At 42.0% G+C, this 144,179-nt stretch overlaps 2 protein-coding genes and 1 long non-coding RNA gene across 4 annotated transcripts; 1 reads left to right on the top strand and 2 right to left on the bottom strand.

The window, feature by feature from the left end:
- Nucleotides 1-48,673: 48,673 nt before the first annotated feature.
- Nucleotides 48,674-123,293, bottom strand: pfdn1 (prefoldin subunit 1). The gene is made up of 4 exons (XM_067995830.1): nucleotides 123,186-123,293; nucleotides 120,735-120,901; nucleotides 108,230-108,314; nucleotides 48,674-49,568 (listed from the first exon to the last, which is right to left on the bottom strand). The coding sequence occupies exons 1-4, from the start codon at nucleotides 123,282-123,284 to the stop codon at nucleotides 49,485-49,487; spliced, it is 435 nt and encodes a 144-aa protein (XP_067851931.1). The 5' UTR covers nucleotides 123,285-123,293; the 3' UTR covers nucleotides 48,674-49,484.
- A 4,271-nt stretch (nucleotides 123,294-127,564) lies between these two features.
- LOC137332452 (proheparin-binding EGF-like growth factor) lies at nucleotides 127,565-132,305 on the bottom strand. 2 transcript variants are annotated; one of them, XM_067996308.1, is made up of 6 exons: nucleotides 131,978-132,305; nucleotides 131,477-131,653; nucleotides 131,025-131,211; nucleotides 129,856-130,011; nucleotides 129,454-129,558; nucleotides 127,565-128,053 (listed from the first exon to the last, which is right to left on the bottom strand). In XM_067996308.1, the coding sequence occupies exons 1-5, from the start codon at nucleotides 132,018-132,020 to the stop codon at nucleotides 129,468-129,470; spliced, it is 654 nt and encodes a 217-aa protein (XP_067852409.1). In that variant the 5' UTR covers nucleotides 132,021-132,305; the 3' UTR covers nucleotides 127,565-128,053; nucleotides 129,454-129,467. The 2 variants fall into 2 exon arrangements, with proteins under 2 accessions (XP_067852409.1, XP_067852410.1); XM_067996309.1 differs by having other exon boundaries at nucleotides 129,454-129,543; nucleotides 131,978-132,301.
- Nucleotides 132,306-133,259: 954 nt separating this feature from the next.
- Nucleotides 133,260-143,849, top strand: LOC137332119 (uncharacterized). Its single transcript, XR_010965588.1, has 3 exons — nucleotides 133,260-133,514; nucleotides 143,053-143,210; nucleotides 143,388-143,849. It is a non-coding gene; the product is annotated as an uncharacterized lncRNA (long non-coding RNA).
- The last annotated feature ends 330 nt before the right edge of the window (nucleotides 143,850-144,179 follow it).

Here is a 144,179-nt window from a genome sequence, read left to right as displayed (position 1 = left end):
AATTCTTAACAGCTAAACAATTTTATATTAGTAATCGAGAGTTCAAGGTCATGTGATCAATTTATGGCACAATGTCAAATAACCCTATAATAATACCATTGTAACATTCTCAGTTTATATACAGAGCTAACTATTCACTTGGGGAAGGGATCAGGGTTTGGTGGTGCTTCATAAATTATTTTAGTGATTCTCTTGGGGTACGTGTGCTGTTAACCTCACTCCCAGTCAGACATCAGACCGTGCTGCCACTTAGGGCATTTTCTTATAAACAGCTACTTCCATCCTTCAAAATATTGTATATCTAATATACCCTCTCTGTCTAAAGATCATTAATTGATAATCTTGCAGTCAAACTTGCATTCATATTTCTTCCTTTACCAACTAGGTCCTATTAATAAAATGTTCTATTTGTTCTTCCCAACATTGCTTCTACGTGCCTAAATATGTCCCTTTCCAATCTGACCCACAATCAATCACTGCCCTTCCATTATACAGGTATCTATTTACAATTTTTTTCTTTCTCTCCATTTTCTGTTTTAAACCTACATTCACCATTTAAACTTATTTTCCTCATTACCATATATAAAAATTTTAATGCACAGGACCCACTGATCATTCTATTTTCACTTCCTCTACATCATATTCAACAAAACTTATATCATCTCTCTCTCTCTTCCTCCATTCATGTAATGTTCTGGCTTCATCTCCATTGTCACCAGCCAATTACTTAGAACCATAGAAAGGTTACAGCACAGAAGGAGGCCTTTCAGCCTGTCAAGTCCGTGCCGGCTCTCCAAGAGTAATCCAGCAAGTCCCAATTCCCCGCCCTTTCCCTGTAGCCCTGCAAATTTTTCCTTTTCAAGTACTTATCCAGTTCCCTTTTGAAGGCCATGATTGAATCTGCCTCCACCACCTCCTCAGGCAGTGCATTCCAGATCCTAACCACTCGCTGTGTTTTTTTAAAAAAAAGTTTTACCTCATGTCACCTTTGGTTCTTTTGCCAATCTATGTCCTCTGGTTCTTGACCCTTCTGCCAATGGGAATAGTTTCTTGCTATCTACTCTGTCTAGACCCTTCATGATTTTGAATACCTCTATCAAATCTCCTTGCAACTGTCTCTGCTCCAAGGAGAACAACCCCAGCTTCTCCAGTCTATCCACGTAACTAAAGTCCCTCATCCCTGGAATCATTCTAGTAATTCTCTTCTGCACCCTCTCTAAGGCCTTCACATTCTTCCTGAAGTGCAGTGCCTAGAACTGGACACAATACTCCAGTTGTGGCCAAACCAGTGTTTTATAAAGGTTCTTCATTACTTCCAATCTTCTGTACTCTATGCCTCTATTTATAAAGCCCAGGATCCTGTATGCCTTTTTAACCACTTTCTCAACCTGCCCTGTCACCTTCAACGATTTGTGCACAAATACCCCCAGATCTCCCTGTTCCTGTACCCCTTTAGAGTTGCGCCCTCTAGTTTATATTGCCTCTCCTCATTTTCCTGCATAAATGTATCACTTCTAATTTTTCTGCATTAAATTTCATCTGCCACATGTCTGCCCATGCCACCAGCCTGTCTATATCCTCTTGAAATCTATCACTGTCCTCACTGTTTACTACACTTCCAAGTTTTGTGTCACCTGCAAATTTTGAAATTGTGCCCTGTACACCCAAGTCCAAGTCATTAATATATATCAAGAAAAGCAGTGATCCCAGCACTCACCCCTGGAGAAGACCACTGTACTCTTCCCTCCAGTCTGAAAAACAACCGTTCACCACTACTCATTTTCCTGTCCCTTAGCCAATTCTGTATCCAAGTTGCCACTTCCCCCTTTATTCTATGGGCCGCAATCTTGATGATAAGCGTACCGTGTGGCACTTTATCAAAAGCCTTTTGAAAGTCCATATACACCACATCAACTGCATTCCCCTCATCTACCCTCTCTGTTACCTCATCAAAAAACTCTATCCAGTTAGTTATACACAATTTGCCTTTAACAAATCCGTGCTGGCTTTCCCTAATCAGTCCATGCTCATCCAAGTGACTGTTAATTCTGTCCTGGATTATCGTTTCTAAAAGTTTCCCCATCACTGAGGTTAAACTGACTGGTCTATAGTTGGTGGGTTTATCCTTACACCCTTGTTCAAAAAAAGGATGTAACATTTGCAATTTTCCCGTCCTCTGGCACCATCCCCATGTCTACGGATATTTGGAAGATTATGGCCAGTACCGCTGCAATTTCCACCATTATTTCCCTCAGCAACCTAGGATGCATCCCATTCGGACCAGGTGACTTATCTACTTTAGGTACAGCTAGCCTTTCAAGTACCTCTTTATCAATTTTTAGCACATCCAGTATCTCAATTATGTCTTCCTTCACTGAGACTGTGGCAGCATCTTCTTCCTTGGTATACACAGGTGCAAATGAAGAGCCATCCCCTCTGCCTCCATGAGTAGATCTCCTTTATGGTCCCTAATCAGCCCCACCTCTCCTCTTACTACCTGTTTATCGTTTACATTGCGTGTAGAAGACTTTTGGATTCACTTTTATGTTGGCTGCCATACTATTCTCAAACTCTCTCTTTGCCCCTCATTTCCTTTTTTTACAGCCCCTCTGAACTTTCTATATTCTGCCTGGTTCTCACTTGTGTTATCAACCTGACATCTGTCATACGCCCCTTTTTTTCGTTTCATCTTACTAGCTCCTTTGTCATCCAGGGAGCTCTGGCTTTAGCTGTCCTACCTTTCTGCCTCGTGGGAATGTGCCTAGACTGTACCCGAACCATCTCCTCCTTAAAGGCTGCCCACTGTTCAATTACTGTTTTGCCTGCCAATCTTTGATTCCAATTTATCTGGGCCAGATCTGTTCTGTTCTCTCCAACATCAGTGATACAAAACTAGTTAACCAACATCTGGTTGCTTCTGTGCTAATATCCTTTGTATCTAACACAGATAAGGTCTATTTTCTATATTAATCAATAGCTAGAATGGGTAACATCCCCATCATGCAAATTATTGTCCTGTTTTCACTGCCATTTAGGTGATCAGATCCTATATTGAGAATGATATGAAGGTTATTTTTTTTAAAAACTGATTCTAACAGCTGTCAACCAGACAATTGTGGCAAGTAGTTAATCAGTCCAATTAATTGCATGGATTTAATGTAACTGTACTCACCTCAAGAGACTGAGGAATTCTCTGAAGCAGCATTAAATGGGACCATGTGTCCACATTGATAACTATTGGAAGCAGAGATGGAGATGTGGATTAGACTTGTGCTTGTAGAATTATTTTAGACTGTACAATATACAATGTGTTGATTTTTATTTTTGGTGTAAAGTGAAGTCTGTGAAGATTGGGAGGCTTGAAAGAAGGATAAGTTAATAATGTAATTGGGAGAAAACAATTATTATATGGATGGAATGAGAAGTGAGTAACGAGTAAAATTGTACATTTTTGTTTAAAGGGAACCTAACTTTAAGTATTTAAAACTACTGTCATTACTCCAGTTCATCCCTACAATGTTCACAATGTTTTGAGGAATATTCTCCATGATCAGGTTTTATAGTGCTCGATTCCAATTCTGGGAATATGTTTGTGGCTTTTGATTTCCATATAGTTGATCAGTTTACGGATGACAGAAGTCCTTGTCAAGTTGCACCACACTTAGAGTTCTGCATTTTCTCTTTGTTCTCCACCCCTTTTTTCTTTCATTCTGTCTTTTCTAGGAAAGCAAATGAAATCTCATATGGAGCAATAATGTATTGTGCCATGGAATAGTAGGTGTCACTTCAGAAGTTATGACACGAGTGACTAAAACATGACACAAAGAAATAGGATTTGTAGACAGGACGTGTGCGCACACTTAAATGTACTTTAAAAATCTTGCATCTACTCACACTTTGTCTATAAAACCTTGCTTCCTGTTGCCACTCCTATTTTGTCAAATTTATAACTGAAATGATTTTCCTTGGCTCAATGGTAGTGCTGAAGTCAGAAGTCGTGGGTTCAAGCCCCACTCCAGAGACTTGAGAACATAATCCAGGCTGAAACTTCAGTGCAACACTGTCAAAGATGTCGGGCCAGAACTTGCGCAGAGCAGCGTGGCAATGATTGCTGCAGCTCCTGCGAATTAAATTAATGAATGTACTTACTGCGGGCTCTGTGGCATCGACTTGCTTGATTTTGAACTTTTAAAAAATTGTGCGCTATCAACTCAGCCTCTAAGCAGCGTGAGTTGATGCGCATGGAACAGTCTGTGAGAATAGAAGACACGCCCACAAAATCTGTCAGGAAGAGAAGTCACACCCCTAGATTCAGGCTGCACTGCTTATGCAGGCAAGCAGACTTCATTCATTTAAAGTTAGAATTCTGGAAATCATTGTAAATCAAAAAATTTAATTTTTTTTTATAAAAAGCCAAAGAAATAATTGAAAGAAATTAGAGACAGAAGGAAAAAGTTTAATTTTTTTAAAAAAAATTAATGACCAAAAACTATTAAAATAAGGAGAAATATGAGACTCCACATTTTTAAAATTTAATTTTTAGTTGTCTGGCAGTCATTAAGACTAACTGTGCTTTTAAAACTTAGTTTAGGTACTTTCAAGTGTATTCAAGTGGCATTATTATTTACTTACCAGCTGGGTGGATGAGTAAGTTTGTGATTTTTCTGTGATTTCAATGATTGCAGCATACAATGGCCCTTTAATTTGAAGCTGTCAAATCGCCAGCAAACCAATAGGAACAATTCCATGTTTCTGGAGATGATCGCCCCACAGCTTAAAAGACTGCAGGCAGAAAGGGACTGGGTGACTGCAAGACAGACAAGGAGGACCAGGCAGGTAGTGCAGGAGTCCCGTGAGGGCATCTCACCCTCCCACCAGTATTCAGTTCTGAATGCTGTGAGGGAGAGGGTACCTCTGGAGAGTGCAGCCAAAGCCAAGACCATAACACCATGGGTGGCACAGCTGTACAGGGAGGAAGGAGAAAGGTCAGGAGAGCAATAGTGATAGGGGGTTCTATAGTTAGGGGAACAGACGGGCGTTTCTGCGGCCGCAGACATGATTCCAGGATGGTATGTTGCCTCCCTGGTGCTAGGGCAAAGGATGTCTGAGTGGCTGCAGAACATTCCGGAGGGGGGAGAGTGAACAGCCAGAGGACATGGTCCATATCGGTACAAACGGCATAGGTAGAAAGAGGGATGAGATCTTGCAGGCAGATTTTAAGCAGTTAGAAAAGAGATTAACAAACAGGACCTAAAAGGTAGTAATCTCCAGATTACTCCCAGTACCATGCACTAGCGAGTGTAGAAATAGGAGGATAGAGCAGATGAATGCATAGCTGGAGAGATGGTGCAGGAGGGAGGGCTTTAGATTCCTGGGGCATTGGGACCAGTTCTGGTGGGGGGGGGTTGACCTGTATAGGCCGGACAAGTTGCACCTCAACGGAGCTGGTTCCAATGTCCTCACAGGGAGGTTCGCTAGTGCTGCGGGGGGGGGGGGGTTAACCTAATTTGATAGGGATGTGGGCACTAGGATGTAGTATTTGAAAGGAGAACAAAGGTGCACTAGAATAAGAAATAGTACGGTATTAGGTGGGATCAGACTAAGAGAGAGTACAAGAAAGTCTAAGATTGGTTCACAGTGCATGTGTGTAAAAGCACAAAGTGGTTGTTTTTCAGCCTAAGGAATTTTGAAGTGTGTTCAGGGGAACTTTCTTGACCAGTACTTTTCCAGCCCAATGAGGAAGGAGGCATTGCAGGATTTGGTTCTAGGGAATGATGTGGAGCAAGTGCCAGTCGGGGAACATTTAGGGAACAGCAATCATAGTATCATAAGGTTTAGAATAGTTATGGAAAAGGACATAGAACATTCTAAAGTAAAAATACTCTATTGGAGGAGGGCCAATTTCAGTGGGATGAGAACAGATCTGGCCAGGTAAATTGAAATCAAAGATTGGCAGACAAAACTGTAATTGAACAATGGATGGCCTTTAAGGAAGAGATGATTTGGATGCAGTCTGGGTACATTCCCGTGAGGGAGAAAGGTAGAGCAACAAAAGCCAGAGCTCCCTGGATGACAAAAGAGATAGAGAGTAAGATGAAACAGAAAAAAGGGGTATATGACAGGTGTCAGATTGATAATACAAGTGTGAACCAGGCTGAATGTAGGAAGTTCAGAGGGGAAGTGAAAAAGGAAATAAGGGGCAGAGAGAGTATGAGAATAGACTGGCGGCCAACAGAGTGATTTAGGGGCCAAAAAGGAGATCTACTCATGGAGGCAGAGGGCATGGCCAAGATACTAAATGAGTACTTTGCACCTGTCTTTACCAAGGAAGAAAATGCTGCCAGAGTCTCAGTTAAAGATGATGTAGTTGAGTTACTGAATGGGCTAAAAATTGATAGAGGAGGTACAAGAAAAGCTAGCTCGACTTAAAGTGGATAAGTCACCCGGTCCGGATGGGATGCATTCTAGGTTGCTGAGGGAAGTAAGGGTGGAAATTGCGGAGGTACTGACCATAATCTTCAAAACATCCTTAGATACGGGGGTGGTGCCAGAGGACTGGAGAATTGCAAATGTTACACCCTTGTTCAAAAAAGGGTGTAAGGATAAACCCAGCAACTATTGGCCAGTCAGTGGTGGGAAACGTTTAGAAACAATAATCCGGGACAGAATTAATAGTCATTCGGACAAGTGTGGATTAATTAAGGAAATCCAGCACGGATTTGTTAAAGGCAAATCGTGTTTAAAAAACTTTATCTGGTTAGTTAAAGAGATAACAGAGGATAGATGAGGGCAATGCAGTTGATGTGGTGTATATGGACTTTCAAAAGGCGTTTGATAAAGTGCCACATAATAGGCTTGTCATCAAGATTGAAGTCCATGGAATAAAGGGGATAGTAGCAACATGGATACAGAATTGGCTAAGTAACAGGAAACAAAGAGCAGTGGTGGTTGGTTGTTTTTCAGACCGGAGGGAGGTACACAATGGTGTTCCCCAGGGGTCGGTACTAGGACCACTCCTTTTCTTGATATATATTAATGACTTGGACTTGGGTGTACATGGCACAATTTCAAAATCTGCAGATACTGAGAAGGATAGTGATAGACTTCAAGAGGATGTAGACAGGCTGGTGGAATGGATGGACACATGGCAGATGAAATTTAATGCAGAAAAATGCGAGGTGATATATTTCGGTGGGATGAATGAGTGGAGGCAATATAAACTAAAGGGTACATTTCTAAAAGGGGTACAGGAATAGAGAGATCTGAGGGTATAAGTACACAAATCTTTGAAGGTGGCAGGGCAGGTTGAGGTTAAAAAAGCATACTGGATCCTGGGCTTTATAAATAGATGTGGAGATGCCGGTGATGGACTGGGGTTGACAATTGTAAACAATTTTACAACACCAAGTTATAGTCCAGCAATTTTATTTTAAATTCACAAGCTTTCGGAGGCTTCCTCCTTCCTCAGGTGAACGTTGTTGGAAATGAAATCCTCAAAATGAAATCGCATTTATAAACCACAGAACAATGCTTGGTGATTACAGACAGTTTTTTCAACTGCCCGTTGCCAAGGCAATCAGTGTGCAGACAGACAGGTGTTACCTGCAAGGTCTCCGAATATACAAATCACCAAAAAAAAAACACAAAAAAAAACCAGATATAGAGAGGTAGAAACATAGAAAAGACAGCAACTGACCCGTTATATTAAAAACGGATAACATTTGTACAATTGTACAATTTGATCAATTTCTGAAATTGATAGCCAAGTTCCGCACCCATGAGGACGGCCTCAACCGGGATCTTGGGTTCATGTCACGCTACACGTTACCCCACCAGCGAACAAATGTTATCTGTTTTTAATATAACGGGTCAGTTGCTGTCTTTTCTATGTTTCTACCTCTCTATCTTTTTTTTTGTGTTTCTTTTTTTGTTGATTTGTATATTCGGAGACCTTGCAGGTAACACCTGTCTGTCTGCACACTGATTGCCTTGGCAACGGGCAGTTGAAAAAACTGTCTGTGATCACCAAGCATTGTTCTGTGGTTTATAAATGCGATTTCATTTTGAGGATTTCATTTCCAACAACGTTCACCTGAGGAAGGAGGAAGCCTCCGAAAGCTTGTGAATTTAAAATAAAATTGCTGGACTATAACTTGGTGTTGTAAAATTGTTTACAATTTATAAATAGAGGCACAGAGTACAAAAGCAAGGAAATCTGGTTTGGCCACAACTGGAATATTATGTCCAGTTCTGGGCACTGCACTTCAGGAAAAATATGAAGGCCTTAGGGAGAGTGCAGAAGAGATTTACTAAAATGATTCCAGGGATGAGGGACTTTAGTTACGTGGATAGATTGGAGAAGCTGGGGTTGTTCTCCATGGAACAGAGAAGGCTGAGAGGAGATTTGATAGAGGTATTCAAAACCATGAAGGGTCTAGACAGAGTGGATGGGGAGAAACTGTTCCCATTGGCAGAAGGGTCAAGAACTGAATCTAAATAAAGGAAATTACGAAAGTATGAGGTGCGAGTTGCCTATGATTGGGGAACTTTACTAAAAGGGATGATGGTGGCTCGGCAATGGCTAATATTTAAAGAACATGTGCAGGAATTACAACAATTATTCATTCCTGTCTGGCCCAAAAATAAAACTGGAAAGGTGGCTCAACCGTGGCTTACAAAAGAAATTAGGGATAGTATTAGATCCAAAGAAGACACACCTAAAATTGCCAGAAAAAGCGGCAAGCCTGAGGATTGGGAGCAGTTCAGAATTCAGCAAAGAAGGACAAAGAGATTGATTATGAGGGGAAAAAGAGTATGAGAGTAAACTAGCAGGGAACATTAAAAACCGACTGTAAAAGCTTCCATAAATATGTCGAGTAAAAGATTAGTGAAGACAAATGTAGGTCCCTTACAGTCAGAAATGGGGGAAATTATAATGGGGAACAAAGAAATGGCAGAACAATTAAACACATACTTTGGTTCTGTCTTCACAGAGGAGGACACAAATAACCTCTCAGAAATATTAGGGAACCAAGGGTCTAGTGAGAGGGAGGAACTGAAGGAAACCAGTATTAATAATAAAAAAAATGCTAGGGAAATTAATGGGCCTAAAGACTGACAAATTCCCAGGGCCTGATAATCTACATCCCAGAGTACTAAAGGAAGTGGCCCTGGAAATAGTGGATGCATTGGTGATCATCTTCCAAAATTCCAAAGACTCTGGAACAGTTCCTACAGATTGGATGGTGACAAATGTAACCCCATTATTTAAAAAAGGAGGGAGAAAAAACAGGGAATTACAGACCAGTTAGCCTAACATCAGTAGTGGGGAAAATGCTAGAGTCTATTATAAAAGATGTGATAACAGAACACCTATCTATACTGGTGTTTATGCTACACATGAGCCTCCTCCCACACTACTTCATCTCACGTTCTATCATTCTATTTCTTTCTCCCTCATGTACTTGATCTAGCTTCCCCTTAAATGCATCTATGCTATTCGCCTCAACCACTCCATGTGGTATCGAGGTCCACATTCTTACCACTGTCTGGGTAAAGAAGTTTCTCCTGAATTCCTTATTGGATTTATTAGTGACTATCTTATATTTATGGCCCATAGTTTTGGACTCCCCCACAAGTGGAAACACATCTTCTCTCTGTCTACCCTATTGAACCCCTTCATAATTTTAAAGACTTCTATCAAGTCACCTTTCAGTCTTTTTTCTAGAGAAGAGTCCCAGCTGCTTCAGCCTTTCCTAATAGTTATAACCTCTTAGTTCTGGTATCATCCTTGTAAATGTTTTTTGCACTTTCTAAAGTGTTTCTATATCCTTTTTGTAATATGGAGACCAGAACTATTCACAGTACTCTGTGCGGTCTAACCAAGGTTTTAAATAAATGCGAGGTGGTTGTTGTTGTTGCATTGGTTTAACATAACTTCTCTGCTTTTGAATTCTATTACTCTAGAAATGAACCCCTGTGCTTTGTTTGTACTTTTTATGGCTTTGTTAACCTGCAATGTTATTTTAATGATTTGTGCATCTGTATCCTATAGATCTTTGTGCCTCTACCTCATTTAGACTCTTATTTTCCAAGGAGTAGGTGGCCTCCTTATTCCTCCTACCTAAAATGTACCACCTCACACTTACCTATATTATTTTTATATCGACAATTACCTGAGGAAGGAGGAAGCCTCCGAAAGCTTGTAGATTTCAAATAAAAATCATTGGACTATAACTTGGTGTTGTAAAATTGTTTACAATTATTTTTATATTGGCTGAGAAGGTGAAATGGTCAATCTAGGCTTTTTTTCACCTGCTAAACTATTTCTCGTTGCAGTTTACGTTGTAGAAGATCGCAGAAGGGATGACACTGGAGATACATGCTTGACAGCATGTTGGACTGCCCTCTGCTGCTGTTGCCTTTGGGATATGTTGACCTAAAATACCACAACTACAAGGAAATTCCCCAGATACCAAACCCCTGTACTGCTCGACCTTCAAATAGAAGTTCTAATACCAACTTGCTGTTTTTTTTTAAAAAGCGCCTGTTAAGGATTTCTGTTTGTCAGTCACATAATGCCACTAGCTTAGTAATTAAATGACTGGATGGTAATTTCTTATAATGGTCTGCCCAAATAAAGAGTAAATGTTAATTTATGCAAGGAACCTTTTTTAAACAAGCTAAAAGTTGATACTTATGAAAGTAGGTGCACTGACTTCTGTTTCTGTCTATTATGTAAAATGAGTCCTAATATTTCTTGTGGAACTTGAATTGCTAGAAATGGAGAAAGTAAAGTAACAAGTTTACTATACCACTGGAACTGTATATTCCACATTAAAGACAAGGCTTTTCAATCACTACTTGTTGACTACAGTGAATTTATGCATCAGTACTGTGATTGTCCTTTGCCAGTTAAGCAAATCAAGAACAACTGTTGAGCTTAGAAGGCCAAAGTACAAAATCAACACATATAAGAGACTGTTTTTGAAAGGTTAGGATTTGCTCCCCTGTAGATAGACCTCGTGATGCCTATGATCCAGAAGCTGCAATCTCTTGGATCTTTGGCACCAGTCCTCTGCACGTTTGCTTAGCTCCAAGCCACTCTAAAATACTGAGATATTGGCATGCGATTCTTTGTTTCAGGCTCCAAATCAAGTAACTAGGTTTATTTGCAATATTTGTAGAATAAGTAAAGTACTTATGAGACAGCACAATTCTTGCACAATGGCTACAATAAACTTCCAGGTAGGGTTGCCAACTCTGGATATAGCTCTGGAGGTCTGATCACCAGATATGTTCACACAATGTTTGATCATGTGACATTTAGCAACGTAATATTTAGGGATAGGGAGTAAGGTGAGAGACCTAACCCTTATGACCTAGAGTTTGGGAGAGGAAAGCAACTTTGGTAAGAACAGGAGCCTAAAAATTACTGATGTTGCAAAAGGTTCAGGAATAAAAATACTATTCTGTACTGAGACACATCCCCTCATCTCCCCTTTCGGACAATAAGCCTCTGCTACACCTGAACACTGAAATCTTCTAATAGAGATAGGACATATTCTGCTGCACAGAGCAGCCTGGATAGGGCGCACCTCCATTGAAATGGGAAAGTGCAGAACGAAAAATTATTTCTCGTGATCAGGTTCACACTGGGGAACAGAGAGAAGTGCATTTGGAGGAAGCATTATGATTGACTGATGCTATATAAAAGATTTCCGAGAGTCCAGGCCCTCACCCACTACTTTAGTAAGCTAAGGAAATTATTATTTTTAATGTTGAAAAAGTGATTTGTTCTGTTGTATTTTAAATATAATTGAAAATCTGGATTTATAATAATGGACTGAAAGTCAGGCCTGTAATTCTGGCAAAACTAAACAGGCTGTTTGTTTTTTGTGTGTTGCTAATCTGATCGTGTGATCACTGGGCAGTGTTGAGTCAAGTGAGGTGCTGACCAACAGAGAGCAGTAAAAGGGGAAAATCTGTTAATGGATAAAAAGACACAAGATCAGGGGGAGTTGTTCAAAGAAGAATTTAACGTGATACAGAACCAGTTTATACCCTTAAGGGGCAAGAGCTCTACTTGCCAAAAAAACAGCCATAGATCACAAGAGGTAAGGGACAACATAAAACTAGAAGACAAAGCAAACAAAAATGCAAAAAGTAGCGCAGATCCTAGTGACTGGGAGAGATACAAAGAACAGCAAAGGGTGACAAAACAGATAGTAAGAGCTACAAAAAGGGAGTATGAAAAGAAACTTGCAAGGGATATCAAAATCAAGGGGCCTACAAAGAGCAATGTAGGCCCCTTAAAAACTGATAATGGTGATATTGTAAATGAAAAAAAAGGAAATGGCGAACATGTTAAATAATTACTTTGCATCAATATTTACAGTAGAAGAAGAGGATAGCAAGCCGGACACCCCAAGGAAACTAATTTTGAATCAGGGTTGGGAACTCACCATAATTAACATAAGCAAATTAACAGTAATGAAGAAAATAATGGCACTAAAAAGTGACACATCCCCAGGACCAGATGGTTTCCATCCCAAGGATTTAAAGGAAGTAGGTGAGAACATTGTAGATGCCCTAACTATAATCTTCCAAAGTTCTCTCAATTCAGGAACCGTTCCTTTTAGATTGGAAAATTGCATGTGATTCTCCACTATTTAACAAAGGTGAGAGAGGGAAACCAGGGAATTATAGACCAGTTAGGCTAACATCTGTTGTTAGGAAATTATTAGTGTCTATAATTAAGGAGTGACTGAACACCTTGAAAATTTTCAGCTGATCAGAAAGAGCCAGCATGGATTTGTATATGGGTAGGTCATGCCCTACGAACCTGATTAAATGTTTTTGAAGAGGTGACTAAAGTAGTGGACAAGGGAATGTCTATGGATGTTATTTATATGAACTTCTAGAAGGCATTCGATGAAGTCCCTCATAAGAGACTGTTAGCTAAAGTTGAATCTCATGGAATTGAGGGCAAATTTTTGAACTGGTTAGGAAATTGACGAAGCAGCAGGAGACAGAGTAGGGATAATTGGTCAGAACATTGAATACAGGAGTTGGGATGTCTTGTTGAAGTTGTACAAGACATTAGTTAGGCCACACTTGGAATACTGTGTACAGTTCTGGTCACCCTATTATAGAAAGGATATTATTAAACTAGAAAGAGTGCAGAAAAGATTTACTAGGACGCTACCGGGACTTGATGGTTTGACTTATAGGGAGAGGTTGGATAGGCTGAGACTTTTTTCCCTGGAGAGTAGGAGGTTTAGGGGTGATCTTATAGAAGTCTATAAAATAATGAGGGGCATAGATAAAGTAGATAGTCAAAATCTTTTCCCAAAGGTAGGGGAGTCTATAACGAGGGGGCATAGATTTAAGGTGAGAGGGGAGAGATACAAAAGGGTCCAGAGGGGCAATTTTTTCACTCAAAGGGTGGTGAGTGTCTGGAACGAGCTGCCAGAGGCAGTAGTAGAGGCGGGTACAATTTTGTCTTTTAAAAAGCATTTGGACAGTTACATGGGTAAGATGGGTATAGAGGGATATGGGCCAAGTGCAGGCAATTGGGACTAGCTTAGTGGTATAAACTGGGCTACATGGACATGTTGGGCCGAAGGGCCTGTTTCCATGTTGTAAACTTCTATGATTCTATAATGGGTAGGTACTCCAATTGGCAGGATGTGACTAGTGGTGTCCTACTGGGATCTGTGGGGCCTCAACTATTCAATATTAACATCTTAGATGATGGGATTGAGAGCCACATGTCCAAGTTGGCCAATGATGCAAAGATAGGCAGCAATATAAGCAGTGTGGATAGAAGCATAAAGTTAGAGATATATTAATAGATTAAGTGAGCAAAACTATGGCAAATGGATTTCAATGTAAGCAAGTGTGAGGTCATCCACTTTGGACCTAAAAAGGATAGATCAGAGTACTTTCTAAATGCTGAAAAGCTCAAAACAGTGGTGTTCCAAAGAGATTATGGGGTCATAGATCATTAAAATGTCATGGACAGGTACAGAAAATATTTTAAAAGGCTAATAGAATGCTGGTCTTTGTATCTAGAGGACTAGAATACAAGGGGGTAAAAGTTATGCTACAGCTATACAAAGCCCTGGTTAGACCAGACCTGGAGCACTGTGTTCAGTTCTGGGCACCGCACCTTAGGAGGGATATACTGTCCTTGGAGGAAGTGCAGTGTAGATTTACTAGAATGATACCTGGACTCCAAAGGTTGAATTACAAGGTGAGATTACACAAAATAGGATTGTATTCCCTGGAATTTAGAAGATTATGGGGTGATTTGATAGAAGTTTTCATGATATTAAGGGGAACCGATAGGGTAGATAGAAACTATTTCTGCTGGTTGGAGAGTCTATGACTAGGGGACATAGCCTAAAAATTAGAGCCAGGACTTTCAGGAGTGAAGTTAGGAAACACTTCTACACGCAAATGACAGTTGATGCTAGCTCAATTGCTAATTTTAAATCTGAGATTGATAGATTTTTGTTAACCAAAGGTATTAAGGGATATGGGGCTAAGATGGGTATATGGAGTTAAGTCACAGATTAGCCATGATCTCATTGAATGGCGTATCAGGCTCGAGGGGCTAAATGGCCTACTCCTTTTCCTACGGACTGGACAGCTTGAGCAATGGTGGTCCTCCAACCAATCCTGGCGCAATGAGGACAGGTCCTCTGGCGAATTATGGGGTTGGGAATAGCAGTGTCACTTTTTGATTAAAGACCTAGATGCTGGGGCAAAGCTGTGGAGTTAATTCATTTTTCTAATTATTGGGATGGTGAGAGGGAATAGTTTGTCTCGCAATATCATCCACTTCTGCTAGACCATGCATGTTCAGCAGGGAAGTAAGCATGCAGCGCAAGCCATCCGAGAGAAGCTGTACTTTGCTCCTGAGTTGCTAGCAGCAGTGCCTTGGAGATTCAGCTTTCATTTCTGAGAGACTCCATGAGGGTTGGCAGCCCTAATGTCAGGCTTTTTGAAGTTATAAAATAAAAACAGAAAATGCTGGAAACACTCAGGAGGTCAGGCAGTATCTGTCGAGAGAGGAAAGTAGGGTTAAAGTTTCAGGTCGCTGACCTTTCATCATCATCATCAACATGAAACGGTAAACCCTACCTTCCTTTCCAAAGATGCTGAGTGTTCCAGCTTTTTATTTCAGATTTCCAGCATCTGTAGTATTTTGACTTTTGAAGTTCTAGTCTCCTTCAGTCAATCTTTTATATTACAAGTCTCTCTTCAGCACAAGCTTCTGATCCGACTTCCATGTTGAACTTTCCTTGTCCCCGCAGCAGGCTTAAATATCCTATTTTGTCTTTGATGAATTTGTGTGAACTTCAAGTTAAACGCAACCAGAAAATCCATCTTTGGTTTGCATACCTTGATTGCTGACTTGTCTCTTGCCATCTCTGTTTTGTATTGAATGATTCACAAAAATAATGTCCTTTAAAACCTATCTCTTTGACCAAGCTTTTAGTCATCCATCCTAATGTATCCTTTGGCTCAGTATCCATTTTTTTCTGATTACACTTTTGTGAAGCACTGTGGGATGTTTTACTACATTAAAGGTGCTATATAAATTTAGTTCTAGGAAATGAAGAGGGGCAAGGGAAGAAGTAGCAGTGGGAGAGCATTTTGGTGGTAGTGATCATAATACAGTTAGTTTTAGCATAGTTATGGAAAAGGACAAAGACAGAGCAGGAGTTAAAGTTTTCAATTGGGGAAAGGCCAATTTTACTAAACTGAGAAGTGATTTAGCAGAAGTAAACTGGAAATAGCTACTTGAAGGTTAATCAGTGTTCGAGCAGTGGGAATACACAGAGATAATTCAAGGGGTTCAAGGTAAACATTTTCCCACAAAGAAAAAGGGAGGGGCTGCCAAATCTAGAGCCCCCTGGATGTCAAGAAGCATTCCGGGTAAGATATGGCAGAAAAAGAAAGCCTATGATAGACACTGGGAACTCAATACTACGGAAAGCTTAGAGGAGTATACAAAGTGCAGGGGTGAAGTCAAAAAGGAAATTAGGAAAGCAAAGAGAGGGCATGAAAAAATATTAGGTAAAAGCAAAGAAAATTCAAAGATGTTTTATAAATACGTCAAGAGCAAGAGGATAACTAAGGAAAGAGTAGAGCCTATTAGAGACCAAACAGGGAAACTATTTCTTTGTGGAGGCAGAAGATGGTTCTTAATGAATACTTTGCGTCTGTCTTCACAAAGGCGCGGGATGATGCAGGGATTGAAGTTAAGGAGGAGGAGTGTGAAATATTGGATGGGATAAACATAGTGAGAGAGGAAGTATTAAGGGGATTAGTATCTTTGAAAGTGGATAAATCACCAGGGCCAGGTGAAATGTATCCCAGGCTGTTAAAAGAAGCCAGAGAGGAAATTGGGGATGCTTCAATAATCATTTTCCAAACTTCACTGGATACAGGCATAGTGCCGAAGGATTGGAGGACTACTGACGTCGTACTGTTGTTTAAAAAGGGAGCGAAGGATAGACCGAGTAATTACAGGCCAGTCAGACTAACCTTGTTGGTGGGCAAATTATTGGAATCAATTCTGAGGGACAGGATAAACTGTCACTTAGAAAGGCATGGACTAATCAAGGACAGTGAGCACGGATTTGTTAAGGGGAGGTCGTGTCTGACTAACTTGATTGAATTTTTCGAGGAGGTGACAAGAAGGATTGATGAGGATAGCGCAATTGATGTAGTCTACATGGATTTTAGCAAGGCTTTTGACAAGGTCCCACATGGCAGATTGGTCAAAAAAGTAAATGCCCATGGGATCCAAGAGAATGTGGCAAATTGAATCCAAAATTGGCTCAGTGGCAGGAAGCAAAAGGTAATGGTCGACGGGTGTTTCTGCGACTGGAAGGTTGTTTCCAGTGGGGTGCCGCAGAGCTCGGTACTAGGTCCTTTGCTTTTTGTGGTATACATTTACGATTTGGACTTAAACGTAGGGGGTATGATTAAGAAATTTGCGAATGACACAAAGATAGACCGTGTAGTTGATAGTTAGGAGGAAAACTGTAGACTGCAGGAAGATATCAATGGACTGGTCAGATGGGCAGAAAAGTGGCATATGGAGTTCAATCCAGAGAAGTGTGAGGTAATGCATTTGGGGAGAGCAAACAAGGCAAGGGAATACACGATAAATGGGAGGATACTGAGAGGTGTAGAGGAAGTGAGGGACCTTGGAGTGCATTTCCACAGATCCCTGAAGGTAGCAGGACAGGTAGATAAGATGGTTAAGAAGGCTTTCCTTTATTAGCTGAGGCATAGAATATAAAAGTAGGGATGTTATGCTGGAACTGTATAAAACACTAATTAGGCCACAGCTTGAGTACTGCACAAAGTTCTGGTCACCACATTACAGGAAGGATGTAATTGTACTAGAGAGGGTACTGAGGAGATTTATGAGGATGTTGCCAGGACTGGAGAATTTTAGCTATGATGATAGATTGGATAGGCTGGGGTTGTTTTCCTTGGAACAGAGGAGGCTGAGGGGTGATTTGATTGAGGTGTACAAAATTATGAGAGGCCTATTTCCCTTAGTGGAGGGGTGAACAACCAGGGAGCATAGATTTAAAGTGATTGGTAGAAGGATTAAAGCGGAAATTAGGAAAAACATTTTCACCCAGAGGGTGGTGGGGTGGTCTGGAACTTACTGCCTGAGAGGGTGGTCGAGGCAGAAACCCTCAACTCATTTAAAAAATACCTGGATTTGCACCTGAAGAGCAGTGATCTGCAGGGCTATGGACCAAATGCGGGAAAGTAGGATTAGGATGGATGGCTCGTTTCTCAGCCGGCGCTGATACGATGGGCCGAATGGCCTCCTTCTGTGCTGTAAATTTTCTATGATTCTAAATACAAGTTGTTATTCACATCTCAAATGAGATTGAACTGGTTCAGTTAACATATCAAACTAACTTGAATATCAAGAACAAAGAACATCTCCAGTAGCCAAACGAACTAGTGCTGGTCAGCCAGCTTGAGATTGACTCTGTCGTACCTTTATATACAAAGAATATATTATTTTTATTTATATATGCATAAAAAAATACAAAAAGCTAGTCCCACTTTGTCACAATATTGTAATGAAATGTTCAGATTACTGACCATTTTAGTGTTTGCATTCCAGATATCCAATGACCAACATCTTGATACCAATATACAGCATAACTCTTTGAGATATCAGACCGAAGTAGAAAATGTGAAGATTTGCATCACTGTTGACCCAACAGATGCATAGTTCTGATTTTGTCTCTTCACCACTTCCATTTGGCTCATTGAAGCTCATCACTAATGTGTTAACAGTTAATTGTATTTTGAATAACCCAGACAGGCCTCAGTTGGAAGAACATACAGAGAGCAAGTTTCCTGAAATGCACTTTTACTACAAGAACCTATCCTTTTAATATTTTCTCCTCTTCACTGCCATCTAAAAATCACCAATTTGTATCATTTTATTTTTGAAATCATTAGTCTTTCCATAAGGAGAACTGGCTATAATATTCTAACATTTAGACCACATAAGGATGAATGCCCCATAATATTGAAAGTAGGGGAGTTCAGCTTGTGTAACCAGAATGATCTCTCAAAACCTGTCACCTAGTGCCAGAACCCATGCTATAATGGGCACTCCCACAGCAAAGGAGTAAGCAGTATTCAGTTACAAATGTTCTTTGGCTTGGCAAATGCATCTGAATTACGTGGAATAAACAAGATTCTGATAACTGGAAAAGCTGTTAGAGTCATTAAAGCTTGGCCCTTATCATGATTGACAACTTATTTGTTATGCAAAACCTGAATGTGCCTAATGCTGGAATCATGTGTTTGGCACACAACAGAAAATTCCTATCTCTTGCTCCTAGAATCAATACACAAGAGAAGATTTTCTTCCCCCTAATTAGAATGAGAAGTTAGACATTGCGGGCATCTTGCCCAACATTCTACAGCATACACTTTAACTAAACCTTGAAGCTTGAAAACTCAATCTTCTGGACCCTAATGCTCATCATTACTTTACTCCTTTTCTCTCTATTTTAGCTAATAGTGTTGCCAGGGCATATTTTTCCTATAGACGGTCATGGGTGACGTAACTGTTGATCAGCTCCCGTGTATCAAGATCAACTGTATGTTATCATTAGTCCTATTGGCTATACTTCATACTGCATGATTAACAATTTTAATGTGCTCAGTAGTGAAAGACTTTGTTTTATTTGATACCAGCATTCAACAGAGAACCCTTGTTCCTAATTATTGCTTGATATTCACTGGGATCTTCAGACTTTTGGTCTGATCCTCAAAACATTTGTAATACTTGGTAATCCTCTAAATGCCCAAATTTGGAAGAATGTTTTCACTGAAACATTACTCAATTAAAGTTGTAAACAATTTTACAACACCAAGTTATAGTCCAGCAATTTTATTTTAAATTCACAAGCTTTCGGAGGCTTCCCCCTTCGTCAGGTGAACATTTCACATCGTTCACCTGACGAAGGGGGAAGCCTCCGAAAGCTTGTGAATTTAAAATAAAATTGCTGGACTATAACTTGGTGTTGTAAAATTGTTTACAATTGTCAACCCCAGTCCATCACCGGCATCTCCACATCAATTAAAGTTGCAGGAGTCTATCATGGCACTTTTGCAGATTCTACTGATGACTTTCTATATCACTTAAGCATTACTTGAAGGAGCATGAAGCTCAACTTTTCTGGATGGCTACTGGGAGATAATTCTCAAACAAAATAGTTTTGCTTGATCCACGACCTTCAACCCTGCTGTGAGCCTTTGGAATTCAGTTCCCAAAACAAATCCGGAAAAGGTACAAATACTTCAGGTCAAGGAGGAATTTATTTGGTATGTATTGTAGAGTGAGATATCTCATCACATGAAGTAACCTTTAATCACATTTCAAAGTCCAGCATTCATTTAATCTTAATCTTACAATTTACAATACCAGCCTTAGCTCAGTGGTCGTACTCTTGCATGCCTGTTCAAGCCCCACTCTAGGATTTGGGCACATAAGCTAGGTTGACAGTTCAGTACAGTACTGAAGGAGTACTGCACCATTGGAGGCACCAACTTTTGGATGAGACGTTAAACTGAGGCACTGACTGCCCACTCAGGCAGGTGTAATAGACCCCATGGTGCTAGTCAAAGAAGAGCAGGTGAGTATGCCTGGTGTTCTGGTCAACACTTATCCCTCAACCAAAACAAATTAATTTGACATTTTATTTCATAGCAATTTGTGGGATTTTGCTGTGCACAAATTGGCTGCCATGTTTACCTAAGCAAGTGACTTCACTTCAAATATATTTCATTGGCTGTGAAACACTTTCACTTTCCTGAAGATGTGAAAGGCACTATGTAAAAGCAAGTTCTTTCTTACTCGGGTATGATCGAGTGATAAATAATAAGGAGCCGATTTTCGGGTGACAGAGCGGAGGCAGGGAGGGCTCCGAAAATCACTAAAATCCGGAGCAGGTTCAGAGCCCGGCTCCAACCCGCTGACTTCCGGGTTCCCCAGTGATGCGTCCGGGTGCACGCGCACCTCCCGAATGCGGGTGTCCCACCGGCAATTAAAGCTGGCGGGATGATAATTTACATCGTTTGTAAGATAGTTGAAGTACTTGAACTACTTGATTGACTAGACATTTTGGCAGGGGTGCAATTTTGAAGGATCCTCATCATGTTTCCCATGCTGTGGGAAACACTCCCTGTTGAAGCAGACATGTTTCAGCCAGTGGGAGATGCAAAGGATTATTTGACAAGGTGGGGTAAAAACCTCATTTATTGCAGCAGGGCACTCTGTCACTTCAGACAAAGTTTTGGCTGCAGGATCTTTGTGTTTTCACTCAAAATTCTTAATTTTCACCCAAAACTCTGCTGTGCAAACATATTTCACTACTTTACGGACCCCCTCAACCTCACACCATCAGGCTGGGGGGCGCCATGGCTGCATTCACCACTTCATCCAAGGACGAGCAACATCATCAGCCTCGCCAGGCATGGCATCCACCTCCGCCACATGGAGCTCCACAACACAGTGCTGCGCCACAGGCACCTGCACAAGAACACAGAGGGCAACAACAGAGAGAGCGACATCACAGGAAACACTACCCTCGCAACAGGGTCTACAGACCGAGGCTCAGCTTCCTGGACCTCTCTGAGAAGCAGTGCATACGGAGGCTCAGAGTCAGTCGCCAGGTAGTCGCAGACATCTGCAGCCTCCTTCGTGCCGAGCTGCTCCCGGCTGGGTCGAGCAGCATCGCCTCACCTGTCGCTGTCAAAGTCACCACTGCCCTCAACTTCTTCACCTCCGGATCATTCCAGGGTGCCACTGGGGACATCGCCGGGGTCGCTCAGTCATCTGCACACAAGTGCATAAGGCAGGTCACCGATGGCTTGTTTCATAGAGCCTCGCACTAAGTCAACTTCCCCATGGATGACCTCAGCCAGACGGAGAGAGCAGTGGGATTCCACACTGTGGCTGGCTTCCCACGGGTGCAGGGTGTAATCGATTGCACCCATATAGCAATACAAGCACCACCACACGAGCCAGGACTGTTCATCAACAGGAAGGGCGATCACTCCATCAACACTCAGCTTGTTTATGACCACCGCAAGAGATTCCTTCATGTGTGCGCCAGCTACCCTGGCAACTGCCACGATTCCTTCATCCTCCGGGAGTCAAACATCCCGCCTCTCTTCCACGCACCGAACGTAAGCGCTGGTTCCTCGGGGACAAGGGATACCCACTGCACACATGGCTCATGACACCTCTGAGGAATCTCACCACTGAGCAACAGCGTTGATATAACGACTGCCACATCGCTACCAGGTCTATAATTGAGCATGCTATAGGGCTGCTTAAGATGCACTTCAGGTGCCTTGATCATTCTGGGGGAGCGCTTCAATATGCACCAGACAGAGTAGGACGCATTATAGTCGTGTGTTGTGCCTTGCACAACCTGGCACAACAGAGAGGGGTGCCGCTTGAGGAAGCCCCATCCACATCTGCCACCCACATGATGGAGGAAGAGTAGGAGCAGGAGGAGCAGCAGCCGCCGCCCATGGGCAGAACAGCAGCTCACCTGGCTGATTGTGAGGCCAGGGAGTCACTGATATGTGAACGGTTCTCCTAACATCAGATGGTGTGAAGAGTCCAGTCCTCACACCACCTGGACAGAGCAGCAGCCCCTCCCCTCCCTGCACAAAACAGTCCTGCAACTACACATACACCCACTGTAGAGTGACCCAATGGGTGGCATAAAGTGTCAGCGTTCATAGTGAACCTCATGAAAGGGCCTTATTACAGAAGCCAGTCAAGAATGGCCAAGACGTGGCAGTAGTGGTGGCAATAATAATATTTAATGTGAGTTTAACAAAAATCAAATATAAATAAAAAATGTGACCAATCGTCAAACACGCTTGTGCATCCCCTTTGTGCTTACAAAACCTTCACCTTTTGCTTCTGACTATTTCTACGTGGTGCATCCCCTGTGGCTGCAGCAGAGGTAGTGGCAGGTTGCTCTTGTTCATGCCCTGACCAATTAGATGCTTTGAGCCTACGCCCTCTGGGTTTTGGTGCCCGTGAGGGCCCCTCCAAAGACTGCTCCCACCTGCACCTATGCAGGGGCAGACTCGGCCATCTGGAGAGGAGGCAGCATTTTTTTTTTATTCGTTCATGGGATGTGGGCGTCACTGGCGAAGCCAGCATTTATTGCCCATCCCTAATTGCCCTTGAGAAGGTGGTGGTGGGCCGCCTTCTTGAACCGCTGCAGACCGTGTGGTGACGGTTCTCCCACAGTGCTGTTAGGAAGGAAGTTCCAGGATTTTGACCCAGCGACAATGAAGGAACGGCGATATATTTCCAAGTCGGGATGGTGTGTGACTTGGAGGGGAACGTGCAGGTGGTGTTGTTCCCATGTGCCTGCTGCTCTTGTCCTTCTAGTTGGTAGAGGTCGCGGGTTTGGGAGGTGCTGTCGAAGAAGCCTTGGCGAGTTGCTGCAGTGCATCCTGTGGATGGTACACACTGCAGCCATAGTGCGCCGGTGGTGAAGGGAGTGAATGTTTAGGGTGGTGGATGGGGTGCTAATCAAGCGGGCTGCTTTATCTTGGATGGTGTCGAGCTTCTTCAGTGTTGTTGGACATTGCGGGTACTGGTTGAGAGGGGGGCAACGGGTGAGACGTGAGGGCACTTTGAGTGGCATCCCCACTTCCATGTCCCCTTTCACCATCATCCCTCCTCTGGGCCAGGCCCACATCACTCCTACCACTCTGCTGGACAACAGTTTGGAAGACATGTGTGAAGCCTTGTAAGGCCAGTGCTAGTGTATCTGCCTGCCTGTTTAAGGCAGCAGAATGTTGTTCACCCTGAGTCCGAACGGCCATTGTCAGGGCCTGAATGGACTCAGTTGTGAGCCGTTCTTGAAGCTCCATGGAGGCTAGCCTTCCCTCCATTGCAGACATTCCCGCACTTACCCGTGAGACTATCTCAGAGATGCCCTCATGTCCCTGTGACAGTATCTCAGAGATTCCCTCCCGTACCTGTGCCACCATTCCACTCATGCAGGAGTTGGACTCCTCCATCCTCTGCGCGATTGTGGAGAGTGTGCGTGGCACCTGTTCCAGCACCTCGCAAATGTGCTGCTGCCCCTCAATCGTTCTCCTTTTAAAGGATGGCCCCCAGGGTTCAGCATCTGTGTCCAGCTGAGCAGAGCCTGGAGAAGAGTGCTCCCACCGACGTGGACTCTCCACAGCTGCCCCTGCCACCAGTGTCTGCTCGTGCTCACGTGTGTAGTAACTCACCATGTGCGACCCCAACTAACTGCGGACTGGGACCCACCGAGGTGTGTGTATCTGCGCTGGTGGATGGCTCGCTCAGATGTGACGGTGCCCCCTCAGAGGCCAGCGGGTCCTCTGAGGAATCGTCCTCCGCCGTCACAGCAGTCGCTGAAGGCCCTGTAAGAGAACAGAAGGCAATATTAAGCATGATCATGGATGGGTTATGTTGTGATGAGCATAGTGAGGTGCTGAAGATGGCAAGGCATGTTAACATCAATTCATATCGTGTGTGCTGAATGTTAAAGTTCTGTCACCAGACGTTTGTCGGGTGCCAGTCTCGGCGACCCTGATGGACAGGCGCTTGAAGGTGCAGCTCAGCTCCAGCGCCTCCTGCTCCGCGACTGTGAGGACGACTATCTGTGGCGGCCCCCCTCCGGTCCTCACCCTCTCCCGTGCATTCTGGGCTCTCTTCTCCTATAAGGGGAGAAAGTAGAGACGCGTGAGTGAGTGATGGTGATGTGGCCAACCGATGAATGCATTGGTTTGGGTGCGGCTGACCATGAAAGAGATGCATTTGAGGGTGAGAATGAGACAGAGCCATGACATTGTATGAGGATTGGGTTGAGTGGTAGTGGTGGGGTGAGTAATGCGGAGGTGAGGAAGTGCAGGTAAGTTGAGGATGACCTTTGAGTGGGTGTGAGGAGTGATGTGATGGAGTAGTGTTGGCAGTGCAGAATGAGTTGGGGGGTGGGTGGGGGCGGTGATGTGGAAGATGGAATGTAGGAGAATGAGTAAGTGTACTCACTTTGGCTGACCTAGTTAGGTCATTGAAGCACTTCCTGCTCCGGATCCAGGTGCGGGAGACGTTGCTGCTGCTGCTGACCTCCTCTGCCACCTCGAGCCAGGCCTTCTTGGTGGCAGAGGCAGGCCACTTCCTCCCGTCCGGCAGGTAGAACACATCCCACCTCCTCCTCACCCCATCCAGTAGCACCTGGAGTGAGGCATCACTGAAGCTAGGAGCAGCCTTTCCCCGGTGCTGCTCCATTGTGCTGTTTGGGTTTTTGCTCCATGAGCAGCTATTGGAGGACTGCCCCTTTAAATAGAGCTCCTCCAACTGACAACCTGTGATGCGGGTGTGCAGTCCGCCCGCTACGCAGCTTTCTGACAGCAAACCCGGAAGCCACGTTAAGTGGCTCGAATTTACCCGTGATCGCGGGGAACGGACAGATTTTATTGGGCAGATCACCCATGTGCCCAATCGCCCCTCCGCTGCCATCCCGCCTTCCCGCTAATATTGGGGCCTAAATGTGCATCTCTCTTTGTTTTACAATATCAATATGTATTGGTTGCCCTATGATCTCCCCCTTAGAAATCCATGTAATAAACGGTAGAATCAAATTGATTGGTTCAGGCATAAAGTATACAGTGTAAATATGCATCTGTTATGGATATAGACTAAGCAGGGATAATTCATAAACTACACACTTTAAAAGCAAAATCCAGGAAACCCTTCTAATACTGTCGTCAAATCAACAGTAACAACAACAACTTGCATTTATATAGCACCTTTAACGTAGCAAAATGTTCCAAGGCACTTCACAGGAGTGTTATCAGACAAAATTTGACACCAAGCCATATAAGGAGTTTTAGGATAGGTGACCAAAAGCTTGGTCAAAGGGATAGGTTTTAAGAGGCATCTTAAAAGGGGAGAGAGGGATAGAGAGGCAGAGAGGTTTACGGAGGGAATTCCAGAGCTTAGGGCCTAGGCAGCTGAAGGCACGGCCAACAATTGTGGAGCGATTAAAATCAGGGATGTGCAAGAGGCCAGAATTAGAGGAGCACAGAGATCTCAGAGGGTTGTAGGGCTGGAGGAGGTTACAGCGATAGGGAGGGACGAGGCCATGGAGGGATTTGAAAACAAGGATGAGAATTTTAAAATCGAAGTGTTGTAAAATCAAGAAAACTCCCATACTTTCTTTTCCAATTCTAGCTAAACATCTCTAGTATTGTCAGATTTATTCCACAACTCCAGTTGTCTATCTAAGATCATCAACTGAAGGTACTGTTTAATCACCATGCCGTACTTTGAATTCAATTGGATTACATTCACTGTGGCAAAGGTAAATCAGTTTTGGTTGCATCTAAATGAGTCATGCATATAAGCTGTAGAACCCACATGACCTTTTCATTCTTTACACCATCTGACCTGCAGCCTATAAATGTCCACTCAAATAGTTATCTACTGGGAAGTCATATTAAATGAGAACTTGATTAAGAGTACACTACTCAGTTCACCCATGACCCTGTAAAAGCCCTGAAAGATGGTTGCTGGGTTTGCCTACACTACAAAAGTCTCTCTTCCCCCCAACAGGTTCTCTCTCCACCCACCTCAATAACAGGGTATGTCTACCTTTCTCATGTCCCTTCACTGGACAGGGTCTCTCAATCACTTTTACATCAGAAATGGAATCAATTGAACAAGTGGGATTGCTGAAGAATGGGTTGGGATTCTGGAATGGTCAGAGGCCCAATAAAGTGCATTGTCCTACTTGTGGAAATGGGAGGGGGTGAGGCAGTTATTGGAAAAAAAATGTTTATGGATAAGTTTGTGGTTTCTTGTGATTTTTTTGTGTGTTTATGTGATAACTTTTGTGTTTGGAGTTTTATCGTGGGATTAGTGGGAAATTGTCATCACGACTGTATCGCAGAAAATATTCTGTTGGAATTTGATGGGGAGAAAATTGAAACTGGGGAGAAAAATTTGGGTAATATAGTTGGTGAATAACAAAAGTAAGGAATAACCAATTGGAAAGGATGTAAACTCAAAGACTTAACAAATGAGAAAGAAGAAAACACCTAACCATTGAGGAAGGAGTGATAGATTTGATAGTCACAACATAAATACAAGACATATAAAGTAAAAACAGTTTTATCCTTTAGCTTTTTTTTACTGTACGAACTTAAGACAATATCCAGCTCACATCTGGGCCTAAACTTTAACTAGGAGGCAGGATCTCAGTGAGGGGGGGGTCAATAATCAGGCGGGAAATCCGGAGAAAAAGAATCATATGGTTTCCCGAGCAATCACATCTCAATTGAAACCACTTAACTCAGCTTCCGGGTTTCAGGTCCTCAAGCTGCACAGCGGGCAGACTGCGCACCCGCGTGACGCGTTTAAAGCCCACTATTTAAAGGGCCACTCCAACAATGCATTTTGAAGGAGAAATGAGGCTACAATGACTGTGCAACGTTCCAGAGCCAAGCCAGCACCGAGGTTCTCTGATGCCGCCCTGGAGACATTGCTTGGCGCAGTGAGAAGCAGGAGGGAGGTGCTTTATCCACCAGACAGGAATAAGAAACCTGGCGCTGTCACAAAGAAGGCATGGCTGGAGGTGGCAGACCAGGTCAGCTCCAGGAGCACAGTGCCCTGGTCGTGGCTGCAATGCAGAGAGATTTAATGATCTAACCAGGTCAGGAAAAGTGAGTACAGCTACTGATTGGCCTGCATTCTGTGGTGAACATGACCACCCCCCACCCCCAACCGCCCTACGAAGCCTACTCCATCACATCACTCCTCACACCCATTTAAGGCTCAGTGTCAAAATACCTTCACTTACTGTGCACTTTTCCATCCCCAATTTGTGCATCCCCTTCCACTCATCCCAATCCTGATCCAATGTGATCAATCTGTCTGATCATCACTCTCTGATGCATCTGATTCATTGTCATCCTGATCCAAAGCAATGCAACCATCGGGTGACCACTTCACCCTCACTCACTCACATGTCTGTACTTTCTACCCTCGTAGAAGAGAGCTCAGAATGCACGGGAGAGGACGAGGACTGGAGGGGGGGGCCACCACAAATCGTGATCCTCACAGTGGCAGAGGAGGAGGCGTTGCAGATAAGCCAGACGGTGGAGTGCTTGGCCGTTGGGAATGCCAAGACTGGCATCCCACAAATGTCTGGTGACAAAACTTTAACATCCCTCACACACAACATGGATTGATGTTATCAATGATTGATCTGTTGCACACCTCAGTATGCTCATCGCAACATTACTTCTGCGATGATTATTAATTTTGCTGTATGTTCTCTTCCGGGGCGTCACGGACTGAAGATGTAATCGAGGGTGGTTCCCCAAAGGAGCTCCCTGCCTCTGAGGGTGCACCGTCACATCTTAGCGAGCCATCCACCACTGCAGATACTCGCACCTCGGTAGGTCTTATTAGAGAGGTAGTTGGGTTGTCACCTGGTGAATCAACACATACAAGTGAGCACAAGCAGACACTGGTGGCTGGGGCAGCGGTGGAGAGTTTGCGTCGGTGGACGCACTCCTCTCAAGCTCTGCTCAGCTTGGCACAGATGCTGAACCCCAGGGGCCATCCTTGAGAAGGAGAATGATAGAGGTACAGGAGCAACTTTGCAAGGGAGTGGAAGAAGTGCCATGTACACTCTCCACAATAGCGGAGAGGATGAAGGAGTCCAATTCCATCGCTAGTGAATTAGTAGCAAAGGTAAATGTAGCAATGTCTGTGATGGAGAGAATGGCAGCCTCCATTGAGCTTCAAGCACGGTTCACAAATGAATCCATTCAGGCCCTGGCAATAGCCGTATGGACTCAGAGTGAACTACATTCTGCTGCCTTAGATAGGCAGACAGATACACTAGCACTGGCCTTACAAGGCATCACACATGTCCTCCAAACTGTTGTCCAGCAGAGTGGTAGGAGTGATGTGGCCCTGGCCCAGGAGAGGGAAGATGGCGAAAGGGGACATGGAAGTGGGGACTCCACTCAAAGTGCTCTCATGTCTCACCCATTGCCCCCCCCCCAACCGATACCCGCAATGCTGCCTCCTCTCCAGATGGCCAAGTCTGCCCCTGCACAAGTGCAGGTAGAACAGTCTTTGAAGTGGCCCTCACGGGCTCCAAAACCCAGAGGTTGTAGGCCGAAACACCTAAGCAGTCTGGGCATGAATCTAAACAACCTGCCACTACCTCTGCTGAAGCCACAGGGGACGCGCCATGTAGAAGCTGTAGGAAGAGCAAGTTGAAGGTTTTGTAATCACCAAGGGTATGCACAAGGGTGTCTGACAGACTCTTATGTTTTTCATTTATATTTGGTTTATGTTAACTTCACATTAAATGTTATGATTATCACCACCATTGCCATGTCTTGCCCATTCACGAGTCCCTTTTGTGAAAGCACCCTTACATGTGGTTGCTCATGAACGGCGAGACTTGATGCCACCCATTGGGTGCATTTGCAATGGGTGTATGTGTCGTTGTATGACTGTTTTGTGCAACCTGGTTGGGGTGGGGGGTGGTGGCTTGTGGTTGTGGTGGTCCTTACAGGCAGTCTGAGTACTTGGCTGTCACTTTGCAGATCTCCCTAGGAGAATCTATCAAATATGAGTGACTTCTTGGCTTGATGAGCAGTCAGGTAAGACACTGCTCTGCCAATGGTTCGCCCATCGTCATCCTCATCGTCTTCTTCAATGTTAGTGGCAGGTGCAGCTGCTTCTGGAGTGCATGGGACCTGATTCACTGGTAACTCTGTTGAATGATGTTGTGCAGGATGCAACACACGACTATTATTCTACACACCCTCGCCGGTGAGTACTGAAAGGCTCCCCCAGATCAATCCAGGCACCGGAAGCGCATCTTCACCAGTCCTATGGCTTGCTCTATGACAGACCTGGTGGTGCTGTGACTGTCATCATAACACTTTCTTGCCTCGCTGGTGGGGTTCCTCACAGGTGTCATGAGCCACATCTGCAGGGGGTATCCCTTGTCCACAAGGAGCCATCCCTTAAGTGTGTCTTGTGTGTGGAAGAGGGCCGGGATATTGGATTCGCTCAGAATGAAGGAATCACAGCACTGCCCAGGAATTTGGCACACATCTGCAGAAGCCCCTTCCACTGGTCACAAACCAGCTGCGTATTGATGGAGTGATATCCTTTTCTGTTGATTAACAGTCCAGGCTCATGTGGAGGTGCTCGGATTGCAACGTGTGTGCAATTGGTTGCGTCCTGTACCCGTGGGAAGCCAGCCAGAGAGTGGAAACCCACTGCCCTCTCAGTCTGGCTGATGTCGTCGATGGGGAAGTTGACGTAGTGGGATGCCCTGGCAAACAAGCAGTCTGTGACCTGTCATATACACCTATAGGCAGACGACTGAGAGATCCTGGTGATGTCACCGGTGGCACCCTGGAAGGATCTGGAGGCAAAGAAGTTAGAATCATAGAAAGTTATGGCACAGAAGGAGGCCATTCAGCCCATTGTGTCTGTGCCAGCGAAAAAGAGCTATCCAACTTAATCCCACTTTCCAGCACTTGGTCCATAGCCCTGTAGGTTACGGCACTTCAAGTGCACATCCAAGTAGTTTTTAAATGAGTTGAGGGTTTCTGCCTCTACCACCCTTTTAGGCAGTGAGTTCCAGACCCCCACCACCCTCTGGGTGAAAAAAATTCTCCTCAGTTCCACTCTAATCCTTCAACCAATTACTTTAAATCTATGCCCCCTGGTCATTGACCCCTCTGCTAAGGGAAATAGGTCCTCCCTATCCACTCTATCTCGTCCCGTCATAATTTTATATACCTCAATTAAATCTCCCCTCAGCCTCCTTTGTTCCAAAGAAAACAACCCCAGCCTATCCAATCTTTTCTCATAGCTAAAATTCTCCAGCCCTGGCAACATCCTCGTAAATCTCCTCTGTACCCTCTCTAGTACAATCGCATCTTTCCTGTATTGTGGTGACCAGAACTGTACGCAGTACTCAGCCTGTGGCTTAACCAATGTTTTATACAGTTCCAGCATAACCTCCCTGCTCTTATATTCTGTGCCTCAGCTAATAAAGGAAAGTATCCCATGTGCCTTTTTAACCACCTTATCTACCTGTCCTGCTACCTTCAGGGATCTGTGGACATGCACTTCAAGGTCCCTTTGTTCCTCTACACCTCTCAGTATCCTCCCATTTATTGTGTACTCCCTTGCCTTATTTGCCCTCCCCAAATGCATTACCTCATGCTTTCTGGATTGAATTCCATTTGCCACTTTTCTGCCCACCTGACCAGTCCATTGATATCTTCCTGCAGTCTACAGCTTTCCTCCTCACTATCAACCACACGGCCAATTTTTGTATCATCTGCAAACTTCTTGATCAAGCCCCCCACACTCAAGTCCAAATCATTAATATATACCACAAAAAACAAGGGACCTAGTACTGAGCCTTGCGGAACCCCATTGGAATCAGCCTTCCAGTCGCAAAAACACCTGTCGACCATTACCCTTTGCTTCTTGCCACTGAGCTAATTTTGGATCCAACTAGCCACTTTCCCTTGGATCCCATGGGCTTTTACTTTTTTGACCAGTCTGCCATGTGGGACCTTGTCAAAAGCCTTGCTTAAATCCAAGTACACTATATCAAATACGTTACCTTCATCGACCTTCCTTGTTACCTGCTCAAAAAATTCAATCTAGTTAGTCAGATACGACCTTCCCTTAACAAATCCATGCTAAATGTCCTTGATTAACCCGTGCCTTTCTAAATGATGATTTATGCTGTCCCTTCGAGTTGATTTCAATAACTTGCCCACTACCAAGGTTAGACTGACTGGCCTATAGAAACATAGATAGAAACATAGAAAATAGGAGCCATTCGGCCCTTCGAGCCTGCTCCGCCATTCAATATGATCGTGGCTGATCCTCTATCTCAATACCATATTCCTGCTCTCTCCCCATACCCCTTGATGCCATTTGTGTCTAGAAATCTATCTTGCTCCTTCTTAAATATATTCAGTGACTTGGCCTCCACAGCCTTCTGTGGTAGAGAATTCCACAGGTTCACCACCCCCGAGTGAACAAATTTCACCTCATCTCAGTCCTAAATGTCCTACCCTGTATCCTGAGACTGTGACTCCTCGTTCTGGACACCCCCCAGCCAGGGGAAACATCCTCCCTGCATCTAGTCTGTCTAGTCCTGTCAGAATTTTATATGTTTCAATGAAATCCCCTCTCATTCTTCTAAACTTGAGTGAATACAGGCCGAGTCGACCCAATCTCTCCTCATACGACAGTCCTGCCATCCCAGGAATCAGTCTGGTGAACCTTCGCTGCACTCCCTCTAAGGCAAGTATATCTTTTCCTAGATAAGGAGACCAAACCTGCACACAATACTCTAAGGTGTGGTCTCACCAAGGCCCTGTATAACTGCAGTAAGACATCCTTGCTCCTGTATTCAAATCCTCTTGCAATGAAGGCCAACATACCATTTGCCTTCCTAACTGCTTGCTGCACCTGCATTTTGCTTTCAGTGACTGGTGTACAAGGACACCCAGGTCCCTTTGTACATCAACATTCCCCAATCTATCACCAATTAAATAATACTCTGCCTTTCCGTTTTTCCTTTCGAAGTGGATGACTTCACATTTATCCACATTATACTGCATCTGCCATGTATTTGCCCACTCACTCAACTTATGATATAATTACTTGGTTGATCTCTTTCTCCCTTTTTAAACAATGGTAGAACTTTAGCAGTCCTCCAATCCTCTGGCACCACACCTATAGCCAGGGAAGATTGGAAAATGATGGTCAGAGCCTCCGCTATTTCCTCCCTTGCTTCTCTTAGCAGCCTGGGATACATTTCATCCGTGCCTGGGGATTTATTTACTTTCAAAGATGCTAAATCCCTTAATACTTCCTCTCTCACTATGTTTATCCCATCCAATATTTCACACTCCTCCTCCTTAACTACAATCTCTTCTCGTCCCCCGCTTTTGTGAAGACAGATGCAAAGTATTCATTAAGAACCATATCCAAATCTTCCGCCTCCACACATAGGTTACCTTTTTGGCCTCTAATAGGCCCTACACTTTCCTTAGTTATCCTCTTGTTCTTTATGTATTTATAACACATTTTCGGGTTTACCTTAATTTTACTTGCCAGTATTTTTTCATGCCCTATCTTTGCTTTCCTAATTTCCTTTTTAATTTCACCCCTGCATTTTCTATATTCCTCTAGGCTTTCTGCAGTATTGAGCTCTTGGTGCCTGACATAAGCTTCCTTTTTTTGCCCTATCTTACCCTGTATGCTCCTGGTCATCCAGGGGGCTCTAGATTTGGCAGTCCCACCCTTTTTCTTTGTGGGAACATGTTTACTCTGAACCCCTTGAATCTCCCCCTTGAATGCCTCCCACTGCTCTGACACTGGTTTACATTCAAGTAGCAGTTTCCAGTCCACTTTTGCTAAATCACTTCTCAGCTTAGTAAAATTGACTTATCCCCAATTTAGAACTTTTACTCCTGTTCTCTCTTTGACCTTTTCCATAATTATGCTGAATCTAACTGAATTATGATCACTACCACCAAAATGCTCTCCCACTGATACTCCTTCCACCTGCCCAGCTTCATTCCCTAAAACTAAATCCAGAAGTTGAGGGCAGTGCTGACGGGCAATGCATGGCCACCAGGCCCAGTCAGGAGCAGCTCTGGATGAAGGAGCCTGCAGATGTCTGCGACCACCTAGCCCATCAATCTCAGCCTTCATAGGCTCTGCTCCTTAGAGAGGTCCAGGAAGCTCAACCTCTGCCTGTAGACCCTCTCACTTTGGTAGTGCCTCCTGCGACATCGGGCCCTCCGTTGTTCCCCTCTCTGCTCTTCTGCATGTCCTTGTGGCGCACCGCTGTTTGTGGAGCTGCAACTCCCAGAACTGCACGCCGCGCCTGGCGCGGACTGTGATGTGCCTCCTCCTCAGAGGTTCTGCTGAATACATCCATTGCGTCCCCCATCCTGATGGTGTCAGTTTGAGGGGGACCAAAATGCAGGCAAATATGTCTGAACAGAAGAATTCTGAGTGTGAACTGAGTGAGAAATCTGAGTCTAAACACTAAGAACTCCCAGCCAAAGGTTTGTCTGAGAGAACTGATTGCCCTACTGCAAAAACTCACCTTTTATTCCCATTTGTCAATCACTGGTTTAAATGTCCAAATGGCTGCCGGCTGCAACTCACCTCCGTTTCCATGGTGTGTTTCAGAGGCCACGGGAGACACGTTCAGGCAAAGTTAAAATCATTTGCCTGCCTCTGTCCCCACAAATTTTGCTGATTTAAGCACTTCAATTATGTTGATTGCCCCTTTAAATGTCACCCCGCCGGTTTTAATTGCCGGCGGGACTTCTGGATTTCCGAAGCGCATACGCAATCAGCTGGGTCTGGGTGAAACTCATTTTTCGGCACTGTTGGAGCCGGGACTCGTTCCCGCTCCAAACTTTTGAAATTTTTACTGCCCTACCCGCCCCCAACCCTCCCGATCTTCGGAGTTAAAATCATGACCCTGATGTTAATACGTGCTGACATGCTGAACCAGATGTAGAAAAAAAGACTTTTAGAAAGTATCATAGGGTATTAATATTGTAAAAGTTGCTTGATTCATAAAGTTTGATTTGTACGTGTTCTACTTTTTCATGACCCTCTCAGTACAGAATAGCCTTTCTAAAGATTAGCTTCAGTATCATCACAACCACACTCTAAATCTAACTGCTATTTTTGGAACACTGCATGTGAATTCTTAACAAAATTACAACAATTTTAAGTCATGTTACCGTATGAAATGCAATGGACCACAATGTAACATTATTTAATGCTGTATTTGAATAGTGAAATATAAAATTGGGTTCATCAAACCAAGCTTTTGACAACATTGCTAAGGTTCAGCTATACTTGTGCATTTTAGATAGAAGTGTTTTTGCAAGTCATGTTGACATGGGTGAGTGAAAGTTAAAATGTTTTTTGTCACTAAATGCCAATCTTATTTTTATTTTACCAGACTTTGAGAGAGCTCCAGCAGTTTCTGTTAAGCTCAGATATCTGTAAGATTTGGCATGGTGCCAGCAGTCATCTACACATTAGAACATAACTCAAATTTTTAACGTGTAACATTTACACACATTACTAAGAGATCGAATGTAAACTATCTATATCAGTGATGTACCCCAATTCAAGAGTTCATTAACCTGTTATTTGCTTTAGTTTTTTTTTAAAAAGGTGATCTGGTGCCTTCACTTTAGTGTTTTCCATCAAAAGTGTGCCACGTGTAGGATTGGTTGATGTATCTCCATCTCACTCTCTCCTTATAAACAGCGTAAATGATTGTGCATTTACAACTAGAACAGGGAAGGCACAGGAGATTTCAGCTACTGGACAGAGTATGCTCTGCTGTAACACAATCGCTGATGATCGAGTCTCAATTTATATTCTGATTGGGAAATTTGAATGGCCATGATCTGAGTTTGATATGCAAAAAGCAAATAATCCACTTCCTAGAGAATGAAAATAACTGGGTTCCCAAATACTTGAGCAGTTATAAATCAAACATCCTTATCTGTGGTAGGCAACAGTAATAGGTACTCTGCTTGATAGAGAAAACAAGTTTTACACTCTGTACAATCAGGAACCCATAACTCTTCCTGGAATCAAAACCATTGCTAACTTCTGTGCAGTATAATTGTTTATATCCAGTAACAAGGTGCAAACTAGATATTAATCAAACTTGAAAATGAAAATAAGTTATATTAGTATCGTCAAAACACTTGCCTTTCAGTTTACTTTTTTTTGCAAGCAAATGAACCTTAAGAATGAAAATTAATTGTGGAAATCTGCACCTTAGCACATCAAAGGTTTTATGAAAAGGGCCTTAAGTTAGGAATTAATGAGATTTGCTTGAATCAGAACTTCGGCAGGAATGCAGTTATGTCAGTATTGTGCAATCAAGGATTTGTCTTCACTTTGCCTAGTAATAATATCATTATTTACAATGATAACCAAATTATTAGCTTGACACAAATATCCATTTGCTTTCTAATTTAAACCAGCAATTCTAAGGGGCTGCAGTAACTCTTCAATACATGCTCTCCCATGTATCGTAGGATGGAACACAAACTCCAACAGTTGCTTTTTCTCTCCCCTGCACCTCAGCAAACATAGATCCAGAGGCCTCATCTCAGTGAAACCATTACTTCACCTAGTTCCTCTTTCCTTGCATGCATTACCGTAAGTGGCTATTGAACCTGAGTCAACCATGACACTTAAGAGGCATAGATAATTATTAAGGATTCAGGGAAAAACAATAAAATGGAATTAGAAGAAGTGACTCTGATGTGGAGCTAGAACTGGTACAAGGGGCAGAATTTGCAATGATTCCTGAGAAAATACAGCAACAAAAATCCCTGATTTGTTTGGCATTGAAAAAGCTACAGGAAAATTACGAAATAAGGAAGTATATTTTGCTATTATTCCTCAGTGTTGTAACTCCACTTCCTGGCCTCAGTGACATCATGAATGGAGAGGGCTGCCTTCGATGAAAGGAACACACCCATAAACCGAAAAAGTCAGAATCTGGTTTTATCTTTGCTGACCTGCTGGATATTTTCATAATTTTTAGATCTCATTTCAAGTTTCCAACGTTTGAAGTAAGAAAAAGCTCTACATAGTGCCCTTTACATCCTCAAGATGTCCCAAAGCCCTTCACAATCAATGAAACACTGGTGAAGTGTAGGCAGTTTCTTTTCTTTTATTTCTTTAGACATTTGCTTTTATAATATTCAAAGTTATGGGTCAATCCATTTCTACTCTCTGGTTTAAAAGGGGAATGCTCAGGAGACCACCTGCTAACAAGTTTAATTGAAATGGTTTCATAAAGAGTTTTGCATTATTAATAACAAAACTGGCTGCTGTTAATTAGTCCCAGGACTTTAAGAAAAGGTGTTGGTTTATCAATATGAGGGGTGTTATTAGAATCATAGAAGTTACAACATGGAAACAGGCCCTTCGGCCCAACATGTCCATGTCGCCCAGTTTATACCACTAAGCTAGTCCCAATTGCCTGCACTTGGCCCATATCCCTCGATACCCATCTTCCCCATGTAACTGTCCAAATGCTTTTTAAAAGACAAAATTGTACCCGCCTCTACTACTGCCTCTGGCAGCTCGTTCCAGACACTCACCACCCTTTGAGTGAAAAAATTGCCCCTCTGGATCCTTTTGTATCTCTCCCCTCTCACCTTAAATCTATGCCCCCTTGTTATAGACTCCCCTACCTTTGGGAAAAGATTTTGACTATCGACCTTATCTATGCCCCTCATTATTTTATAGACTTCTATAAGATCACCCCTTAACCTCCTACTCTCCAGGGAATAAAGTCCCAGTCTGTCTAACCTCTCCCTGTAAGTCAAACCATCAAGTCCCGGTAGCATCCTAGTAAATCTTTTCTGCACTCTTTCTAGTTTAATAATATCCTTTCTATAATAGGGTGACCAGAACTGTACACAGTACTCCAAGTGTGGCCTCACCAATGCCCTGTACAACTTCAACAGGACATCCCAACTCCTGCATTCAATGTTCTGACCAATGAAACCAAGCATGCTGAATGCCTTCTTCACCACCCTATCCACCTGTGACTCCACTTTCAAGGAGCTATGAATCTGTACTCCTAGATCTCTTTGTTCTATAACTCTCCCCAACGCCCTACCATTAACGGAGTAGGTTCTGGCCCGATTCGATCTACCAAAATGCATCACCTCACATTTATCTAAATTAAACTCCATCTGCCATTCATCGGCCCACTGGCCCAATTTATCAAGATCCCGTTGCAATCCTAGATAACCTTCTTCACTGTCCACAATGCCACCAATCTTGGTGTCATCTGCAAACTTACTAACCATGCCTCCTAAATTCTCATCCAAATCATTAATATAAATAACAAATAACAGCGGACCCAGCACCGATCCCTGAGGCACACCGCTGGACACAGGCATCCAGTTTGAAAAACAACCCTCGACAACCACCCTCTGTCTTCTGTCGTCAAGCCAATTTTGTATCCAATTGGCTACCTCACCTTGGATCCCATGAGATTTAACCTTATGTAACAACCTACCATGCGGTACCTTGTCAAATGCTTTGCTGAAGTCCATGTAGACCACGTCTACTGCACAGCCCTCATCTATCTTCTTGGTTACCCCTTCAAAAAACTCAATCAAATTCGTGAGACATGATTTTCCTCTCACAAAACCATGCTGACTGTTCCTAATTAGTCCCTGCCTCTCCAAATGCCTGTAGATTCTGTCCCTCAGAATACCCTCTAACAACTTACCCACTACAGATGTCAGGCTCACTGGTCTGTAGTTCCCAGGCTTTTCCCTGCCGCCCTTCTTAAACAAAGGCACAACATTTGCTACCCTCCAATCTTCAGGCACCTCACCTGTAGCGGTGGATGATTCAAATATCTCTGCTAGGGGACCCGCAATTTCCTCCCTAACCTCCCATAACGTCCTGGGATACATTTCATCAGGTCCCGGAGATTTATCTACCTTGATGCGCGTTAAGACTTCCAGCACCTCCCTCTCTGTAATATGTACACTCCTCAAGACATCACTATTTATTTCCCCAAGTTCCCTAACATCCATGCCTTTCTCAACCGTAAATACCGATGTGAAATATTCATTCAGGATCTCACCCATCTCTTGTGGTTCCGCACATAGATGACCTTGTTGATCCTTAAGAGGCCCTACTCTCTCCCTAGTTACCCTTTTGCCCTTTATGTATTTGTAGAAGCTCTTTGGATTCACCTTTGCCTGATCTGCCAAAGCAATCTCATATCCCCTTTTTGCCCTCCTGATTTCTCTCTTAACTCTACTCCGGCAATCTCTATACTCTTCAAGGGATCCACTTGATCCCAGCTGCCTATGCATGTCATATGCCTCCTTCTTATTTTTGACTAGTGCCTCAATCTCCCGAGTCATCCAAGGTTCCCTACTTCTACCAGCCTTGCCCTTCACTTTATAAGGAATGTGCTTACACTGAACTCTGGTTAACACACTTTTGAAAGCCTCCCACTTACCAGACGTCCCTTTGCCTGCCAACAGACTCTCCCAATCAACTTCTGAAAGTTCCTGTCTAATACCATCAAAATTGGCCTTTCCCCAATTTAGAATTTTAACTTTTGGGCCAGACCTATCCTTCTCCATAGCTATCTTAAAACTAATGGAATTATGATCACTGGTCCCAAAGTGATCCCTCACTAACACTTCTGTCACCTGCCCTTCCTTATTTCCCAAGAGGAGGTCAAGTTTTGCCCCCTCTCTAGTCGGGCCATCCACATACTGAATGAGAAATTCCTCCTGAATACACTCAACAAATTTCTCTCCATCCAAGCCCCTAATGCTATGGCTGTCCCAGTCAATGTTGGGAAAGTTAAAGTCCCCTACTATTACCACCCTATTTTTCTTGCAGCTGTCTGTAATCTCCTTACATATTTGCTCCTCAATTTCCCGTTGACTATATTGCTAGGGAGTGGAAAATACTTTGACCACCCAGAGTCAGCGTCGAGCACTCTTCAGTCAGATATGATACTAAATAGATGCAGAATAAAGTGTCCTATGCTGAATCCCCCCACCCAAGCTCCAAATTTTTTATCCATATACGACAGATTGTTTCCTAACTGGATAACCATTTTAGCTTTATTAATTGATAGGAATGTTAGGCAAATCTCATTCAAGAGGCGTCCTTATATAGTGTGGGAAGAAATGGCCATGTGGATCCAGCCCAAAAGTTTCTAATAAGGAAATCCATTCTTGTGATTTTTTTTTGGCTGATCTTTCCATTGTGTGTAACATACAAGAATTAAGAAAACAAAGAGCAAATTTATAAACTAGTTAAAAGGAAGGTGCATTCTCCTGTATTATCCTACAATTCCTCCTTTCCCACCAAGTCAGACCTACCCCCAGGCTTTCCTTGACCTAGCCCTAAACCCATATCTCTCTCTAGTTTCTCTCCCATCTCCTCTCAAGCCCTCTCCAAGCTTATCTCGTCCAAGAGACCTACCTCCTTCTCCCTTGTCCCCATTCCCACTAAACTGCTGACCGCACAACTTTCCTTACTGGCCTCAAGCTAACTGATGTAAATAGTTCTCTCTTCTTAGGTGCCATCCCCCTCCCTTTCAATAATGCCATTATCCCCCCTCCTCAAAATACCCACTCATGACCCCCTGTCTTTGCAAACTACCCCCCCCCCGCATCACCAATCTCCCTTTCTTCTCTAAAGTACTTGAACATGTTGTTGCCTCCCAAATCCATGCCCATCATTCCCACTACTCCATGTTTGAATCTCGCTAATCAGGTTTCTACCCCTGCCACAGCACCGAAATGGCCATAACCAAAGTCACAGTGTCATGTTCTGTGACTGTGACCATGGTGCATTACCCTTCCTCATCCTCCTCAACCTCTCTGCAGCCTTTGACACGGTTGACCACACATCCTCCTCTAATGCTTCTCCTCTGATGTCCACCCAGTGGGACTGCCCTCATTTGGTTTCACTCTTATCTATCGTGCCCAGAGTATCTCAAGCAACGGCTTCTCTTCCTTCCCCCATGCAGTTACCTCCGATATCCCACAGGGATCTATCCTTGGCCCTTCCTCTTCCTCATTTACATGCTTCCCCTTGGCGACATCATCCGCATGGTCAGCTTCCATGTGTATGCAGACGACACCTAGCTCTACCTCTCTAGCATATCTCTCAACCCTCACACTGCCACTGTGTTGTCAGGCTGCTTATTCAACATCCAATCTTGGATAAGCCACAATTTCCTGCAGCTAAACACTGGTAAGACTGAAGCTATAGTCTTTGGCCCCCACCACAAACTCTGTACCCATGCCACTGATTTCATCCCCTCCCCAGCCATTATCTCAGGCTGAACTTGACTGTTCGCAATCTCTGCGTATTATTCAACCTTGCAATGAGTTTCCACCTCATATCACAGAGAAAGCCTACTTCCACCTTTGGAACTTTGCTCTGCCACAACCTGCTGCTGAAACCCTCATTTATGCTTTTGTCACCTCCGGACTAGATTTCTGGCCAGTCTCCCTTTCTCCACTCTCCACAAACTTCAGCTCATTCAAAACTCTGCTGCCCGTATCCTATCCCGCACCAAGTCCCATTCACCCATCACCCTTGTCCTTGTTGTCCTATATTGGCGCCCGGTCTCCCAGAGCCCCAAATTTAAAATCCTCATGTTTAAATCCCTTCAGGGTCTCACCTCTCCCTATCTATGTGACCTCCACCAGCACTACAACCCTCCTCCGACTCTATCCTCTTATGCATCCCCCTCTCTCTTTGCCGGCTATGCTTTCGGTCACCTAGGCCCCATGCTCTGAAATTACTTCCTTAAACCCCTCCACTTCCCTCTCCTCCTTTAAGACACTCCTTAAAACTCACCTCTTAAGAACATGAGAACATAAGAAATAGGAGCAGGAGTAGGCCATGAGGCCCCTCGAGCCTGCTCTGCCATTTAATAAGATCATGGCTGATCTTCAACCTCAACTCTACTTTCCCACCCGATCCCCATATCCATTGATTCCCCTAGAGTCCAAAAATCTATCTATCTCAATCTTGAATATACTCAACGACTCAGCATCCACAGCCCTCTGGGGTAAAGAATTTCAAAGATTCACAACCCTCTGAGTGAAATTCCACCTCATCTCAGTCCTAAATAGCCGACCCCTTATCCTGCGACTATGCCCCCTGGTTCTAGACTCTCCAGCCAGGGGAAACAACCTCTCAGCATCTCTTCGACCAAGCATCTAATATCTCCTTCTTTGGCTTGGAGTTCTTTTCCTGTGAAGCATCGCGGGACATTTTTTTCTATGTTAAAGGCAGTATATAAGTGCAAGTTGTTGCTGTTATAACTCCTTTTTCTGGCCCCATTTTCATAATTTAACTAAAAAGCTGAAAAAATTCTGGCATTATTCTGTGTATTTACAGACTATTCTAGAAGTTTGTGGAGAGCACATTCCTGATCCTGTTCTTTCTGTAGATTGCATCCTTCCCTCATTAAGAAAAAATAATTATTTAAAATCTTTTAACAATTATTACGCTGTTTCACCACATGAGGGCATCAAACACAAACTTTTAAAAGGGATATTACTGCAAACCTCGCATAAATAAATCCACCTCCTGCTTTGGTCTCAATGGAATCTCCATTTTAGTCCATTTTACTGAAAAGCTCAAACCTTAATAAGATGAATCTCTGAAGATTATCTTGTTCTGTCTGAATATGATTTACTTATGTGTAACTTGCAAAGACTATTGCACATTTAGGACTATTTACTTGAATAGTAAAGGCATTTTTCTGATTTGCAGAAATGAATGTTTAAGCATTACATTTTCTTTTATATTATAATATACAGCAATTGACCTACCAATTATTTTTAAAGCTGTATTCATCAGTTTCTGATATACATCATCAAAATTTCCAACAAGAAAGCTGACATTTAAAAATTAGTCTGCATGATTAAATTTTCACTGATACTGCATCAATTTGAAAATACACAAAAGTAAAAACTTTAATAAAAGTGTTAAAAGACACAAAAGACAATAATACTGTGGTAGACTTCTGGGCGGTAATTTTAACCCCAAAGAACGAGTGGGTTGGGGGCGGGGGTGAGATTAAAATAACAGCTTTTTGAAGCGTGTCTGCAAACCCGGCTCCAACGCGCCCACTTCCGGGTTTAATGCAGACACGTTTGGCTGGGTGTGCGCATCCAAAACCCGGAAGTTGCATCTCCACTTAATGCGGGCAGTTTGTTAAAGGGGCAATTTACCTCATTGAAATAATTAAGTTACTTAATTTTTTGTGGATTCGAGGTCTGAATCGAATTTAACCTTACCTGCATGGGTTTCCCACAGCTTCTTAATCTCGCCAGTGAAACGGAGGTGAGATTCATGCAGAAGTTGATTTGGCCCTTTAAACCTGTGATTGACACATCGCAATAAAAGCTCAAAAATCTCAGCTGGTCTCTCAGGCAAACATTTGGCTGAGAGTTCTTGTATTGAGACTGAGAGTTCTTTGTTGAGACAGCTTTAGGAAGACTTTGGAGCCTCTCAAACTGATAAGATCAGGATGGGGGAGGGGGGCAATGGATGTATTCAAGAGGACATCTTAGGAGGAGGGAAATGACCATCCACGTCAGCCATGTTGTGCTGTATTGCGAACTCCCGGTGCACAAGAAAAGAGGATGCTGCCATTGTAGCAGTAAAGGAGGAGGTAGTAGTGATATTGGATAGAATAAAAATAGATGAACAGGAGGTACTTAAAAGATTGGCAGTACTCAAAAGTAGAAAGGTCACCCAGTCCAGATGGGGTGCATCTTAGGTTACTGAGGGAAGTAAGGGTAGAAATTGCAGAGACTCTGGCCACAATCTTCCAATCCTCCTTAGATTATGGGGATGGTGCCAGAGGACTGGAGGCTTGGAAATGTTACACCCCTGTTCAAAAAAGGGGAGGGGGATAAATCAAGTTATTACAGGCCAGTCAGCCTAACATCGGTGGTGGGGATACTTTCAGAGATGATAATCCGGGACAAAATTAATTGGCACTTAGAAAAGTATGGGCTAATAAATGAAGGTCAGCATGGATTTGTTAAAGGAAAATTGTATTTGACTAACTTGATTGAATTCTTTGATGAGGTAAAGGAGAGAGTTGATGAGGATAGTGCGGTTGATGTGGAGTATGTGGACTTTCAAAAGGCATTTGATAAAGTACCACATAATAGACTTGTTAGTAAAATTAAAGCCCATGGGATTAAAGGGACAGTGGCAGCGTGGATACAAATTGGCTAAGGGACAGAAAGCAGAGTACTGGTGAACGGGTTGTTTTTCAGACTGGAGGGAAGTAGACGGTGGTGTTCCCCAGGGGTCAGCATTAGGACCACTGCTCTTTTTGATATATATTAATGACCTGGACTTGGGTGTAGAGGGTACAATTTCAAAGTTTGCAGTTGACACAAAATTCAGAAATGTAGTAAACAATGTGGAAGATAGTAACAGACTTCAGGAGGACATAGACAGACTGGTGAAATGGGCAGACACATGGCAGATGAAATTTAACGCAGAGAAATGTGAAGTGATGCATTTTGGTAGGAAGAATGAGGAGAGGCAATATAAACTAAATGGTACAATTTTAAAGGGAGTGCAGGAACAGAGAGATCTGGGGGTGCACACACAAATCTTTGAAGTTGTCAGGACATGTTGAGAAGGCTGTTAAAAAAGCATTAGGGATCCTGGGCTTTGTTAATAGAGGCATAGAGTTCAAAAGTTATGCTAAACCTTTATAAAACACTGGTTAGGCCTCAGCTGGAGTATTGTTTTCAATTCAAGGCACCACACTTTAGGAAAGATGTCAAGGGCTTAGAAAGGGTGCAGAAGAGATTTACTAGAATGATGAGGGACTTCAGTTGTGTGGAGAAGCTGGGGTTGTTCTCCTTAGAACAGAGAAGGTTAAGGGGAGATTTGATAGAGGTGTTCAAAATCATGAACGGTTTTGATAAGAGTAAATAAGGAGAAACTGTTTCCAGTGGCAGAAGGATCGGTAACTAGAGGACACAGATTTAAGGTGATTGGCAAAAGAACCAGAGGCGACATGAGGAAAGATTTTTTTTACACAGCGAGTTGTTATGATCTGGAATGCACTGCCTGAAAGGGTGGTGGAAGCAGATTCAATAATAACTTTCAAAAGGGAATTGGATAAATTCTTGAAGGGGAAAAAATTACAGGGCTATGGAGAAAGACCAGGGAGTGGGACTAATTGGATAGCTCTTTCAAAGAAGCTAGCACAAGCACGATGGGCCAAATGGTCTCCTTCCAGCCATCGGGAGAGGAGGCAGCATTTCGGGTACTGGTTGGTGGGGGTGGGGGTGTGGGGGAGGGCAATGGGTGTGACATGGGAACGCTTAGAGTGAAGTTCCCACTTCCATGTCCCCTTTCACCATCATCCCTCTCCTAGGCCAGCACCACATCACCCCTAGCACTCTGCTGGGGAGCAGCTTGATGCAGAACAGTGATGTGCTGTAAGGCCACGGATAAGGTACCTGTCATCCTATTTTAAGGCAGCTTCCGAAGTCTGCACGGCTATTGTCATGGCCTGCATAGACTCATTTGAGAGCCATGCTTGAAGCTCAATGGAGGCAGCCACTCTCTCCATTGCAGACATTCTCGCACTTACCTGTGACAACAATCCACTGCTGTTGGAGTTGGACTCCTCCATCCCCTCCGCTATTGTGGAGAGCGTGCATGGCACATTTTCCAGTACCTTGCAAAGGTGCAGCTGTAACTCTGTCATTCCCCTTCTCAAAGTAGGGTTCAGCATCTGTGTCCAGCTGAGCAGGGCTTGGAGAGGAGTGCGCCCTCCGCTGCAGACTCTCCACAGCTGCCCCTGCCACCAGTGTTGGCTTGTGCTCACTTCTGAGTGGTAAATCACCAGATGACAACCCAACTATCTAGCTAACATGACCCACCGAAGTGTGAGTATCTGCACTGATACATGGCCCTGGAAGACAACAGAAAGCAATATTAATTATTCATTAGCAAAGTGACAATCTTGCCAATCAGCATACTGAGGTCTGTCACAGCTCAGTCATTGATGAAATAAAGTCATAAAGTGCGTGAAAGATGTTAAAGTTCTGTCACCAGGCATCTGCGGGATCCCAGTCTCTCCATCTCTGATGGATAGGGATGCAGCTGCCCGTCTTATCTCCATGGCTTCCTCCTCTGGATCTGTGAGCCGGACTATCTGTGATGGTCCACCTCCAGTCCTCATCCTCTCCTTTGCATTTTGTGCTTTCTTCTCCTACAAGGGGAGAAAGAACAGACCTATAAGTGACTGAAGGTTCCGTATTCACGCGATGGATGCATTGCTTTGAGTGAGGCTCACTATGAAACAGATGCATCAGTGTGACTATCAGTCAGATGCATCATGTTGCATCAGGATTGGGGTGAGTGGCAGTGTTGGATGCATAAGCAGGGAGGTGAGGAAGTGCACAGCAAGTGAAGGATGGCTGATGCTAAAACTTAAATGGGTGTGAGGAGTGATGTGATGGAGTACGCTTGTCAACACAGAGTGGGGGGGGGGGGGGGGTCTTGCACAACACAGGATGTGGGTGAATCAGCAAATGTACTCACTTTTTGTGGCCTGGTTACGTCATTAAAACGCTTCCTGCACTGCAGCCAAGACCTGAGCAACGTGCTCCTGCTGCTGACTGCTTCTACACGCGCCTTCTTGGTGACAATCGGATTTCTTCCTCTGATCACTTGGGTAGATGACCTCCCTCCTGCTTCTCACAGCTCCCAGCAGTACTTCAAGTGGCACATCCGAGAGCCTGGGTGCTGCCTTTACTCTACGTGCATCCATCGCTTCACTTCCTCCTTTCTCCTCCAAAATCCATTTTGTCATTGGCCCTTTATATAGTGGACTTCAGATTGTGTCATGCAGGTGCGCAGTACGCCTGCTGCACAGCTTGGAGACGCAAAACCCGTTAGTAAAATTAATTGTCTTCAATTTAGCTGCGATCGCAGATTTCAACATGCTCACATTACTTCCGTGTTTCCCCCGCGATTATCTACGCACCCACTGAGTTCCCGGCTCCAGGTATAAATCATGCCCCCGGAGTTTCATGTTTTATGTCAGACACTGCTTTTGCATCCACAGTATGGATTTGAAGCACTACCACATATTTTTGTTCTCTACAGTAGCCCAGTGCCAGTTGTTATGATTCCCCCCCGTCCCCCCTTTTAGATTAAGTGAAGGAATCAGAATTACATCTTAGTCGAGAGACCGATAAGCAAATTTAATTCTTCACATTTTTTTAAAATTGGGGGCCACATTAACTTGGAGACATGCCTACTGAGAAACATTAAAGTTCTCTCCACTCCTCCAGTAGTCCTCATTTTAAATCTATTAAAGAGAAAAGGTGAAGTATTCTTTACCCTCTATTTACCATCTGAATATTTCTCAGATGTTCCAAAGTACAAATGCACCCACAATGGCAGTTACCCCCCGAGTATTTTTTTATTCTTAACTGTGAAACATGTGGTGAAACTTTGCTTCAGTGAAAAGAAATGGTTTGCTTTCTAAGGGCTCTAAAAAATGTGTTGTTATACTGTCCAGCTTGAAACACACCTGGGTATAATGCCATTGTGTCCCCTCCATCAGTACTCAATACACATTTGAATAGCTCGAAACTCATTTGAATATTTCAATACAAATACATACAGCATACAGCATTAACACTGGCACTGTGACTGCATGGAGTCTTTTGTTTTAACTTTACACAGTTTGGGCTCACAAGAATATGGTTTTAGTATAAAATCCATTTTAACTTTTAAAAGCATCACGATAAGATGCATATCTTTTTCTTAAACACCAAGTAAATTTTGTCAAATATTAGATAATCCACCTTCAGGTATGGCTCATTATGTAGTGTTGAGCTGATCTTTTGATGTCCATCAATTCATTGGATGCCTTCCCAGATGCAGATACTCTGAACTGTACTCCCATTTTAACATCTAGTTTTGGCTTCATCTACAGTTTTATTTGTATTTATCTTAGTCCTGAGCTTGCAGATGACAATATTTGACAAGACATAGGAGTAGGTTCAGTAGCTCTTTGCATTTTTTTTAATGATTTGTTTTGCTTGAAAAACAATCAAAAGTGCATTAGCAGTACCTGACATTTTGTGCTATACGCTAGTGTAGTGGTTATGTTACTGGACTAGTATTCCAGATGCATGGCCCTGAGAACGAGTGTTCAAATCCCACCGTGGCAGTTTGAGAATTTAAATTCAGTTTTAAAAATTCTGAAAATAAGCTGGTAAAAGTGACCATGAAGCCGTTGGATTGTTGTAAAAACCCAACTAGTTCACTAATGTCCTTACAAAGTCTAGCCTATATGTGACTCCAGCCCCACACCAATCTGGCTGACTCTTAACTTCCCTCTGAAGTGGCCTAGCAGGCAGAAGGCGACCACTATCACCTTCTCAGGTAATTCGGGACGGTAAATAAATGCAGGCCTAGCCACCGATGCCCACATCCCAAGAATGAATAAAATGCAAAGCTACACTACAAGTAGCCCTGACGTCACTGTCAAGAGTACACAGTGCCATTCACCGGGTATAATCTAAGCTATGACTTGATTATTACACTGAGCCATTTTCCAGGCACAATGTTAGAAGGTGGATTTCTCCAAAACATGTGTAGGAAGCTTACTCCTGAGTCAACTATTTAAATTTAAAATAAAAAAGGTTGAGATCCTCTTTAAAACCTGAAAGAAATTAATGGAGCAAACCACAGTATAATAAAATGTTTAAAATGGGGAAAGCCTGTACATTACTAATGCCAGGGACTTATTAAGTAGCCCAAGACATATTCATGTCAATGAAATGTAGGATTATTTACATCCTGTAACGGTAACCTTAGTTACCATCATTCCACGGCTTATGAATCAAATGATTCTTACTCAGGAGCCTTATAAAAACTGTAAAAGAGATACTTTGTGAGGGACTTCCCACACCATTGGATTGCCACAATTAAAGGAATTTCTTTTACACCTACTCTTGAAGTCAGTTTCAAATACACAAAAAATCTCACTCAAAAGCTATTTGAATCTCATAACTAAGTGCACCACAACTTTAGTGTCTTTACTTAACTACTTGTAGTAGTAGGTCTGGCAGGACAGCACTACACTTTATGCATACAGGACGAGAGTTCAAGTTTTGCCTGTTCTGTCTGGCTATGTATGGGAGCACCCTATGATTGGTATGGGTAAATCCACATGACTGGGAAACATTGGCACAAAATCTTAGCCAATATTGCTAAGCATACTTCTTGTTGGCAGGTATAAGTTGGCTTCAATGACCACAATAATGACATGGCCAAAACCACCTTATGAGGAGGACAGAAAATGGGTGTCAAAAGTACAATAAAAAGTGTATAATCCAAGACATTATAACACTGGAGAATGGAACACCATTTTATAGTATGATGTTTTATTTTCATTTTACCAGATTCTTCTCATCATGCAGAACAAATAATGAGACTGTTTCAAAGCAGGACATCTCAAATACAGTATTCACAAATACACATTTATATAATCTTACATTCCAATGTGAAAACAGATGCCAGATTTAGGGAAGTAGCAGTGGTGTATTATAAACCTGTCAAGATCATTTTACCCATTTTATATACTTTAGGAAACCAGATACACAGAAAACACAGGACTGTTTTCTAAACAACACAGGCTGCCAAAAGTTCAGTGTTAAAGTAACTACCATAAAACAGAATGGGGCTGCTTACATTTACCACAGAAACAGAAATAAGGTTTTGATTTTTTGATGAAGATACTGAACAATCGAACAAAGGAAACATGGTAATAAAAGTGTAGCTGGATTTGGAGACCATATAGGGCAGTCAGAGTACTACACATACCACTGGAACAATGTGCTCCTGTAAGCAAAATGATCATTTGTACAGGTAAGGTGTACCATTTCAGCTGTTTTTATATTAGCATTTATTTCGGTTGGATTCCAGTAGATTGCTGGCCATGAGCCAGCTCCTGTCATTTACATTACTAGATCCAACTCCTTTAACCTGACAGCAGGATCATAGACCCACAAAGAAAACTGGGTCTACAAATGCGCCACTAGGGTAGGACAACGGATATAGTGTTAATGCCGGGAGCTGGCTCGCGGACACCAGTCTCCTAAAATCCAACCTAAACGAGCACCAGTATAAAAGTGGCTTCTGTTTAATTTTGAAAACCAGTTCCCAGTAGTCTAAACTGTTATTGTCCTCTTCTGGCCATTAACATTTCTCTGATGTTGTCTTCTGCATCTTTCACACTGCGTTCCAAATAGGACTTTCGTTGCTGTCAAAAGAAAGATACAATACGTACAGTTAGTTTGTTTTTAAATTATCCTGATTTCATTTTTCTATTAGTATTTTTAAAGAGACCACAATAACGGACAAATCTGTCGTTTCATTATACATGATAATCAGTAACAAACAAAACCACTGAAAACAATCTCGAGCATTCGGGGCAAAAGCAGTAGCCACCTGACACATCACAGTGACACAGGTATTTCACAGACTGAAGTGTAAATAAAACAAGCTCAACTCTTAGCAAGTTTGCATCCACAGGATGTGTCACAAACTATATTGTCACAAGGGGTCAGTTTCTTTTTTGAAATGTAGCATAGAACTTTATTCTATCCATGCAAACAAATTGAAGTTTAGTTAATGGACATTCCGATTTAATCATTTACGCATGGTATGTACCTTTCTAATCATGATTAATATATAAGCTCCATAACAGAAAAGCACAAAACATGTTTTGGGTTTTCCTTTAATTTTCCAAAAATGACAGCCAGAATATACAGTATTATCAATATTCTGTCATGTAATGTTATATTTTTCTATGTAAGTGTACACTTACTGTTTTATCTTGTTAATTCATGTAATATTTCCCTGGCTATCTAAACACCTACGTTGTTTTTAAATCAATCTCCATCACTCAATTGTGATGTTATTCTGCACACCCAATTCCTGTTTTGTTCACTTAACTCCCAGTGCTGGAAAGTTCCTAAATCCAATATTCCAGAAATAGATTTATTATTAATCAGTGAAAACTACCCACACACAGTTCAGGACCTCCTTAAACTCCACAGATCCGAAAATTATCATAGGCACTTGGGAAGGAGCATAGTTGCTCTATATGCCTTTGAAGCTGGACTTAATTAACTATGACCTTGCATCTTCCACTTTTTTTGGAAGGCTACAATTTCCTTCTATTTTCCCCTCATTTTCAGAAGGCTTGCACAACCCAACCCAACCCAAGTGCACGTGGCCTTCAGTAACACACTGTGGGTGGGCTACAGCAAGGAGGTCCTACGCTTAGCATCTTCATAGCGCAGTTGAGATCATAAACTCAGGGGAGGAGTGATTGAACCACATGCTACCATTCCTATGGAACCGAAGCCCAGTTCTCCAATATAACCACAATCACAAAAGTTTACTTTGTTTGAATAATAGATTCAATTAAAGACAGTGTCAATGGTGCTGTAGAAAATAGCTACCATTACTCTGAATTTTTTTAATTAGCATTCATAAAGAGTGGTGTGATGAATTTTATATTTTTAAACTCGAGATACATTCATACTGAATCCGAGTAAAATTCTAAACCAAACACAAAAGTTCAAGATGGCAGATTACTTCCCATTCACTCCTATAGAATTTAATCCCAGTAAAACACTTGAAAGTATAATCCTGATTCAATTATAAAAAATCATCACAAGTACTCACTTTTTTTTGCACAATACACAAGATCATCAGGATAAAATGTATTTTTAAAAAATATTGTAAAGTATTAGATTCTGCATAATGAAAGATTTTCATATACATCCAACTGAAATATGTGACTAAACTGACTGACATTTAAATTGTTTACTCTTTGTAAACAATTATTTACAGGAGAGACCTAAGGTACTAAGAGGAAATTCGAGCGAGAGAGAGAGAGAAAGAAAGAGAGAGAGGGGGGCAAGTTGCATTTAAGCTCAATCGTTATTTTGTAGACTACACACAGCAAGGTACCCAAACTGCAAGTTAAACGGCATAAATGATCAGGTAATTTTTTTTCAGTGGTGTCAGTTGAATGTCAGCCAACAATTCAAAAAAACTTGATAATTCAATCCCACATGGAACTATAAGTGTTTGCAGCTAAACCAATTTACAATAGGATTCTAGAATTATTATAAGTCAACACTGCTGCTTTATTGTGCACTTCTATATTTCAATCCATCAGTGTAATAAGCATGCGTGTGAGGTAGGATAGGATTTATTAGGTAGAAAGCAAAGTGGACCAGGATTTAATCTTAAATATCAACTTCATTCTGGACATAGGGCCACTTCCCATTGAGTAGTAGGTGGGTACTGAGGAATGTATCCTCCAGTCACTGTAGTCTCCTGGAATTTGTTTGATTGCCTTCAGGGGCCGGATAGGAACGTCCCAGAGTTTTTCTAAATTGGCCTTAGGTTTCTTTCCCCCCTATTTTTTGCCTCTCCCAGGAGATTGCGTGGCTGGTGGGTAGGAGGGGACAGCAGATGAGGGTGATAGTGTGTAGAAGTTACACCATGACATTCTCGATGCACCAGCCAATCTTTTCCTGTCCTTTGTTTTTTTATGTTTGTAATTCAGCCTCTACTTATTTTAAAGCTTAATATCGACAAATTGCACTGTGCACATCTATTTTTCAGCTTTCCATGTATAAAAACCTCACTGCTCCTGAATCTCTTGCTGTGCCCATGCATACACAAAGCTGCCTCTGACATGGTCCCACTCAGCTATTTAATTCAGTTTTCTGCCTTGGAGGCTGATGTGCTCTCTCATTATAGCACTGCCAGAGTTCTGCAACTCCATTAACTCATCAGAAACACATTCAGCAGAGAGAGACCGGTGAGACACACAAATTCCAGAAGATTAATGGGGAAAGACTGGACCACACATGGAGATTAGGGAAAGAGGATTTCAATGCAAAATAAATTATCAATATAAACAAAACATTAAAATAATCTGACTAGTTCACAGTTTAAAATATAAAACAAAAATATGAAAGATGCAAAATAATATTCAAAAATTTCAATAAACAGCACTCTCCTGCATTAAAATTTTTCCAATTTTTCTCCATGACCAATATAACAGGAAATCAATGATATAATATAATATGCCATTGTCTTACATGTTGATCCATTCCTGTTATTATAAATCAGAGCATCGTTTCACTTGCCATGAGAGATCCAAGAGTTATTACAAAAGCACATGAAATGCGGAATGAAAAAAGGCCATTCTTGGTCTTGTTCCTTTCAAAAGCCTAAGTATAACTTGTATCATCATGTGATCTACCCAACTTTATTTAACCTCAAGAAAATATAACCACAGATAAAATTTCCAAATTTGAAATTCCTCCCTTACTGCTGATGATATGCAAGCAAAAACTGCAGGACATTAATATGACATTGCAATCTACGTTATTTAACCCTGACCAGTTGCACTCCATCGATGACATCATCCCAACAGGACTGGAACCATTGTGCTGCCAAGAGTATTTGATCTTTGTCTACACGTATTCTTACAGACTTCAATCCTGTTCTTAACCAGATATTCATGCAACTCTTTTTTTAAATAAAAAGAATGTAATCAATGCACCATTAATTACTTATGATGAATCTATTCTACATGTCCACAACTGGAAAAATTATTCTTCTGATCTCTAATAGTTAATGCATGTTAATTTTATTTTTATCCAGTTATGCACTCGCAATTTAAATCAATTTAATCCTGCTTTTTTTTTAACATTATCCATCCTTCCAGCACTTAAAAACCCTGATCATGTTCCTGCTCAATTTTTTTTTAAATGAAAGAATGTTCCTTCTGTAAGTCTTTCATCATTTTAAGAGTTTTAACAATGATCAAGATCAACTGGATGATGTAAATGCACATTTACATTTGTCAGTAGGCGGCAGACTCATTTCAGGTGATATAAAAATATATAACATAGAAATACATTACTGCTTCAGTTTCAGAAAAAATGTTTGATACAAAAGGGGTACAAATGCACCCTTGAGTGCTCTGCTGTCTGCCAGCATACAGAACTGTACAAAAGAATTTCAATGCTAAAAGAAACAGCATGACCAGCAATTTCTTACAGAAACATGTGCCCATCAATCTTACCAAGGAATATTTATGTACAGCCAGAGTCTGCCACAGCAGAACTTGTGAAACAACATTCCGGATGAAGTGAATTAAAGGACGTATTTTTGCAACGAGCAGAGGACAAACTCGCATTATTCACTTTTTCTTTGTCCCTGTATTCCTTAACATTACTTCTAATACTACCACAGGTATTTTCCATTTTTGTGTCCCATCAATGGAGTATGCATGCTGCTATGTTAAAGGGAAATTTCTGATTACTCAGAAATACTTTCAGTGAGATTAGCCGTAGTTATGGCTATTCTCATCAACAGCAACAACAGTGCCCAATTTATTCAGGCTGAACTAGTACCATTATCACACTGCAACAAAATTTAATTTGAGATCCCAACTAACTTGCAAGAAATGCTCGACTCTGGGATTTTGTGTTACTGTAACATGGAAGTAGAATGAATGAGCAATCTGCAAAATACATCTACAGAAAATAAAGTGGGCGCAATTTACTCATAATTGATAACCTATTCTTTTTCAAGTTCATGTGCACACCCACGCATACACTTTGCAGAATTAACATATTAAAACTGATTTCAATTAAATTATTGGAAATTGTGAAATGAACCCAATACTCATCCATTACTGTACAAATTAAATTTTTTTTAAATTGCTGCATTCGTGTTATCAGATTTTAGCACAATTGTTTTTTTGTTTACTGTATAAAAATATAAAGTTCTAATACAAAGTTAGATATGAAAAACCATACATTATTTACAATATATATATTCCCGGATATATCTCATTCACAGATATTTCAGCAAGATTGTGAGAACTGCCCAAAAATAGTAAAACTTGATATATCTGCTTCTCAAGCAGAAGCATAAAATCAGAATTGCACATGGTTTAAGTGAAACAAATTATATTTTGTTCCAATCATATTAAAGTCAGTCAAAAGGAAAAACTACCCTTTCAAATTAAAAGCCTGTTTTAAAAAATCATTTTTATGACTGCTACTAATACTTTCAAGTGATAAAGTATTTATTAGGCAGATGAAATTTCTACAATTTCACTTTTCTTGGTTCTAATGAAGATCAAAGAACAATGCAGGTGACCTCTGTCCAAGGACAAACAGCTGCAGTCAACTGGAAATTAGCCAATCCAGTCACTGCCAATATGTGTTCAGCTTCTTTCCACACATTTAACTCCCATTTGGTGTTCCCACCCAATTCTTCAGTGATGCAACTTAACTGACTACTGACAAAGTCAGGTACTGAGGTGTCAGCCCAATCTATAACCATATATGGAATTTATTTCCTGCAAAAGCTTGTGAGCATACAGTTCTGATGCAGTGGCATCATAGTGAGTCACCAGATTGACAAGTTAAAACTCAAACACATATGGATAAGTAAGAGTCTGTGGCATTCATGTTTTGCAACCCAATAATTTGTCAAAGTTAACGGCAGGTCTGTACATCATACCTATGCTCACCTGATAAAAACTCTCCGTAGTTATGATGACTAACCTCTAATTTACAACCAGCTGCTCATGTGGTTAAATGAGAAATGTGCTGTAATCCAATCACCCAGCAGGGATTCCCCACCATGCATATTAACTACATAGAATAATACAGCACAGAAGGTGGCCATTCAGCCCATTGTGTGTGTGCCGGCTCTCTGAAAGAGCTATTCAATTAGTCCCATTCCCCTGCTCTTTCCCCATAGCCCTGCAATTTTTTCCCCTTCAAGTATTATCCCATTCCCTTTATTAAATCATTGGAAAAAAATGGTTAAATTTTAGCCAGTGCAGTCCAAGTTAGTACTTCATGACTGGCTCACCAGTCAAATTGAAACCAGTTGAAACTTCAGCATTTCTGAAGTTCACATTTCTGCATCGAATATTGGAAAAGGATACTGGACTTGGAAGCTAATTAAGTTGAATGCAATACATTTGGGGATACCGAATGATCAGATTTCAGCACATGCACCCAGAACTCCAAGCAGTCCAAACTCCACTTCAGCCTCAGATCTGAGGCACGAATCAACTCAGAGAAGGTCAATGGCCACTAACCAGACCACTCTTGAACTGGCACGCCCGATTCCCTCCTATCCATAGCCAGCTCACTGCTTGCATAGGGATTTTCATGTACATACCTTGGCTGCCATATATAATGCTTACGCATAATATCAAAGTAGGTGCAGCACAAGAGGAGGCCATTCAGCCCATCAAGCCCGTGCTGGCTCTTTGAAAGAGCTATCCAATTAGTTCCACTCCCTGGTCTTTCCCCATAGCCCCGTAAATTTTTTCCCTTCAAGTATTTATCCAATTCCCTTTTGAAAGTTACTAATGAATCTGCTTCCACTACCCTTTCAGGCAGTGCATTCCAGATCATAACAACTTGCTGCGTAAAAAAACGTTTCCTCATGTCGCCTCTGGCTCTTTTGCCGATCACCTTAAATCTGTGTCCTCTGGTTACCAACCCTTCTGCCACTGGAAACAGATTCTCCTTATTTACTCTGTCAAAACCGTTCATAATTGGGACCAGTACAAATTGGACGGTCTGCATCTGGGCAGGACTGGAACCAATGTCCTAGGGGGAGTGTTTGCCAGTGCTGTTGGGGAGGGTTTAAACTAATGTGGCAGGGGGATGGGAACCGATGCAGGAAGTCAGTGGGAAATAAAGTGGTGACAGAAACAAAAGGCAGTAAGGGAGAGTGTACAGAACATGACCGGACAGATGGTCTGAGAAAGCAGGGCAAAGACCAAGGGAAGTCTAGATTAAACTGCATTTATTTCAATGCAAGAAGTCTGATGGGCAAGGCAGATGAACTCAGGGCATGGATGGGTACATGGGACTGGGATGTTATAGCTATTACTGAAACATGGCTAAGGGAGGGGCAGGACTGGCAGCTCAATGTTCCAGGGTACAGATGCTATAGGAAAGATAGAGCAGGAGGTAAGAGAGGAGGGGGAGTTGCGTTCTTGATTAGGGAGAACATCACGGCAGTAGTGAGAGGGGATATATCCGAGGGTTCGCCCACTGAGTCCATATGGGTAGAACTGAAAAATAAGAAGGGAGAGATCACTTTGATAGGATTGTACTACAGACCCCCAAATAGTCAACGGGAAATTGAGGAGCAAATATGTAAGGAGATTACAGACAGCTGCAAGAAAAATAGGGTGGTAATAGTAGGGGACTTTAACTTTCCCAACATTGACTGGGACAGCCATAGCATTAGGGGCTTGGATGGAGAGAAATTTGTTGAGTGTATTCAGGAGGAATTTCTCATTCAGTATGTGGATGGCCCGACTAGAGAGGGGGCAAAACTTGACCTCCTCTTGGGAAATAAGGAAGGGCAGGTGACAGAAGTGTTAGTGAGGGATCACTTTGGGACCAGTGATCATAATTCCATTAGTTTTAAGATAGCTATGGAGAAGGATAGGTCTGGCCCAAAAGTTAAAATTCTAAATTGGGGAAAGGCCAATTTTGATGGTATTAGACAGGAACTTTCAGAAGTTGATTGGGAGAGTCTGTTGGCAGGCAAAGGGACGTCTGGTAAGTGGGAGGCTTTCAAAAGTGTGTTAACCAGGGTTCAGGGTAAGCACATTCCTTATAAAGTGAAGGGCAAGGCTGGTAGAAGTAGGGAACCTTGGATGACTCGGGAGATTGAGGCACTAGTCAAAAATAAGAAGGAGGCATATGACATGCATAGGCAGCTGGGATCAAGTGGATCCCTTGAAGAGTATAGAGATTGCCGGAGTAGAGTTAAGAGAGAAATCAGGAGGGCAAAAAGGGGATATGAGATTGCTTTGGCAGATCAGGCAAAGGTGAATCCAAAGAGCTTCTACAAATACATAAAGGGCAAAAGGGTAACTAGGGAGAGAGTAGGGCCTCTTAAGGATCAACAAGGTCATCTAAGTGCGGAACCACAAGAGATGGGTGAGATCCTGAATGAATATTTCACATCGGTATTTACGGTTGAGAAAGGCATGGATGTTAGGGAACTTGGGGAAATAAATAGTGATGTCTTGAGGAGTGTACATATTACAGAGAGGGAGGTGCTGGAAGTCTTAACGCGCATCAAGGTAGATAAATCTCCGGGACCTGATGAAATGTATCCCAGGACGTTATGGGAGGTTAGGGAGGAAATTGCGGGTCCCCTAGCAGAGATATTTGAATCATCCACCGCTACAGGTGAGGTGCCTGAAGATTGGAGGGTAGCAAATGTTGTGCCTTTGTTTAAGAAGGGCGGCAGGGAAAAGCCTGGGAACTACAGACCAGTGAGCCTGACATCTGTAGTGGGTAAGTTGTTAGAGGGTATTCTGAGGGACAGAATCTACAGGCATTTGGAGAGGCAGGGACTAATTAGGAACAGTCAGCATGGTTTTGTGAGAGGAAAATCATGTCTCACGAATTTGATTGAGTTTTTTGAAGGGGTAACCAAGAAGATAGATGAGGGCTGTGCAGTAGACGTGGTCTACATGGACTTCAGCAAAGCATTTGACAAGGTACCGCATGGTAGGTTGTTACATAAGGTTAAATCTCATGGGATCCAAGGTGAGGTAGCCAATTGGATACAAAATTGGCTTGACGACAGAAGACAGAGGGTGGTTGTCGAGGGTTGTTTTTCAAACTGGATGCCTGTGTCCAGCGGTGTGCCTCAGGGATCGGTGCTGGGTCCGCTGTTATTTGTTATTTATATTAATGATTTGGATGAGAATTTAGGAGGCATGGTTAGTAAGTTTGCAGATGACACCAAGATTGGTGGCATTGTGGACAGTGAAGAAAGTTATCTGGGATTGCAACGGGATCTTGATAAATTGGGCCAGTGGGCCGATGAATGGCAGATGGAGTTTAATTTAGATAAATGTGAGGTGATGCATTTTGGTAGATCGAATCGGGCCAGGACCTACTCCGTTAATGGTAGGGCGTTGGGGAGAGTTATAGAACAAAGAGATCTAGGAGTACAGATTCATAGCTCCTTGAAAGTGGAGTCACAGGTGGATAGGGTGGTGAAGAAGGCATTCAGCATGCTTGGTTTCATTGGTCAGAACATTGAATGCAGGAGTTGGGATGTCTTGTTGAAGTTGTACAGGGCATTGGTGAGGCCACACTTGGAGTACTGTGTACAGTTCTGGTCACCCTATTATAGAAAGGATATTATTAAACTAGAAAGAGTGCAGAAAAGATTTACTAGGATGCTACCGGGACTTGATGGTTTGACTTACAGGGAGAGGTTAGACAGACTGGGACTTTATTCCCTGGAGAGTAGGAGGTTAAGGGGTGATCTTATAGAAGTCTATAAAATAATGAGGGGCATAGATAAGGTCGATAGTCAAAATCTTTTCCCAAAGGTAGGGGAGTCTATAACGAGGGGGCACAGATTTAAGGTGAGAGGGGAGAGATACAAAAGGATCCAGAGGGGCAATTTTTTCACTCAAAGGGTGGTGAGTGTCTGGAACGAGCTGCCAGAGGCAGTAGTAGAGGCGGGTACAATTTTGTCTTTTAAAAAGCATTTGGACAGTTACATGGGGAAGATGGGTATCGAGGGATATGGGCCAAGTGCAGGCAATTGGGACTAGCTTAGTGGTATAAACTGGGCGACATGGACATGTTGGGCCGAAGGGCCTGTTTCCATGTTGTAACTTCTATGATTCTATGATTCTATCAAATCTCCCCTTAACCTTCTCTGTTCTAAGCAGAACAACCCCATCTTCTCCAGTCTCTCCACATAACTGAAGTCCCTCATCCCTGGTACCATTCTAGTCAATCTCTTCTGCACCCTCTCTAAGGCCTCGACATCCTTCCTGAAGTGTGATGCCCAGAATTGAGCACAATTCTCCAGCTGAGGCCTAACTAGCATTTTATAAAGGTTTAGCATAACTTCCTTGCTTTTGTACTCTATGCCAGGGTCCCATATGCTTTTTTAACAGCCTTCTCAACTTGTCCTGCCACCTTCAAAGATTTGTGTACATACACCCACAGGTTTCTCTGTTCCTGCACCCCCTTTAAAATTGTACCATTTAGTTTATATTGCCTCTCCTCAATTCTTCCTACCAAAATGCATCACTTCACACTTCTCTGCGTTAAATGTTATTTGCCACATGTTTGCCCATTTCACCAGTCTGTCTATATCCTCCTGAAGTCTGCTAATATCCTCCACATTGTTTACTACATTTCTGAGTTTCGTGTCATCTGCAAACTTTGAAATTATACCCTCTATACCCAAATCCAGGTCATTTATATCAAAAAGAGCAGTGGTCCTAATACTGACCCCTGGGGAACACCACTGTCCACTTCCCTCCAGTCTGAAAAACAACCGTTCACCACTACTCTCTGCTTTCTGTCCCTTAGCCAATTTGTATCCATGCCGCCACTGTCCCTTTAATTCCATGGGCTTTAATTTTGCTAACCAGTCTATTATGTGGTACTTTATCAAATGCCTTTTGAAAGTCCATATTCACAACATCAACCACATTACCCTCATCAACCCTCACCGTTTCTTCATCAAAGAATTCAATCAGGTTAGTCAAACAGCATTTTCCTTTAACAAATCCGTGCTGACTTTCATTTATTAGCCCATTCTTTTCTAAGTACCAATTAATTTTGTCCTGGATTATTGTCTCTAAAAGTAAGCTGTGGAGGATACAAAGAGGCTGCAAAGGGATATAAACAGGTTAAGTGAGTGGGCAAGAAGGTGGCAGATGGAGTATAATGTGGGGAAATGTGAAATTATCCACTTTGGTAGGAAGAATAGAAAAGCAGAATATTTTTTAAAAGGTGAGAGATTAAGAAATGTTGGTAGTCAGAGGGATTTGGGTGGCCTTGTACACAAATCACAAAAAAGTTAACATGCAGGTACAGCAAGCAATTAGGAAGGCAAATGGTATGTTAGCCTTTATTGCAAGGGGGTTGGAGTATAAAAGAAGGTCTTGCGGCAATAACATAGGGCTTTAATAGACCATATTTGGAGTACTGTGTACAGTTTTGGTCTCCTTACCCAAGGAAGGATATACTTTCATTAGAGGGAGGTACAACAAAGGTTTACTAGATTGACTCCTGGAAGGAGAGGGTTGTCCTATGAGGAGAGATTGTGTAGAATGGGCCCATATTCTCTGGAATTTAGAAGAATGAGAGGTGATCTCATTGAAATGTATAAAATTCTTAGAGGCTGTTTGCCCTGGAGAGTCTAGAACCAGGGGTCATAGTCTCAAGATAAGAGGTCGGCCATTTAGAACCGAGATGAGGAAAAATTTCTTCACTGGGGGTTGTGAGTCTTTGGAATTCTCTATCCCAGAGGGCTGTGGATGCTCAGTCATTGAGTATTTTCAAGACTGAGATCGATAGATTTTTGGACACTAAGGGAATCAAGGACTATGGGGATAGGGCGGGAAAGTGGAGCTGAGGTAGAAGATCAGCCAGGATCTTACTGAATTGCAGAGCAGGCTCCAGGGGCCGTGTGGCCTATTCCTGTTCCTATTTCTTATGTTCCCCTCCACCGACTTTAGGCTGCCTGGCCTGTAATTGCCAGGTTTATCCCTCTCCCCTTTTTTGAACAGGGGTGTATAACATTTGCAATTCTCAAGTCCTCCAGCACCATCCCCATACCTAAGGAAGATTGGAAGATTGTGTCCAGAGCCTCTGCAATTTCCACCCTTACTTCCCTCAGTAACCTAGGAGGCATCCCATCTGTACCGGGTGACTTTTCTACTTTAAGTACTACCATCTTTTAAGTACCTCCTCTTTATTGTATCCAATATCGCTACTACCTCCTCCTTTACTGCTACAATGGTAGCATCCTCTTCTCTGGTGAAGATGGATGTGAAGTATTCATTTAGTACCTCAGCTATGCCCTCTGCCTCCACAAGAAGATCTCCTTTTTTGTCCCTAATCAGTCCCACCCTTCCTTTGGCATGCTGAATGACTTAAAAAATCATTGTTGAAAAATAAAATTCACAATTCTTCAACAAGATCCTGCAGCCAAGGTAACCAGAGGGTACTGGGATACCTGGAGCAGTCATGTTGGGGCAGGGTGGGGGAGGAGCAGCAGCCATATTTGCACCTACCTGCCAGTTCCTAAAAGGGCAGTTTATAGAGGTAGGCCAACAAGGATGCTAAATTCAAGTGAATTCCATTGAGTCCAACAGCAAACTCAGCACGTGAAGTTAACATTATTCTGCAATGTTGCATCTATAAACCTATGTAGATTACACTGCCAACATTGGAATGAAGTGGTTATTTTTTCAAGTGAAAAAAACTGCAGCGGAATAGTTTTGAACTTGGTGACTTAGTTAAAAGGCCTTCCTATGTCTTCACCCTCCTTTGTATCTATCATAGTGATTTCTGTTCTGCAATTACTCCAACACCCAATAAGTTAATCAGTACCCTTCTATATTTTGATTCAGTGTATAGATACTGATGCTGCAACAGCAGTGCTCCTAGCAAAATGTGTAATCAATTTCATTCATTCAGAGAAATATTTTGTTCATTACATGGCATATAGGGAGGAAGTAGGAATAGGTTGAGTAATAACTTAGTCATGACATGATTAAAGTCTTCAAATCTAGGAGGTAGTTACAATGGACAGAAAATGATTTATCATCCAAAAGAGAATGAATAAATGAATGGTCTGCTTTATGGCACAAGTTGCTCCAATTTTCAACTCTCATATATGTGAATAAAAGTGACCAAAGTTTACAGTATAACCCATAAATAAATTGACTTCAAATATTGTGAATTCTGCTAATAGGTTTGTCATTATCTAAGATTGCCCTTGTGCATTAAGTCTGGTCAGGTCTGCCAGTTCAACAGACATTATAAGACATAGCAAGGCTTTTTAACTTAGTCACCAAAAATTATAGCCAATGGGTCCCAGTGTATTTTTTGTTTATTAATGTATTTCCTTTTTCCATCCCCAATTTTTCCCAGCCTCTCCTGAATGCAGTGATTCTTGTTAGGCTATAAATGATTCCATAGGCTGTGAGAGCCCTCCAGTACCTCACCCAAATGACTATTTTTCACATAAGCTTCAGCAATCAGCATGGGCCAGCTATTTAGCTGAGTTGGCCTTAGTGTACCTGGGTCAATCCTGTGCTCATCCAATGTCCACACACACATTTTTCAGCATATTAGTGTATGATTGAGAGATGATCTAGAGTTGGAACTGTAATGCTGTAGATGGCCTCTGCTCCTTTGGGCTAAAAAGGGGAAAATCAGTAAGGGTTCCTGCTCCTGATCACTGTCCAGCTTATTGGAGATGAATATGAGCAGCCTCAACTGAGATGCTGCCCAAGATAAAATAGCCAGCTGCCGCACACTATGTAGGCTCATACTTGAGGGCCAAACCACTGGATGGAGCGTGAGTAACATCTGTGGGAACCATATCCCACCAAGCAGTCAAGGAGGAGGGAGGAAAGGGAGAAAACTGGCAGATAAAGAAAGTAAAATTCCAGCAGCCAATTCTGAAAGATGAAAAAGAGAATTATGAAATGTTTTCTTCTCAATCCTCGAGGTGTCTCATTTATCTTCAATGCTCAGCTGTTAAAACGTTTCCAATATCTCCTTAGATGGCACAAAAGTATGACAGTCCTGACAGATTCATAAACTTGCATAAAACTCAGTGAAGATAATGACCACAAACTTCCTATATTCTCATATTTTGCAACAACCCTTACAAATGAGTAACAGAAATGGCAAATCTACTCATACTATTCTACTGGCTATGAGTTCACATAAGTTTTCATTTTCTTCATGGAGATCAAAGTAAGATTGCTATACCAAACCACTGACTTATTCATCTTATCACCACAAAAGTACAGTATTTTATCATCTTAGTCATGAGGTAAAATAGGGCTATAAAAAGAAACAAGGAGCTTTGCTTTTAAGAATCCTCTAAGTTTTATGGGGTTCAAAAATTATAATTTTTTTTTCATTAAAGAGTACTCCACAACCACATATTATTTATTCGATCTAGCACTAATGCCATGAACTGGAAGGAGTCTTCTAACAAAACAAGCAAGCCTGAGCAACAGTAGAGCATGAAATTCAGATTACCACTATAGCTATGAAGCTACCCATTGATTTCAATGATGGTAACATTTTTACTTCATTTTTGGGAAGCAGAAAATAGGAACATTTCAACAACTTGTGGATATTGTCACGTCACAACCTCTGCAGGTTTCATTTCCAGAATTTCTAACAAGAATGGAAATTTCGGATCAATGAAAAACAAAATCTAAACCATTCCAGTAAACACAGTTATTAGAGGTCCCTTTGCTTCTGATCAATATGTTAATAAACTGATTTAATACACACTGGGTTCTAATCCAGGCCAGACCAAGGGGATGAAAATCTCCTCTTTTGGCTGGTTGTAAGAATCCTACATGAAATGAGTTTAAGTAATCTCAATCTGTGGGCATGGGTCCACATCACTACACTGTCGTCAACTGGCACTAAATTGGCAATCTCACTCTGAAAGGCCACAGGATGGCTGGTGTGGGAATTGGGATAATATCATACTGCTGCAATAAAGGTTGCCTTTCTGAGACTGGGCTGCGGCACATAGATGGGGCAGAGTAGAGAGAGTTTTCTATTCTGCACCTAATTATATTACACCTTTCCTGGGAGTGCTTGATATTGGCACTGGGTGCCTAAAATCGACAGCATTCCATTCCCAGCATTAACAACCCCCATCCCAATGAACACAAAAACTTCTCCAGATATACACAGTCACAACTGTACTTTATGATTAATATCTAAGCCTCTATTATTTCATTTGACTTGCAACTTTTAAAGTTTTTTTTCCCCTTTCCCTCCTTCAGCTCTTATATCTCAAACAGTACCCAACACAATCCACAATTTCCAAGATGCAGAAGTAGGAAAGGTCCTGCTTTAAATCAAGAGTTTTCTGCAAATTCCATCATACAGCAAAGCCTTCCTGTGGTTCCAGTGCCTTCGGTCAAACCAAGGCAACTGACAAGCCTTTTTTTCATTAGAACTCAAGGCCAACTACGAGTGGGAAAGGCTGAATTCTGTGAATCAGTGAGCATGTGTCATCTCTGAGAAATGCCTAGGAGGATGCTGAGGTTAGAAGCCCAAATTTCAGTAAAAGATGTAGTCAATTAGGCTTACACTGGTTGAATCATATTCCAATGGAGAAAACTAAAAAACATGACAAACATATCCCAAAAACTGGCATATGGTTTACAGTTTAAATTTTTGAAAAAAAATGAAAGAAATCCTGCTACATCTACACTCCTTTAGCACTGACCTGTGGTTACTGACACACTGTCTAGCCTCAGGAAGAAGTGAAATGAAGGTCAGACTAAGATCAGACTATTACATCCTCCACAATTATAAAGTTGTTCCACCGGAATTTTCTACCTCACCTACTTTTACCACCCACTTTATTGCTGATTCAACCTTCTTTTATCCAGCTCCTTAAATCAATATAAAGAACCATAGGTTAATACAGCTGCCGAATGAGTTTGGCACCAGGAATTTTAATATTGCATAGGAGTAAAACATTGCAAATACTGATAATATAGAAATCAGATGAAGTGGTCAGGAATCTGACAACTTTGCAGACCCCTGGGGTCCAAGGAAGATACTTCAAAAACCTATATCTTATGGCCTCACTCCAACCTATCTGGGGAATCATCTCGAGCCCCAGGTCCCAGCCTGCACTCTCCGTTCCTCTGCCTCTGAATTACTATTTGTCCCCTCGTCCCCTCTACTCCACCAAAGACTGATCTTTCTACAACTATACCTTGCCCTCTGGAATTATTTTCTAGATCCACATCACTTTCCTAACTCTCTATGTCTTCAAAAGCCTCTCAATTTATCAGTTAGGTAAGTAACATAAATACAATATAAGCTGAATATATAATCACAACAATTCGGGGGGGGGGGGTTGGGAGTTCATAGCAATATCAATCAGCGCCACCCTCGTTATCTAATTTGAATAAAAATACATTGATACATGTTCTTCAATAATATTTATTTATCGAGGGATTGGAACCCTTGTAAAACCCAGAATAATTATGCAGTGCTTCATGTATGCTGTATGTATAACTTGAAATCTTCATCTTCAACATGACTCAGCCTTTTGGTACATTTTCAAGCAATGTTTCATTGAGTTCGTGAAATGGAGAAGCACATTACACTGGCTTATCAGTGTGGGGAAAAAATGAGCCCTCTGCTGTTAGTACTACAGATTATACAATTTGCTATGCAAAACCTGCAACAACTAGTGCTGAGAAGTAATCCTGATTAGGCTCAGGGCAGGGAAGACAAAAACTATAAAAGTTGGTTAATGTTGTTTTAAGGTGACCAAGGGTGGGGTGGCCACATGTCATCACTATTGTTCTAATATAAGTTAGAGTAAGAGATTTCAATTAACCTTTTGGTATCCATTCAAACAAATTATGACAGCTTTGATCAGCACAACAGAATGCACTCCAAGAATGTGGTGGTATGAGTACTCAATGAAGTCAGGAGACTCGTGTAGGAAATGACTTTGCATAGCTCCTGGTGAAGTCATAGGATCCCTGCATTCGGTGTTTAGTTCTTTTGAAAGCTAAACCACAAGATGTAATTATAATAGGAGAATCATTGTAGATATGACTACTGGTGTATAGAAATTAGTTTTAATCAGTTTTAAAAATCCTACAGGTTGCAACTTTTTGAAAGCATTTCTAAAGAATAGGTTAAGTGAATGGGCAAGAGGTGGCAGATGGAGTATAATGTGGGGAAATGTGAGGTTATTCACTTTGGTAAGAAAAATAAAAACTGGAATATTTTTTAAATGGTGAGAAATTATTAAATATTGGTGTTGAGAGAGATCTGGGTGTCCTTGTACATGAAACACAGAAAGTTAACATGCAGGTACAGCAAACAATTAGGAAGGCAAATGGGATGTTGACCTTTATTGCAAGGGGGTTGGAGTACAAGAATAAGGAAGACTTGCTGTAATTGCACAGGGCTTTGGCGAGACCACACCTGAAGTACTGTGTGCAATTTTGGTCTCCTTACCTAAGGAAGGATATATTTGCCTTAGAGGCAGTGCAATGAAGGTTCACTAGATTGATTCCTGGGATGAGAGGGTTGTCCTTGAGGAGAGATTAAGTAGAATGAACCAATACTCTCTGGAGTTTAGAAGATTGAGAGGTGATCTCATTGAAACATATAAGATTCTAAGAGGGCTCGACAGGGTAGATGCCGAGAGGATGTTTCCCCTGGCTGGAGAGTATAGAACTAGGGGACATAGTCTCAGGATAAGGGGATTTAGGACTGAGATGAGGAGGAATTTCTTCACTCAGAGGGTAGTGAATCTTTGGAATTCTCTACTCCAGAGGGTTGTGGATGCTCAGTCGCTGAGTATATTCAAGACTGAGATCGATAGATTTTTGGACTCTAAGGGAATCGAGGGATATGGGGAATCGGGTGGGAAAATGGAGTTGAGGTCGAAGATCAGCCATGATCTTATTGAATGGCGGAGTAGGCTCAAGGGGCTGTATGGCCTACTCCTGCTCCTATTTCTTAGGTTCTTATGTTCTTAGAAACCTGGTTTAATTCAAACCTAAGTACAGCAGTTAGTGCGTCCAATTTACTATTCTAATTTCTATTATTTTGGTTCTGAATCTTTTCCCGATCATCTTTCAGTCTATATTATCATCCTTCTCCAAGCATTGTCCCAATCAGGCAGGTAGGTGACTGCTCCTAGCTGACTGCCAAAGCCACCGTCATACACAAACGTAGAGTTAAATCAATCTCATCATCCTTATCATCATCATCATGCACTTGCATAGCATCTTCAACACAGCGATTGAATCTAGGGCAAGGGTGTAGAATTTCTAGCTAGAGCTGGACAGGATGGCTTTTGCCTTGCCAGTGTCAAACTGGAGAAAATTCTGGCTCATCCATGACTTGATGTCAGACAAAGAGATAAATAGCACAGTGGAGTCAGGGGAGGTGGTGCAAAATAAAGCTTGGCAAGTTCTCTATCTCTACTTTATCCAGCATCCAATTGACTGGAGCAGTAGAAGTGTGTTCCAGGTAAGAGTGTGGCTTGGAACACTCCAAGATATAAATTTCATCCCTTGTGAAATCAGCCCTCTTATCAAGGGAGCTATTTTGAGTTTTTGACTGCTGAATCAGCCAGTCCTACAGGCTATTCATGAAAGCGGCTGGCCTGCAACCCCCACTTACAGATGTACAGGTACTAGTGCATGTAAATGTTCTGATCCTGGAAACTCCAATGGGGTCAGACTTACATCTCAACTGCGGAGCACGATTCCCACTTGGTCACATCTATGGCGATGGAACAGGATTATGACTATGTAGAACCACAAAAGGCCAGCATTTATTGCCCATTCCTAATTGCCCTTGAAAAGGTGGTGAGCCGCCTTCTTGAACCGCTGCAGTCCGTGTGGTGACGGTTGTCCCACAGTGCTGTTAGGTAGGGAGTTCCAGGATTTTGACCCAGCGACGATGAGGGAATGGCGATATATTTCCAACTCGGGATGGTGTGTGACTTGGAGGGGAACGTGCAGGTGGTGGTGTTCCCATGTGCCTGCTGCCCTTGTCCTTCTAGGTGGTAGAGGTCGCGGGGAGGTGCTGTCGAAGAAGCCTTGGCGAGTTGCTGCAGTGCATCCTGTAGATGGTACACACTGCAGCCACGGTGAGCCGGAGTGAATGTTTAGGGTGATGGATGGGGTGCCAATCAAGCGGGCTGCTTTGTCCTGGATGATGTCAAGCTTCTTGAGTGTTGTTGGAGCTGCACTCATCCAGGCAAGTGGAGAGTATTCCTTCACACTCCTGACTTGTGCCTTGTAGATGGGGGAAAAGGGTTTTGGGGAGTCAGGAGGTGAGTCACTCGCCACAGAATACCCAGCCTCTGACCTGCTCTTGTAGTCACAGTATTTATGAGGCTGGTCCAGTTAAGTTTCTGGTCATTGGTGACGCCCAGAATGTTGATGGTGGGGGATTCAGCGATGGTAATGCTGTTGAATGTCAAGGGGAGGTGGTTAGACTCTCTCTTGTTGGAGATGGTCATTGCCTGGCGCGAATGTCACTTGCCACTTATCAGCCCAAACCTGGATGTTGTCCAGGTCTTGCTGCATGCGGGGTTGCGAGTGTAACTTTACACTGTGCAATCAGCGAACATCCCCATTTCTGACCTTATGATGGAGGGAAGGTCATTGATAAAGCAGCTGAAGATGGTTGGGCCAAGGACACTGCCCTGAGGAACTCCTGCAGCAATGTCCTGGGACTGAGATGATTGGCCTCCAACAACAACATCCATCGTTTAGCTTTTTGGCAACCAAAGGTATTAAGGGATATGGGCCAAAGGCAGGTATATGGGAGCTAGATCACAGATCAGCCATGATCTTATCAAATGGCGAAGCAGGCACGAGGGGCTGAATGGCCTACTCCTGTTCCTATGTTCCTATCTTCCTTTGTGCTAGGTATGACTCCAGCCACTGGAGAGTTTTCCCCGATTCCCATTGACTTCAATTTTACTAGGGCTCCTTAGTGCCATACTCGGTCAAATGCTGCCTTGATGTTAAGGGCAGTTACTCTCACCTCACCTCTGGAATTCAGCTCTTTTGTCCATGTTTGGACCAAGGCTGTAATGAGGTCTGGAACCGAGTGGTCCTGGTGGAACCCAAACTGAGCATCAGTGAGCAGGTTATTGGTGAATAAGTGCCACTTGATAGCACTGTTGACGACACCTTCCATCACTTTGCTGATGATTGAGAGTAGACTGATGGGGCGGTAATTGGTCGGATTGGATTTGTCCTGGTTTTTGTGGACAGGACATACCTGGGCAATTTTCCACATTGTCGGGTAGATGCCAGTGTTGTACTGGAACAGTTTGGCTGGAGGTGCGGCTAGTTCTGGAGCACAAATCTTCAGCAATACAGCCGGGATGTTGTTAGGGACCATAGCCTTTGTTGTATCCAGTGCACTCAGCCATTTCTTGATATCACGTGGAGTGAATCGAATTGGCTGGAGACTGGCTTCCGTGATGGTGGGGATATCGGGATGAGACCGAGATGGATCATCCACTCGGCATTTCTGGCTGAAGATGGTTGCAAACGCTTCAGCCTTGTCTTTTGCGCTCACGTGTTGGACTCTGCCATCATTGAGGATGGGGAGTTTACAGAGCCTCCTCCTCCCGTTAGTTGTTTAATTGTCCACCACCAGTCATGACTGGATGTGGCAGGACTGCAGAGCTTTGATCTGATCCGTTGGTTGTGGAATCGCTTAGCTCTGTCCATAGCATGTTGCTTCTGCTGTTTAGCATACATGTAGTCCTGAGTTGTAGCTTCACCAGGTTGGCACCTCATTTTTAGGTACGCCTGGTGCTGCTCCTGCTCTTCTACATTCCTCATTAAACCAGGGTTGATCCCCCGGCTCGTTGGTAATGGTAGAGTGAGGAATATACCAGGCCATGAGGTTACAGATTGTGCTGGAATACAATTTTGCTGCTGCTGATGGCCCACAATGCCTCTTGAATGCCCAGTTTTGAGCTGCTAAATCTATTCTGAATCTATCCCATTTAGCACGGATGGTGTCCTCAATGTGAAGACGGGACTTCATTTCCACAAGGAACGTGCGGTGTTCACTCCTACCAATACTGTCATGGACAGATGCATCTGAGACAGGTAGATTGGTGATGACGAGGTCAAGTAGGTTTTTCCCTCGTGTTGGTTCGCTAACCACCTGCCGCAGGCCCAATCTGGCAGCTATGTCCTTCAGGACTCGGCCAGCTCGATCAGTAATGATGCTATCCGAGCCACTCTTGGAGATGGACATTGAAGTTCCCCACCCAGAGTACATTCTGTGCCCCTGCTACACTCAGTGCTTCCTCGAAGTGGTGCTCAACATGGAGGAGGACTGATTCGTCATAGCTTATTCAATTGAATATAGTATCACAATCTACATATTGTTTATGCATTATATTATACTTGATGAACTTATACCTAAAGTTTTATCTTGGGTTTCTTTAAAAAGGTGTGTTAAACATTATGCTCTAGTTTTCCAACTCGACCAGTCAGAAATCCCACCACTGCAGTGTGGCTTTGTGCCCACCCTTTTTCACAAGTGCTGACCACAGTGGATCTTCCAGGACCACACTTACCAGGGGATAAATTTCAACCCAAAAGAATGGGGGTTGGGGGGGCTGGGGGCGGGTGGGTAGTCAACATTTTAGATTTTAGCAGCTCGGCCGCAACCTGGCTCCAACGCGTCCACTTCCGGGTTTAACCGAGCCGCGTTTGGATGCGTACACACATCCGAAACCCAGAAGTCCCGTCCCCATTTAAAGCGGATTGTTAAAGGGGCAAATTACCTCATTGAAATCGTTGAGGCACTTAATTTTTTGTTGATTCAAAGGCTGAAACGAATTTAACCTTACTTGCACGGGTTTTCCACGGCTTCTCAATCTCGCCAGTGAAACGGAGGTAAGATTCACGCATGAGTTTATTTGGCCCTTTAAACCTGTGATTGACACATTGCAATAAAAGCTCAAGCATCGCAGCTGGTCTCTCAAGTTCTCTCAGGCAAATATTTGGCTGAGAGTTCTTTGTTGAGACAGCTTTAGAAAAACTTTGGAGCCTCTCAAACTGATAAGATCGGGATTGGGGTGGAGGGGGGCGCCATGGATGTATTTGTGACAGGCAAGTGCCAGGCAATGACCATTTCCAACAAGAGAGTGTCGAACCACCTCCCCTTGACATTCAACGGCATTACCATCGCCGAATCCCCCAACTTCAACATCCTGGGGGTCACCATTGACCGGAAACTTAACTGGACCAGCCACATAAATACTGTGGCTACAAGAGCAGGTCAGAGGCTGGGTATTCTGCGGCGAATGACTCACCTCCTGACTCTCTAAAGCCTTTCCACCATCTACAAGGCACAAGTCAGGAGTGTGATGGAATACTCTCCACATGCCTGGATGAGTGCAGATCCAACAACACAAGAAGCTCGACACCATCCAGGACAAAGCAGCCCGCTTGATTGGCACCCCATCCACCACCCTAAACATTCACTCCTTCCACCACCGGCGCACCGTGACTGCAGTGTGTACCATCTACAGGATGCACTGCAGCAACTCACCAAGGCTTCTTCGACAGCACCTTCCAAACCTGCGACCTCTACCACCTAGAAGGATAAGGGCAGCAGGCACATGGGAACGCCATCAACTGCACATTCCCCTCCAAGTCACACACCATCCTGACTTGGAAATATATCGCCGTTCCTTCGTCATCGCTGGGTCAAAATCCTGGAACTCTCTACCTAACAGCAATGTGGGAGAACCTTCACCACACGGACTGCAGCGGTTCAAGAAGGCGGCTCACCACCACCTTCTCAAGGGCAATTAGGGATGGGCAATAAATGCTGGCATTGCCAGCACGCCCACATCCCATGAATGAATTTTTTTTAAATCTGAGGAGTGAAATGACTATCTACGACAGCCATGTCGTGCTGTGTTGGGATCTGCAGGTACACTAGAGAGAGGTGCGCAACAAGGACCTGGACCACAGCATCAGGGGGACCAACATCGCAGGAGGCATTACCCACATGAGAGGGTATACAGGCAGAGTCGGAGCTTCCTGGACCTCTCTGAGGAGCAGTGCCTATGCAGCCTTAGATTGAGTCGGCAGGTAGCCGCAGACATCTGCAGCCTCCTTCAGGAAGAGCTACGCCCTGCTGGACCTGGTGGCCACGCATTGTCCGTTGCAATAAAAGTAATGACTGCCCTCATTTTCTTCACCTCTGGGTCCTTCCAGGGTGCCACCAGTGACATCTGCAAGGTGTCTCAATCGTCTGCACATAAGTATATAACGCAGGTGACGGATGGGTTGTTTACCAGGGCATCCGATTACGTGAACTTTCCCCGCGACGACATCAGCCAGAATGAGCGGGCAGTAGATTTTGCATCTCTGGCTGGCTTCCCACAGGTGCTGGGTGCAATCAACTGCATGTATGTAGCAATCTGAGGACCTCCACATGAACCATGAGTCTTCTTAAACCAAAAGGGCTATCACTCATCAATGCACAGCTGGCTTGCGACCACCGGAAGAGATTTCTGAAGGTATGCGCCAGATTTCCTGGCAGCTGTCATGGTGCCTTCATTTTGCGCCAGATCAACATTTCAGACCTTTTCCAGACAGAAGACAGACTTCAAGGGCTGGCTCGTTGGAGACAAGGGATACCCCCTTCAAACGTGGTTCATGATACCTGTGAGAAACCCTACCAACGAGGCATGAGAGCGATACAACGAGCACCACCTGACCACCAGATGTGTCACTGAGCAAGTTAGTCATGTTGAACATGCGCTTCAGGTACCTGGAGGAGCCCTTCAGTACTGGTCAGCGAGGGTGTCCAGAATAATCGTCGTGTGCTGCGTCCTATGCAACATAGCGCAGCAGAGAGGGTTACAGATGGAGGAGGACAAAGACGCTCGTCCATCATCATCTGGTGGCAACAACATTGAAGAGGGAGAGGATGAGAAGAACGAGGTGGAGGTAAATGAAGGTGGGGTACCCATCGCCATACCATCCTCGCACATTGCTGGACGGGATGCCAAGGATGCCCTCATCTCTCACAGGTTCTGATAATGAGAATTGCAAAATATAGACACGGAGATACTACGGCCACCTGCCACAACCACCACCAACCCTCCCCCCACCTTTGCAGTCCTTTAACCACGCATACACCCACTGCACATCCGCCTAATGGCTATCGTCATGTATTGGCATTCATGATGAAGCAAATGAAAAGGCGACTTAACACTTGGGACGCAATGATGGCCAAGACGTGGAAGTAGTGATAATCAATAAATTTTATGCGCCAATATAAGAAAAAAGAAAAATTATCAACATAACATTTCTTCAAACACCCTTGGTGAAATAAAGTACTTCAACTTACGCTTTCTACCGCTTTTACGTGGTGCATCCCCTGTGGCTTCAGCAGAGGTAATGGCAGGTTGCTCAGGTCCCTGCCCTGACTGCTGAGATGCTTTTGGCCTACAACCTCTGGGTTTTGGAGCCCACGAGGGCCCCGTCAAAGACTGCGCCACCTGCACCTGTGTAGGGGCAGACTCGGCCATCGGGGGAGGAGGCAGCATTTCAGGAACTGATTGAGTGCGGGGGGGGGGGGGGCAATGGGTGAGACATGGGAGCCCTTTGAGTGGAGTTCCCACTTCCATGTCCCCTTTCGCCATCATTCCTCTCCTGGGCCAGTGCCACATCATTCCCACCACTCTGCTGGAGAGCAGCTTGGTGCAGAACAGTGATGCACTGTAAGGCCATGGATAAGATTTGTGTCGTCCTGTTTAAGGCAGCAGACATGTTGGCATCCAAAGTCTGCAGAGCCGTGGTGATGGCCTGCACAGACTGATTTGACAGCCATGCTTGAAGCTCAATGGAGGCTGCTACTCTCTCCATCGCAGACATTCTCGCACTTACCTGCAACTACAATCCACTAGTGTTCAAGTAGGACTCCTCCATCCTCTCCGCTATTGTGGAGAGTGTACATGGCACATTTTCCAGTACCTCGCAAAGTTGCAGCTATACTTCAATCATTCTCATTCTCAACGATGGCCCCTTGGGATCAGCATGCGTGTCCAGCTGAGCAGAGCTTGGAGAGGAGTGCGCTCTCCGACACGCCCTCTTCACAGCTGCCCCTGCCACCAGTGTCTCCTCGTGCTCACTAGTGAGTGGTGAATCAACAGGTGACAACCCAACTGACTGTGTAAGAGGACCCACCGAAGTGCCAGTATCTGCGCTGGTGCATAGCTGTTTGTCCTGCGACGGTGTGCCCTCAGAGGGAATGAGGTCCTCTGAGGAATCGATGTCATTCAGCTCTCCAAATTCTTTTTCTACGTGTGAATGCCCGGGATACAATAGAAGGAGATATGAATTAGTCGTGGGAATGTAACAATCTTGCCAATGACCATGCTCGGGTTTCTCTTGGTTCACTCATTGATGAAATTAAGTCATCATGTACGTGAAAGATTTTTAAGTTCTCTCCCCAGGCACCTGTCGGTTCCCAGGCTCTCCCTCTCCGATGGATAGGGATTGAGCTGTCCGACTTATCGCCATGGCCTCCTCCTCTGCATCTGTGAGCCGGACTATCTGTAATGGTCAGCTGCACAATTTGTGGAGGCCCACCTCCATTCCTCGTCCTCTCCCTTGCATTTTGAGCTCTCTTCTCCTACAGGGCCAAAAGAGCAGACCTGTGAGTGACTGAAGGTGCCGTGTTCACCAGTGGGTGCAGTGCATTGGGTGAGGCTGACTATCATACAGATGCATCACATTACATCAGGATTGGGGTGAGTGGGAGTGGTGGGTTCATAAATGGGGAGGTAAGCAAGTGCATAGAAAGTGAAGGATGGCTGCTGGTGAAACTTAAGTGGGTGTGAGGAGTGATATGATGGAGTACACTTGGCAAGACAGAGTTGGGGGGTGGGGGTTGTTGTACACCACAGGATGTGGGTGAATCAGCAAATGTACTCACTTTTCCTGACCCGGTTTGGTCATTAAACCGCTTCCTACATTGCAGCCAAGACCTGGGCACCATGCTCCTGCTGCTGACCTCTTCTGCCACCTTCAGCCTCAACTCCTTGGTGGCAGAACCAGATTTCTTCCTCCCATCACTTGGGTAAACCGCCTCCCTCCTCGTTCTTACTGCATCCAGCGAAGCATCAGTAAACCTGGGTGCTGCCTTTACCCTCCTAGAAGCCATGTGTGTTTTTGCTCCTTTCTCTCCAAAATCCATTTTTGCTTTGTCCCTTTAAATAGTGGACTTCAGATCGCGTCATGTGGGTGCGCAGTACTCCCGCTGCGCAGCTGGGAGACAGGAAACCCAGAAGTAAAATTAATTGCCTTTAATTAAGTTGCGATCGCAGATGCCGACGAACTCACTTGACTTTCGGGTTTCCCAAGCGATAATCTACCCACCCACTGAGTTCCCGGTTCCAGGTAAAAATCATGCCCCAGGAAGCAGGATGACCGGCTCCCCACACACTTCCCGCTCCCACGGTCTGATGTAGCAGGGTGGAAAATCCAGCCCTGTGTATCATACAGACAGGAAGACAGGCTCTTCATGACAATCTGCAATCTGAAAACCAGTTTAAATTGACTTGTTATAAACAGAGTATGAAAAACTGTGTTAAGTAGTGTTCTTTGTAAAGCTTCCAGTGCACTGATGATCCCCAACATTTATTCCCACAGACAACAGAACACACAGTGTAACATTACCCCCTCAAATTTCTAAGCACTGGTGACCAACATATAAAAATATAGCTGCACAACATATTTAAAAAGCAGTTCAACTAACAAGACCACTCCAATCTTTCCCCTGATGAAACAACAGAGGAATGTCTCAGCATACTCTGCTTTTTCAAGTATTCTGATGTCACTCTGTCCTGTATGCATGGCATGCTAATAACTTCTCAGTTTCAGAAGAGTTAATCATATGTGACAGAAAAATGTTATATGATACAACCAGAATACGTGTATGGCAATTAATAACTGCTTACATTGTACAATGTAATACACTACATAACATTGACCAATACAGGAACTATTTATTGCTCTGTAAACAATCCCACCAAAAATGCTTATTTGGGTCCTACATGTAATGAGTTTGGACAGTCTCAATCCAGTAGTGTGACGTCCATAGTATAAGCCTGTCCTCAAACAGGCAACCTCAGAGAAATCATTAGGATGTGGGAAAGGAAGAAGGGGGTGTTATGTCTGATAAACATGCAAGTTGGTGTGGTAATGCAATGGCTGCTTTCATTGCAGTCTCTGGAACGTTCTCTCTGGATATAACACCCAATATGAGTGAGACCCTGGAGTGTAATTGCTACAGAATGCTTGCTCCAAATGGGGGCCCTCTTGTGTTGAATTAACAATATGCAAGGGCAATACATACTGTTGCAGTAGGAGGAGTTCTTCTGAATTTAGAGTTAAGCCACATTATCTGGGTTATTTTCCATCTGGCTATGTTATAACTGACAATAGTTGCTATGACCAGATTGACTGAATTTATGCTGCCTCAATAGTCCGCTCCCCTAACTGTCTCCCATGAACGGTTTTGATAGAGTAAAATAAGGAGAAACTGTTTCCAATGGCAGAAAGGTAGCTAACCAGAGGACATAGATTTAAGGTGATTGGCAAAAGAAGCAGAGGCGACATGAGGAAACATTTTTTTTACACCGCGAGTTGTAATGATCTGGAATGTACTGTCTGAAAGGGTGGTGGAAGCAGATTCATTAGTAACCTTCAAAAGGGAATTGGATAAATACTTGAAGGGAAAACATTTACAGGGCTATGGGGAAAGAGCAGGACAATGAGACTAATTGGATAGCTCTTTCAAAGAGCTGGCACAGGCACGATGGGCTCAATAGCCTCCTCCTGTGCTGTACCTACTATGATACTTTTATATGTAGACCTTGTATGGTAAATTCAATGCTCACAGCTCAATGGATAGGTGAATCAGAGATAGAGCTAGAACAATGCCATGTTGATTTTCCAACCCATTCTCCCTTTGAGCTCAGCGTGTGAGATCCGTGAACTTAGCTCAATAGTTACGTGAAAATATTTGGTAGACTTTTTCAAAAATGTCCGCCATATCCAATTTTCCATCCTTACACTTTCTGACCCAATAAGATTCTGATAAATAATTGATTTCTCCGACTGTCTTTCTTACCTTTAAATCTGATGAGTTGTTCCAATCACTCTTTTATTGCGGTTGCATCACAAATGAGTGTTAATTACAGCAGGAGTGTTACATCAGGCATTTGGTGGGGGGGGGGGGGGGGGGAGGGGGGTGTGGAGAAGGGGGGTGGAGAAGGGGAGAAATCAACCCAGGTTCCTCCTCCTGGTTATTATCCAGCAATTCCTACTGGAAAGTGTGCAGGCAGGATCCAGTTCAGCTACAATGTTGTGCTGGAGTGAATTGGCCAGCCAATATTGTCGGTCTAAACTTGCATATGAATAACAGCACTTTCTGTAAAATAAGTGTCTGTGGAGCCATACCCCAAGCACGAGATAGCGCCTTACCTTGCAGACAGAAGATTGGATAGGATCAAAAATGACACTAAAGCTTCATAAGTTCAAACTGGACACTTTGCAAGAGGAATTTATAAAACAACCTTTACTTCTAATTTAGAGGACAACAGGAAATATTGTAACCATCTTTCGAGGTAGGCACAGTATGACCTGTGAGCATTATGTGTTTAAGAGAAAGATCATATGATTCTCACCGGTATGTGGAGGAACAAACAAATGAAGAGTTCTTATCATTGATGGTAAATATTCCAACCATATTTAGGTGGCATTTACACCATTTTCCTTTTAAAATTCCTCTATGCTGCTTCACCTCCCCTTGACATTCAACTGCATTACCATCGCCGAATTCCCCACCATCAACATCCTGGGGGTCACCATTGACCAGAAACTTAACTGGGCCAGCCACATAAATACTGTAACTACAAGAGCAGGTCAGAGGCTGGGTATTCTGCGGCGAGTGACTCACCTCCTGACTCCCCAACGCCTTTCCACCATCTACAAGGCACAAGTCAAGAGTGTGATGGAATACTCTCCACTTGCCTGAATGAGTGCAGCTCCAACAACACTCAAGAAGCTCGACACCATCCAGGACAAAGCAGCCCGCTTGATTGGCACCTCATCCACAACCTTAAAAAACATTCATTCCCTCCACCACCGGTGCACTGTGGCTGCAGTGTGCACCATCTACAAGATGCACTACAGCAACTCATGAAGGCTTCTTTGACAGCATCTCCCAAACCCACGACCTCTACCACCTAGAAGGATAAGGGCAGCAGGCACATGGGAACAACACCACCTGCACGTTCCCCTCCAGGTCACACACCATCCTGATTTGGAAATATATCGCCGTTCCTTCATCGTCAAAATCCTGAAACTACCTACCTAACAGCACTGTGGGGCTACCTTCACCACAAGGACTGCAGCGGTTCAAGAAACCGGCTCATCACCACCTTCCCAAGGGCAATTAGGGATGGGCAATAAATGCTGGCCTTGCCAGCAATGCCCACAGCCCGTGAATCAAGTAAAAAAAAATCACTTACTTTTCAATTGTTTCACACAGGCAAGCAACTTCAGGGAGCCAAAAATCTGATTTAGTATGCGCATGCAGATTATCACAACAGCCCTCTGTGATAGATAAGAATGTTTTGATTTTACAAATGTTACATCATTTGGGTGGAAACATGTCTACAGAGCTACCCCAATTCAATTTCCCTGAGGGAACTCTGATCTGAGTGTGCAAGTGAGAAACACAGTTCTAAATTTAGAAGCCTTATGTGCTATAAATAATCCAAAAACAGAATGGGGAATTTCCAATGTTGTATCATTATCATTTTTACATTAGGAGTACACAGATGAAAACCATAACAACAGTACAAACATGACAGCTCACAAAAATAAGGAAGATCCCTGATTGCCAAACAAGCCATTGATAATACCGGAGAGTTTCTGGTACACGTAGTAGGTAATCATTACAATGTCTGAGTTTTACACTACCTATCCACTCAAAGATTGAATAAGTGTAAATAAACTCCCACTTTTGAATTTTTTTTAAACAAAAACTTATATCTGGCAAACCGTCTCCAGGTTTATCTTTAATCAACTTCTACACTTCTGCAAGGTACTACCAAAATACCAATGTTATTTCACTGTAAAAGTAAAAGATTGAAATAATAAAACTATCTATTCATTACTACCTTTTAAACTTTTTGATTCTTGCTTCCAAGTAAACATTATGATAAGATTACTTTCTAACTTTGTGTTGCAATCCACAATCCCAACTAATGTCTAGTTCAAGGATCACTCACAGGATTGCTGCACCATGGCATGTTGGAACATAGACCTGAAGTAACGACTCCCCAAACAGTAGGGATGATTTTAACGTTTGGGCAACCGACCGGCGAAGCGCATTGGCTGGCCTTCCGTCTCTTCCGACGGCAAAGAGGCTGCCGCGATTTTGAGGCCCCAAGCCTCATTCGAATTTGCAAGTGAACTGCAGACACTAAACAGGAGGCTCGATGCAGTTCTCCACTCTTCGGCCTCAGGAATATCAGCCAGCTGGGAAGCCGACAGAGGCCCACAGTTGGTCCTCGGAGGGGAAGGACACAACGTCAAGGCGTGCTGGACCGGAAGCGGCCCACGGTTTTTTGTTTGAGAAGCTGGGAAGAGCACTCCAGGTCCACAAAAACTCAAATTTCAAAACTTTTCCAGTTGCTGTTTCCCCTTACAAAAATTACACATATTTCTTGCTTGCTAACTATGTGCACTGCAGGCTGCATCATGTGGCAGATCTCCCCTGGGATGGCCTGAATGGATCTAATAGCACAAAGCCTACATGCTGCTGAAACGTTCATTTCTACAGGAAGAGCCACCCCTCTTGCAGATGTTGTCTGCAAAACATCCTGCTGCACATGATATAATTCTGTCACAATCTGTCTTGTGAAACAAAGGCAGTGAAGACAGATCTCCTCTGACATCTCCACGTGATATCAAGAAACGGATGAGTGCACTGGATACAGCAAAGGCAATGGGCCCCGACAACATCCCAGCTGTAGAGCTGAAGACTTGTGCTCCAGAACTAGCCGCACCTCTAGCCAAACTGTTCCAGTACAACACTGGCATCTACCCGACAATATGGAATGCCCAGGTATGTCCTGTCCACAAAAAGCAAGACAAATCCAATCCGGCCAATTACCACCCCGTCAGTTTACTCTCAATCATCAGAAGAGAGATGGAAGGTATCGTCGACCGTGCTTTCAAGTAGCACTTACTCACCGATGCTCAGTTTGGGTTCCGCCAGGACCACTCGGCTCCAGACCTCATTACAGCCTTGGTCCAAACATGGACAAAAGAGTTGAATTCCAGAGGTGAGGTGAGAGTGACTGCCCTTGACACCAGCGCAGCATTTGACCGAGTATGGCACCAAGGAGCCCGAGTAAAATTGAAGTCAATGGGAATCAGGGGGAAAGCTCTCCAATGGCTGGAGTCATACCTAGCACAAAGGAAGATGGTAGCGGTTGTTGGAGGACAATCATCTCAGCCCCAGGACATTGCTGCAGGAGTTCCTCAGGGCAGTGTCCTAGGCCCAACCATCTTCAGTTGCTTCATCAATGACCTTCCCTCCTTCATAAAAGGTCAGAAATGGTGATGTTTGCTGATGATAGCACAAATGTTCCGTTCCATTCGCAACCGCTCATATAATGAAGCAGTCTGTGCCCACATGCAGCAAGACCTTGACAACATCCAGGCTTGGGCTCATAAGTGGCAAGTAACATCCGTGCCAGACAAGTGCCAGGCAATGACCATCTCCAACAAGAGCGGGTCTAACCACCTTCCCTTGACATTCAACGGCATTACCATCGCCCAATCCCCCACCATCAACATCCTGGGGGTTACCATTGACCAGAAACTTAACTGGACCAGCCACATAAATACTGTGGCCACAAGAGCTGGTCAGAGGCTGGGTATTCTGCGGCGAGTGACTCACCTCCTGACTCCCCAACGCCTTTCCACCATCGACAAGGCACAAGTCAGGAGTGTAATAGAACACTCTCCACTTGCCTGTATGAGTGCTGCTCCAACAACACAAGAAACTCGACACCATCCAAGACAAAGCAGCCCGCTTGATTGGCACTCCAACCACCACCCTAAACATTCACTCCCTTCACCACCGGCGGACCATGGCTGCAGTGTGTACCATCCACAAGATGCACTGCAGCAACTCGCCAAGGCTTCTTTGACAGCACCTCCCAAACCCACGACCTCTACCACCTAGAAAGACAAGGGCAGCAGGCATGTGGGAACACCACCACCTGCACGTTCCCCTCCAAGTAACACACCATCCCGACTTGGAAATATATCACCGTTCCTTCATCGTTGCTTGGTCAAAATCCTGGAACTCCCTACCTAACAGCATGTGGGAGAACCTTCACCACACGGACTGTAGCGGTTCAAGAAGGCAGCTCACCACCACCTTCTCAAGGGCAATTAGAGATGGGCAATAAATGCTGGCCTTGCCAGCGACGCCCACATCCCATGAACGAATTTTTAAAAAGCCAGGTACATCTGAAAATATGAAAATGGAGGAAAGGTAAACATCACTGGTACATCAATCTTGTCCCATCCTGGCATGGTGTAACTTTTACACACTGTGACCCCATTTCCCTCCCCATCAACGCATCCATGTAATTCCCTGGGAGAGGCTCAAAACAACAACTTGCATTTATGTAACGACTTTAACGTAGTTAAAAAGTCCCAAGGCACTTCACAGGAGCATTATCAAACAAAATTTGACATGGAGCCACATTAGGAGATATTAGGACAAATGGCCAAAAGCTTGGTCAAAGAGATAGGTTTTAAGTAGCGTCTTAAAAGAGTAGAGAGAGGTAGAGAGGTGGAGAGGTTTCCGGAGGGAATCCCAGAGCTTAGAGCTTCAGCAACTAAAAGCACAGCCGCCAACGGTGGAGCAATTAAAAATCAGAGATGCGCAAGAGCCAGAAGTCGAGGAGCACAGAGATTCCAGAGGGTTGTAGGGCCAGAGGAGGTTACAGAGATCGGGAGGGGCGATGCCACGGAGGGATTTGAAAACAAGGCTGGGAATTTTATAATCGAGGCGTTGCCGGAACGGGAGCCAATGTAGGTCAGCGAGCACAGGGGTGACGGGTGAACGGGACTTGGTGCCAGTTAGGATACGGGCAGCAGAGTTTTGGATGAGCTCAAGCTTATGGAGGACGGAAGATGGGAGATCGGCCAGGAGAGCATTGGAATAATCATGTCTAGAGGTAACAAGGGCATGGATAAGGGTTTCAGCAGTAGATGAGCTGAGGTGGGCCGGAAACAGGCGATGTTACAGAGGTGGAAGTACGCAGTCTTGGTGATGGATCGGATTTAGGGTCAGAAGCTCATCTCAGGGTTAAATAGGATGGTCTGGTTCAGCCTCAGACACTGGCTAGGGAGAGGGATGGAGTCGGTGGCTAGGGAATGGAGTCTGTGGCGGGGACCGAAAACAAGGGCTACGGTCTTCCCAATATTTAGCTGGAGGAAATTTCTGCTCATCCAGTACTGGATGTCGGACAAGCAACGTGACAAATCAGAGGCAGTGGAGGGGTTGAGAGAGGTGGTGGTGAGGTAGAACTGGGTGTTGTCAGCGTACATGTGGAACCCGACGTTGTGTTTTTGGATGATGTCGCCGAGAGGCAGCATGTAGATGAGAAATACGAGGGGGCCAAAGATAAATCCTTTGAGGACTCCAGAGGTAACAGTGCGGAATGGGAAGAGAAGCCATTGCAGGTGATTCTCTGGCTACGACTGGATAGATAGGAATGGAACCAGGCGAGTACAGTCCCACCCAGCTGGATGATGGTAGAGAGGCGTTGGAGGAGGATAATGTAGTCAACCGTGTCAAAGGCTGCAGACAAGTCGAGAAGGATGAGAAGGGATAGTTTAACATGGTCACAGTCACATAGGATGTCATTTATGACTTTGATAAGGATTTGGGAGGCGATAACACATTCAAGGACTTTGGATAGGAAAGGGAGTTTGGAGATGGGGCGGTAGTTTGCAAGGACATTGGAGTCAAGGGTGGGTTTTTTGAAGATGGGGGTGATGATAGCAGATTTGAAGGGGAGGGGGATAGTACCTGAAGAGAGGCAACCGTTAACAATATCAGCTAACATGGGGGCCAGGAAGGGAAGTAAGTGGTCAGCACTTTGGTTAGAATAGGGTTGATGGAGTAGGAGGTGGGTCTCTTGGACAAAATGAGCTCGGAGAGGGCATGAGGGAAGATATAAGAAAAACTAGAGAAAAATGAGAGTTCAGGGCTAGGGTAGGGGGGCACCTTGGGTGAAGTTTGATTGGTGATCCAGGGGAAGGGAGGGAAGCAGCAGAGGCAGCTGAACGGATGGTCTCAATCTTAGTGACACAGAAGTCCATGAGCTCCTCGCACTTGTTTTGGAGGTGATGGTGGAGGGGGTGAGGGAGGGGGGTTGAAGAAGACGGTTTGTAGTGAAGAGAAGCCGGGGTTTATCTTTGCATTCCAGGAAGATCCTGGAATACTGAGCAGTTTTGGTAGAGGAGAGCAGGACCTGATAGTGCTTTATATGGTCCAGCCAGATCTGGCGATGAATGGCTAAACTAGTTGTCAGCCATAAACGTTCAAGTCAGCGACCCTTGGACTTAAAGGAGTGGAGGTGAGGGCCATACCAGGGGGAACGACCAGGGTGAGAGTGAGTAATGGCTTTAATGGGGATAAGGGCATCAAAGGTGGAGATGAGGGTGTGTTTGAGCAGATCAGTAGCTGCACAAATGTCGTGGCGAATGGAGGGCCAAAGGCAAGACAGTTGGGAATTTGATAAGTGACTTGGGGGAGTTTGTTTTTCCAGAGGCAGACACAGAGGAAGTGGGTTGGGAGGGGAAAGGGAGATGTGAATGGAGGGGGATACAAGGAAGTGATCAGAGATGGCCTTATCTATGATTGAAATAAGAGGAGTAGAGAGGTCATCACTTCTGGAAACCATGCTGACTGTATGACAACCTTCCTTCTATATGTAGATATGTTAGCCCTTCAAAGGAACTCATCCAGCTCCCTTTTGTATGCTTGCAGCAAATCCACGCTCATTGCACATGCCAGCAACTTGTGCAGCAGTCAATGACTCTCTTTGAAAAGGACCTCCTAACATCTAACCTATTTCTATGCTTATGTTACATACTTTCAGTCCCTGATCCTCCCGACCCTATCTAACTCAAATAGTCTATGCACATGGATCGAATCTAATTGTTTCATTATTTTAACAACCTCAATCAAATTTCCTCAAACTCTACACTTCTTTAAATTAAAAAGCCCGAGCTCTCTCAGCATATCCTGGTAACTGCATGCCCTTAAACTGAGTAACATTCTAATGGCCTTGCCTAAACCTTTTCCAGGGCCTCTATATCATTCACCATGTGAAAGGAAAAAAACTAGGCAATGAGTTCTAGATGTGGCCCGACCAAGGCCTTATAGAGAGAAAGGATAGTCATTTCTTGTTTTATATTTAATTGTCCTGGCAATATATCCTAACATTCGTGTTTGCTTTTACAATAGCTTTGCAGCACTGGTCATGGACTTCAATGACTCGTGCACTATAAAAGAACTTGCATTTATATGGCGCCTTTCACCACCTTAGGATGTCCCAAAGTGCTTCACAGACAATGAAGTACTTTTGAAGCGTAGTCACAGTTGTAATGTAGAAAATTGCAGCAATCAATTTGTGTACATCAAGGTCCCAGTGAGATAAATGACTTTATAAGTGACGTTGGTTAGGGGTAAATATTGGCGAAGACACTAAGAGAACTGGGATCTTTTACATCCACCTGAAGGGTAAGAGGGGGCCTTAGTTTAATGTCTCATCTGAAAGATGGTACCTCCACTATTGCAGCACTCCTTCAATACTGCACCGAAGTGTCAGCCTAGATTCTGTACTTAAGTCTCTGGAGTAGGGCTTGAACCCTCGACCTCTGACACAGAGGCAGGAGTACTACCACTGAGCCAAGGCTGACACTTATAACCCCCAGGTTTTTCTCTGCTCAACAGCGCTGAGCACGCAACCATATAGGGTGTTTAAATGCTTGAATACCCCCCTACCTAAGTGCATCATGCTACATTTATCTATATTAAAAGATATCCGGGTACGGGCTCATTCAAAATTGCATTTAAATCTGCTTGCAATCTATTTTTTCATCTAAGGTCCTTACACCCACATGTCTTCATGTATCTTGTGAACCTGCAGATAGTTCCCCCAATGTCTTCATTCGGATTGTTGATAAAGATGGTGAAGAATAACAGCCCCAACATATATCCCTGCAGGACTCCACTAGTGACCTGCCCCTTCACAGAACCACTACCATTAATAATTACTTTCTGTCCAGAAGAATGCAACCATTTCCTAATCCAACCCAAAATCTGCCCACCAAGCCCACAAGACTCAACCTTATTTAATAATCTTTTGTGCAATACCTTGCCAAAGGCTTTTTGCAAGTCTAGGTACACAATGTCGACCAGGCTTCTAGCATCCAACAACTTTGGAACCTCCTCAAAGCAAATCACATCTGTATAGGGATCTATAAGTGCAGGTCCGTGGGTAGGGAAAGTCTGGACAAATCATCTCAGGTGTCACTGCATTTGTTGGCTACTCATGAACTTCTCTTCCTCATGATAATCCTGCTGCAGATTTGGATCCCGTGAAGAAATACCCATTTGCACCATTTCGTATGACAGCAGCAACCTAGAATAATGAAGGAAAGTACTAACAGGAAAAAAATGCAAAAAAAGTGGTAGACTGCCCAGCAAAACCAACAAATGCAAGCAGCAAGATAGCATTAAAAAGATAAAAATAACAAAAAGTGCCTTTATGATGCCAATTTAAATAGACCAGTTTCAGGATTCCCCACACACCAAGCAGCATGCTGTGGGTGGAGCTTTGCCCACAATCGCGAGATTAAGCATGGGATCTAATTTTAACATTAATGCTACGTTAATGGGGCCTACGTATGCTTGTAGAATGGTCACATATTTACTGTCAAATTCCACACCAGGATACATGGCATGCAGCGAATTGGTCTCCCCAGGTGATGCATCTTATTTTCCACTCCCCCAACTGCGGCCAACAAGGCCTGGGGTCTCAGCAAATTGGGATTTTAATTTGAAGTACTTTCTACAAAATTCTCCTTGAAATCTATAACAACAACAATTTGCATTTATATAGCGTCTTTAACGTAGTAAAAGGTCCCAAGGGTGACAACTAGCCAGTCACCCAGATATACTGTCTGAATTATCTTTAAATTTTCATTCAGAATAAAGGAGTTGAAGGCCCTTCGGTGCTGGATGCGTTGCAAACCTCTGTTCTTTTGGGGACAGCAAAGTAATTTTGCTGTCATTTTTTTTTAATTCAAGGGAACTTTGTCGATTGTTTAAGATAAGTTTCTGCTCCTCTTAGTCCAAACATTCATGATTGAGAGCACTGTCTGACTTGCCTTAAAAAGGTCACTCCGAGTATAGGAAATAGACTTCCCAGACAATCTTACTCACTCACCCAACCACCAAACTATATAATTAATTTTCAAAATGTTTGTTGCTTTTTGTCTACTGATAATTACATCATGATGAGGGAGCTGGTGACACTGAGCCACCCCTGGGGTGTGTGTAGAAGTAGTAGTTGAGGCTGCTTTCCATCTGGCCCATTGCTGCTCTTCCTGCCTAGCTCTTTTGAATTCAGCTGTGAAGACTCTTCTAACATAAAATCAAGTCTGTATTTTTCAAAAGAGTGGGTGCTTGACTGCATATAGAGCAAGTGAGGTTGTTGATGTTTGCTCTGAGTCTCAATAGGTACTTTTTCTTGAAACTCTTCAATATCACCATTACCTGCTCCCTGAAGATAATGGCCGCTAAATTGGGCCGTGTAGCGCCCTTATCCAATTTTTCCCCCAGCGCTTCCTGTATCAACTATTTTTTATCATGTTTATGGTAATGTCCTTATTTTTCATTCACTCTTAATTTGGTGTGGGGAGGGAAGGATCATCTAACGGACATAGCCACTAATTTTATTCAATGCTAAAAAGTCTGTTGCATTTTGAAATTAAATATTCTTTTACTAGAAAATATTTATTGACATTGAAAAGAAAACCTATCCTAGGGGTATACAAACTGCTTTGGCATACCTATGGCAACAAGATTTATCAATATTTGTATGAGTCACTGCAGAAAGTTGAACAAACATTCAGGAATGTTGTGACATTTACTGTGTCACCTCTATACAACTACAAGGTAAGTAACAAAGGGCTATGAACCATAGCCAAGTTGGAAACGGTCAACAGCTACACATTCCTAAGTTCTGTGTAACACTGGGGGGAAAAAAATACAAAACCACAGAACATGTGTGGCAAAATTTTTCAAACTTAACCAAAAGGACAGAAAGTATCAGGTTAGCCTCAATTCTAAATAAACGACAAAGAAGCAATTCCTTTCCTGCTACTGCAGATTTTTTTTTTACAATTTTAAATATTTTAGCAACTTGCCAAAATGTTTCTCAAATCATTTGAAAAAGGACAAATACCACGATCATGACACTTTGTCTTCTCCAATCCACTCCCAGTTAGTCCCTCCTCCTCTTCTGAAGGCACTAGTTCATGTTATGCTACAATTCCACGGATACAGAGCCTTCTGGTACTTAACACAAAATACTATTCTTTATCTATGTTACATTGAATATCAGTAGGCTATTCAACCATCAGATGCATCTTTGCAGATTTTGATTCGGTCCTCGCCAAATGCCCCCATACTTTCCAACAGAGGGGTAATATATTAGTGAGCAAGGGCAGGAACTGTGGTTGTGTGTACCCTCTCTAGCCTAGGGATATAGAAGCTGGTGCCCAGATGAGATGCAGCTTACTCAGCACAGACCAAGGATCAAGCTTTAATTAAGTTCTGAAAGGGTAAGTAAAATATGTAATATCTCTATTCGTAACATGCAAAACATGAAAAATAAGGATTGCTTGTTAGGTTTTAAAAATGTAGTTTCCTTGCATGCTGCAATTTGGTCAAGATATCAAAGGCTGCTCATAATGAACAATAGTTTCTCAGATAAGCTCAGCATTCATTTGTGTGGGTTATCAAATTCCATTCCACCCACATTGAACAATTCAGCATTATCAATGGCAAATGGGAAGACTAAAAGGCATCTTTCTGACTCATGGTTTTGGAACTCTGACTAATTCTACAGATAATTCATTCGGATTTGAAGGTGACAATTTACTTTCCAGTTTTCCTTTTGTTCTTAAGCCTGCACTCTGAAATTGATCCTGGTGACACCAGTTTGATTTACAAGCAAGCAATAAATTGCAATATCATTAGCATACAGGAAAACAATTTAGTCCATTCATATTAAACACTAACATGGAACCTAAGTATTTCTTGATTTTTTCTCTGCAGGGGATTGTTATTGCCAGTTTCATTTCTTGTAAAAAAAAATTGTGTACAGTCTGACACATGGACAACAAAAATTCAAATAGTTAGAAATTTTTTAAGTAAAACTTTTTTTGTAAAATGATATGGTACCCCAGTGTCTTGAAACAATATAGTGCATATTGTAAGCTGGCTACTTTCTAATGGATAAATGTAAGCTACTGCACATCAAAATAAAAAAAGTGTCATATATAGTCAAACGGATGCTGTTGATCTAGGCAAGAGCGAAGTTGAAAGATATCGAGGCCTGTTAGTCGACTCATCAGTAATATATCCGTTCAGTCTGGAATAGCAATCAACAAAGCAAACAGAATGCTGAACTATATTGCCAAATCAGTACAGCATAAGTCAGATAATGTTATGTTGAAACTGCTCAGTACTCTGTTCAAACCACACCTTGAGTAAATTGTCAGGTTTAGGTCACTGAGACATAGAGGAAACATTCAAACCTTGGAAGCAATAAAAAGGTGCTATAGGGCTGATCCAGAATGTCAAAGGATTAAATTATGAGTAAAGACTGAACTTAGGTTCTTCAGCCTTGATAAGAGGTAACAGAGAGGGACCTCACAGAGATATGTAAAATATTAAATGGTACAGCAGTACTTCAAGGTATGCCACGAAAGTGGGACATGGGCTCAAATTATGGAATGATAAGATTAGCACTGATGTCAAAAGTGTTTCTTCAGAGAGTGATTAACATCGATTTGTGCCATTATTTATAGCATCATAATAAAAGTTAGCAGTGTCCTGGCTGGCATTCATATCTCAACCATCACTACCAAACAGGCATGATGTGGAGATGCCGGTGATGGATTGGGGTGGACAAATGTAAGGAGTCTTACAACACCAGGTTATAGTCCAACAGCTTTATTTGAAATCACAAGCTTTCGGAGCTTTCCTCCTTCATCGGGTGAGTGACAAAGGAGGAAAGCTCCGAAAGCTTGTGATTTCAAATAAAGCTGTTGGACTATAACCTGGTGTTGTAAGACTCCTTACATTTGACTACCAAACAGGATATCTAGTCATTTATCTCATTTGCTGTTTGTGGTGTCTTGCTGTGCATTTGTTGTTTGTTGTGTTTGCCTATGAAACAATGGTGACTGCACTTTATTCCCTGTGAAGAGCTGTGAGACACCCTAAGGTGTCTCCACATCAAGACACCCTAAGGACATGAAAGGCTCGTATATGATGTCACTGATTTCAGAAGGCAGTACAATAAACACTACCAGACCTATAGCTTAGGTTATAAACCAAACAGACTTATTGATATTTAATACATAAGTAAACTGCAAAGATAAACAGATTTAAATATACAGAATCTAGCTATTCCTCCTCAAAACATTTAAAACAGTTGTGTCTCCTACACAAAAACTCACAGTAATACTGGTCCTGAACATAACCTTACTTAGGAGTTCTTTCATGAAGCCTTCTGTTTCTCTGTATCTGATGGCTTCAGAAGGACTCTGAATTGCAGCAAGTATGTATGCGATATATTTTCTAACTTCTTTGAAGTTCAACGTAAACAAAGGAAATCAAATATGTGTCTTTCCTGATTATAGCTGGATGTCGAACATTCAATTACTAAAGAAAATCACAAGGAATATATGAATTTACACATGTACGCTGACGACACCCAACTCCACCTCACTAACACTGCTCTTAACCCTTCCACTGCCTCTGTATTGTCAGACTGCTTGTCCAACATCCAGTCCTGGAAAAGCCGCAATTACCCACAATTAACTATTGGGAAGACCAAAGCCATTGTCTTCGGCCCCCTCCACATTCCCTCATCACTGATTCCATCCCCCTCCCTGACCACTGACTCAGGCTGAACCAGACTGTTAGCAACGTATGCATCCTATTTGAAGCTGAGTTTCCGAGCCCAAATCCTATCCATCACAAAGAGCACCTACTTCCACTTACATAACATCGCCTGTTTCCGCCTTGTCACAGCTCATCTGCCGATGAAACCTTCATCCATGCTTTTGTTACCTCCAGTCTCGACTATTCCAACGCTGCATTCCTCCAACTCTGGCCTCTTAGGTATCCCCCACTTACTTCGCCCCACGAATGGCAGCTATACCTAAGTTATGGAATTCCCTCCCTAAACCTCTCTCTCCTCCTTAAAACCTACGTCTTTGACCAAGCTTTTAGTCACCCATCCTAATATCTCCTTCTTTGGCTCGGTGTCGGTTTTTGTCTGATTACGCTCCTAGGAAAATGCCCCAAGGCGCTTCACATGTTAAAGGCGCTATATAAATGCAAATTGTTGTTGTTGAATTATGATGGGGAGGTGAGAAAAGAATCAGAAGGGCTAAAAGTGGGAGAATATGGTATAAAAAGGAAATAGTAAGGGTTTTTTATAAGCATAATAAAAGTAAAATAGAGACAGGGACTGATTAGGAATGAAGGAGAAAAATATAGTTTTGGAGGATGAGGGAATGGTGGAGATATTTAATAAATATCTTAGGTCATCCTTCACAAATGATGGTAGAAGTGATAAGGAAGCCATTTTTGATTTTTCTTCTGCTATGATTAACAAAAATGGCTTACTTATATACCATAATAGAAGAAACGGTCACGTAGCTTCACTCAAAAAGTTCCTTACAGAACAGGTAGACTCAGATTTTAACATTTATATTCTGTTTATTAAGTTTTTACAAACTTGTTTTTACTCTAACTCAATATTTTTCCTTTTTCTACCACTGTTTTCTTCCACTTTATACTCATTTAATTACTTTTTACACACCTTCAACTGAGAAGTGTCAAAGATTCAGGAAAAAAAGTCTTAATGCAATTGCTAAAATTAGACAAATGAAAAACTTTCTGACTTGTGAATAAATCCAAGAAATGACCCATGTTCCAAAACAGATATTACTAAATAGATGGACTTTCAAAAGGCCTTCGATAGTAGACTCATGACTAAGATCAGAACATGTGAAGTCAGAGGACAAGTAGCAGAATGGATAGCAAACTGACTACAAAACAGAAAAGAGAGTAGGGGTTAAAGGTAGTTACTCAGACTGACAGAAGGTGGGAAGTGGTGTTCATCAGGAATCGGTGCTGGGACCGCTGTGTTCACCATTTACCATTTAGATAAATGATTTAGATTCCGGAATCGGAAGTACAATATCAAAATTTGCGGATGACACAAATTGAGGGGTATAGTTAATGCTGAGGAAGACTGCGACAAAATACAAGAAGTCATTAAACTTGCAGAATGGGCCTATAAATGGCAAATGAATTTCAATATAGATAAGTGAGATGGTGCATTTTGGTAGGAGGAATAAGGAGGTCACCTACTCCATGGAAAATAAGAGTCTAAATTGGGTAGAGGAGCAAAGGAATCTCGGAGTACAGATTCACAAATCATTAAAAGTGGCGGCGCAGATTGACAAAACCATAAAAAGTGCAAACAAAGCACTGGGATTCATTTCTAGAGGAATAGAATTCAAAAGCAGCGACGCTATCTTAAACTTATATAGAACTTTGGTTAGACCACACTTATACTGTGCATAATTCTGGTCTCCATATAACAAAAAGGATATTGATATGCTCACAGCAAGGTCCCATAAACAGCAATGAGATAATGACGAGATAATCTTGTGGTGAGAATGTGGAATTCACTATCACATGGAGTGGTTAAGGCGATTATCATAGATGCGTTTAAGGGGATGCTAGATAAGTACATAAGGGAGAAAGGAATAGAAGGATATGTTGATAGGCTGAGATGAAGCAAGGTGGGAGGAGGCTCATGTGGGGCATAAAAACTGGCATTGACCTGTTGGGCCGAATAGCCTGTTTCTGCGCTGTAAAATTCTATGTAATTTTATGTAAAAATGGTCATGTGTGATTAGATTTATAGTAAGTCTTTCAAAATGTAAAAAAAACCTTGCTGAAATTATTTAAAATTTAATTAGGCCATTTATATAAACAATCAAAGCATAACTTAATAAAATGTTTACTTATTTCAAACAAAAGCAGAAAATGCTGGAAATACACAAGTCAGTCAACTTGTATAAGAAAGAAAATGATAGAAAAGAAACAAAATGTTAAGCTATCTACAGATACTGACCGATCTACTACAAGTTGCAGCATTTACTATTTTTATTTTAGATTTCCAGCATTGTTTTGGTTTTATGTTTAGCGATTCAAGAGAGGCGGTGTCGAGAAGCACTCACACTTTCCCATGTCGATAAAGTCAATTAAACTAATTTGAAGCCCATCTAGTGAAACATACTCATTACTTTTGTTTATTCCTGATTTTGCTATGGAAACATACAGAGCAGGCTCCAGCAGCTTTCAAATCTTTGCTCTGGAAAAAAAATACCAATCTCATGAACTAAGTTGCTTAGGAACACCTTAGGCCTCTTGTCTAACAAGCAAAATACTCAAGCAAAGCTTGTTCAGTCAGGTGACATTGACACACCGTACATCCACCACTTGTCATGGTGGACGTAGAAGATCCTGCGGCCCTGTCCGATGACGTTCACAAGATTATCTTGTCATTATCTCATTGCTGTTTGTGTGACCTTACGCAAATCGGCTGCCCCCTTTCCCTACATCACAACAATGAATATACTTCAAAAGTACTTAATTGGCTGTGAAGCATTTGGGACGTCCTGAGGTTGTGAAAGGCGCTATATAAATGCAAGTTGCTTCATTCTTTCTTTAGCAGTATTGAGGAGAAGAGAAGAATGGGGATAAAAGAATGCAGGACATGGGCCTTCCTTAATACTTCCTAAAAAAAAACAGAATTTGCATTTATATAGCACCTTTTTCATCCTCAGGATGTTCCAAATTATTTGGATTGAAAATAAAGTCAGCAGAGTTTAAAAGCTAAAGCTGGTTTTAATAATATGTTTAACCTAGTCGGTTTAAAGGAAAATACAAAAATATGTAATGTCTCATATAAAGGAATAACTAGTTGAACTTCCGTGGTGCTACTTATAGACAAAAAGTTGCTTGACTAAGTCTTCTTGTTATGGCATTTTATTACAAAACAAAAATCAGAAATTACTATTACAAGTAGTATAAAGGGTGCAGAAACCAAGGATATCAAGTACACATCAAACTCCATGAAAGAAAATTAAACAGATATTGGCCAAAATAAAGTGAAAAAAAATCAGTCGTCATTTTTAATATAACCTGAGCATTAGTCAAATATCTACCTTATTTCACTATGAAAGTAATAATGTGCTCTGCACTGTAATAAACTGGATAGCCAGGTGGTGAAGGATAGAATACTAGAGCCTGGTCTTCAGTTGCTTCCAAGCCTTTTTTCTCCACAGTGCTTCACATAACCCACTCCACAAAGGATACAAGCGAGTCCTCAATTGATACACACCACCAGAATACAATTAACACTAATTGAGATAAATCATATGGATACAATTACTCATACACTACTTCAATTAACGTTAATTGAATACACTGTATTAAGATCTTTACAGTGTGCATTTGGACCCACTCTGCAAACAAATAAAAAATATGCATAAGCCTTAACAGTATTCAACAGGCCTGGCCTTGGGTGGGAGACTGGGCGTCTGCTTTGGCATCATGGTCATCCCAAATCTTCCAGCCACTCCACCCATGCAGGGAGGGCCATAGAAAACAAGTTACTAACTCCAGAGCAGGAGTGGGGATTGGTCCCTGGTAATAAAGTGACAATAATACTAAAAGTAACGTGGTTCACACACCAATCAAAATCACTGGAAGAATGGAGCCTTGGACCATATGATTACCATGACCCAATCAGATTAGTAGGTGACATGGATTGAACAAGTCAATCAGGTCACCAGAAGACTATCTGAACTCAACACGTTTGGTAAGATTTCAATACATATGTATACGAGGGTTAAAACAATGAGGGGTGTTTCTCGAAAGAACTTCATGGAAATATAGGAATAACGTATGGGCCAGAGAAAGAAAAATCCAATGGACTCCCTACTCTTTAAAACTAAGGGTGCAGCAAGAAATCTTGAGGGACTCCAAATTAAAGTAACCAGCTTCATGAACATAAAACTGAAAGTGTGCACCCCAGAGCATGGCAATCAGCTCAAATTTGGTCCCCATTTCAGTGCTTAAAATAAATTCCATTTGATACCCTAGAGCCTTTGGAAATAATCTCCAAATCAAGAAAATCTGCCCACGATAGGATAAGCAGGACATGTTGGATAACGGGAATGCATTCTGGCCTAACAAATCTGGACTATCCCACATCTCATCTGTTCTGTTGCAGGAAACTTTAGACCATAGGAAAAAAGTTTCCTATTTTATCTTTGGTGTGGTGGGGGTCGGGTGGCGGGGTGGTAGTAGTAGTGAAGCCAATAACAATTCTAGGTAGTTACCAACAGAACCACAATACTAGTTGTCTGTAAAACATAAAAAGCATAAAGTTCTACCAGAAAATGACTCTACTGTTCCAGGGCATTAGGCACAATGTGCTCCACATTTCAGATACACAGTTGAGCACTCAAAACAAAAAAGAACTTCACACAAGTACTTCAGCTTTGTGTAAAGGGTTCAAATTCTCCAGCCAATTACAGAGGTAGCTTTGTTCACTTTATAAAGGAATCAGTGGGGAAAACATTCTGGGTCCAGTCTTTTGGAAGAGACGGATACAAACAGCTGAATGCGTCAGCAGTTTAAAGAAATGCCACTCCTACCAGAAATGTGTTATTTCCCCTCTGCCCTTTTGCAAAGAACTACATTCAATGCATTACATCAGTAACCACCCCCAGCCTAAAGCCCCCGCAAAGGAGATTATTTTTAGTAATTCATTCTGCACACGTCTGCCAAATCAAGTGCCCAGCATAGCTTCATACAGAAAGATCATGTGCACCAAACCAGCCACTGTATCAGGATCCCTAATAATCACTTTCTACACTCTTCAAATATTACAGTTTTAGACAGTGACCTAAACATTAAACTAAGGAGGCCCGACATTATAAACGGTATTTATAAACTTGCAAAACATAAATTCTTACCATGGGTCAATCATGGGATTAAATTTAAAAAAGGATTTAGTAAATTAAGAATAAAGCAAAGGTCATTCGATAGATATTAGAAAATCATGTTACTTTACCCAAAATAATTACAGGCAGTCTCGAATCTGAAATAAAAGGTGAAGTCTTCTAAAACTTGAAAATAATTGATGATTGTAATCAAGACTACATTGTTGTATCTTTCAGTCCATACTGAAAGTGCTATCTAAATTTGATCAGCAATGGGAAAAGTTATTAAAATTTTCATATATGCCAATTCACAAAAATGTTAAAATCTCTTTTGCAGCATTAAGTTTACAGAATGTGGAGAGCCTAAAAATGTTGCATGGTATTTTCTTTTCCCAAATACTGTGGGTACTACACTATTTAGTGCAATAAATTAAAGTAGTCAATCTAAACATATCAATATATTCTAACAACTGGAAAAACTAAAAGTTGAAATTTCATTTATTGGAATAAATTTCTACGAGTGGGAAAAAAAGTTCAGAACACAATCACATTTTTCAAATCAATTTTTAAAGGGATTTTACATTCAAAACGTCTTAAAATGTTTACCTGTTTCAGGTAATACACTCACTTCAGACAAAGTATCCAACTGAATACATTGACATGGGAATAAATGGGATTATAACCAATTAGCAGAATTACCACTCCCAATTTACTGGGTATTATGCTGAGATACACAAATATATTGAAATATAAGCATCCATGAGAATCTGATATTTCATTAATTTATCTTTTGTTAATTTTGCATCCCATGAAAGCCACTTGGAACTGCATTTCTATGAATAATCTTAGTTTCTGATTTTGTGAAAAATTGTCTTATAACTAAATCCATCTCTGCCATTCATCATTCAATGTGGAACTTTGTCATCTGGATTCCACCTTTCCAAATGCTGATCAAAACTCAGAATCTACAATCCCAGAAGAAAGTCCAATCTGACAGCTACTGTATATTAAAAAAGGTAGCACACAGCACCATGAATCAGCCCAGATGAACTGCTCTTTCTCTCTCTTCCTGATTTGAAGATTTCATCAATGAATTGTCAAGGCAGAAAGCAAGAAAGAATTCATAAAGCTGGTTTGGATCCTACCAAAACATCACTTTGTACATTCAACTTCTTTATCTTTCTAATTCTCCAAAATATCAGCTTAGCTCAGCAGTAGCATTCTCGCTGCTACTGTCAAAAGTCGTAGGTTCAAAAATTACAACTAATGTGAAGCAGACTTTTAAAATTACCACGGTTGCCAGTTCAACAGCCTATGAACTTTTTAAAATTTCATTTTTCCCCCCCCACATAGAAAATACAACGTGGAAACAAGCCTTTTGGCCCAAACAGCCCGTGTTGCTACTTATCCTCTGCACAGGCAGTAAGCTTATAATCCCACTTGCCCATCATGTATTCCCTTTTCCTTCAACCACCTTTTTTTGTAATTCGTTCATGGGATGTGGGCATCGCTGGCAAGGCCAGCATTTATTGCCCATCCCTAATTGCCCTTGAAAAGGTGGTGGTGAGCCGCCTCCTTGAACCGCTGCAGTCCGTGTGGTGAAGGTTCTCCCACAGTGCTGTTAGGTAGGGAGTTCCAGAATTTTGACCCAGCAACGATGAAGGAACGGTGATATATTTCCAAGTCGGGATGGTGTGTGACTTGGAGGGGAACGTGCAGGTGGTGTTGCTCCCATGTGCCTGCTGCTCTTGTCCTTCTAGGTGGTAGAGGTCGCGGGTTTGGGTGGCACTGTCGAAGAAGCCTTGGCGAGTTGCTGCAGTGCATCCTGTGGATGGTACACACTGCAGCCACAGTGCGCCCGTGGTGAAGGGAGTGAATGTTTAGGGTGGTGGATGAGGTGCCAATCAAGCGGGCTGCTTTGTCCTGGATGGTGTCGAGCTTCTTGAGTGTTGTTAGAGCTGCACTCATCCAGGCAAGTGGAGAGTATTCCATCACACTCCTGACTTGTGCCTTGTAGATGGTGCTGCGGGCACAGAGTGAGACAGCTGAGAGTTTGGTGAGTGTGGGAGTTCGGTGACATGCGGGAAGGAGGTGTTGCTTTGCCTTGCTTCTCCTAACCAGCAGTGGGGAATAAAAGCAGCAGCAGACCTGCAACAAGAGAAAACTACTGTGCAACGTCACAGGTGAGGCAGGAGAATCCAAGAGGTGAGCACAATATAAAAGGAGAGACCGAGAGCGGGAGGAGAGTCTGAGAGTCTAAGGCAAGTCATGGCAGCAGAGCTCGCACGCATGATATGCTCCTCCTGCACTACGTGGGAAGTCATGGACGCTACCAGTGTCCCTGACAACCATGTGTGCAGGAAGTGTGTCCAGCTGCAGCTACTGGCTAACTGCGTTTCGGAGCTGGAGCTGCGGGTGGATTCGCTGTGGAGCATCCGTGATGCTGAGACTATCGTGGATAACACGTTCAGTGAGGTGATCACACCGCAGGCAATGATTATGCAGGCAGAAAGGAAATGAGTGACCGCCAGGCAGAGTAAAAGGATTAGGCAGGTAGAGCAGGAGTCCTCTGGGGCTATCTCCCTCTCAAACAAATATACCACTTTGGATAGTGTTGGGGGAGATGGCTTATCAGGGGAAAGCAGCAAGAGCCAAGTTTGTGGCACCACGGTGGCTCTGCTGCACAGGAGGGGAGGAAGAAGAGTGGCGGGGCTATAGTGATAGGGGATTCAATTGTAAGGGGAACAGATAGGCGTTTCTGCGGCCGCAAACGTGACTCCAGGATGGTACGTTGCCTTCCTGGTGCTACGGTCAAGGATGTCGCAGAGCAGCTGCAGGACATTCTGGAGGGGGAAAGTGAACAGCCAGTAGTCGTGGTCCATAACGGTACCAACAGCATAGGTAAAAAAAGGGATGAGGTCCTGCAAGGTGAATTTAAGGAGATAGGAGATAAATTAAAAAGCAGGACTTCAAAGGTAGTGATCTCAGGATCACTACCAATGCCACGTGCTAGTGAGTATAGGAACAGGAGAATAGACCGGATGAATGCGTGGCTGCAGGGATGGTGTAGGAGGGAGGGATTTAGATTCCTGGCACATTTGGACCGGTTCTGGGGAAGGTGGGACCTGTACAAGCGGGACGGGTTACACCCGAGCAGGACCGGTACCAATGTCCTCGTGGGGGTGTTTGCTAGTGCTGTTGGGGAAGGTTTAAACTAGAGTGGCAGGGGGATGGGAACCTGAGCGGGGAGTCAGAAGGGAGTAAAGTTGAGAGTGGCAAGAGAGGGGAAGACCCAGGGGAAATTTACAATAAAAATAGTACAAACAGTTGTTCAAGAACAAGTGAAAGGGAAAAGCGTAGAGCAGCAGAAAGAAAGTGAACTTTAGGCACTACAGATAAAGTGAACACTAGAAGGTGTAAGGTGATTAACCCAGCATCAAAGCTGAAGGTCAGACTAGGGTGTGTGGCCCAACTAAGAGATCTACATACAAATGCACGGAGTATAAGGAATAAATTAAATGAACTACAGGTTCAAATTCAAATTGGAGGGTATGACATGATAGCTATTACTGAGACATGGCTGCAAGATGGTCAGGATTGAGAACTAAATATACCGGGTTATAATGTCTACAGGAGAGATAGGGAAAATGGAAGAGGGGGAGGAGTAGCCTTAATGATTAGAGATGAAATCACTTCAATGATAAAGGAGGATATAACGAGAGGTAATCAGCCAACAGAGACCTTATGGGTTGCATTGAGAAATAGGAAAGGATCTAAGACTACAGTGGGAGTTGTATATAGGACCCCTGGCAGCAGCTCTGAAGTGCTAGATTGTATAAATGCAGAGATTAGACAAGCATGTAAGAAAGGCATAGTGGTCTTAATGGGGGACTTTAACCTTCACATAGACTGGGAAAAGCAGACTAGCAACTGTCAGAAAGGTAGTGAATTTCTTGAGTGTGTCCGGGATAGTTTTCTACAGCAGTATGTCCTAGAGGCAACAAAGGGGCAAGCCATACTAGATTTAGTAATGAGTAATGAACCAGATTTAGTTAACAGCTTAACTGTGCGTGAACATCTATCCAATAGCAATCATAACATGATAGAGTTCAATGTAGTGTTTGAAAGGGAAAAAAGTGAATCAGCTGCTAAGATTCTAGACTTGGGTAAGGCCAACTTCAATGGGATGAGACAGAGACTGTCCACAGTAAACTGAGCAAATCTGTTAATGGGTAAAACGACTGATGATCAGTGGGAAATGTTTAAAGAAACATTTAACATGATACAGAATCGGTTTGTACCCCTGAAGGGCAAGAACTCTACTTGCCAAAAAAAACAGCCATGGACAACTAAAGAGGTAAGGGACAGTATAAGACGTAAGGAAAGGGCATACAAAAAGGCAAAAAATGGCACAGATCCTGGTGAATGGGAAAGATACAAAGATCAACAAAAAGTCACAAAACAGATAGTAAGAGCTACAAAAAGAGAGTATGAAAAGAAACTTGCAAGGGATATCAAAACCAATACAAAGAACTTTTATAGTTACATTAGGAAAAAGAGGGTGGTCATGGGGCAGTGTTGGCCCCTTAAAAACTGAAAGTGGGGATATTGTCATTGACAATGGCGAAATGGCGGACATGTTGAACAATTACTTTGCGTCAGTATTTACAGTAGAAAAAGAGGATAGCATGCCAGAAATCCCAAGAAAACTAATATTGAATCGGGGACAGGGACTCGATAAAATTAACATAAGTAAAGCAACAGTAATGAAGAAAATAATTGCACTAAAGAGTGACAAATCCCCAGGACCAGATGGTTTCCATCCCAGGGTTTTAAAGGAAGTAGAGGAGCACATTGCAGATGACCTAACTATAATCTTTCAAAGTTCTCTCGATTCAGGAACTGTCCCTCTGGATTGGAAAATTGCACATGTCACTCCACTTTTTAAGAAAGGAGAGAGAGGGAAACCAGGGAATTATAGACTAGTTAGCCTAACATCTGTTGTGGGGAAAATGCTGGAGTCTATAATTAAGGATAGGGTGACTGAACACCTCGAGAGTCAGCATAGATTTGTGAAAGGTAGGCCGTGCCTGACAAACCTGATTGAATTTTTTTGAAGAGGTGACTAAAGTAGTGGACAGGGGAATGCCAATGGATGTTATTTATATGGACTTCCAGAAGGCATTTGATAAGGTCCCATGTAAGAGACTGTTAGCTAAAATAGAAGCCCATGGAAAAGAGGGAAAAGTACGGACTTGGTTAGGAAATTGGCTGAGCGAAAGGCGACAGAGAGTAGGGATAATGGGTAGGTACTCACATTGGCAGGATGTGACTAGTGGAGTCCCGCAGGGATCTGTCTTGGGGCCTCATTTATTCACAATATTTATTAACGACTTAGATGATGGCATAGAAAGTCTCATATCTAAGTTTGCCGATGACACAAAGATTGGTGGCATTGTAAGCAGTGTAGATGAAAACATAAAATTACAAAGCGATATTGATAGATTAGGTAAATGGGCAAAACTGTGGCAAATGGAATTCAATGTAGACAAATGTGAGGTCATCCACTTTGGATCAAAAAAGGATAGAACAGGGTACTTTCTAAATGATAAAAAGTTAAAAACAGTGGATGTCCAAAGGGACTTAGGGGTACACGTACATAGATCATTGAAGTGTCATGAACAGGTGCAGAAAATAATCAATAAGGCTGATGGAATGCTGGTCTTTATATCTAGAGGACTAGAGTACAAGGGGGCAGAAGTTATGCTGCAGCTATACAAAACCCTGGTTAGACCGCACCTGGAGTACTGTGAGCAGTTCTGGGCACCGCACCTTCGGAAGGACATATTGGCCTTGGAGGGAGTGCAGCGTAGGTTTACTAGCATAATACCCGGACTTCAAGGGTTAAGTTACGAGGAGAGATTACACAAATTGGGGTTGTATTCTCTACAATTTCTAAGGTTAAAGGGGTGATCTGATCGAAGTTTATAAGATATTAAGGGGAACAGATAGGGTGGATAGAGAGAAACTATTTCCGCTGGTTGGGGATTCTAGGAGTAGGGGGCACAGTCTAAAAATTAGAGCCAGACCTTTCAGGAGCGAGATTAGAAAACATTTCTACACACAAAGGGTGGTAGAAGTTTGGCACACTCTTCCGCAAACGGCAATTAATACTAGCTCAATTGCTAAATTTAAATCTAAGATAGATAGCTTTTTAGCATTCAAAGGTATTAGGGATTTGGGCCAAAAGCAGGTATATGGAGTTAGATCACAGATCACCCATGATCTTATCAAATGGCGGAGCAGGCACGAGGGGCTGAATGGCCTACACCTGTTCCTATGTTCCTATAAAGGCTTTGGGGAGTCAGGAGGTGAGTCACTCGCCGCAGAATACCCAGCCTCTGACCTGCTCTTGTAGCCACAGTATTTATATGGCTGATCCAGATAAGTTTCTGGTCAATGGTGACCCCCAGGATGTTGATGGTGGGAGATTCGGCGATGGTAATACCATTGAATGTCATGGGGAGATGGTTAAAGTCTCTTTTTGGAGATGGTCATTGCCTGGCACTTGTCTGGCACGAATGTTACTTGCCACTTATCAGCCCAAGCCTGGATGTTGTCCAGGTCTTGTAGATGCAGGCTCGGACTGCTTCATTATTTGAGGGGTTGAGAATGAAACTTCACACTGTGCAATCATCAGCGAACATCCCCATTTCTGACCTTATGATGGAGGGAAGGTCATTGAGGAAGCAGCTGAAGATGGCCTAGGACACTGCCCTGAGGAACTCCTGCAGCAATGTACTGGGGCTGAGAAGATTGACCTCGAACAACCACTACCATCTTCCTATGTGCTCGGTATGACTCCAACCACTGGAGAGTTTTCCCCGATTCCCATTGACTTCAATTTTACTAGGGCTCCTTGGTGCCATACTCGGTCAAATGCTGCCTTGATGTCAAGGGCAGTCACTCTCACCTCACTCTGGAATTCAGCTCTTTTGTCCATGCTTGGACCAAGGCTGTAATGAGGTCTGGAACCGAGTGGTCCTGGTGGAACCCAAACTGAGCATCGGTGAGCAGGTTATTGGTGAGTAAGTGCCGCTTGATAGCACTGTCGACAACACCTTCCATCACTTTGCTGATGATTGAGAGTAGACTGACGGGGCGGTAATTGGCCGGATTGGATTTGTCCTGCTTTTTGTGGACAGGAGATACCTGGGCAATTTTCCACATTGTCAGGTAGATGCCAGTGTTGTAGCTGTACTGGAACAGCTTGGCTAGAGGCGCAGCTAGTTCTGGAGCACAAGTCTTCAGCAATACAGCCGGGATGTTATCGGGGCCCATAGCCTTTGTTGTATCCAATTCACTCAGCCGTTTCTTGATATCACGTGGAGTGAATCGAATTGGCTGAAGACTGGCTTCTGTGATGGTGGGGATATTGGGAGGAGGCCGAGATGGATCATCCACTTGGCACTTCTGGCTGAAGATGGTTGCAAACGCTTCAGCCTTGTCTTTTGCACTCACGTGCTGGACTCCGCCATCATTGAGGATGGGGATGTTTATAGAGCCTCCTCCTCCCGTTAGTTGTTTAATTGTCCCCCACCATTCACAACTGGATGTGGCAGGACCTAACTAACCTATTCTTAAATGTTGACATGGTCTCTGCTTAATCACTCACTCTTAAGTGCATTGCACAGCCTCAAAACCCTCTGTGTAAAAAAAACTCACTCCTGTTCTCTGTCCTAACTCGCTTCCATTAAACCTTATGTCTATGTCTCTTCAGTCTAGCCCCTTCAATCACGGGTTTCTATCTGCTCTGTCCCATGCTTCAGCTTGTTGATGCATGTGCAAACCTGCATTCTAATTCCACAAATGTCAAGCTGATAATCGCAGTCAAGGCAACAGGTAAAAATATCAAACATAAACATGGAACTTCTCCACAGAGGTGCTGCCAACAGAAGGAAGATCATTAACATGCATCTTCCAGCAGCAAGTTCATACTACACCTGCATGCCCACCTACAAATTAGCTACAAGCAGTGCACAGACTATGGTAAGAAGAGAAGCGAGGGCAAACACAGAAAAAGCTCTGACAAAGGGTCTCTTACTAAACTGTTAACCTATCTTTTCTCTTACTTGTTTCAGAAAACAGCATTTTCTGTTTTTATTTTTTTTAAAGTCAGTTCTAAGAAACTATAGAAATACAAGATGTTTGTCAAAAATTCTGCAACCAGAATTTTTGTTAAAATCTGCATTTACCTAGCACCTTTCACATCCTCAGGATATCCCAAAGCACTTTACAGATAATAATTTTTTTTAAAAATGTGTAGGCAAAGGCAGCAACCACTGGTGCACGGCAAGATTCTGTTTTGTTGGTATTAGTTTATGCATAAATGTTGGCCAGGACACCAGAAGAATTCGCCTACTCTTTTTCGAATAGTGCCATGGGTTCATTTACATCCACTTATGAAGGCAAGGCGTCCATTTAATATGTCATTAGAAAGTCAGCACCACTGATGTGGCAGTACGCCTTCAGTACTGCACCAAAGTGTCAGTCTAGATTATGTGCTCATGTCATGGAATGGGGCCTGAGCCCACAATCTGCTAACTCAAACAAGAATACTACCACTGAGCCAAGGCTGACACTTGAAATTACATACAACAATAACATGCATTTCTATAGTGTTCCTCAGAGTGTTTTTCAGGACAGTACACAATGAATAGCCACCAAGCAGAAAGGGAAAGGAAAAAGGAGTTGTAGGACAAAAGAACAAAGAACCTTTATGGAGCTTTTGACAGTTTAGAGGAAGATTGCAAGGCAGAATACTGAGGGAAAAGAACTCCAGAATGTGGAAGCATAGTGGCTGGAGGAGTGGATGCTGATGGCAGAGCAGAGGGAGTGGCCAGCAAGTAGGCAGGTTGGTGCTTCTGAGTGGAGGGACACACAGCTGGAAGAGATTGCTAAGGTATGATCGAATGAGGTCAAGGAAAGACTTAAGGCAAGGACAAAGATCTTCAAAATGAATTCGCTGGGGCACATGCACCAATAGAGTTTCATGAGGTCGGGGGTGATGCAGGCAAGCTCGCAAATCAAGGCATTCTAAATAAGTTGTAGTTTGTGAAGGGTGGAGGCTAGCAGTTGAGCATGGGAACAATCTGGTCTTAAGGTATACCTTTAAAACTGCTTCATTAATTCATATGAAACAGTTACTAAGTTTCTTCATAGCTAAGATCTTTACACAACTCTAGATCAGCTTCCTGTACCCAGAAATCTACACATTTCCGGTATTAATTTAAGCCACCCAGGAAACCTCTGAACTGTGAGAGGGGAACTCAAATCTGTATTTAATTTTAATGTCATGTGAAACAGCTAGCTACAATTTTGAATATTTTTCTGGTTAATAATCAGTATCTCAGAATACTATATCCCTTGGGATGAATGTTTTTTCTAAAACACTCAGCTGTACAGTTCTGTTCCCAAATCTGAAAAGCCTTACTGTCATTACAACATAATTTCCTCTGACAGGATGCTGGCTTCTGCAAACGACATCATTCGACCATATGATGTGGTGTATCCAAACTGCAGATCACGTTTACGGAAAGGATGTTTAAATTATAAACCGCACCACTGAACATCACAGAAAAAGTTTTGGAATTGATTTGCTTCCTCAATGAATACAAAAAGGAGCCACATAATAAACTTTTTCAATGTAATTAATGATTCACAAGATGATTTTCACAACATTCACATTGCAATTAAATTGTTGTAACACGAAGGATATGTCATGAGCCTCGCTGGGATGTGTCCCATAATTGTTAATTTGCATGAAAGTTTTGATCAGTATCACAGTAGAATATATATTATATCCCACCAGTCTTATTCTGTTTGTGCCATACATTATAACTTAATTAGAAAAATAATTAGGTAGTTAATTAAGTAAAATGATTTTTTTTTTAAAGTTTAATAGTATATGACACTCCTTTGTGGATTTGTTCTAGTGTGCCTGGAGGGAATACAAATTTTAGTCTACTGTTGTGTGATGTGGGTTTAAAGTATTTACGCTATGAACATTCTTTTCAAATAAATGCCTATCAACGTTCTCTTCAAATAAACAAAGGAAAAATAGCTCCAGCTATGAGATTCTGATGTGATAACCATAAAATATGAAAAATATTTAATGGAATATTATGTATGGTATTCCCTTTATTATATCAAAATGTTACACCATATGAACACGCACAGTTAAGACTATTTACAAACGAATGCGCTTGAATTTAGTTAGAAAAATTTGAGCGATAACTGTAATGCAGAAATATTCCTTTCAGAGAATTAAGCAGTTAAGTAGCTTTTGCTGTTAATGGCTACTTTGCTATTTAAAAATTAATGGCAAAGGGTTGTGCATGGATTTCCATCAGAATGGTGGAAGGCAATTCCCAAAATAACACAGGGTCAATGCTACAATTGTTATGAATCAGGTGCGCTCCACAGACTTCATGCCTTTGTGCATAACATAAAGGTCCACTTCTACAGGCAAGTCCACATTCTCTGTTCACCAAAACATAAACTTATGGCGAAGTAATCTGGGGTAGGAGATTGCAGGGTCATAATTAACCTTTTTCCAATGAGACACATACTGGACATACTACAGATTACCAATGTACGATCATGGTCTTTCCAATTAACAGAGAAATAGCACTGTAGCACTCCTATATTCCAGGCTACAACTACTTTATTGATAGTCAAATTAAACCAAGAGCAAACAGCAGTTTTCACTAGGTTGCAACACTTCACTCAACTTGCAAGCCCTTTTTGAAAATAGATGTCCTGAAGCTACAGTAGATCTTGGAAGTTATAAAGCTGTATGTTCGCTGATGATCCAAAACAAATAGCGGCTGCAATTAATAGGGATCAAGCATATCAAATACAGAGGAATCTACTTAGATTGAGGGACTGAGCTGACAAGTGGCTGATGTGGGAAAATGGAAGATGATGAGAGTAGGGAAGGTAAGAAGCACTAGGTAAGATCAACAGTATTAGATTGTAGGGCACAACACAGAAGAGGGATCTAATGGTACTGATGAATAGCTTGTCGAAACCATCAGCACTGTGTTCAATAGCAGTATAGATGGGAAACAAGATCTTGCGGTATGTAGCTTGAGGGAAAGGACATGGGTCATAAAGGCTTGTATAATAGGCACTGGTTCCACTGTATGTAGAAGTTCTATGTGCAGTTTTCATCATTGTACTACACTGGGGAATTCTGGCTTTGGAGAGGGTATAATGATGGGTAATGAAACTAACACCAGGAATTAGGTATCTGAGCTATAAGGAAAGACAAAAAGACACGGAATGATGACTCTGAAGATAAAAAACAGCTGATAGGAGGCCTTATTGGAGGTTTCCAAGATTCTATGAATCATAGGTAAACTGAATCCGAATAAATTGTTTGGCATAACCACAAACCAAGGACATAGGCTCAAATTCAGATGAGGAAAAATGTACATGAATGCTGTTGGTTGAGGAATAAATATTGGCCAGCACCCCATGAGAAATCCCCTGCTCTAGAAACATATCTAGTTGCTTCTTGAACTTTTTTTTATATATTATTCCCTTCAATTACCTTCTATGGTAATTTCTTCTACAAGTCTATTGCCTCATTTTTCACAGCTCCCTAGTATTTGAACACTTCACCATACTGAAAATTTAGCCTAGACCAACTTTATTATGCCCTTGATAAAAACTTAAAAAATTAGATTACATTGACGTCGCTACTTTTCCACAGAAATCAGCTGACTGGATATGCACAGAGATGTGATCCGATCAGTGCCACTTATACAGCATTTATGAACCCTCTTTTGATTTGTACTCTGTGCCTCTACTAAAGCAACCCAGTGCCTTATTTGCCCTTCTCACTATAGCAGTAGGCCGACAGTTTCATAAATTAATCCACAATAACCCATGGATATCTTTCCGGTTTAGCATGTTATATGACTGTTCCATGCTCCCTCACAATTCATTGCTCCCATACCACATTCCATTGATCCACGTGAAACAATCACCTGCTGCCTCAGTTAGCTATAGGATCCAAATCCTTTTGAATGTGGATTCATTGCTCCTCATTACTTATTCAACCTCCTGTTCTGGTATCTGGAAACTTGGAGACATAGATGTAAATATATTTTGATATCATAAGCTATCTCAAGAGCCCCAAGTTCATATCCTGGGATCACATCCCAGTTATAACCACTTCCCAGCCTGAAAATGTCTCATTTGTGGCTATCCTGTTTTCCAATCCTAAATCAATTACCTATCCAGAACCATATTTTACCCCTATTCGGCGATTCTTTAGCGATTAGTCACTAATTGAATGTTGTGAAAAACTTTCTGAAAACCCAAATATGCACAATCAACTGCGCTTCCTTTGTCTCTGTTTTAAACCCTGTATTATTAGGTCACTCAATTAATCATATCCAGCAACACCTTGTTCATTCACAACGACGTCAACTAAGCATATGAACAATAACGTGGTGGTCCACAAATCAAGAGTGCTGGCAAAGAGATGGAGTTCGGTGTCTTCAGCGTAGATGTGAAAGCTGACCTCATGCCGATGAATGATGTCACCAAGAAGGGCAGCATTTAGTTGAGGATGGAACTTTGGGACACTGAGGTGGCCTTGCAGGGGCAGGAGGAGCAGCCATTAAAAGAGATGCAATTCATTTGTTTTAAAAAGAAAATGCTATTTCAGCATTCTTCACTTGGGTTCTATACTGAAAGCATGATTGATCATCACTCACCTCAAGCTCCTTGATCTTCTCTTCTGCTATTTTCTGTTTTTCGAGGAGCTGATTGTGAATTACTACTTTTGGCTGAAGAATAAACCTAAAAAATTCAAAAAACATGATTTTTTAATTTGAAGCAAGGATAGATTTAAAAGCCTGAGATGAATATCAATTAACCGTAAAAACTTCCTCCCCCGCCCCCCCCCCCCCCCCCCCCCAAGAACCTCAAACTTGGGAAACTTCCATAATCAGAGCAAAGAAGTTAAATGCAACTTTTTCAAACATATATATCTATGCTCCTCTACTTGTTATATTGCAGACCTTAGATAAAAAGTTACAAATCATATTTCTATGATATATGAAAGTATTTAATTTGTAGCAACATAAAAGGAACTGTAGGGCTAACTAGCACAATGAACCAAAAATCAACCTTGTTTTGGACAGACCTAGTGAGAGGTAATACGTGGCATGTACTGTGTAGAGGTCTGCTACTGTTTAACAAGGCACCTGATCTTTTATATTTTGTGCGTTTTTATTAAACCATGCAGGACATAGGAAGTACTGTCTGGGATTAAGGTCGCAACTGGATAAACCATTTAATATTATGGACAGAGTCATATTACCTTAAGTCATTGCTTTGATATTGTATATACAGAATGAATGCCTCAGCAAAACAATACTGCCATAGAGATCCCTTCCCAAATATTCCAAGGCAAAAACCTTTGACAGTCTGATTTTTTCACATCTTCATCCAAAATGAAGAGCTCTTAAAAACTCTTTTTTTTATTATATACAAGACTTAAAGCATCATAGATACAAGAATCTATAGCTGAAATAGCAGGCATGTATAAATTTAAAGTGAAAATCAAATTTTACGAGATTCGATCATATTCTTACCACCTTTACTTGTTTCTTTGGTTTTTTTATTACAACAAACACTAACAATCAAGACTCCAAAATTGCAGCTAGACACTTCACACGCAAAGAAATTTATACTATTGTGCCAAATAGTTCTCAAGAGAAGGAGGGCATTAGTTACACTGCAGAGAATTTCAATTAAATTTATTAAAATGCTACACAATAATCTCAAAAAAGACAATAACATACCACAAACTATATGATTACACTATCAAAAAGTTATATGTTTTTATGTTTTATTACACAAATAATCTGACACTAGAGAATTTCATCTTATTTCTTGATCAGATAACTGTTTTAACCTTTATATTTAAATATTAATTTTGCCCCTAATTTTCTCCCCAATTTTCTCAAAAAGTGGTAACACAGGCCGATGCATGGTCTGATGGGTTCCAGTAGCCCTCTAGTACCTCTCGTGCAATTCTTCAGTTGCAGACAATGAATAACAATCTAATCAACTAAGTGGGACATCATAGTCAAGTTTGATCCAGTCCTAAAACAGTATCCCCGTGTGATTTTTTTTTTACTGCAAGTCTCAGGATAGCAATCAAGAGTGGAAACCTTGCCTGACTTTTCCCCTCCTTAACTCAGGGACACTTAGACCAGCCTGCCAATTCAGCATAGCTCAGTGATTGAACCTGGAATCTTCCTGGTCAGTATGGCTCAGCGTCACTCCAGAAAACACACAGACACACATGACAAGACCAATATGCAGACCTTATGTAAGCTGGTTTTGCAGTCTACTCTGAAGAAAATATGAAATCCTAATTTAGGTTTGGACACAGTGCAAAAATGTTACTGCAGCTGTTGGATGTCCTCCAAAAATACTATAAAAGCAAAATAAAATGTTCAAACTTTTTTTTAATGTTTTATTTCAATAAATCACAGAGGATGGTGCTAAAATATATGCTTAATATATGATAAATTATCATTCATAGCATGCAAGTTTATTTTAAATAAAAAGGAGGGGTTGCATAAAAGAGGATTGTATTACAAATTCAAGAATTCCAGCGAGTATCACTATAACAAAATATGGTCATCATGCAAGATGAGTTAAGTGATTCAGAATCTACTGGCACATCTCCAGAAATAAGTATACCGTTATTTGAGTGATATTTATTCATCACCTCTCTACAACATACTGACTTCAGGAATTATTTTTCAACCCTAGATGCAACTTGTTTTGCTGTAGTACTAAATATACATAGCCAGAAATGCTGCTGTGTGAACAAGAATAGGATTTGTTTTTGTTTACCGTCTACTTCTAACCCATTTATAGCATATTCTCAAAAGACACGAATACAATATTGTATATTGAAAGTCTTGCATATTGCATGCACATCCCATATAGGTAACACAGTCACTATTTCTGTTGCACTTCATTATTGATTTTACTTACCTATCATTGAGTCAATGGCAGTTTGGATCCCATTCTCCTGTGCCCCCTCCCCAACAAGGATACCAGACCCTGCTTCTCCACTCCCCCAATACTGCCAGAACCTGGTAAACCCAAATACTGCCACTCCACTTCCCCCCACCACCCCCCCCACCACCAATCCTGGGACCCCATCTCAGAGGTCACATGCCCATATATTGCTCTGTCAATGCTCTCTTATCTCAGATCCACCCCAATGCTCCAAGTTCCCAGGACCCTCTCCCAATGATCCCAGAATCTCCATCTGCAGTGTTCCTATACAAAATACAGCCAGATCTTAAGACCCTTTTCCAGTACAATTGGACCCTGGCTCTCTTCCCAGTGTTTGCAAGTCACAGACTCACCCCCTAATGCTGGTAAGTCAGTCAATCAGTGTTCCCTAATAATACTAATTGTCATAACATCTTTGTTCTTATAAAGCCTCCATCCCACCATGGCAGAAAATATAATCAAACTTTGATTGCTACTTCATTGATAACCAGCATCTAAATAGTACCCAAGACTCTTTGATTCAGAAAGTTTGAACACATTATTGCAAAATTTTTATACAGGAGAAAGTCTGTTTTCCTACACACTGGCAGCAGGTTGTGCAAATTTCAAAATGTGGAAAGAAAAAAATTGAGCAAACAGTGTTTTAAGTTAAGAGCAAATGCTCTATTAAAGAGCTGTTGGAAAATGGGAGGGGGAATACACAGTCTATAGCATTATCAGTTACATTTCAGAACAGGGCTGCAATTCCACATTGCTGGTTTCTAAGAGATTGCTGCAAACAGCAAGTCCTCAAACTCTGCATATCAACAAAAGAAAGCGTTGTGCAGCATACAGACAACTCCCCACAGTAACAGAGAGAGAAAACTGATGTGTAAATCATCCTGGATGCCGTGGTATAATTGTGGCATCTTTTGTGCAAGATGGCTCTGTACTTGCTTATAAACTGTTAACTCTCTAACATCTTCCAGTTCCGATCAAAGGTCATCGACCTGAAACGTTAACTTTGTTTCCCTCTCCACAGATGCTGCCTGACCTGACGAGTGTTTCCAGCATTTTCTGTTTTTATTGCTAACTTTATTTGCTGATTTAACTTGTGTAAATTTCTTTTTTGTAATAAACAATTTGTAATTGTAGCCTGGAATATTTGGACTATCAGTCTGGTGTTTTCCTGCCTCTTGGCGAGATCAGGAATATTCAATGTGCATCCTGTATTGCTTCCAGTATATCCCAACAGTAAAAGGGTAGACTGTTAGCTGTGAGGAAAGCTACATCGCATTCACTATACATATACGGTTAAGCTTTGGGTCACAAGTCCAGGTCTGCTTATGAAAGCTGCCTTTTGCACTGAGTAAAGGGTGTTGTGCAACAGCCCAAACTGTAACACTGAAGTTAGGCTTTCTTGCTTGAGGGCAGTACAAGTATGATGTATTGGTACATAAAGAAATATGGTGACTTTTATATTCTTGTATATCTCCAATGTATACTGTGGTATTTTTCATGAACCCATACTACAGATATTTCCTGAAATAAATATATAAATGGGGTTTGTGCAACTTTAAGATACTTCAGAAGCATTATCGGACTGGTGCATGATTGAAAATAGTTGGTCTGGTCCCTTTAGATTCAAGCTGGAAATGCACAAACTGGAAAAAATGTTATCACATATGCGGCTGCATTGACCCCACCTTGCGTGTTTTTTGGCAGTGTTTCCTTTCTACCATATTAGATACAGTGTAGTTAACATGCCTGCTAACCATTTTTTGGTGCTACTGTGAGACCCCCTGAAAGATTGTTCTGTATCTTAAGAGCACAGTCACGCTCATCTTTGCTCTCCTGTTGGTAAGTTAGCGAATTTGGCATTTTGAGCAATGCCTTTTGCAGTTAATCAATGAATGGTCTTCTTTACATATATATCATACAAAAGGTTGATTATAGCTCAAAGGATTTTTTTTTGTTAAACTAAACATGCGTGATTTTTCATTCTCTCTACTTTTATTTTGAAATGGTATGAAATTCTTCCAATTTACCCTTTCTTCCCCCCCTCCTCACCAGGCTATGGTCAAGAGAGCAGGCAGATAATTTGCTCCCAGACTTCTTCTAATGCTGTTTTTTGGCTTGGTTCTAGTAGACATGTGACACAGCAGGATGATAATTCTTTATTTTAATTTTTTTCCCTCCTCCTTTGTCAGAAGGCTAGGTGCTTCTCCAAAGTAGTAAAACCAAAACTAGGAGCTCAAAAGATTGGGAAGATGCGTTCGTGCTCCAGTATGCTGCTTTTCTTTCCCATTAATTTATATTATTCCTTTTTAGGTTTCTTTTGCATACACCATTTTCTAATCAAGAGTGTGAGCAGATGACAGCCTGGGAGTTCTCTGCCTTTGCTAACCTTCAAAATGCTGCTTAGTATACCAGAGCTTCCAGGGTGATTTGCACATCAGTTTTCTCTCTCTGTCACTGTGGGGAATTGTCTATGTGCTGCAATACTTTGATTGGTACATTAAACTCTTTTCTGATGCCAATGTAAATCATTTTGAGATTCTTAGACTTTTAAATGAGCTTTCACATAAACTCATGCCTTCACATTCATGGAGTTCTGACTTGTCGCAGTGACCTGGAAATATGTGCTAAACTGAAGGACTGGCCAACAGCTTCCTGTATTTATCACAGATGTAAACACTCTTACAACACCAAGTTATAGTCCAACAATTTTATTTGAAAATCACAACCATTTACCTACTGTTCTGACAAAAGGTCTTCGATCTGAAACGTTAACTCTGTGAAGCCTGACTTGCTGAGCTTCTCCAGCATTTTCTGTTTACCTACTGGGCCATCAGAAGAATCTACAAACTAATGGGGGATTTTTTCCCCCATTATTTTGATGAGTGCGATTGAAGAAGTTTACTTTTGCACCTTCAATTGAATTTCCTATGCACTACTCATGCTGGCACATGAGCTCTTCTCCAGATTCACCAATATCTGTAACACCAGGTGCTCCTGTCATTCTTTCAATCTACAAAACTACATCAACGGCAAAAGAAAAAGCTTGTTCAATTAGATCACTGTAATAGGTGATAAAGAAGTTTTGACCAAATTTTACAATTATCTTTAAAAATGAAGCCACAGAGCATTGCAAAAGATGCATTATTTTGTTGCACATTTAATGTACACAGTTTATCATGCATTTTGTCATAGTTTGATTTACAGAGCATATGCATTTCACTATTTATGATATCTTTATCAACTGAAAAAAATGCCACCTCTTACAAAGATCATTACAATATTTTTTGAAATGAACAAACACCACCTATTAAATTAGCTTTTAAGTCCTGTCTGTCCTTTTGCCATCTACCCCTCCAATCCTTGAATATAGCCATGGTAATGTATGCCAGTACAGATTAATGCAATGAAGCATCATTTTCTTAGTATAGCTACAATGATGTAATCATCTCTCTGAATAGAATATTCCCAATTGGAGTGCAGCCAAGGAGATGACAAGTACATCAATTTCATATTATGTTTCGTAACACTTGTTGCAACCCTATATCCCTCTACAGGTTCTGCAGCTTTCATTAGTTCCCAACTTTGTTTGCTTTAAGTTCTTTTCTCCCCATACTTCTACTTCCCACCTCCAATTAATTAGGAGAGTGGGGCATCTCTACAGAAACCATCAACTGCACATTGATCAACCCATTAGGAGAGGCGACACATACACACAACACTCTCCCTCCCTCCCTCCCAGTTTCTTTCCTCCATAAACACTAATTGAACTTCCAACCAAAATTTTCTCTTTAAAAAGTCTAAAAAGGAGAGTACTTCAATCTGGATTGGTATAACAACTATAAACCAATAATGCACGCAATCATTACAAAGATTGGCCACAAAAGCTGCTTCTAGAGGTTGTACAAATCATTCAAAAAGTCAAAATACTATGAGAATCAAACACAGGCAACCAATGGTGCTGTAAGGTTATGCTATTTTTAAAGTGCAAAATATGTTATTTTGTTTTTGTGCACAATTTTGAATTGTGCTATTTGCGCCACCATTTAATGTTCAAAAATTACACTATAAACAGAATATATAAGTTAGCACTTCATTTAATGAGAGAAATTAAAAAGCATTTTTTTAAGATCTCATGAAATTTAATGAAACATTTTCGTTTGACAATTTCATTTTCATAAAGGCGGGGACAGGCACTAGCAGAATATATATCCTCCTTCATAGCTACATGGGATTAAAATTGAACAGCTAGCAGTTTAAAACTTTAACAAGAACAGTTTTTCCACAGAACACATTTCTTTATTGATGTCAGTTTCAGTGTTCATTATGTTCAATGCTGCATTCTTAGTTTCCAAAATGCTCATTCTTTAGACAGGAATTAAGACTCTAATGAGAGGATGCCCCTTATCATGTCTATTTAAATATAGACAATAATTGGAATTCCTATTGTTTGTGTTCTCAAAAGGTATGCAAATAATCTATATGGCACATAAAAATAAAATGTACCTGCCCAGGGTCACGATGAAAAACAAAAAAAAAACTATAGCAGCCTTGATCATTTTCCTTTTGAGTCCTCAGTTGAATTCAGAGGCTGGAACTGGAACATACTTCCTAAAACTGATAAACAATCTAAAGAAAGTCACTAGACCAAGCAGGATGTACTCAAACAATACCAATCAAAAGGTGTCAATTAAAGAGTATGCAATCACATTTTAGCATTTCGACCAACATGTTTTTAACCTAGAAGCCCAAAGCATTATCATTTTTTGTGCTCATCAAGTTGAGGGATGTTAATGGTGGGCATTGGAATGCTTTACATTTTCAGCATCACTCACAGGCCAGATACAACACCGCTAGACGCAGAGCTTCCTCTACTATTCTCCAAAACTGGGTATCAATTCCAAGCTCAGAAAAAAACCTGATCCTGTCCCAATATCCTATTCCCACACCAGCCATCCTGTGAGCAAGATTGCCAATTAGCATCAAATTATGGGCAATTTTGTACTTTGGGTCTACACCCACATTGTATTAAGACTACCCAAAACCTCATTTCACATAGCAGTCTTACAATCATCAGATAGAGGAAACACTCCTACCCTCAATCTGTGCTCAATATGAACCCAGGTTCTAGGTTGACAGAACTGACTAACACACTACATCACTAAGTTCCCTAGGCAGGATGCTTTATTGAAATATATTGCTTAAAGATGTTTCCACTTGTGGGGGAGTCCAAAATCACAGGCCATAAATATAAGATAGTCATTAATAAACCCAATAAGGAATTCAGGAGAAACTTCTTTACCTGGAGAGTGGTTAGAATGTGGAACTCCCTACCACAAGGAGTAGTTGCAGCAAATAGCATGGATGGATTTAAGAGGAAGCTAGATAAATATGAGGGAGAAAGGAATAGAAGGTTATGCTGATAGGGTTAGATGAAGAGGGGTGGGGGTGGGGGTGGGGGTGGGGGTGGGGGTGGGGGTGGGGGGGCTCCTGTGGAGCATGGACTAGTTGGGCTGAATGGCCTGTTTCTGTGATGTATATTCTATGTAATTCTATGTAAAAGAGTGGACATGTGCAGTTTCCCCAGATGGCTTCGTAGGCAAACATCCATCTCTACTTCAATATCTGCAAGCCGTTCACGTACTAATTCCCCTTTCACAACAGGGAATATTGTGTGATAATAGAGAAGATATAGCTTCCTTTATAACAGCCATCAAGATAAATCTCAGTACCATTTCTAGCCTAATCAACTGGTACAATATCATGACACACTGTGCACAATTGGGAACCAATGATCTGTTTGCTGTTGACCATAACACACGTTAGCCGAGAAAAAAAAATCTGAACTTGAGATAGGAATTAATACGATTCTGTATATTCCAGAATAACACTCCAAAGTGTATTCTAAAACGATAATAAATCTCAGATAACATTATTTCAATTGCTTGAAATATTACTGCCAGTGAAATATTATTTCCCCCCCCACCCAATGTTTTTCCCTCTTCTCCTTCTCCTAGGTAGAACCTCACCTAAGTGGCCATTCTTAATTTGTGAGCTCAGACCATAAGTACTGGCAATTCAACAGTATAAGGCATCACAGTCAAGCCCACTCTCATTTTCAAATAACATATACAAAAACTTTTCAACAATTAGGAACAGGAACTTTGACTGTATTTTTATTCCCCTTCCCCAATTCTAGTCAAGGAGGCCATTGGAATGTTCAAAGTGCTACCCCAGCTGAAATCACCCAAATCAGCAAAGACAAGGAACTGAACTTGAGACATTTAATCTTATGGCTTAGTGATACACTGGGTAGTACCCTCATCGCCACTGGAGAGTTTCCCCCATGATCCTCAATGACTTCAGTTTTACAAGGGCTCCTTGGTGCCACAATCAGTTGAATGCTGCCTTTATGTCAAGGGCAGTCACTCTAACCTCACCTCTGGAATTCAGCTCATGCCCATGTTTGGGCCATGGCTGTAATGAGGTCTGGAGCCGAGTGGTCCTGGCAGAACTCAAACTGAGTATCAGTGAGCAAGTTATTGATGAGTAAGTATCCTTTGAAAGCACTGTTGACGACTCCTTCTATTACTTTGCTGATGGTTGGAAGTAAGCTGATAAGGTTGATAATTGGTCGAGTTAAATTTGTTCTGCTTTTTGTGAATAGGTCAAACCTGGGCAATTTTCCACATTATCAGGTAGATGCCAGGGTTGTAGCTGTGCTGAAACGGCTTAGCTAGGGGCGTAGCTAGCTCTGGAGCACGTCTTCAGCACCAAACCAGAATGTGGTCAGGGCCCGTAGCCTTTGCTGTGTCCAGTGCTCTCAGCCGTTTCTTGATGTCACGTGGAGTGAATCGAATTGGCTGAAGACTGGCATCTGTTATGGTGGGGTCCTCAGGAAGGGGCTGAGAATAATCATCCACTTGGCATCTCTGGCTGAAGATGGTTACAAATGTCTCAGCCTTATCTTTTGCACTTACGTGCTAGGCTCCACCATCATTTAGGATGGGATGTTCATAGAGCCTACTCATCCTGTTAGTTGCTTAACTGTCCACCAACATTCACAGTTGGATGTGGCAGGGTGGCAGAGCTTTGGCCTGATCCATTGGTTGTGGGATCGCTTAGCTCTGTCTCTAGCACGCTGCTTCCGCTTTTTACCATCCATGTAGTCCTGTACTGTAGCTTCACCTGGTGCTGCTCCTGGCATGCTCTTCTACACTCATTGAACCAGGTTGGTCATCTGGCTTGATGGAGATGTAGGAGTGAGGGGTATGCCAGGCCATGAGGCTACAGATTGTGGTGGTATACAATTCTGCTGCTGCCCATGGTCCACAGTGCCTCATGGATGCCCAGTTTTAAACTGCTAGATCTGTTTTTAATCTGCCCAAATTAGCACGGCGGTAGTGCCACACAACACAATGGAGAGTGTCCTCAGTGTGAAAATGGGACTTGGTCTCCACAAGGTCTGTGCAACAACAACTTGCATTTGTATAGCGCCTTTAAAGTACTAAAATGTCCCAAGGCACTTCACACCAGCGTTTTCAAACAAAATTTGACACTGAGCCACATAAGGAGATATTAGGACAAGTGACCAAAAGCTTAGTCAAAGAGGCAGGTTTTAAGGAACATGTTAAAGGAGGAGAGAGAAATAGAGAAGCAGAGAGGTTTAGGGAGGGAATTCCAGAGCTTAAAGCCTAGGTAGCTGAAATGGAGATGCCGATGTTGGACTGGGGTGGACAAACGTAAGGAATCTTACAACACCGGGTTATAGTCCAACAGTTTTATTTGAAAATCACAAGCTTTCGGAGGCTTTCTCCTTCGTCAGGTGAGTGTGACGAAGGAGAAAGCCTCCTAAAGCTTGTGATTTTCAAATAAAACTGTTGGACTATAACCTGGTGTTGTAAGATTCCTTACATAGGTAGCTGAAGGTATGACTGCCAACTGTGTAGCGATTAAAATTGGGGATGCACAAGAGGCAAGAATTGGAGAAGCACAGAGATCTCTGAGGGTTGGAGGAGGTTACAGAGATAGGAGGGGCGAGGACATGGAGGGATTTAAAAACAAGAATGAGAATTTTAAAAATCGAGGCATTCCCAAACCTGGAGCCAATGTAGGTCAGCGAACACAGGAGTGATGGGAAAATGGGACTTTGTGCGAGTTAGGATACGGGCAGCAGAGTTTTGGATGAGCTCAAGTTTATGGAGGGTGGAAGGTGGGAGGCCAGCCAGGACAGCACTGGAATAGTCGAATCTAGAGGTAACAAAGGCATGGATGTGGGTTTCAGCAGCAAATGAGCTGTGGCAGGGGCGGAGACAAGCGATGTTACGAAGTAGGCAGTCTTAGTGATGGAGTGGATATTTGGTCAGAAGCTCATCTCAGGGTCAAACAGGACGCCAAGGTTGCAAACGGTCTGGTTCAGCATTAGAAGGTGGCCAGGGAGAGGGATTGAGTCAGTGGCTAGGGGACAGAGTTTGCAGCGGGGAACAAAGACAATGGCTTCGGTCTTCCCAAAATCTAGTGGTCACTCCTACCAATACGGTCATGGACAGATGCATCTGCGACAGATAGATCGGTGAGGTCGAGGTCGAAAGTTATTCCCTTGTGTTGGTTCTCTCACCACTAGCCGCAAGCCCACTCTGACAGCTATGTCCTTCAAGACTCAGCCCGCAGTGGTACTACCAAGTTGCTCTTGGTAATGGACATTGAAGCCCCAACCCAGAGTACATTCTGTGTGCTTGCTATCCTCAGTGCTTCCTCCATGTGGTCTTCAACACAGAGGAGTACTGATTCATCAGCTGAGGGAGGACAGTAAGTGGTAATCAGCAGGAGGTTACCCAAGTTTGACCTGAAGCCATGAGACTTCATGGGGTCTAACGTCAATGTGAAGGACTCCCAAGCCCACTCCCCTCTGACTGCATACCACCATGCCCACATCTTTGGTGGGTCTGTGCTGCCGGTGAGAGAGGACATACCCAGGGATGGTGATGGGAGGAGTGTGGGACATTGGCTGATAGGTGAGTATGATTATGTTGCTCGACTAGTGTGTGTGGGACAACTCTCTCAACTTTGGCACCAATCCCCAGATGTTAGCGAGCAGTCTTTTCAGGGTCAACTGGGCTGGTTGTGCCTTTGACGTCCTGATTCGATTGCTAGATCTCAGCCAAGTGATGCATCCAGTTTAACTTTTCTTTCCAGTGATTTGATACAACTAAGTGGCTTGCTAGGCCACTTCAGAGGGCAGTTTAAGAGTCAACCACATTGGTGTTGGACTGGAGTCACATGCTAGACAGAGTAAGGACGGCAGATTTCCGTCCCTAAAAGGACTGTAGTGAACCAGTTGGGTTTTTACTGGTACCAACTTTTTATTTCCAGATTTTACTTTCTTGCAATAAATTTGAATTACTTACAGAAATTATATATTCTTCCATTCACCCTATATTATGCACATCTTCTGTCTGGGAGATCTGGAGCGAAGCCTCTGTAAATATTGCTCTACGCCACAACAACAGCAACTTTCATTTACATAGTGCCTTTAATGTCGTAAAATGTCCCAAGACGCTTCACAGGAGCGTTATCAAACAAAATATGACACCGAGACACTTAAGGAGGTATTAGGACAGGTGACCAAAAGCTTGGTCAAAGAGATAGGTTTTAAGGAGCGTCTTAAAAGGAGGAGAGAGGCAGGGAGGCGGAGAGGTTTAGGGATGGAATTCCAGAGCTTAGGGCCTAGGCAGCTGGAGTGATTAAAATCAAAGATGCGCAAGAGGCAAGAATTGGAGGACCGCAGAGATCTCAGAGGGTTGTAGGGCTAGAGGAAGTTATAGAGAAAGGGAGGGATGAGGCCATGAAGGGATTTGAAAACAAGGATGAGAAATTTAAAATCGTTCCCTGACCAGGAGCTATGTAGGTCAGTGAGCACAGGGGTGATGGGAGAACGAGACTGTACAAGAATGGGAATTAATGATCCTCTAATGTCCCCCCATTCCTGTCACGAAATACCTATCCTCCTCTCAGCAGCATGGTTAAAACTAGGAACTCACCTCTTGGTTCAGAAATAATGCAAGGCACAGGAAAAACTAAAAATGGGAGAATAACTTTAATAAAGATAAGGCAGGATAGAATCTATCTAATTTCCTAATGTTAATTACATTCTAGGAGATCAAGAAAAACATTACTTACATTCTACCAACACCTTCATACATGCGTGCTTCTTCTGGCATTGTAGATATCTCTCCATCTGTTAAATGCGCATGTTTCTTGTTCCTATTTAATTGCTCAATCTGCAAATCTGCAAGTTTCACCTTCTGTTGTGTATCAAGCACCTTGGTCTGCAATCCAGCAAAAGCCTGCAGAAAGTACACAGAAAAGAATTTAAACTATGAATATAATTGGTTTTAAAGCCAATATCAACATTATGTATTAACATTACAGTTTATAAAGATATTATCTTGTTTTAGACATACAATTTTCTTGTCATCAACTTCTGATTATTTCTCTGTAAACTTCCAGTAGTCATGTCAAAAATACCTTGATTACCTCGGAGTATCACAAGACACTAATCTGAGCTTTCAGTTTTTCACAGAAATCCACAAGGAATTGAACATGATGCCAAGGATGAATTGTTTTCTTTTCACAAATCTCGAGAAATCAACTCAAATTATTTTCAGCATAACTAGGAGGGTGTACTCTCACTTTCTGACGGAAGGTAAACCCCCTCAATTTAATCCAGCAAAAGTCCTAGACATCAAGAGAGGAAGGTGGGGACCTAATCACTTTTCATCTGGCATTCAAATTGAAATACAGTATTTTAGTCAATGGATCCAACCAGCTGACCAATGTCCAACAAAAGCCAATGCCCCTGCAGTAAAATAGTCTAGCGACATAAACAATAGCCATTACGGCAAGCTACCAGAGGTGGAACACCACTCGTGGGAGGTATCCATACCTCCCGAAGAGGAAAAGCAGACAAGATAAAAAAAAATTATGATTTTTGAAAGAAACCATAAAACATATCAGAGTTGACTATCCTGGGTTATAAAAAGGCATTTACTTCTTAGAAGATAATAGAAGTGAATAGAACTGTGGATATAATTTAGTTTGTATTTTCAATTCACATTCATTTAAAGGATGTATTCACTTAAACAGTTTAATGTCAAAGTTTATAGTGCTCACTTGAACTGCAAGATTATAGGCTTGATATAACTCCCTGATATTTCTTATTGTTCATAAAATGTACAATTTTAAGGGATGAGGTTTCTTTATTCAACTTTTTTGAGCATCAATGACTGTGCTAAAATGAATCCTTGATGGATGATGGCATTTAGCTGCCATAACCAACTGTGGTGTGTGACTTCATTATTGCAGCTGTAATCTAATCCAGTCACTGGCCAAAAACGTTACATCTAGTATATATATTCTGTTTATTCTACCTGTACATCACCTAACTGAATCTTAAATAACTCACTGCATACTACAGTTTAGTTGATGGGTCCAGTTGTCACTGGAGTTAATATCCACCCCCTCCATCACCGGCACTCTGTGGCTGCAGTGCATACAATCTACAGGATGCATTGCAGCAGCTCACCAAGGTTACTCTGATAGCACCTCCCTCCCCTGCAACCTCTACCACCGAGAAGAACAACAGCAGCAATGGAAACACCATTACCTCCAAGTTCCCCTCCAAGTCACACACCATCCTAACTTCAACACTGTTTCTTCATCATTGCTGGGTTAATATCCTGGAATTCCCTATCTAGCACCATTGTGGATGCACCATCACCATAGGACTGCAGCAGTTCAAGAGGGCAATTAGGGATGGGCAACAAATGCAGCCTTGCCAGCGCCACCCACATCCCGAGAAGAAATATTTTAAAAAGTGATGTCAGTTGTTATTATTACATGATCCTCCCAGGTCAAAGTTCCTTGAATTGCATCTTTAGAAGCGAGTTAGTTGAGCACCTGACGAACCATTAAGAACACGAGATAAGCATTGAGGAAAAAAATACCATGATGGATATCTTCCCTTAATCCACGAGATAAAAAATGTGGCGAATGCTAAAAGAAATAAAAACTAGAAATGCATATGAGGTCAGTCAGCATTTAAAACAAGCAAAAACAATGTTGCTCTGTATTCCTCTTTCAGATACAGATAGACATGCTGTGCACTTCCAGCATTTTCTGCTTTTAAATAATATTTACATGTAAAAATAATCGTTTTATCAACAGCTACGCTCTGGGATGTAAATGCAAAGTTTATTTTTCAACAAGATCTCATCTTCCTCCCCCTTCTCCCCAAAGAAACTGAATTATACTTTTGCCAAAACGTGATTAAACAGTTTAAACCTTATAAACCTAAACTCTTAGAAATATCTCGATCCCGGAATGTCAGAAATACTATTTCTGCTGTGTATTCATAATGCACACGTATAGTATTTCAATTCGACAACGTGAGGAGATGGTCACTGTAACTGGGCCTGCAACACCTACAAGCTTTTAACGCCCGACGCACACGGAACAAATGATAAAACATTCCCTGACACGTGCTCTTTGCACTAAAAACTTAAAGCTGGCGATCAATCACTAAAAGAGCATAAAAGCGCGAAGCTGTGAGCCTCCAGCGCTTCTCTCTACCTTCTTCAGCTCCAGGTCCACGGGGGCAGCCATCTTTAGAGGACGTGAGCATGCGCAGCTCGCACCTTCTCCAGTGCCGGTCTTTGCCCTTCCAGACATTTCCACAACCTCGCAAACACTTTGAGAAAGACTGAGAAGAAAACGACCGCAGCGGGACAATGGCAGTTGGCTCAATGTTGACAAGAGAGGCTTTTTTTTCCCTTAAAAGCGTTTATTGTGATGTTTATTCCTTTCTCGTTATCGTCAACGTGCAACTACGCTTGAAGCAGAAAAATCCCAATTTCTGTAGTGAGTAGGCTGGCTTCAACTGAGGTAGTTGTCGTGGCCCCATAATTGCTTTCAGAGCCTCTGAGCTAGGGAGGGGGGAAAAGTAAGCAATCTATTGGCCCCTGGGTGCGGGTGTCATGCTTGAGTATAGGAACAGGTTCAATTAGGAGATCCCTACATTTTGAACAGCCTGTTCACACTTAATGTTTAGGCTTATCTATGAAGAATGGCCACTCAAGTGAAGCAAATGGGTTTGGTTTCCATATGAATGCTATTGACACCCACTTCTAACACCTCAACCACTTCTCTCAACTCCAGAATTACTTCATGCTGCAAGATTGCATGTCAGAGCTGAAGGCATGAACAAGCTAAAATTTCCTCCAATTAAACACTGGGAAGACTAAAGCCATCATATTTGGCCCTCACCAAAATACCATAACTTTGTTACTGATTCCATCTTTGTCCCTTGCTTAGGCTGAACCAGGCAGTCAGCAAACTCTGTGTCCTACTTAACAAAAAACTGAGCTTCAAACTCCAATCCTAGTCACCACCAAGAACAAAGCAATATTGTCTGCCTCCACCTCTTCCTCACTCCCAGAACGGCCAGAACAATTACTGACACTTCTGTCAGCTCTTAACTTGATTTGTCGATTGCCCTCCTCCCCAGCTTCATCCTCCACAGATTTCAGCTCGTCCAAAGTTCCACTGCCTGCATCCTGTCCTGCACTAGTTCCCTAGTTCCAATTTGCCTATCATTCCAATCTTTGCTGCCCTACACCGGTTTCCTATCCCCCAAAACATCAATTTCAAAATCCCCATCCTCGTCCCAACTCTCTCCACATCCTTTCCTCTGACTTCCTCCACCTTTATGCTGCCACAACTGGCTTTCCCCTGGGCTGTCTCTATTCCACCATCAGTGGCAGAACTATCAGCTGGAGCTCCCTTTCTAAACTCCTACTCACTTCCTCTCTTCCCACCATTAAACATCTCAAAACCTAATCTATTCGACAGTGTCTTTGGTTACCTCTCCTAAATCCATCACTTAAGCTCAGTGTCCATTTCAATTATCTGTGAAGCACCTTGGGACTTTTTTTACATTAAAGGAGCTATATAAATGCAAGTTTGTTGTTGCTGTTGCTACCTTCTTCCAAAGCCAATGTTTTCATCCTCAACTTCATAGATAAATAATATCCAAAATAGATTCAATTTGAAAGTTTCTGAATTAAGATCAGTTTCATAACAAAAATCATTTTCAATGCCAATGTACACTACTTAAAACTCTAACTTTTCATTGTGGAATGAATAGTTGTGTTTTCTGTATCTCATAATCTCTAACTGTGCATATGTTAGTCAAATATCATTGTTACAAATTTATGGGACCAATAAACTAGTTCTTATCAGGGGTTCATCTTATAAGGGTTCGCTTCCTATGATAGTTAATATTGAGGCTTTAGCTGGTGCCAACAAAGAAAAGATTTATCAAAACAGGAAATTTTTAATTTGTTGTAACATGGTTCAGCTTTACTGCTCCAATTAAGCAGTTTAGGATTGCACTAAAGTTGGAGAAGCTGCTTTGATTATGCAGGAAGTGGACAGGTTCCTTACTATACATGCTTCTAGATGAGTCCCAATTGACCTCAGTCTAACAAAAAGTTCTTGAGCTAGCGAGGCAATTCCGATAAAATTATTTTTTAAGATTTGGTGAAGCTACTCAAGAGATATTCAACCACAACACAAAGTTAATTGCTGCTGACCTTCCTCATGATGGTTAAAAATCTTTGCCTGCCTGGAGAAAGGATATCTAAAGGTGCAGTTACATTACAACTTCAGCATCTCTGCTAAGCAGTTTTTATGTCCCGGTAACACTAAAGTTATACTGTAAATTCAGAGTCAGGGCTGACTTGGTTTGACACTGCAGAGTGTCCACTCCAGTGCAATGTCAAACTGGATTTTAAAAGTCTTTTGAAACGTACGTGCACTTAATTTAAATGTTTAGACAATGTAGTCTCTGTTGCCTATACGCACAAAACATTTAAATTGTAATAGCTCATGGAGGAAGTCTTTCCTGGGGTTAAGAATCAGAGTTCCAGCGAGGCCATATGAACAGGATATTGTCTGGCTGGAAGCTGTGCTGGAATGAGTAGCTGTAGTACAAATATAGCATCAGACATGACAAGTATGAAGAGATTATCGCGGAACGTCTTAAAGTTTCCAGAATATGAAAAGCCCCCCAAGTTATGCTCAGAAGAGAGCAGCCATTGGACACAATATTCCATTTCCTGACATACACACTCAATAAGATTTTTATTTCAAACACTTTTTTTCCCTCAAATTTTATCCCTTTGCTCTTGGCGACATTGATTCAGTCTGAAATAAAGTTCTATGCATTCCTGCAGCCTTCCAACATTTTGCCTAAGTGGTCATTCTTCTTGCAAGAGCCTAGACTCGAAGTATCCAAGCCTTTGGATTTGTGGGCCGCAAAGGTGTGTATCACGGAGCTTCAGGGCCAAAGAAAAGTCCATATGCCCATTAATTTGATTATATCTCAAATTGCTGATACTAACAGATCTTGATGTCCTGATTTAGAATTAATCCACTAATGAGGTAACAGAACAACCCTTTTGAAAACTTTAGGCGCACAAAATTCTAATAGGACAAACCAGTGAATCAGAAATAAACTTGAAATTAGGACTGAGTTCCCTTGGCTTCAAGGACCAAGTTTCCAGAGCTTGGGTTGCATGTGGTCATGGGCCACAGCTTGGATACCCCTGGCCTGGATGATGAGTGTCAATAGATTATTCAACTATGAGGCATCCAGCTAAACTTAATCCTGTCCTCATCTGATGTCCACATGCATGCACGTTCCAGCAGAGATCACTGGAGTAGTGATCAGGAGTGGGAACCCTGCCTGCTTTTTCTACTTCCTAGCCCGGGAGGCCAATTGTAGCACTTCTACAGCTATCTAGCATGAGATCAACTACCTCAGTGCAGGTCAGGGATGGAACCCTGCTTTTGCTTCACACACCATCTCTGTTGGAAAGTTACCAATTATTAGCTCCTAAAATTCTCATGTTCCATTTTATGTTAGTTTATATTATGTGACATTCACTATAGCATGCACCTTATCATTACACACAAAGTCCTTGACTTCCAAGGGCCATGTTATCAGGGTGCAAAGTAACATGTTTAACCTCCACCAATTAGTATTACTGAAGAGTTTGAATGCATTAATCCCTGGACAACGGTACACCATGGTAGATATTTTTCCAAGCCAGCCTGAACATCATGATAGATATCTTCAGTAGGAATCCAAGCACAAGGGAACAAGTATATTTATGGTATAGGGCGAACAAACTGCAAACGTGGACACTTGCATTTTCAATATGTGAAGATTAACACAATGCTTTTTGCATTTTTGCAGATAATAATCTACATAGTTAAATTTCTCTTCTTTCCTGCCATTTCCTATTCTATTTTAGCTCCATGTCCTCCTCTCCTGAAGATGGCAACTGATCCTACAGGCTCCACTAGTAGTCTGGTATCTCATCCAAGTGACCATTCTTCATGCCTAAGTCTAGACAGTGCATGTTGGAAGGCTATTTGAATCTGGATCCAAGACAGTGGTGCCCAATCCTATCCTTACCCAACATCCATGCGTGTGCTTTCCAGCAGCGGCTACTGTATAGCAGAGTAGGAACCTGTGACTGCATTTTTCCTCTCCCTATCCTGTATTTATTGAGACCAATGATAGCGTCCCCAGTTCAGAGTGGCTAACAAAGCACAGAACCAGAGATTAAGCCTTCCTGGCCTGTATGACTAATGATTATATTTATTGGTGCAATTACCAATTGAGCCATATAGTATTTACATTATTACTTTACTGAAAATAACTAATACAAAAAAAGTTCTGCGCATAGAATATTTCAATATTAAGTAATATAATTTAACATTATAAAAAAAATATAAACCAGTGTTATGATTAATATGAACAAATTTTAAATGAACAATTCTGCATGAAATTACCATTTTCCCCCCTCTCTGCACGTATTACATAGGCCTTCTTGGTCAGTGATTTCTTAGTGTTTTAAGTAAAAGGAATCCATACAGTCAGATATATACAAAAGGAACAAATTTATTTTACACCAGCAATTCATAATTGTACAGTGAGCAGTTCATTTACTGTTCACTTGTATTAAAATGTTCTAAAAGAAACTCTTTTAAATATTTTCATTGAACACATATACACATTTTAAACAGGCAGCAGCAGAAATCGCATGCTTTAAATAATAAGCTGCAAATAATCTAAAATAAGTTAAAATATAAAATAATACTAAAATAAATATATACTGACAATTTAAGAACCAGAAAATAAATAAATTCCTAAAATATTAACGGCATAATAGGAAATGCAAAAAAGTGGGTACACCTGTAATTTACAGACTCCCCAGTTGCTGGGGAATAGATATGCACCCAATGGATGCAGTCACTTTACTCATTCAATACATGAACAATTTGACTTTTTGTCTGTTGTCTCTTTATGTCACTTTTTTTCTTTCATGATTTCTTCCATCAATGAGGTAGATTTTGGAGTCATTTTGTACCTGCAGTTAAAAAGTACACATTGAGTTGCTCATTCTAAAACTGTGCTGTCTTGTATTTTAACTTGATTCATTGATGTACTATGTGTATCCACGTGTGTGTATATGTATGTGTATACACATACACACACACACACACGTGAATATGTGTGTGATACACATACATATTTTTTGCCATAGTACTGCATTTATGGGTGTAGCTAGATAAATAATTTAGTTACCCCACCCACACTAGCACCAGAACCTGCCCTGCTGCAATAATTTTTGGAACTTTAAGTTTCTATGCAGCTATGAAATGTTGAGTACTACCACGATGAAATAGGCATTTTAACCATTGATCATTACCTAAAACTGAAATCAGTCAAAATGTAGAAAGTCTCATCCCTCCATTTTAGGATCATTACTTTCTACTAAAGAAATATCATCTCTTGCTTTCTTTAAAACATCTATATGATCTATAGATTGCTTTTGATTTATAAGAAAGGTACTTGGGTAAATCCCTATAAAAACAAATTAGATTTGTGGATTCTTATTCTAACTTGTTAACGAATTGGAAAATGAAATCCTGGAAACTGAATAGGACACCAAAAGCCTGATACTGGACTGGAGAATTAAAGCAAAGACATCAACACATACTGAACATTTAATTAAAAAGAATGTTTCCAGATTTCAATGATGCCACAATGCAAATACAAAACATGCTGATATTATCCCACATCAGCAAACAAGTTCAATATATAAATGCATGTTTCAAAAGGGGGGAGTGCGACTCATGAATCCAGCCAGGATATCGGGAATTGTTGGTTAGGACTTTCCCGATTGCACAACTGTAACTCAATGGGAAAAACATGTTGACAGATGCTTTTTGGGTAAAGTGGGTCAGACACAGCCTGTGGGCCACAAGTTCCACATTGCCAATTCTAACTTTTGAACAGTAATACTGTGAATTATGGTGCCCATGACTATGTGTCATTTTTAAACTAACTTTTCTTATGGACAAGATGGCTGCTTTATAAAGTATCTTCTTTATAAGATGCATAGCTTTCCTGCACCATGTGTCTTCCCAACCCCAAAAAAGTCCAACAAGCAGTTTGCTCCCAGGCATGCTGTGTTGCCGCTCTAACACTGACACATGCAAGGTTGGCTTATATTAACCCTCTCCTTAATTTTCCTTGTCCTGTAGTGAAACACCTGGCATCTGCTTGGATCCTTCTCACCGCAGCATACTGAGTTTAGGAACTCATTGTAAAGAGGGTAACAGGCATGAATCCACATTCTATCACTTCGTGACACAACATAGAGGTCACAGTATTTTGTACCAAACATCACTTTGTATGTAATTTATTTTAACTGTATTTTTTATGATTAACACAAAACTTCAGACTAATTCAAGAATATCTTACCATTTATTTTGAAATCAGTGACTGTTGTTATTTCCAAGTTTAATCTTTTCTTCTTTTTTTACATCATAACTGGCAACTCGCCTGTGATATCTATCAAAAAATAGACTGTAAAGATTTATAACTCAATAACAGTAGCATATTAAAAATATAGCTTGGTTATTTCACTCAGGCATTTCTTCTATCAACACTTATAAGTATAAATAATGATATCAAAAATTATTTCGATACACATTTTTCAAATTATTGAATAGGTTGTTTTACTAAGATTTCTTTTCATTTTCTTTTTTTAAACAGCATATTAGTTGTAGATTTTAATGGTCATTTTAAGTTGTACTAGAATTAAACCTGTTTTAAAACCCTAAGATTTACATAGAAAAACCTACTTCTTTACAGATAACTCACCCAAGAACCAAAAGGACAAGGATTACGGTGAGACTAAGAGAGGAAAGCACCACTGCCACGATAGCCAGAGTCGTCGTGTTGTCATGTGGATCTTTTGGATGTTCCACAGCTAAAATGAAGGTACCACATCTTACCCCTTCATAACCTTGTAAGCACCTATAAATAAATCGAGATATACATTTTATTTTGTTTATTAAATACCAAAAATAAATACGTAGCAAACTAAAGGCAATGCCACGACTATTATATGCAACTGTGACATACATGTATTTGCTTTCTTCAAAAAAGAGAATGACTTAAAATATCTCTGGGATGTCATTAAATATATACATTAAGTAATCAAAACTTCTTGAATTCTGAGTAGATGTGGTGGAAAATCATGAATTAAAAATGTCTGGATATTTGTCTTGTATATAATGTCTATACATATATTTACACTGCAATGTTTGACATAAAATATCAACCTTTAATAATGTCATTTTTAAGTACATAATACATAAATTAATAATAAGATTAAAAATGTGAACAAAAACCCTTGTACTTGCTTAACATAGAGGAAAAAACATATATATAAAATTCAACAAAGGACCACTGCTGCTCTAATTAAATTTACTCTTAAATTCTAAGTGGGAAGTGAATGACCTGAGCAGCAGCATTTCGTTCTACTGGTAATAAAACATAATTTGTTTCTCTTTCCACATTTATGGAGTTTGATTTCATACGGTGCAACATTCCTAGCCTTTCTTTTGTGTTAGAAATTAGCCGTTTAAATTTCAGAAGCTTGTATTTAAAGTGTGTATATATAGGCTTGGACAGTTCCAAGTGCATACTTCCAATAGAAATTCGTCTTTTTTTGCATCGACAGCTGCAGAACAAATCAAAATAAATTGAGGTTGTTAAACTTCAATGGTTATCCGTTTCCTTGTTTACGATAAGAACACAGACAGTACGGGGACTCTGAAGATATCCGCTTTGTCTAGACATGCTCGGGCACAGATAGGTATATGTAACGTTAGCTATTTATTGTCGTCATTGTTTTACACACTCACTGGAGAGCTTTTGATGGTATCTACGTGGCCAGATTTACCTGGCTGTCCAACCCCAGTGATTACAGGAAATCAACATTACAGATTCAACAGATTTAAAAAAAACTTTTAACAAGTAAATACCTGCATGCTACCTCTTTAATATGTCTCATGTATTGACATTCTCCGTGAATGCAGAAATCCTTGTATTTTCTGTAGCATGGGTTTTTTTTACCCTTTTTCCTGCCACGTTTGTTTTTTCTTTCACGTTTTCCTTTGCCTTTTCCCTTTTCGGTCGCAGTCGAGTTGTCCGCAGATTTATAAAAGGCCACTAGTTTAAAATAAACAACACATTAATGCCTACTTGATTTTCCTAAAAAAGATACAGACGGCTGGAGTTTACCGGAGCTTTTAATAAGTGGCCTCGATATTATGCCCCCTCCCCCAACCAGAAAAATAAAGCGCTTTGTTCAACTTTCTATCAGTAGGAGAGACATTCTGCTACCAGAAGAAACATAAAAACCGGAATTTCTGACATTATATATTTACGGCTTCTGAATGAAATGAAAGGCGCGGAGATCTTCCTTTAACATTACCTTGTGGTATTTCAGGGGGTTGGTCACTGGGTGGGCGCTCGGCTGTTTGTACAGTCGGTTCCTCCTCGATAACTCCGCCGAGGATGGTCAGAATATCCTTTTCCCCTCTCCTGCGACTCCGAGTTACTTCACTCTCGTAGCCTTCGATCGCCGCTCCCGCCGCAGAACTGCAAGAAACTGCGCGAAAACAATTTGATCAATGCAACATCAACAGTAATGGAAAGTGGTTCAAAACCCCTTTATTATAAACAAGTGTAGCAGCTCCTTTTGGTGTAACGCGAACTAACAAGTCTCCCATAAAGTGAAAGAACCATTAAACACACTTATTCCAGAGATCTGTTACTCAGAATAAGTAACAGCTTCCCCATCTGATAAGATGTCCTCCCTTCCCACTGCCACGTTATGATAGAAATTCAAACATTGCAGCCTCGCCTTGTCTGTTCAACGCTGCGACTTTTCTACTTTGAAAACAGGAGTTACATTTGAATAAAAGTCACTTACCTGCGGCTAGAACTAGGAGCGCTGCTGCTAACGAAATCCTCATGTTGGACTGCGACCTCTTGGGAACTGCAAACTGTCCGTTTCCTTCGAAGTTGTTCCCCCTCCCAAAAAAAAATCGTTGCCCGGTTTGGTTTGATCGAGTCGTTCTCAGAAGTTGCCGAAAGAAGTCCAGCTCCTGAATAACCAGTTCAGCTCTGGCACCTTAATTTAAAATGAGTTTGTGACGGCAGTCAGGGGTCGGGGCAAATCCAGACAGGCGATTTGTTAAATGTCTCGAGTACTATTCATATTCCTCGCAGCCTGACGGCGAGTTAAGAATAACTGCAGCCAGCGACCTCTAGATTATATAGGCAGTCAGTGTGACGCCTAGGGGTGACGTGCCCCTTTCGGAGAGTACAGTACAGTATTAAGCTTTGTTGGGGCAGGTTCCTGACGGGACTGTGACCAAAATGTGACCAATCTTCTTTTGCACTGTCAAAATTATTTGAAGAAAAGCTACTTGGTACTGTCAAATCAAACCAGCCTGAACAAATATGGAAATATTGCAATTGAAATATTATTTTTGCTAAATAATAAATACTGGTAGTTCGATAGCTAGTTATTATTCATTTAATTCTTATGAAAAAAGCTCTAGCCTTCCAGACTTTGTGTAGCCCCCGACTGCCCAGTGGGAGTATTGTATGCACTGAGATGAGACCGATGTAGTTGGGGGCGGGAAGATGTGTTGATTCTACGCAGCGCAGAGTTTAACTAGGGTTTTCCTGTGCATCTCTGTGGTACCTGGGAGCCATGCCATAGTTTATCCAAGATTATTTTGTTAATTGTAGTTTTGCTATTTATTTAGATACAACTTATCCTCCATATTACAGTAAGCAATGGCATGGAAAATACTGGGTCCGAAATTTCCCACTCCACTCCATCACTGTCTTGAAAATTTCAATTCAAAGCCTTCCGGGAGAGAGAGTTCCAAATTTCCACTACCTTTTGCGTGTAAAGGTGCTTCTTAATTTCACTCCTGAATGACCTTGCTCTACTTTTGAGATTGTGCCCTTCATGCTAGATTCTCCAGTTGAGAAAATAGTTTTCAGTATGGATCCTATCAAATACCTTTATCATTTTAAACACCTCAATTTGATCAACCCCTCAACCTTCTAGACTCAAGGGAATACAAGCAAAGTTCATGCATTGGGTAGTAGGAAGTTGAAGAGGTAGGCGAGCAATGGGAGTGAGAGAGAAACATGTGATTGGAGGAAGGGATGGGAGTGGAGCCACTGAGAGCCACATTTTCCCCACTAGCTTCACTTCAAAAACAGCCTGCAGCCATTGGTGGGTCCTTTCACCTCCACACCACACCACCCACCATCTCCCACTCGGAAGGAAAGAAAAAATGAAAAAGACAGAGAGAGAAATAGAAAAGGACAGAGAAAGAAACAAAAAGAAGAATTATGGGGAAAGAAACAGCAAAGAACGGAAAGAGAAAGGCAGAGGAAAAGAGAAGAGACAGAGAGTACTAGCAACAGAAAGACATCAGAAACAGGTAAAAGAGCGATTATATTCTCCAACTTTCCTCGTACAATGCCATGGGAGATTGAATAGTATATAAAACATACATCTAACATGCATTTTTCTGTGACATTCCAGATGTCATACTGTGTTACAGATGCAAAGAAAACAATTAAAGCTGGATGCCGTTGGCTTGCAGCCTGAAATTTCCAAGCATTTTCCAGCTCCTTCAACAGAGAATTAAACTATGATTGACCTGAGGTTTTGTTTACTTAATAACAATTAGACTTTGTGGCATTAAAGGGACACATTTGCATCTTAGCAGCAGATTAGTACATTGTGGATCACAAGGTATAACACTGCTTTCCTTACAAAACAGCACATCATCCAATGTATTGTGAGCAGTGCCACAGGTGATCCATTAATATGTATAGGAATATTCAGTTGTGGGGAATGTTAACTTTCACCATCAACCAATATCAAATATTAATATAAAATGTGCTACAATAGCCATTATATATTAAGATATTTTAATAGAATTTGTGGCTTCAGTGTTTATATTTCCAATCATTTTCTAATCAATTTTGGTCAGTTTCACGATAAAGAAACAAACTGACTGTTGTCCCATATTTGATATGACTGGAAGTAATTGAACTATAATAGAATTCAAAGAGTTGTACCTTTTAATTTAATACCTTGGATGTGCTTGAGCACAAAATCTAGGTTGACACTTCAGTGCAGTATTGAGGGAGCGCTGCACTGTCGGAGGTGCCGTCTTTCGGATGAGACGTTAAACCAAGACCCTCTCAGGTGGACATAAAAGATCCCATGGCACAATTTTGAAGAAGAGGTGGGGAGTTCTCCTCAGTGTCCTGGCCAATATTTATCCCTCAACCAACATCACTAACAGACATTATCATAGAATCATAGAATCTTACAGCATACAGGGAGGCCATTCGGCCTGCCATGCCTGTACCAGCCCTTTGAAAGAGCTGTCCAATTTAGTCCCACACCCCAGCTTTTTCCCCATACCCCTGCAAATTAGTCCTCTTCAAATACATGTCCAAAACAGAGTGTAGGGATAAACAGGTCATTTTCAGGTTGTCAGGCTGTAACTAGTGGGGTACCGCAAGAATCGGTGCTTGGGTCTCAGCTATTTACAATCTATATTAATGACTTAGATTAAGGGACTGAGTGTAATGTATCCAAGTTTGCTGATGATACAACGATAGGTGGGAAAGTAAACTGAGGAGGACACAAAGAGTCTGCAAAGGGATATGGACAGGTTAAGTGAGTGGGCAAGAAGGCGGCAGATGGTGTATAATGTGGGGAAATGTGAGGTTATTCACTTTGGTAGGAAGAATAGAAAAACAATATTTTTTAAATGGTGAGAAACTATTAAATGTTAGTGTTCAGAGAGACTTGTATGTCCTCACACAAGAAACACAAAAAGTTGGCATGCAGGTACAACAAGCAATTAGGAAAGCAAATGGCATGTTGGCCTTTATTGCAAGGGGGTTAGAGTACAAGGGAAGGATGTCTTGCTACAATTGTACAGGACTTTGGTGAGACCTCACCTGGAGTACTGCGTACAGTTTTGGTCTCCTTATCTAAGGAAGGATATACTTGCCTTATAGGCAGTGCAACAAAGGTTCACTAGATTAATTCCTGGGATGAGAGGGTTGTCCTATGAGGAGAGGTTGAGTAGAAATGACTTATACTTTCTGGAGTTTAGAAGAATGAGAGGTGATCTCATTGAATCATAAAAGATTCTATGGGGGCTTGATAGGGTAGATGTTGAGAGGTTGTTTACCCTGGCTGGAGAGCCTAGAACTAGGGGGCATAGTCGCAAGATAAGGGTTCGGCCATTTAAGACTGAGATGAGGAGGAATTTCTTCACTCAGAGGTTGTGAGTCTTTGGAATTCTCTACCCCAGAGGCATGGATGCTGAGTCAATGAGTATATTCAAGGCTGAGATAGATAGATTTTTGGACTCTAGGGGAATAAAGGGATATGGGGATCGGGCAGGAAAGTGGAGTTGAGATTGAAAATCAGCCATGATCTGCCTGAATGGCAGAGCAAGCTCCAGGGGCAGTATGGCCTACTCCTGCTCCTATTTCTTACGTTCTTTTGAATACCTCTATCAGGTCTCCCCTTAACCTTTGCTGCTCTAAGGACAACAATCCCAGCTTCTCCAATCTCTGCACATAACATGAAATTCCTCATCCTGGTAAACCTCTCTGTATCCTCGCCAAGGCCTTGACATCCTTCCTAAAGTGTGGTGCCCAGAATTGTACACAATACTCCAGCTGGGACCTAACGTAAAAGTTTAGCATGACTTCCTTGTTTTTGCATTCAATGCCCCTATTTACAAAGACAAGTATCCCATAAGCTTTCTTAACTGCCTTATCAACTTGCCTTGCCACCTTCAAAGATTTGTGAATATGCACCCCCAGGTCCCTCTGCTCTTGCACTCCCCTCAAAATAGTACCATTTAGATTATACTTCCTCTCCATGTTATTCCTCCCAAAGTGCATCACTTCACACTTATCCGCATTAAATTGCATCTGCCATGTGTCTGCCTGTTTCACCAGTCTGTCTATGTCCTCCTGAAGTCTGCTACAATCCTGTTCACTATTTACTACGTTGCCAAGTTTTGTATCATCTGCAAACTTCAACATTGTACTCCCTATACCCAAATCCAGGTAATTTATATATAACAAGAAGAGCAATGGCCCTAATGTTCCACGGGAACCCCACTGCATACTTCTCTCCGGTCAGAATAAAATCTGTTCACTACTACTCTCTGCCTTAGCCAATTACATACCCAAGTTACTACCGTCCCTTTAAGACCACGTGCTTCTATTTTCCGAATAAGTCTGTTATGTGGTATTTTATCAAATGCCTTTTGAAAGTCCATATAAACAACATCCGCTGCACTACCTTCATCAGTCTTCTCTGTTACTTAATCAAAAAACTCAATCAGGTTAGTCAGACATGATTTGTCTTTAAGGTGATGGCTGTCCCTTATTAATCCAGGCTTCTCCAAGTGAGAATTAATTTTGTCCTTGACAATGGTCTCTAGTAATTTTCCCACCACTGACTTGAGACTGATTGGCCTGCAGCTACCAGGTTTATCCCTCTCCGCTTTTTTGAACAGGGTATATCATTTGCAATGCTCCAGTCCTCTGGAACCACTCTAATATCCAGGGAACATTGAAAGATTGTGGTCAGAGCTTCTGCCATCTCCACCCTAGCTTCCCTCAGCAACTAGAATGAATCCCAACTGGACCGGGGGACTTGTTAACTATGAGTGATGCCAATCTATTTAGCACCTCCTTTCTATCTATTTTTATCCTATCCAATATCTCTAATTTCTCCTCCTCTACTGCGACATTAACTTCATCCCCTTCTTTTGTGAAGACAGATGCACATTACTCATTCAGTACCTCAGTCATGCCCTCTGCCTCTACAAAAAGATTTCCTTTTTTTGTCCCTAATCGGGACAGCATTCCTTTGACTATCCTTTTACTTTTTATATGTTTATAAAAGATTTTTGGGTTCCCTTTTATGTTACCCGTTAATCTTTTCTCATATTCTCTCTTTGCCCTTCTTATATTCTTTTTCAATTTCCCCCTGCATTCTCTGTACTCTGCCTGGTTTTCTACTGTATTCTGTACCTAACATATGTCATAAACCTCCTTTTTCTGTTTTATTTTAACCTCTATTTCCTTTGTCATACAGGGAGCTGTAGCTTTGGATGCCCATTCTTTCCTCCTTATGGGACTGTGCTTGGTTTGTAGCCGAGCTATCTCCGCCTTGAAGGCCTGCCATTGCTCATTTACTGTTTTTCTGGTCATTCTTTGTTTCCAGTCCACCTGTGCTCGATTATCTGGTCATTAATGCATTGCTGTTTGTGGGACCCATTGCCGTTTGTGGGACCTAGCTGTGCACAAATTGGCTGCTGCGTTTCCCTACATTACAACAGTGCTTAAACTTCAAAAGTACTTAATTGGCTGTAAAGTGCTTTGGAATGTCCTGAGGTCATGAAAGGCGCTATATAAATGCAAGTCTTTCTTTCATGGGAAAAGTCATGGTTTCTGCCCTCAAGTCCACGAACTTGGTTCTTCTAAATTCTGGACAGTTATACTAATGACACCTAATTTTTAAAAAGGTTTTAGGCTGCCTCAATGTGTGTCGTTACATGATGCATTGTGAGGCTCATAATCTAGAAAATGGACCAGTTTACATGATGTAAGGAATCTTACAACACCAGGTTATAGTCCAACAAATTTATATTAAAATCACAAGCTTTCGGAGATTACCCCCTTCGTCACCTGACGAAGAGGATAATCTCCGAAAGCTTGTGATTTTAAAATAAATTTGTTGGACTATAACCTGGTGTTGTAAGATTCCTTACATTTGTCCACCCCAGTCCATCACCGGCATCTCCACATCATGGTCTCTATATGATATTAGAGGAATGCTACCACATTGTGCTCTGGTGCTGCCCAGCTCAAGGTAGTTACTCTATGTATTTGGGGTTGCATTTCAACAGGTGTTAGAACATCTGAAAGTATAATATAAACAGGGTATGTGTCACAACCATCATCAGTGGATACAGTCCTATTAAAAGTCAGATAACAATGAATATGGGATTTACAGCGAATCCCTAAGATGAATGATCAATGAAAATCATTTACATTCTAAAATTTATCACCAAAAGAACAAAATTGTTAATGTGTGTATTCATTTTTTCACCATAGTTATATTGGATTAGAGTAAAAGCTATAGGGTAGTGATAACTGGGGACTTCAACTATCCTAATATAAACTGGGATAACAATCATAATATAAGGGGCAAAGAGGGGGTGGAATTTTTGAAATGTGTTCAGCATAACTTTCTTAACCAGTACGTTTCCGGCCCAACGAGGAAGGAGGCATTGCTGGACTTGGTTCTAGAGAATGAGGTGGGCCAAATGGAGCAAGTGTCAGTAGGGGAGCATTTAGGGAGCAGCGATCACAGTATCAAGAGGTTTAGAATAGCTATGGAAAAGGGCATGAACCACTCTAAAGTAAAAATACTCAATTGATGGAGGGCCAATTTCAGTGGGATGAGAACAGATCTGGCCCAGGTAAATTGCAATCAAAGATTGGCAAGCAAAACTGCAATTGAACAGTGGGCGGCCTTTAAAGAGGAGATGGTTCGGGTACAGTCTAGGCACATTCCCACGAGGCAGAAAGGTAGGGCAACTAAAGCCAGAGCTCCCTGGATGACAAAAGAGATAATGAGTAAGATGAAACAGGAAAAAGGAGCCTATGACAGATGTCAGGTTGATAACAAAAGTGAGAACCAGGCAGAATATAGAAAGTTCAGAGAGGAAGTGAAAAAGGAAATAAGAGGGGCAAAGAGAGAGTATGAGAATAGACTGGTGGCCAACATAAAAGGGAATTCAAAAGTCTTCTACAGGTATGTAAATAGTAAATGGGTAGTAAGAGGAGGGTTGGGGCCGATTAGGGACCATAAAGGAGATCTACTCATGGAGACAGAGGGGATGGCTGAGGTACTAAGTTAGTACATTGCATCTGTTTTTGCCAAGGAAGAAGATGCTGCCAGAGTCTCAGTAAAGGAAGATATAGTTGAGATACTGGATGGGCTAAAAATTGATAAAGAAGAGGTACTTGAAAGACTAGCTGTACTTAAAGTAGATAAGTCACCTGGTCTGGATGGGATGGTTCCTAGGTTGCTGAGGGAAGTAAGGGTGGAAATTGAGGAGGGACTGGCCATAATCATCCAAAGATCCTTAGATATGGGGGTGGTGCCAGAGGATTGGAGAATTGAAAATGTTATACCCTTGTTCAAAAAAGGGTGTAAGGATAAACCCAGCAACTATAGGCTAGTCAGTTTAACCTCAATGGTGGGGAAACTTTTAGAAACGATAATCCGAGACGGAATTAACAGTCACTTGGACGAATGTGGATTGATTAGGGAAAGCCAGCACGGATTTGTTAAAGGCAAATCGTGTTTAACTAACCTGATAGAGTTTTTTGATGAGGTAACAGAGAGGGTTGATGAGGGCAATGCAGTTGGTGTGGTTTATATGGACTTTCAAAAGGCATTTGATAAAGTGCCGCATGGTAGGCTTATCATCAAGATTGTGGCCCATGGAATAAAGGGGTCAGTAGCATCATGGATACAGAATTGGCTAAGGGACAGGAAACAGAGAGTAGTGGTGAACGGTTGTTTTTCAGACTGGAGGGAGGTGTACAGTGGTCGGTGCTGGGACCACTGCTTTTCTTGATCTATATTAATGACTTGGACTTGGGTGTACAGACACAATTTCAAAATTTGCAGATGACACAAAATTTGGAAGCGTAGTAAACAGTGAGGAGGATAGTGATAGACTTCAAAAGGATATAGACAGGCTGGTGGCATGGGCGGATAAGTGGCAGATGAAACTTAACGCAGAGAAATGAGAAGTGATACATTTCGGTAGGAAGAACGAGGAGGGGCAATATAAACTAGAGGGCACAACTCTAAAAGTGGTACAGGAACGGAGAGATCTGGGGATATATGTGCACAAATCGTTGAAGGTGGCAGGGCAAGTTGAGAAGCATACGGGATCCTGGGCTTTATAAATAGAGGCATAGACTACAAAAGTATAGAAGTCATGATGAACCTTTATAAAACACTGGTTCGGCCACAACTGGAGTATTGTGTCCAGTTCTGGGCACCGCACTTTAGGAAGATGAGAAGGCCTTAGAGAGGGTGCAGAAGAAATTTACTAGAATAATTCCAGGGATGAGGGACTTTAGTTACTTGGATAGACTGGAGAAGCTGGGGTTGCTCTCCTTGGGACAGAGATGGTTGCGAGGAGATTTGATAGAGGTATCCAAAATCATGAAGGGTCTAGACAGAGTAGATAGAGAGAAACTGTTCCCATTGGCGGAAGGGTCAAGAACCAGAGGACATAGATTTAAGATGATTGGCAAAAGAACCAAAGGTGACATGAGGAAAAACGTTTTTACACGGCGAGTGGTTAGGATCTGGAATGCACTGCCCGAGGGGGTGGTAGAGGCAGATTCAATCATGGCCTTCAAAAGGGAACTGGATAAGTACTTGAAAGGAAAAAATTTGCAGTGCTACGGGGAAAGGGCAGGGGAGTGGGACTAGCTGGATAGCTCTTGCATAAAGCCGGCATGGACTTGATGGGCTGAATGGCCTCCTTCCGTGCTGTAACCTTTCTATGATTCTATGATTAACAGATGCTACAAATAGCATGGTGTCTTATTGGCATTATCCACTATGAATATGATGTCATTCAACAGATTGCAATTGACAAGGGACCAGCAAAATGTTTTGACATAGAATCTAAGGTATATATTTAAGATTTGAAGTTTTTAATGTTTGTTTTTAATAAGGGACCATTCGTTTATGGTTGTGAAAAGCATACTGTTACGAGTTAGTCTGGTACCTCAGGCAGTTCATGATTTGACTTCCAACAATTAAATGCTGGGCCTGAATTGCAGAGCAGCCTGGCACACAACATGTTTGGCTTAGTTGGGTGAGGTTAATTCATTTTTTAGCCGGATGTCTTTGGCATGCCCTATTTATGGAGGGCAGCTGTGATAGTACTTTTCAGCACTACTTATTCAACTTGAGCAGTATATCCAGCCAGGAGTTCAAGATAAAACTAGTGCTGTTGGTCTGTATGTGAATCATCTTGGTTCTTCAGTTTCCTAATGTTTTGATGTCTGTTGAATGAGGACTTTATTGACTGTACTATTGGCAAAGGAAGAAGCAGGATTATGTGTTGGTATTCACAACAGCTGTGTCCAGACCAGTCAGACTGTCTTGACCTTTGAAGGATGAAAACTCTTGATTGCAAGCAGCTTGGAAGGGAAGAAAATGTGCCTAAAATGTTAATTGTTAGAAAGAGTGCAAAATCATTGGAATCTCAACATGAAGGCCTAAGACTGAATCCTATTTACCCTCAGGCTTCCCTTGGGAACAAGTTTTACAGTCTCAGCTGACTTCTAGTTTACGAGAAGTGGAAGTCACATTTCTCATTGTACAAAAGCACCGTGGGCATTTCAGTAAGAAGATAGCCAAGGGTTCTATCCTCCCAAGTAAGGATATTGAGAAATGGGGAAAATTACAATAAATGTTGTTAGTTTAGGAATTAAAGCTCTTCTATATTTAATCTGTGAAAATGAAAGTGCTTATGCAATCAAATATGCATTGGTATATATAAAAATATTATTCTTTCTTTAAATATAGTATATTTTTTGTATTCATTTGGTTAGAGTGGTCACCATAATCTTCCTTCTAATGACATAGATTAAACCTTTCTTATTGTGCATCAATATAAATATAAAGCTTAGAATAGGAACACCATCTAGAAAATGTGATCTGCAAATTAGTTTAAAAGGACATTTACAATAACAACAACTTGCATTTATATAGCGCCTTTAATGTAGAAAAACATCCCCCGAGATACTCATAAGGAAGAGACAAAAAGGATATTTTAGGAAGGGTGACCAAAAGCTTGGTCTAAAGGTGTGCTTTAAGGAGCATCATAGAGGCTGAGAGTGAAGTGGTTAGGCAGAGGGTTTAGGCATGGAGTCTACGTGGTTGAAGGCATGGTCACCGATAGTGGGCCAAAGGATGGGGAGGCTGGTGTTAGAGCAACGGAGAGTTCAGCGAGGTTGTGGTGCTAAGAAGGCTACAAAGATGGGGAGGGGCAAGGCTGTGGAGGAGCTTTAAACATAAGGATGAGAATTTTAAATTTGAGGCGTTGGGGGACTGGGAGCCAGTGTAAGGCAACAAAGGCAGGGATGATGGGTTAGTGGGACAGTGCGGGATGGGATACAGGCAGCAGAGTGGTGGATGAGCTGAAGATTTTGGAGGGTAGTCAATGGGAGGCTGGCCTGGAGAGAATTGGAATAGTTGAGTCTGGAGGTGACAAAGGCATGGATGTGGGTTTCAGCAGCAGAAGGACAGAGGTACGGGTGGAGGTGGGTGATGTTATATAGGTGGTCCTTAAGATGGATAAAATAAAAGGTCAGCTCAGTCAAATAGGACACCGAGGTCACGAACATTCTAGCATGGCCTGAGATAGTGGATGGAGAGGGAGTGGAATCAGTAGTGAGGATACAACGTAATGAAGGGTGAAAGCTGGTGGCTTTGGTATTGTTAAGATTCAGTTGGATGAAATTACAGCTCTCCAAGACTGGATGTTGAACAGGCAGTCTAACAACACAGAGGCAGTGGAGGAGTCAAGAGAGGTGGTGGAGACTTAGAGCTGGGTTTCATCAGCATACATGTGGAAGCTGATCCCATTTACACAAAGAATGTTGTAAAGTGAAGTGATATTGATGAACAAGTACTATTCATTGTACTGCAACACATACAAATCACTTACTAGTTAGGAGCTAAAATACTGGCTTGAGACCCAGTTCAGCAAGAAAACTTAAGTAGTGTTTGATGGTCAAGAAGATTGGAGCACTGATGGGCATGGTGGGATGTCGGCTTGTCCTGTAATCCCCTCATTATTGATATCTTGATCTCAGCTATGGTGCTTGGAGGAAGTGCTAACATTCAGAAATATCTGCACAAGGAGGAGGAGAACAATTGTTTGGGAGAATCAACCCTGGGCCTCTTTCACACAACTTCTAATGATCAGATCAAGGTGGCAAAGGCTGCTTTCCCATCTTCTCTGTCACAATTGGTACGTACATGGGGAGACCAGGAGGGGTAGAAAATAATTTACATAAAGAAGTTTTATATACAGATATACAAAAGTTGCATATTTGTGCCTATATAATTTTTTTAAATTATGAACAGGACCAGCTAGCCAAATCATATTGTATGTTGCAGATTTACTAACTAATTTTTCTCTTTTCAGATGCTGATGAACCTGCTGTGTGCTTCCAGCATGTGTGTATGGGGTGAGCCCTTAAGATAGCACCTCTGCATGGCAAACAACCACACCCAGAAGGGTGGTTTTACTAGCAGTTGGTCCTGTGACTCACCCACCTCTCACTAGTGGCTCCAAACCACACCCCTGCACTTTGCCTCGATTGGCATGGTAAACCTAGAGAGTAGCTAAGATGTTATGGTCGAATACTTGGTGAATTCCAGACCTCTGAAACTGAATGAATTATGGAAAATGAGAGACAATTCACGCCGGATCGGTGGTTGCCCAGATAAACAAGGTTCACAGACCGAGGCAGTAGCAAAAAGTTTTTAATTCGTACAAAGTGTAAAGCTTAAATTTATTTATCAGTAAGGGTGAAAGAAAAACAAAGAATACTAAACATTACTGTGGCCCACTAAACCCTGGTTTAAAATAAAGCATTCTGCTTTCTGTGTTTTCCTATATAACTAAAATGTAGAATACAACGTACACAAATTATTTTTTTGATACACACCCTTATGCATATCATACACTATTCAGTATAACCTCATTTACGTGGATTGTAGATGGTTTGGTCAAGATTCTGGCTTTTTCGGGTATACGCAAAGAAAATAGAGGTAGGGGTCTCATCCTCAGCTTAAGAATTTAAATTCTGCTTGCATTTATTATTGGAGTCAGGTGGTAGACTCCTATTCAGCAAAAGTTCTTCACATTTGTATTTTTAACAGCATCAAAAAGAGAAATATGAAATTCTTTCTTATTTCAAACACATTGCTGGGT

The sequence above is a fragment of the Heptranchias perlo genome, chromosome 14, assembly GCF_035084215.1.
Source record: "Heptranchias perlo isolate sHepPer1 chromosome 14, sHepPer1.hap1, whole genome shotgun sequence".
NCBI lineage: Eukaryota > Metazoa > Chordata > Chondrichthyes > Hexanchiformes > Hexanchidae > Heptranchias > Heptranchias perlo.
Note: the sequence above shows the minus strand (reverse complement) of the source record. Positions and strands in the feature narration are given on the sequence as shown.

What these genes read in the sequence shown, in the direction of transcription:
- pfdn1 (XM_067995830.1), bottom strand. Translation starts at nt 123,284, where the DNA reads ATGTCTGGAAGGGCAAAGACCGGCACTGGAGAAGGTGCGAGCTGCGCA. An exon ending in TGGACCTGGAGCTGAAGAAG is followed by an intron (nt 120,902 to 123,185) that starts GTAGAGAGAAGC and finishes TACTTTCTGCAG; the next exon opens with GCTTTTGCTGGATTGCAGAC. An exon ending in TATGAAGGTGTTGGTAGAAT is followed by an intron (nt 108,315 to 120,734) that starts GTAAGTAATGTT and finishes TGAATTTTTTAG; the next exon opens with GTTTATTCTTCAGCCAAAAG.
- LOC137332452 (XM_067996308.1), bottom strand. Translation starts at nt 132,020, where the DNA reads ATGAGGATTTCGTTAGCAGCAGCGCTCCTAGTTCTAGCCGCAG. An exon ending in GCTCCTAGTTCTAGCCGCAG is followed by an intron (nt 131,654 to 131,977) that starts GTAAGTGACTTT and finishes GTTTTCGCGCAG; the next exon opens with TTTCTTGCAGTTCTGCGGCG. An exon ending in ACCCCCTGAAATACCACAAG is followed by an intron (nt 131,212 to 131,476) that starts GTAATGTTAAAG and finishes ATTTTAAACTAG; the next exon opens with TGGCCTTTTATAAATCTGCG.